Source organism: Terrapene carolina, unplaced genomic scaffold (genome assembly GCF_002925995.2).
Source record: "Terrapene carolina triunguis isolate 2854851 unplaced genomic scaffold, T_m_triunguis-2.0 Scaffold31, whole genome shotgun sequence".
Taxonomy (NCBI): domain Eukaryota; kingdom Metazoa; phylum Chordata; order Testudines; family Emydidae; genus Terrapene; species Terrapene triunguis.
The window spans coordinates 7858590-7984634 of NW_020664382.1; the positions used below are offsets into that span (position 1 = coordinate 7858590).

Below are 126045 nucleotides of genomic sequence, written 5' to 3' on the forward strand. Positions count from 1 at the left end.
ACAATGGTACAGGATAACTAAAAACAATTTCATTCATGAGTCCTACAAGGGGAGGATCAGGGTCTAACAAGGTCTATAAAAATAGGAGGAAGGGAGGGAGGATGAAGATAACAATGGTAAGAATAGGTAGATTTGTGAATGCCTTGGTGGGTTTGAGACATTTAAATCTCATTGGCAGTACTCACGTACACAAGTGGTTGCAAAATCAGGGCTTATGTCTGTCTTTAGTGTCTTTGCATTTTATGTTTGTTTCCACTTGACATCTCTCTATATGCCTTGGGTTATGTTGCTCCTGTCTTTGTTTCATTCTTAGTTCCCCATCATCCTAGTCTCTGTTCCTTTTGAATAATCTTTAAAAATTCTTCCTCTTTTTGTTTACTTTCTTCCTCTTTCTAATTTCTGCTTCTGTTTTTTGACGGACCCTGCTGTAGATAAACCAGTCATTTGAATATGAACACTTGTTTTGTGAGACTGCCAGCTAACATCTCCAATATTGAATTTAATCCAAATTTAGTATTTTGCCTCAAGATTTCTAAAACCTGGTTCATATTAAGTCCTTTATAATGGGCAATTGCCCAGCAACTCTTTTTGTTTAGAGAGACAGTGGATCTCTCAATATATATTGGTGCTAATCTATCCTTTTGTCTCTCTCCATTGCTTTGAGAACAAACAGGCCAGAAAGCAAGAAATAGAGAGCTAATTAAATCATGTACAGGACGCACGAAGGAAGCTAGTTAGTAATTGACAGCTTGAGTCAAATTTTTCACTGCTCTGCTTTTAAGGTTGAAGTTTTGATCCTCTGACCACACTAGGGCCTTGGCTACACTTGCAGATGTACAGCGCTGTGAGTTAAACCTGACTTTGTGCAGCTGAGTAGGGAAAGCGCTGCAGTCTGTCCACACTGACAGCTGCCCAGCGCACTGTCGTGGCCACATTTGCGGCAATTGCAGCGCTATTGGGAGCGGTGCATTATGGGCAGCTATCCCACAGAACACCTTTTCCCATTCTGGCGCCGTGGGTTGTGGGAAGGGAGCGTGGGTGCTGGGGATTCTGGGTCCTGTCCCAATGCCCCGTGATGCATCGCTTCGCATTCCAGAAATCCCTTTGTTTCCGTCCACCTTTGGCGCCATCTTTCAACGGTTTCTGTGCAGCGCGATCTGTCTGCGGGAAATGGAGTCCAAACTGCTGAGGTGTATGCTGACGAGTCTCGCCAGCACGTCACGTTTGGCTGTCGAACTATTTCTTAAGATCCAAAGTGAGGGTGAGGAGTCTGACGATGCTATCGAGCCGCGTAACGCGTACGACACGAAATTGCTTGTGGCATTCACGGACATGCTCAGCACCGTGGAACGCCACTTTTGGGCTCGGGAAACAAGCACCGAGTGGTGGGATCACATCATCATGGAAGTCTGGGATGACGAGCAGTGGCTGCAGAACTTTCGGATGAGAAAAGCCACTTTCATGGGACTGTGTGAGGAGCTCGCCCCCACCCTGCGGCGCAAGGACACGAGATTGAGAGCTGTCCTGCCAGTGGAGAAGCGGGTGGCTATTGCAATCTGGAAGCTGGCAACTCCAGACAGGTACCGATCAGTCGCTAATCAGTTCGCAATGGGAAAGTCGACCGATGGAATCGTGTTGATGCAAGTTTGCAAGGCCATTAATTGCATCCTACTCAGAAGAACCGTGACTCTGGGTAATGTGCAGGAAATAGTGGATGGCTTTGCACAAATAGGGTTCCCTAACTGTGGAGGGGCGATAGATGGGACGCACATTCCTATTCTGGCACCACCCCACTTAGGATCTGAGTATGTTAATCGGAAGGGGTATTTCTCTATGGTTCTCCAGGCGCTTGTGGATCACCGTGGGCGTTTCATTGACATTAACACAGGCTGGCCCGGAAAGATGCATGATGCACGCATCTTTCGGAACACTTGGCTGTTCAGGAAGATGCAGGCCGGGACTTTTTTCCCAGAGCGGAAGATCACGGTAGGGAAAGTTGAAATGCCCATTGTGATCCTTGGAGATCCCGTTAATGCCGTGGCTCATGAAACCCTACACAGGGAGCCTTGACAGCGGCAAGGAACGGTTCAACTACAGGCTGAGCCGGTGCCGAATGACTGTGGAGTGTGCCTTTGGCCGTTTAAAGGGCCGCTGGCGATCTCTGTATGGGAAGCTGGACTTGGCCGAAAGCAGCATCCCCGCGGTTATATCCGCGTGCTGTGCCCGCCATAATATTTGTGAAGGGAAGGGTGAAAGCTTCACTCAGGCATGGACCTCCGAGGTTCAACACCTGGAGGCTAAATTTGCACAGCCAGAGAGCAGGGCTATTACAGGGGCCCAGCGCGGGGCTGCAAGGATAAGGGATGCCTTGAGGGAGCAATTTGAGGCTGAAAACCAGCAGTGATATCTGGTGCCCTGCACGGGAGTGAAGTGCAGTAGTTCCAATCTTTAGGAATCAGTGTTTGCTAAGCAGACAAGCAGACTTGCAGTGCCTGTTTATTTCCTGGGCTAAGGAGTCTTTTACTTTATGCAATAATAAAGAATGTTTTCAAACCCAAAGAATCCATTTATTGAAAAGAAAAAAAAATTATTTATTGAAAAGAAACAAGGGGGTGGAATGGGGAACAGTACAATCACAGATTCGCGTATGTCCTGTCTGGTATGCTGTGCAGTGAGTGTTGCACTTCAGGACAGCTATACTGCATGGTGATGAGGGTTGAGTGCAGAGGGTAAGGGTCGTGGTTTTCAGGGCTGGGTGGTGAAGATACTGGTGTTGGAGGCAGCGGGTGGCATGAAGAACATGGAAGTTGGGGAAAGTGGGTTGGAGGTGACAGTGGGGCACAACGGAAAGAGTTTTGGGACAAGGGCTGTAGGGGGGGGGGTGGCGTTTGCGGTACTGCTCCTCTTTCTGCATGGCTACCAGGTCCTGGATAGCGTCTGCTTGGCGCTCCAGGATGTTTATGAGCCTATCAGTGCTTTACTGCCGCTGTGCGGTGCTTTGCCGCCGGTGCACTGCGTTTTCCTGGCGGATCCTGCTTTCTCTCTCCCTCCAGTCCTGTGCTTTCTCATTCTCTTTGATAGATTGCCGCATCACTTCTTGCAGCATGTCTTCTTTGCTTTTTTGCGGTCTCTTCCTGAGTCTTTGCAGTCTCTGAGCAGGCGATAAGAGGGACGGCTGAGGTCTCAAGGTTGATGCAGCTGTATAGGCAAAACGCAACATTTAACAGAGGCAGCATTGTTTATACCAGACAGAGTAATGATTCCCCCCGCACTTAAGGAGTAGAAAACACACAGGGTCTACACAATAGCATAATTTTCCCGTCCGAAACAGAGCACACACATCCCACGGGAACCTCAAAATGGTGAGTAAAGGGGACTGATTGTTTCAGGGCTGCACTGTCCTCTGGGTTTCTGTGCTTTGGGGAGAGCCAATAGCTTCAGGGGGCACCTACACTGAACACTGTCCCAACATTTTCCACAGGAGTTCGTCCTGGACGATACCTCGCTGCTGAGGGTGACCTGGGAAGCAAGGGAGGGTCTTCTACTGCAATGCGCCTTCCGCCCTGGCCCATATGCAGCTTGCCTGTGTGCAGCAATGGTCCCCCTACCACTCGCGGCACAGTGGCGCGGACAAGTTAGCCTGGCTGGGACAAGGACCACGGTGGCTCTCCCGATAAACCTGCGCAAGCGCATTGCACACGTTCTGGATGAGACATTCGAGGAGATTACCGAAGCCGATTACCGCGATGTGATAAACCACATCAATGCACTATTCCGCATCTAGGCATACATGCCTAACCCTCCTCTCCCAAAGAGCCTGCACCGAAAAAATTCCTTCCTGAAAAAAAAAACGCTTACCGGGAACCTGCTCTTCTGTTTGTCCTCCACCAAGTACCGGCCGCTGCGACTGGCTACCTTCCTCCTGGCTCGAGAAGAGCTCCTGGCTGCATGGCTCCAGGGATTCTGGGGTGTCTCCATCCGGCCCACCACCATCACTCCCGTTTTCCTCCTCCTCCTCCTCCTCCCCCCCCCACACCGGCTCTGAAGTGTCCATGGTGGTGCTCGGAGTGGAGGTGGGGTTAACCCCAAGTATCGCATCCAGCTCTTTGTAGAATTGGCAGGTCGCGGGGGGAGCACCCGAGCGGCCGTTTGCGTTGCGGGCTTTGCGGTAGGCACTGCGCAGCTCCTTCACTTTAATCCTGCACTGCAGGGCGTCCCAGTCATGGCCCCTTTCCATCATGTCCTTTGATACCTTCCCGAAGGTATCGTAATTCCTACGGCTGGAGCGCAGCTGGGACTGTACAGCTTCCTCCCCCCAAACACTGATGAGGTCCAGCAACTCGCCATTGCTCCATGCTGGGGCTCGCTTGGCGCGTGGAGGCATGGTCACCTGGAAAGATTCGCTGATAGCACTCCACACCACGCCGGGCTGAGCAAACAGGAAGGGGATTTTTAAAATTCCCGGGGAATGTAAAGGGTCGGTCACATGGTTGGTTACCTGAGGCCAGGGCAGTAGAGTTTGAACTGATGACCAGAGTGGCTAGAACAGGCATTGTGGGATACTGCCAAATAATTCTGGAGGCCATTCACAGCGCATTGGGCGGCCACACTGGCGCCGCAGCACTGCAGTGGCAGCGCTGCACTCGCTATTCCTCTCGGAGAGGTGGAGTACATGCAGCGCTGCAACCATGGAGATACAGCGCTGCAAATGCCTTGCCAGTGTGGACGGGGAGTGAGTTACAGCGCTGGGGGCGGCTTTACAGCGCTGCAACTCGCAAGTGTAGCCAAGGCCTTGGAACCAGTTTTAAAACCTCCCTGTTTTTTCCTTCACTGATTAGCCATTCAACAACTAGATCTAAAGTAGATAACTTTTTAAACTTTTTGGTTTGAAAGAAAACTTGATTCAAAATCTTAATGGACTCACCATTGGCATGCTACCACTAGAACAAGAAAAGCTTGAGAAAGTACACAAAACAGGATCAATATGAGAGCTCATTTATGGAATTTTGGAGATAGTGTGAAATGTGCATTCAGGAAGATGGAGGGGGGGATTCTAACCAGCAAAACACATTAAATAATTCTAATGTCTAGAGTGAGAGCACTCAGCTTTATATGCTCCAGAGCAGGGTGGCCCAGTGAACTGAGCTGGGAATACTTACAACAACTGCACTGGTGGTAGCAATGGTGAAAGTGCTGGCATGCCAGTCTTTCACCAGTGTATCACCTAGCCCTGCTTTGCACAGTGTTAGAAGACAATGATTACAATACAGGTGGCTTTTCTACGCTAGTGCTGTCACCAGTGGAACTACATAAAAAGTATCAATAATGGGTACTTTTACACAGAGGGGAAGCTACTGCAGGTAGTCAGAATGTATCTATACTCAATTCAGCCTCAAACTCTACCATTGCCTCAGACAGTTTCCCCTTTTTCAGCTTCTCAAAAACTATACCGAACTACTTGTGAGTCAAACAGCACTTCTAGTTCTTTTTTATTAAAACATCACAATTCAAATGTCAATGTAAATCTAAACAAGACTTTCCCTCACTCCACATTTTCTTCAGTCTCTTTCTGGACTGAACATTCTTTTCCCCCAACCCAGGTCCTTCCGCCTGGTGTTTCCTCATGCCTCTTTGGGGTTCAGCACCTCCCTGCAGCTTTCGCTAGGCCTTTTCATGTGGCTGGTAGGGAGAGCCTCTTTCCCGTGGCTTAAAGGTTGTGCAATATTGTTCAAAGCTCAGACTAGCTTCAGTCGGGATTCTCACCCTTAAAGCACCCCCTTTCCCAGGGGCATTTCCCGTTCTTCATTACCCATCTCGCTAACCTGTTAGTTTTCTCCTGTCTCAAGCGACCAGCCAAAAGGTCTTTTTCAGCCATCTCTACTTCCTTATCTCAGTAATGATCCCCACCAACAGCTCTTTCACTTGTCACAGTATTGCTCTAAGACCTTTATTTTTAAGGCACAACTCGTAACCTGCACAGTTCTACAGTATTGCACAGTTCTACAGGTATTCTAAGCACGATTCTTAACAGAAGGTTACCAAATATTCTATGAGAGAGAGAGACCTTGCTAAAGGAACTTGGTCTAAAAAAGGAAAAGAAAGCTTGCGCAGGTCTGTGCCTCAGTTTCCCTACTCCACAGCAACTACTCAACAATTACCATGTGATTAGGATCACGTGCTGCCCGTGTTTCTCCACCGATTTGTTACCAGATTTGCCTGTTACTTTGGGGTACGCTCATTTATTAGGGTTACTTTTGGGGGGGGAATGGTTCTGTAATTCTATTAATGTACTGCTTGTGTCACTTGTGTTTCATATGGAGCTCTACTTCTCCCTTCTGCAAGTCCTATCCCAATGACGCTATCCTGCAGGACCTAGATTCCCCAGGGCTGGGTTCCTCCAGAACCAGATGAACATACACACACACCTCCCTCTGAATGGACCAGGTCAAGCAGCACTTTCAAGCTGCAACCCTTATATGCCACAGGTACCGCACCGGAATAGAGTAAGCCTGAGCAGGCTGGATCGAACAGCACTTTCAAACTGCCACCCTTATATGCCCCTGGACTCAGTAGTCTGGGTCAAGCAGCACTTCCAAGCTGCCACCTTCGTATGTCACAGGTTCAGCACGTCCCTATCCCCACTTTCATGTTACAATTGTACTGGTAGTAACCCACTTGATAAGCAAACCCCATAGTATTTTTGGGTGCTACAGGGATCTGTAGCTTAGGTAAGAGAAGCGTTGCTGCAGAGTAAATGGGGAAGCTAAAAACACAAAAGAGTAAAGTTCAGAGGGAGAGAGAGGGAAGCAACCAGCTTAACCATAAAAGTTATTTATTGAATAATAGTGATAACTACACAAGGAGAGCCTAAACCAACATAACAGTGACATTATTAAAGGTTACAAAAGTCATATATAGAAAACTATACCTGATCAAACAAGTCAGGGTTAGAAAGTTATACCCGAGGTAGGAAAGAAAACTGACAGAGAGCGGGATTTCACCAGTCTGTGAAGCTTGAACTGGTCGGGGTTCCCAGGTGATGGTGGTAGCTCAGGGTCCTGAGTGCTGGAGACAGGCAGAGCCCCCAGGACAATCAGTCAGGAGAAGATGAAATCCCAGTGGAACTGATGCAGAGTTTGGATCCATGCATCAGAGCACTTGAACACAGGTAGGGGTTTTTGTAGAGAAACAATGGTTCAAGGGAGAACACTAGATTTGTTTATGGGTAAACTGGTGACTAAAGGATTTTCTTTAGGCTAGACAATAGGGGCTGACCACTCCTAGCTATGGGTGGTGTTCCCTCCAGGGAGCTCACAATACAGTTAGGCTGCTTCAGTATTTTGGATATCAATCAAGGATTCATAACTAGAATTGGCCTGATAACTGCTGAGCTGGGTGTGTACAGGCGTAGGTTCATTAACATCTGGAGCAGAGATCCCCCAGGATGCAGTGCTTCCCTGCTTTTCTGGTCCCAGAGTTCAGTGAGGTTCTTGCCTTGGAATCTCTGTTCTCCATTCTGTATGCTAATGGAGATGCCTCCCTGTCCCATCTTTGATGTAGATGAGGCTAGGGGAAGTTCCTTAATCCTGTCACCCTTGTCAGGAGGGGTCTAGGTGTGTCTCCCACCGCCCTTCACTGCTCTCTGCAAGTCTTTTCTCTGATCGGCTTTGGTTCAAGCAGAGGCTGGGGGGGGGGGTGTCCTTTCATGAGTCAGACAGGCTGGATACTGCACCCTGGTTCCCCAAGAACACAGAGCTGACTGGTATCACGGCACAGCCCCAGCACCAGCCGACCTAACTCCCTGCGGGAGGCAGGCCAGCCAGCCTGGGCCAACCAAGGCAGAGCGCTCTGGGAACTGCAAGAGGGGGCCTGGCCTGGGGGCAGAGTGTGGGCGGGGCCACACTAGGCTGTTTGAGAAGGCACAGCCTACCCCTGCCTACGATACCCACCGACCATGCTGGCACTGTTCTCCATCTCTGGTGCCAGGGAAGAAGCATAAAAAGCAGCGCTCCAAGAGACGGCACTCTCCAGTGCCGAAGAAGGGCAAATGGGGAAGACAATGGAGTGCAGCCCACATTGGACCACTCCTCAACCCCCGGTCCCATGGTGGCACCATCAACTCTGCCCAGAGGGATGTTGAGTCTGGTGCAGGACTCCCTGCTGATGCCAGGAAGAATCACAGTGCCTTCTACTCCGGCGGCTTTTGCACCGGCCAGGGCCTTGTTATCCCTCCTGGTACTGCTGACCTGGATGGGACAACCACCGGTGCTGATGGGCATGAGCAGGAGAGAACATGGTGCTCTAAGCTTCTTCCCGGCACCGGAATCTTTGGTACCCTCCAGGAGCAAGCTGACCTTGCTTTCTTTGGTGAGGTCGTCTCTAGTCCGGCACTGGTCCTCAGATCTTCAGCACTGCACAGTGGAAGTGAGGGGAACCACTCCACCATGGTCACTTTGGGAGGACTCTTCACTGGAGTCTGAGATGGAGCCCTAAGCCCACCCTAAGAGCCGCCTCCGGTACAGGTCTTACATCCTGCCAGACCCTGGTGCGGGTCCCCCTGCTGGTACCTGGCTAGGTGGACAGTAACCCATGCAATGGCCATTCTGGAACCTATGGGGTTTTCCCCCCATACCAGGTTCGTCATCCAATCCATCCTACTTGGTGGCATCCAAGTGGTGTGCTCTCGCACTGCTCTGCTCAGCACCGGACCCCGATTCCTGTACCAAACCTGGTACCAATATACAGGATGTGGACCCAATAGAGGTACTAGAGGCAGAAGAAGAGGAGGAAGCTCCCACTCCGGTACAGGCCTCTTCCTCCTCCCCAGGTGAGGCTGCCTCAGGACCGAGTGGCTCGCTGCCCCAAGATGACTTTAGAGCCCACCAGGAACTCCTAAAGAGGATAGCGGCCAACCTGGGGCTAGAGGTTGAGGAGCTCAAGGAATCATCCCACAGCTTCATTGACATTCTGGCTGCAGCAGCACCATGTAAGGTGGCCCTATACATTAACAAGGCGGTAATGGGTCCAGTCCCTGTGGCAGACCCCATCTTCTCTCCCTCCCACTTCGAAGAGGGCAGAGAAGAAATACGACATGCCAGCCAAGGGGTATGAATACTTATACTCTCACCCTCCTCCTGGGTCCCTAGTTGTATCAGCAGCCAATGAGAGGGATAGACAGAGCTAAGCAAGTGCTACCCCCAAACAGAAAGACTTAAAGAAACTGGATCTGTTTGGGAGGAAAATTTATTCAACGGGTGGACTACAGCTGCGTATATCAAACCAGCAAGTCTCAAACCATCTAGGTTGCATTTCCCTAGTTTGTTTATGAGAAGGTCATGCGAGACAGTATCAAAAGCCTTACTAAAGTCAAGATATACCACATTTACCACTTCCCCCCATCCACAAGGCTTGTTACCCTGTCAAAGAAAGCTATTAGGTTGGTTTGACACGATTTGTTCTTGACATATCCATGCTGACTGTTACTTATCACCTTATTATCTTCTTGGTGTTTGCAAATTGATTGCTTAATTATTTACTCCATTATCTTTCCAGGTACTGAAGTTAAGCTGACTGGTCTGTAATTCCCTGGGTTGTCATTCCTCTTTTTATAGATTGATACTATATTTGCCCAATCCTCTGGAATCACTCCCATCTTCCATGACTTTTTGAAGATAATCACTAATGGCTCAGGTATCTCCTCAGTCAGCTCCTTGAGTATTCTAGGATGTATTTCATAGATTCATAGATTCTAGGACTGGAAGGGACCCCGAGAGGTCATCGAGTCCAGTCCCCTGCCCTCATGGCAGGCCCTGATGACTTGAAGATATCTAACTTGTCTAAGTAATCCTTAACTTGTTCTTTTCCTATTTTAGCCTCTGATCCTACCTCATTTTCACTGGCATTCATTAAGACCTTGTCTACACTACCAAGTTTTGTCGCCAAAACTGCTGTTTGTCGACCCAAACCATGAGTGCATACACACTGGCAGGTGATTTTTGTCAGGGAGAATGCCTGGTTTTGGCGACAAAATACATCCACCCTCATGAGAGATTTACATCTTTTTCCTCTATATTTTTGTTGACAAAGTGCAAGTGTAGACACCACACTTCATTTCATCACTTTAATGGCCTCCAGGAGGTGTCCCACAATGCCCATCCTGACTGCTCTGGTCAGCAATTTGAACTCCACTGCTTGCAGCCAAGAAAACAACCATCCGCCCCTCCCCTTTAGAAGCCCTGGGAATTTTTGAAATTCCATTTCCTGTGTGCTTGGTGTGGAGAGGTCTCATTGAATCTTCCCAGGTGACTGGTTATCACAGCAAATGCTCTCTCACTTGGACCACAGCAGAGCTGTTGGATCTGCTCAGTATATGGGAAAAGGAGGCTGTGCAGTCCCAGCTGTGCTTGAGCCGCAGGAATTGGGATACCTAAGGGCACTATGATCGGGACACTCTGCAGTGCAGAGCAAAGATAAATGAGCTGAGGCAGGCCTACCATAAGGCAGGGTAGGCAAACCATCGCTCAGGTGCTTCACCTAAGACCTGCCGGTTCTATAAGGAGCTGGACACTATCCTCGGTGGCGACCCCACCTCCATCACCAAGAGCCCCGTGGATACTTTGGAGGGCACGGAGGCGGCGGAAAGAGGACATAACATGGAGGACAAAGTTATTGATGAAGAGGTGGAATTAGATGAGGATGTGCAGCTCCCAGTGGGGTCGCCCGATGGAGCAGGCAGCCAGGAACTGTTCTCCACTCCAGCGGTGCCTAGCCAGGCTCAGCAGTTGCTCTCCGTCGAGCAAGAAGCAGGAGATGAGACTTCGGGTAAGTGGCTGTGGCTTGTGTAGTGCAGAGGTGGGTTCAGGGCATACAAATGTGGGAAGCTGTCTGTGTTTCTGTAAGCTGGACGTTTCCCTGTGTAGCTAATCAGTACGGCGGAACAGAGTGTTATGCACGCTGAGATCTCACGGGAATCCTCCAGAGAGATCTCCAGGAAAGTTTCCTGGCGGTACTCAGTAATCCTCTGCCGAAGGTTCCATGGCAGAGCAGCTTTGTTCCTTTCCCCATTGTAGGAAGCTTTCCCGTGCCATTCAGCAATTACTTGTGCAGGGACCAAAGCGGCACATAGGTGAGCAGTATAAGGAGAAGGGCAGAAGCCACAAGCATGGAGTAGATGTACCCTTGTTACCCTGCTTACTCTTAGCAGTGAGATGTCTGCTAGAATTACCTCCACCTGTGGAAAAGTGTGGGAGAATTTTAGAATTTGTTCCCTAGAATGCTGCACCATGACCCTTGCAAAGAGTGTGTGCTCTTTTCACCATGTAGAGTGTCCCCCACCCCCACCAACACTCACCATGCTTTGGGTGTTCGCAGAGATTTGTGCCTGACTAGGGTCAGTGAGAAAGTGATGACAATGTTGCAAAAGGTGTGTAGTGGGGCGGCTGCCTCACACAGGCAGAAGAAGGGTTAAGGCAGCCTTGGGGAGGCTGTGCAGAACCCAGCCAATTAGAAGAGGGCTTATTGAGCCAGCCAATAGGGAGACGGCTTAGTAGAGCAGCCAATAAGGGCCAGGCTGGCCCATATAAGAAGGGCTGCTGAGCAGAACAGAGGCAGTCTCTCCCTGGAAGCCAAGGGAGGAGGACTGGTTGCCCTGTAGGAGGGTTGAGAGCGACAGCACCACAGACAGAGCAGTGCTTGGCAGGGTCAGGGGGAGCAAGAGGGAGCTCCAGCCTGACGGCTGCCAGACTGAGGCCCTGATACAAGGGCGGAGAAGGTGCTAGGGCTGCAGGGAAGTGGCCCAGGGAAACAGATGGTGGAGTAGGAGGAGGGGCAGTATGTGGCTGCTGGCTATAGGGTCTCTGGGCCGGGTCTCTGCCCCTTTGCCCCCTCACTTGCCACTGAGGGGAGTGGCCAGTGCATGGACTGCAGTTTGCCACTGAGGCAAGTGGCTAGACCAGAGACTGCAGTTTGCCACCGAGGCAAGAGGCTGGACCACTGTTGGGTCCCCCGGAAGGGGGAAAAAACGGAGTGGGGCACAGCCGGAGGGCTGTGTCCAGAAGAGGACGCCGTGGGTCCTAGAGGTGGGAGCGACGTGGGTCCTAGAGGTGGAGGCGAGAGTGACGATGGGCGAGACACCACTAGATGAGGGCGCTCCGGTGAAATGAGAGCTAATTCCCAGGACGGCAAGCAGGAGGAGCCGTGGTGGTGAGTCTTGCCCCATTACAATGTGTTTAACAGAAATGTTTCAATACTGTGCGTGAATTTAACAATCCTGCTTCTGTGCATTGTCCCCTGTGCTTCACCAGATGTAGCCTTCAGGAATACCCCACGCACCCTGGCTGAGGGTCTCGGCCAGATAAGAGAGCCACCCAAGACGCAGCAAAGATGACATGTTCCGGGAGGTCCTGCAGTGCTCCAATGCAGAAAAAAGGGAACGAAAGGAGTGCTGGGAACCCAAACGGCAGGACAGAAAAGAGAATCACATGTTTGTTAAGGACCCTACTGAGTGGATGCTTAAAGTAAGGGAGGAGCAAATGTAGATGCTGAAGTCCTTAATAATGCTGCAGACTAAGCAGAACAGTGCTTGTCCTCCACTGCAGCACATTCAGAACTCTTTTCTATGCCCCCAACTCCACCTGCACATTCCTTTCCACCTTCCAGGACTTCTCAGTTTCCCCTTCACTCCACCTCAGACAACTTACACAATGATAGCTGGACCTACACACAGCTGTGAAAGTCTGCCGTTCCCTGGTTCCTCCTTTCCCACCAAGCATCTGTGTATTTGTGTGCTGTTTCTTATGCAATAAAAGCAAACTTTTATAATGGTAAATCATTATTTTTTCCCCCTGCAAGGTGAGATTGCAGGCACTGCCAATACATGCCACAGGCATTTTAATCACTTTATTAAAGGAATATAAGGCCCCAAATGTCACCATTGCCCCCTAGGAAAACTACATGTAATGTAAGATTGAAACAGCTCAGACAGAGATATATGTTACAGGTGGTCATTGTAAAAGTGCTGCCTCAAAGCCTCCCTGATTCGAATAGCTCCCCTCTGGGCTCCTCTGACAGCCCTGGTATCGGGCTGCTCAAAATCAGCGGCCAAGCGGTCTGCCTCAGCACTCCACCCCCCAGCAAACCTTTCACCCTTAGCTTCACAGAGATTATGCAACGTACAGCACACAGCTATGACCATAGGAATATTATCCTCAGTGAGGTCCAACCTGCCATAAAGGCATCGCCAGTGCACCTTTAATCTGCCAAAGACACATTCAACTGTCATCCGGCACCTACTGAGCCTGTTGTTGAACTGCTCCTTACTGCTGTCCAGATGTCCCATGTAGGGTTTCATGAGCCACGGCTGTACGAGGTACACAGGGTCCCCCAGGATCACTATGGGCATTTCAACACCCACCACTGTAATCTTCTGGTTAGGAAAGAAAGTCCCCGCTTGCAGCTTTCTGTTCAGGCCGGTGTTCCTGAAGATGCGTGCGTCATGCACCTTCCCAGACCACCCTGCGTTGATGTCAGTGAAATACCCATGGTGATCCACAAGTACCTACAACACCATGGAGAAGTACCCCTTCCTATTGATGTACTCTGTCACAAGGTGGTCTGGTGCCAAAATTGGAATATGTGTGCCATCTATCGAACCTCCACAGTTAGGGAAACTCATTTCCGCAAAGCTGTTCACTATTTCACGCACATTTCCCAGAGTCATGGTCCTTCATAGAAGGATGCGATTTATTGCCCTGCACGCTTGCATTAACGCAGCCCCAACGGTGGACTTCCCTACTCCAAATTGATTTGCGACCAACCGGTAGCAGTCTGGAGTTGCCAGCTTCCACACAACAATGGCCACACACTTCTCCACCGAGAGGGCAGCTCTCATTCTGGTATCTTTGCACCGCAGGTCTGGGGCGAGCTCCATGCACAGTTCCAGGAAGGTGGCTTTCTGCATCTGAAAGGTCTGTAGCCACTGCTCATCATCCCACACCTGCATGACGATATGATCCCACCATTCAGTGCTTGTTTCACGAGCCCAAAAGCGACAGTCTACCCTATGCACCTGCTCTGTGAATGCCAAAAGCCATCTAAAGTTGCTCCTATCCATATCATGCAGAATGTCAGATGCATGCGAGTCTTCCTAAGTTAGGAACTTCACGATTAACTGCACAGCCCTCTGCGATGACTTCATGACAGTTAACAGAGCATAGGAGAGCAGTGCGGGATCCATCCCTTCTCATAAAGATGCCGGGGTGCACAGCAAAGAGGGGCCATTGAAAAAATGCCGCAAAGCCCATGGAGTGCTGGGACAGAAAGCAATGCATCATGGGACATTTAGCACTGTCCCAAGATGCGCCGTGATCCGCTCTGTCGTCCCACAACACCTAGCGACAGAAAGACTGTGGGATAGGTACCGACAGTGCATTGCTCACACTGTCGATGATGGTGCCCCCACTGTGGACGCAATCTGCCAATAGAGGGAGCAAGTGTGAATATGAAATTGCGATTTTTATTGTGTCAACTTTTGGGTATTGACATCACTTTTGTCAACACAAATTGGTAGTGTAGACATGGCCTAAGTCATATGTTCAATTGGTACTAAACTTTTTGGTGACAACTGAAATGGATAGGTCATTTAGCACTTCTATCATTTCCACATTTTCTGTTTATGTCGTCCCCCCCCCCATTAATGCATTGATGCTGGAACTAGAGGTTCGGGGCGTGCTGCAGCACCCCTGACTTGAAGTGATTTCCATTATATAGAGGGTTTACAGTTTGGGTCAATGGCTCATAGCACCCCCACTATAAAAATTGTTCCAGCACCCCTGCATTAATGGGCTTACCCTGTCCTTTGTCTTCCTCTTGCTTCTAATATATTTGTAGAATGTTTTCTTGTTACCCTGTATGTCTTTAGCTAGTTTAATCTCGTTCTGTGCCTTGGCCTTTCTAATTTTGTCCCTACATACGTGTGTTATTTGTTTATATTCATCCTTTGTAATTTGACCTAGTTTCCACTTTTTGTAGGATTCTTTTTTGATTTTCAGCTCATTGAAAATCTCTTGGTTAAGCCAGGATGGTCTCTTGCCATACTTCCTATCTTTCCTACACAATGGGATAATTTGGTCTTCCGCCCTTAACAATGTGTCTCTGAAAAATTGCCAGCTCTCTTGAACTTTTTCCCCAGAGACTTGCTTCCTATGGGATCTTACCTACCAACTCTCTGAGTTTGCTAAAGTCTGCCTTCTTGAAATCCATTATCTTTATTGTGCTGTGTTCCCTTTTACCATTCCTTAGAATCATGAACTCTATCATTTCATGATCACTTTTACCCAAGCTGCCTTCCACTTTCAAATTCTCAGCCAGTTCCTCCCTATTTGTCAAAATCAAATCTAGAACAGCCTCTCCCCTACTGTGCCTTTCTCCACCTTCTGAAATAAAAAATTGTCTCCAATACATTCCGAGAACTTGTTGAATAATTGGTGCCCTCTTTGTTATTTTCTTAACAGATGTCTGGGTAGTTGAAGACCCGCATCACCACCAAGTCCTGTCATGATCAGGGCCAGCTCCAGGGTTTTGGCCGCCCCAAGCAGCCAAAAAAAAGAAAAAAAAAAGCCGCGATCGCGATCTGCGGCGGCAATTCAGCGGGAGGTCCTTTGCTCCGAGGCGGAGTGAGGGACCGTCCGCCGAATTGCCGCCGAATACCTGGACGTGCCGCCCCTCTCCGGAGCGGCCGCCCCAAGCACTTGCTTGACAAGCTGGTGCCTGGAGCCGGCCCTGGTCATGATCATGTTAGGCCTGGTCACCTGACCCAACCACTGGCCTAAATCCATCACCTGGGACCAGATGACAAGGCACAGGTGGGGCTGAGAATAAATCCTGTAAATGGCCAGTCAATCCTGTGACACAGGATCTGTAAAATAGGGATAATATTCACCAGTGTTATAGGGTTGTTTACATGTGCAGTAAGGCCTCTGAACATACAGGAACTGTTTAAGGATCATATTTTATCCTTGTTCAACATGTATAACTCTAATTGAAATACGTAGAGGTTGTGTGAAAGATTAAGGGAGATAGTAGAGCCTTAGCTGTGAAAGGCCAAATTTCACCTCAAATACACATTCCCAAATCATATGAAAGCTAATGGGAGGTATACATATGTACAGTAACTCCTCACTTAGTCATTCCGGTTAACGTTATTTTGTTGTTACGTTGCTGATCAATTAGAGAACATGCTCGTTTAAAGTTGCGCAATGCTCCCTTCTAACGTCATTTGGCAGCCGCCTGCTTTGTCCACTGCTTGCAGGAAGAGCAGCCCATTGGAGCGAGCTGGTGGGGGCTTGTAACCAGGGTGGACCGGCAGCCCCCCGTTCCCCTAAGTTCCCTGTGCTGCAGCCGTCCAACAGGCTATCAATCAGCAGTTCAGCTGTCCCTCCCCCCACTGCCATGTTCTGCTCCTGCCCTCTGCCTCGGAGCTGCTCCCAGAGACTCCTGCTTGCTGTGCAGGGGGGGCGCTAATGTCAGAGTGTCCCGCTCCCCCCTGCTCCTGCACCCCGCTTACCCCTTCTCCATATAGAGCAGGGAGGGGACACAGATGGAGAGAGACAGAGAAAGCTTGGGGCAGCAGCTGCTGTCTCAACTTCTTGATCCACTTAAAAAGACAATGCACTTAAGAGTGGGTCAGCTTACTTAAAGGGGCAGTGTGCATCTCTCTCTCTCTCCCACACACAAGGTGTGTGTCTGTCTCTCTCTGCTATGCTGTCTCCCCTCCCTCCTGTTCGTGCTGCCTTGATGAGAGGCTACATTAACAACAATGTGTTAACCCTTGAGGGCTCAGCTGAGTGCTAGTTCATCATTTAGCAGCAAGGCATTCCCTGGGAAATATCCCTCCCTCTTCCATCCTCTGACTTCACCACCTCAACCAAGCTTCACAATCATCATAGCTGTGAACAGTATTAAATTGTTTGTTTAAAACGTATAGTGTGTGTATATCTATATAATATATAGTTTTTTGTCTGGTGAAAAAAATTTCCCTGGAACCTAACCCCCCCTATTTACATGAATTCTTATGGGGAAATTGGATTCGCTTAACATCGTTTCGCTTAAAGTTGCATTTTTCAGGAACATAACTACAACGTTAAGCGAGGAGTTACTGTACATATCTGAAAAGAGAATTTGTCTCTAAATATTATTCCAAGTAGACATTTTGGGAATTCCAGTTACAGGTAATTATAATAAAAGGAGACCCTTTTGTCTAACCAGAATCTAAGAGAATAACAGTCATTGTATTATGGAATAAAATGCTTCTTATAACTTTATCCACAAGAAAGTGACTGGTGTGATATCAAATTGTTGAACATTCTAGAGTGGGCTCCATTCTCCGTGTTGCAGATAGAAAACAAAGGACACGTTTCACTTTATGAATCTACAGTTATTAAAAGCAACCTGCAAAGGAACAAAAGAGAATATTTCCCTCTTTCCTTCTTTACAGTATATAAAGAAGGCCTGATACCTTTTGGGGTTTTTTATTTTTATTTTCCCCCTCTTTGTTTAACAATAAATTCAGGTCTTGGCTGCTGTGTTTTCCCTAGAAGACTGAATGGCTGACTGGACAATTAGTATGATTATGACATCACAAGTATCATACATACCAAACCTGCCTAAATGTGAAAGGAAATAAATTTTATTTACTGTTTTTAAAAGTTAATTTTATTTAACTCCAATATCCTACAAATGGTATAAAAGTTCTTATTGGTAAAGAGGAAATTCCCAGTCCTCTGAGTCCTCCAAAGCAGATTTGATATTCCTGATATTCTAAGATTAAAAAAAGGGGAGTTAGGGATTTTTTTTTTAAAACCCCACCGTTAAAGGCTTCTTTATATGTCATACATAAGGCTACATTTCAGTCGGGTATTTTTAATAAAAGTCATGGACAGGTCATGGGCAGTGAACAAAAATTCACGGCCCATAACCTGTCCATGCCTTGTACTATACCCCTGATTAAATTTTGTGAGTGCCATGGGTGCTCGTGGGGGGGTGGCCTGGGGGGCATTGCGGGTGCTCAGGGGGGGCAGTGGCCTGGGGTATGCCATGGGTGCATGGGGGGTAATCTGGGGGGCGCCGTGTGGGGCCACAGGTGCTCAAGAGGGGGCGGTCTGGGGGGGTGCCGCAAGTGCTCGGGGGGTGGTCTGGGGGGCGCCGCGGGTGCTTGGGTGGGAGCAGCTTGGAACCCCTGCTGGTGCTGGGGGGGCAGGGGGATTGGAGGGGCTGGCAGGCTCCCCACCCAGCTTCTCGGAAGCGGTGACATGTCCCTTTCTAAGCTCCTAGCTCCGCATGCTGCCAGCTCTGCAGCTCCCGTTGTCCAGGAACCGTGGCCAGTGGGAGCTGCGGGGGCGGTGCCTGCAGGCGGAGGCAGTGTGCAGAGCTAGTAGCTGAGGGAGGGACATGTCACCGCTTCTGGGGAGCCCCGCAAGCTAAGTGCTGCCCAGAGCCCTCACCCCCTCCTGTGCCCCAACCCCCAGCCCTGAGCTCCCTCCCACACCCAAACTCCTCCTGCTGCTACGGGGGCGGGGGGGGGGAGGAGGCGCGGTGGCCTGAGACTGCCTCAGCAGCGGCCGGTGTGACTGGCCCATGTGCTGCCCGAGCTGCTCAGGCAGTCCCGGAGCCAGCCACACCTGCTGCTGCAGAAGTAAAGGAGGTCACGGAAAGTCACAGAATCTGTGACTTCTGTGACCTCCAAGACAGACACGCAGCCTTAATCATAAAGAAATAAAAAAGGGCAGGTTACTTTGAGATGCCTGAGTGTGGGATAGTGTAGGAGTGTAACAAGGCCAGGCCTTGGGCTTCTCAGTGTTGCCAACTGTCATGATTTTATCACAAATCTCATGACATTTGGTGTTTTTCTTAAAGTCCCAGCTCAGGAATAATGCACTTACATGAAACTCTTGTCTTTTATTAAAAAAAAAAAGATAGTTTCTAGCAGTGATGGTTGCTGAGAAAAACTTTAAAATGTTAAATAATAGCGCCTCAAAACCCAGAAGGCAAATAAAAAATCCCCCAGGTGTGTGTATGTATATATATAAAATTAAATCTTTTTTTTTTTTTGCGGTGGTGGGGGGGAGGCAACCTATTAAGTGCCGGGCAGGTGCTCAGGGCTGCGGAGGGGAGAGATTCCTCTCCCCCAGCCTCAACCCAGCCCCGGCCCGGACCTGCCACGGCTGTGGGAGAGGCACCTCTCCTACGGCCCCAACTCAGCCCTGGCATAGACCTGTTGCAGCCGTGGGAGAGGCGCCTATCCCTTAGCCTCAATCCAGCCCCAGACCTGCCACGGGAGAGGCATCTGTCCGACGGCCCCAACCCAACCTTGGCCCTGCCGCAGCGGGGAGAGGCACCTCTCCCCACCAGCCCAGGTGCTGCTGTGGGGAGAGAGAGCTGGAGGGAGTCCTCTCTCCCCGCCATAGCCCCGGGGCAGCCTGGGGGGGCGGTGTGTGGCCCGCGACTGATTTTTTCAGTGGGTCAATGACCCCAGATAGAAAAGGTTCCCCACCCCTGTGTTATACCTTTCTCTTCCAGAGTGAAGAGCCTGTTATTAAATATTTGTTCCCCAAGTAGGTATTTACAGACTGTAATCAAGTCACTCCTTAACCTTCTCTTTGTTAAACTAAATAGAGTGTGCTCCTTGCGTCTGTCAATATAAAGCATGTTTTCAAATCCGTTAGTCGTTTTCATGGCTCTTCTCTGAACCCTCTCCAATTTATCAACATCTTTCTTGAACTGTGGGCACCAGAACTGGCCACAGGTCGGATTCCAGCAGTGGTCGCAACAGTGCCAAATTTTAAAATAACCTCTTTGCGATTCCCCTACTTATGCCTTTTAGGATCACATTAGCCCCTTTGGCCACAGCATCGCACGGGGAGTTCATGTCCAGCTGATTATCCACCACCAACCCCACGTCTTTTTCTGTATCACTGCCCCCTAGGACTGAGCTCCCAGCACATCTGTACGGCCGCTGTCCTTCCTTCCCAAGCTTTGGGTTGCGCGTGTTGTAACCACATCACTGACCCATTGTGATGCAGGCTGGATTCCGCCTGGTGCTGCCAGAGGGGCACGGGCCATGCCACGGCTGCCTGGTGCTCTAAGGGGGGGAGGGGAACAGAGTGACTCAGGGTCGCGGTGGTGATGATGCTGCAGCTCCGAGGGGAGGGGGAGGGGGGGGGCTGCTTTGGGAGCTCCCAGCCGGGGAAGGGCCTGGACTGGGCTCGAGCCTCACGCCCGGGTCGGGTTAACCACAGCGCTGTGCTTCCTTCCTCCCTGCCCAGCCCACTGTGACGCCTCGCTGCGGCTGCTGATTGGGCAGAGGCGCCTGTCAGTCTCCTCGCCTGCCCCTCCTCCCCGGCCGGCCGGGCTGTGGCAGCAGGAAGTGTCTCACGCAGGACGGGGTAGGTTCGGTGCCTGCATCCCCCTAGGACAGGCCCAGCGCGCGGGGAGGGGGCGAGCTCGCGGGAAAGGCGGGCGAAGCGAGCCCCTCGCGAAGGGAGGCGGAGAGCAGCTTGACGGCTGCCGCCTTCCGCTGGGGTAGGGGCTGTTCCTGAGAGAGCGCTCCCTCCCCCCGCCCGTTCTAAACCCCCCCCGCCTGCTCCACGTGGGGCAGGAGACCCCACGCGCTCCAGGGGAGCCCCTCCTAACGGCCGCAGGCCAACGGCTCTCCGCGCGCGGGGGTGAGGGTGGAAATCTCTCGTCGCTCTCTGCACGGGGGGCTGGCCCATTACCTCTCCCGGTGCTGGGGGTAGGGTGACCAGACAACAAGTGTGAAAAATCAGAACAGGAATGGGGGGGTAATAGGAGCCTATATAAGAAAAAGCCCCCAAAATTGGGAGTGTCCTTATAAAATTGGGACATCTGGTCACCCTAGTTGGGGGGGGGGAGCCCCTTCCCCTCTTTCCCCCTGCTCCCGGTGCTGGGGAATGGATGCTCCCTAAAAGTAAGGGGAAGGGGCACCCAAAATGCGGCCCTGCCCTGCCCCCCCCCCAGCCTATCCCCCCCATGCCTCTTTGCCCCTCTTTCTGCGTCACAGCCCATATCTTGTAGCAGTGTGTCACAGTGGGTGAAAACCTGAAAGTGAAACTCCATGTAAAACAAGTGATTATAATGGACTAGTTCAAGGATTCTCAAACTCTAGTATAAAATAAGTGTATTTTTAACTGTCTTTAGAGTGATGTTTTATCCTTTTTGAAAGACATTTTGGTTTTAACTTCTTCCCCCCTCCTATCCGTTCTTTCGCATCTGAAAACGAGGAGAGGCAGCACTCCGCAGAGACACCAGAAAGTGCAGAGACCAACTATACTGGATTTTCATTGTACAAACTTTAGGAAATGCAAAAATAAATGAAAAGCATAATAGGTAAACTTTTTCCCATTCCGTGTTTTCATGGGAGACTGTAGCCTTTTGGACTGGATTTCAGATGGAACTTCTGAGTTCTAGTTCCATTTTAGGGCTTGTCTATACTTCAAAGTTAATGCCAATTAAGGTAGGGTGTGAATTTAAAGTGCTGTTCCCAACCAACTCCATGTGTGTACGCTCTTATTCTGGAACAAGCGTGCCTTATTCCTGTTTAGCATTACCTCCAGTGACACTCTTGTTCTGCAGTAAGGGCACGTCTACACTGAAAAAGTTACAGTGCTGGCACTTACAGCACCACTCAGAGAGCTCTGAAGGGAAACTGCTGTTGTGTGTTCACACTGTCAGCTGCCTGCGCAATAGTGTGTTCACACTTGTGGCACTTGCAGCAGTATTTGGAGCGGTGCACTCTGGTCAGCCTCTTTCTTTTCTGCCACTAAGACTTGTGGGAAGGCGGGGGGGGGGGTTTACGGGGCATCCTGGGTCCTGTCCCAATGACCCATGATAAATTGCTTCGCATCCCAGCAATCCCTGTGCTTCCGTCTGCATTTGGCACCAGCTTTCAACAGTTTGTGTACTGCGTGCCCTACCTCTTCTGGCTGCAGGAATGGATCCTGAACTGTTGACCAATATGCTGCTCGCTCTGACCAACCCATCACGAGTGGCAGTAGAGTTATTCCTTAAATTACAAAGGCAAGAGGAGTGTGATATTGATCTCGCCACACGTAGTAGCTACGACACAAGATTGCTTGTGGCATTCATGGAGGTGCTGACCACAGTGGAACACCGCTTTTGGGCTCAGGAAACAAGTACTGGTGGTGGGCTCACATCATCATGCACGTCTGGGATGATGAGCAGTGGCTGCAGAACTTTCAGATGAGGAAAGCCACATTCATGGGACTGGATGATGAGCTCGCCCCAGCCCTGAGGCGCAAGGACATGAGAACGAGAGCTGTTCTGCCATTAGAGAAGTGCGTGACGATTGCACTGTGGAAACTGGCTACTCCATACTGCTACCGATCGGTCGCTAATCAGTTCAGAGTGGGAAAGTCTACCGTTGGACTCGTGTTGACGGAAGTGTGCAGGGCCATTAATCGCATCCTGCTCCGAAAGACTGTGATTCTGGGCAACGTGTGTGACATTGTGGATGGCTTTTCACAAATGGGCTTTCCTAACTGCCGAGGGGCGATAGATGGCACGCATATTCCAATTCTGGCACCAAACCACCTAGCCACCAAGTACATTAATCGCAAGGGGTATTTCTCAATGGTTCTCCAGGCGCTTGTGGATCACCGTGGGCATTTCACAGACATTAACGCAGGCTGGTCTGGAAAGGTGCATGACACATGCATCTTTCGGAACACTGGCCTGTTCAGGAAGCTGCAAGCAGGGACTTTCTTCCCAGACCAGAAGATCACTGTAGGGGAAGTCAAAATGCCCATTGTGATCCTGGGAGACCCCGCCTATCCCTTAATGCCGTGGCTTATGAAGCCATACACGGGGCAACTTGATAGCAGCAAGGAGCAGTTCAACAACAGGCTGAGCAAGTGCAGAATGACTGTTGAGTGTGCTTTTGGCCATTTAAAAGCCCACTGGCGCTGCCTCTATGGGAAGCTGGACCTGGCCAATGACAATATTCCTATGTTTATAGCTGCATGCTGTATGCTCCATAATATTTGTGAAAGGAAGGATTAAAGCTTCACTCAGGGCTGGACTGCAGAGGCCCAGTGCCTGGAGGCTGAATTTGAACAGCCAGAGACCAGGGCTATTAGAGGGGCATAGCGCGGGGCCATAAGGATCAGGGATGCCTTGAGGCAGCAATTTGAAGCTGAAAGCCACTAATATTTGTTGCTATGCTCGGGAGTGCAGTGCTTGTAATGCTAGGACAGGGGTCGGCAATCTTTCAGAAGTGGTGTGCCGAGTCTTCATTTATTCACTCTAATTTAAGGTTTCGCGTGCCAGTAATACATTTTAATGTTTTTAGAAGGCCTCTTTCTATAAGTCTATAATATATAACTAAACTATTGTTATATGTAAAGTAAATAAAGTTTTTAAAATGTTTAAGAAGCTTCATTTAAAATTAAATTAAAATGCAGAGCTCCCCGGACTGGTGGCCAGGACCCGGTCAGTGTGAGTGCCACTGAAAATCAGCTTGTGTGTCGCCTTTGGCACGCATGCCATAGATTGCCTACCCCTGTGCTAGGAGGTGATTGGTGCACATGATGCAATAAGTGGGTGTAATATAATTGTATGTTGCTTTGCAGTGCTCTTTTTGCTTTCAATTAATAGAATAAAGATTGCTTTCAAACCAACACAATTCTTTTATTAAAAGACAACAACCGGAGGAGAGAGTCAAACAAAAAAACCCATCAGCAGTGAGAGGGATAAGGGTAGGTCCCAGGAGGAGGAGGGGTCCCAGGACAGCTAAAGATTTGTGTATGTCCAGGGATCATATCCAGCCTTCTCCTTTGGAGTACAATGCAGCGGGTACTGTACTTCAGCAGGGCCAGCTGCAGAGGGATGGGTGTTGAGTGCAGTTGGAGTCCACAGTGCTGGACTGTGAGGAGGGAGGAGTGGAATGCCTCGGGTATAGACTGGAGCCAGGAGGTTGATAAGAATGTGTTGGCGGTGTCTGGGGGGCGCATGGGAAAGAGTTTTGCGACAGCGGCTACAGGGGAGGGAGGGTGTGGAGCTGCTTCATTTGAAGAGCTAGTATCGCCTGGAGCGTGTCTGCTTGGTGCTCCGTAACCTTTAAGAGCCGCTCTGTGGCTTCATTCTGGCATGCCGTATTCTCCTTTTGGTCTCTCTTCTCGCTGTCCCGCCACTCCTTCAATTCCTGTTTCTCAGTGGCGGAGTACATCATAACATTATGCAGAAAGTCCTCCTTAGTTCTTCTTGGCCGCTTTCTAATTCTGCGCAGCCGTTCAGCTGCTGATAACAAAGAGAGAGACTGGGCTCCCAAGGTCATCTCTGTGAAGTTTAAACGCAACATTCTACAGAAGCAGTATTGTTTGCAACACAGAGAACACTGATTCAGTGATTTAAAACACTGCCAATACTCTCACACCTCTCACTAACTAGGTGACCCCAGGCAAGCACACATGAGCCACAAGACTTCCAAAATGGTGGGTAGCCGCAGGGGAAGGGTATCACTCTTCCCGGACCCTGCTGTACACTGGGCACATGGCTCCTGGAGAGAGCCAGCACTGTAGGGGGGGCCTGATAATCATTCCTGTCCCCACTCTTTCCACAGGATATGATCATTACGGAAGATATCTCACTGTTGAGGGTGAGCAGGGAATCAAGGGAGGGTCTTCTCCAAGCCTGCAGCTTCTGCCCTGGTCTCTATGTGGCTCGCCTGTGTGCAGCAGTGGTCTCCCACCCCCGTGACAGCACAGTAGCGTGGGAAAGTTACTATTAATGGGGCAAAAAACAAAGCACCTCTGCCCAAGAACCTGCAGCAGCGGATTGTCCAGTATCTCCATGAGAGTTTCCTGGAGATCTCTGAGGGAGATTCCCTTGAAGTGAGGGAATCAATCAACAGCCTGTTCTACCTCTCAGACTAGGCATACGGTGGGAGACAAGCCTGCTTTCTGCAACCCTCCTGACCCCAACAACTCGCTTCAGTGATTCCCAAAATCAGATCCACTTATCAGGGGCCTCCTCTCCTGTTTGTGCTTTGCCAAGCTCTGACAGCTGTGACTGGCTACCCTCCTCCGGGGTAGAAAAGAGCTCCTGGCTGCATGCATCTCTGGCCTCCGAGTCATCCTCTGCCTCTGGGTCCCCCGCCCCCTCCACATCCTCGTCCCAGATTTCCTCCTCCTGGCTCGGTCCACTCTCGACTGGCACATGAGCCACTGAAGTATCCATAGTGGTCTTCACAGTGGAGGTCGGGTTGCCGCCGAGTATCGCGTCCAGCTCTTTGTAGAACTGGCAGCCTGTGGGCGCAGCACCGGAGTGGTGGTTTCTCTCCCGCGCCTTGTGGTAGGCGTTCCGCAGCTTCTTCACTTTGACCCTGCACTGCAGTGTGTCCCAGTCATGGCCCCTTTCTGTCATGCATCGTGAAATCTGTCCGTAGGTATCATAATTCCTATGGATGGAGAGCAGCTGGGACTGGACAGCCTCCCCCCTGCAAATGCTGATGAGGTCCAGCAGCTCAGCATTGCTCCAAGTGGGGGATCGCCTTGTGCGTGGAGCAGGCATGGCCACCTGGAAAGATGCGCTGAGACCACTGCATTCATTACTGAGCAAACAGGAAGGGGACTTTCCAATTTCCAAAGGAATTTACGGGATGAGGATGACGGTTGGTCACCTGAAGGCAGGGCAGTAGAGTTCAAACTGATGACCAGAGAGGTGAGAACAGGCATTGTGGGACACCTCCCGGAGGCCAAATACAGTGCTATAATCGCCACGGTGTCTATACTGGCACCGCAGCGCTGTAGCCCCGTCGCAGAAAGCTCTACGCCTCTCGTTGGGGTGTGTTTTTTAAAGCGCTACAACTGCGCAGTTTCTGCGCACTTAGTGGCTTGGCAGTGTGTACACCTCGGGAGTTACAGCGCAGAAAGTTGCTTTACTGTGCAGAAACTTGCCAGTGTAGACAGGGCCTTAGTTTCTTCATCTGTCAAATGGCTGTAATAATGCTTTACTCCTGGGGGGCATTCTGCGCCAAAAAAATAAAAATTCTGCACACAATATTTTAAAATTCAAAATTCTGCAGATTTTATTTGTCAAAATAACACTACATAATCACGCCAGTTTCAATTATTTGGTAATTTATTTCAAAATACCTGTCAGCAAGTATATCTGTAACAATACAGACGCACACAAAGATTCCCCCAGGAGTAGAGAGTTAAAGAAACCCCTATGACAACCCAGTTCCTGTTTCTCTATCCCCTTCCCCTCAGAGCCCAGCCAGGAGGCCAGACACTCACAACTCCTCCCTCCCAGCTGATACACCCGAACCACCTTCCCCCACTAGGGCCCCCACCCTTTCCCAGCACCCTCCCCCCTCCAGACCCCAGGGATCCAGAGGGGGAAACAGCCTGATGCTTGGGCCCAGACTTGCATGGAGTTTCCTACGCACTGCCCTCTCCTTCCTTCAGTGCATGCTGGGAACTGCGATTGCCAGGAATCCTGTAGCTCCCTCCTTCTCCCCCTGGAAGTGTCTTTTATGTGCGAGCTGGGCTCTGCCTGGCCCATCAGCCCTTAGTGGTGGCTAGCGGTACTACAGCCCATTTCGGTGGGGGGAAGGAAATTCTGCGCGCACTATGTTGATTTCTGCAAAATTCTGCATTGCGCAGTGGCTCAGAATTCCCCCAGGAGTAATGCTTGCTTCCCTCCTTGAGATGTTGAGGATGGGTTAAAAGTTTTGAAAACAAAGTACTATATAAGAGCTAATTATTAATAATCTAGGATATTAGGCACACAAGTATATAGTATTCTATACATCTGTGGTGATACATAAGTAACTAAGGATATTTTTAAAAATTATTTTTAACTTTAAGTGAAACTCCATAGTTGAAGTCCCATAAATATCATTGTCATAGGAAAGTTTGAGGCTTCCTGTTTGCAGAGTTCTAGGTACCTTCCATGCTCAAATTATGTTAGAAAAATGGGCTGCAGATTACAGCAGATGAGCTCCTTCAGCATCATTGAAGGTTTGAACTCTGGAGCAGGGCACCCAGGGTTAAATTCACACTGAAGTCAGAGCCGGTCTCCAAAGTAGACCCCTATATAAATATCTTTCTTTACTTATTCTGTAGAATCATAGAATATCAGGGTTGGAAGGGACCTCAGGGTCATCTAGTCCAACCCCCTGCTCAAAGCAGGACCAATCCCCAACTAAATCATCCCAGCCAGGGCTTTGTCAAGCCTGACCTTAAAAACCTCTAAGGAAGGAGATTCCACCACCTCCCTAGGTAACCCATTCCAGTGCTCCACCACCCTCCTAGTGAAAAAGTTTTTCCTAATATCCAACCTAAACCTTCCCCACTGCAACTAGAGACCATTACTGCTTGTTCTGTCATCTGGTACCACTGAGAACAGTCTAGATCCATCTCTTTGGAACCCCCTTTTAGGTAGTTGAAAGCAGCTATCAAATCCCCCCTCATTCTTCTCTTCTGCAGACTAAATAATTCCAGTTCCCTCAGCTTCTCTTCATAAGTCATGTGCTCCAGCCCCCTAATCATTTTTGTTGCCCTCCGCTGGACTCTTTCCAATTTTTCCACATCCTTCTTGTAGCGCGGGGCCCAAAACTGGACACAGTACTCCAGATGAAGCCTCACCAATGCCGAATAGAGAGGAATGATCACATCCCTCGATCTGCTGGCAATGCACCTACTTATATAGCCTAAAATGCCATTAGCCTTCTTGGCAACAAGGGCACACTGTTGACTCATATCCAGCTTCTCATCCACTGTAACCCCAGGTCCTTTCCTGCAGAATTGCTTCCTAGCCACTCGGTCCCTAGTTTGTAGCAGTGCATGGGATTCTTCCATCCTAAGTGCAGGACTCTGCACTTGTCCTTGTTGAACCTCATCAGATTTCTTTTGGCCCAATCCTCTAATTTGTCTAGGTCCCTCTGTAGCCTATCCCTACCCTCCAGCATATCTACCACTCCTCCCAGTTTAGAGTCATCTGCAGACTTGTTGAGGGTGCAATCCACGCCATCCTCCAGATCGTTAATGAAGATACTGAACAAAACTGGCCCCAGGACTGACCCTTGGGGCACTCCGCTTGATACCGGCTGCCAACTAGACATGAAGCCATTGATCACTACCTGTTGAGCCCGATGATCTAGCCAGTTTTCTGTCCATCTTGTAGTCCATTCATCCAGCCCATACTTCTTTAACTTCCTGGCAAGAATACTGTGGGAGACCGTATCAAAAGCTTTGCTAAAGTCAAGGAATAACACGTCCACTGCTTTCCCCTCATCCACAGAGCCAGTTCATTTGCAAACTATTCTTCATTGCTTATTTATTCTTCATATTTATATTCATGTTCTGAAGAAGCAGGAAAATTGTGTTGTCCATTATGAGCTCTTATTGTAGAAAAATGCTACCTGCTGGCATTTTTATCAGGTCTACTCATGTTAATTGTTGCACTATCCCTCTGGCCTGAAAAGTAAAGTTCAAACAAAGCTCATGTTTCAGAGCCAGTTCTGGGTATCAGGAATGCACTCTGTAATAAAGAAAATAATATGCATTGGCAGCAGATTGTTTTGCATTTCAGCTAGCAGGTCTTCTAAAAAAACCTATTAGATTTGCAAGGAAAAGGGGGCAACAGCTTCCCTGATTTCACTATTTTTGGCCATAATGTTAGTATTAAAAATAGAATCTGATGTGTGTGGATAGTTACTGAAATGCTGAGAGAAGTTTTGTGTGAGCTTTCAGATTTCCCGTGTGAGCTTTCAGATTTCCCAAGTGTGGGGGTGTATGGCTCCCGAACCGCCAGCCCACGGGTGCGGCAAACTGCTCCCATGGCAACGAGGCAGGAGTGACCTTCAACCCAGCGTCTGTGTTTGGGAAACTTATTTGGCTGATTTGATTGTTTCCTCGCAGCTGGCATTCATGCGCTCAAGAGATGGGTTCGTTATCTTATGTGCATGTATACTGCCTGGCTTTTCTATGCGCAGGAATGTAACCACTAAGAAGTGTTGTAAACAAAGTAAGGAGAGAAATAAAAACCCCAGGAAAAGTTTTCCTGGAGGCTTTTTGGCTTGAGGCTTTTGAAGCTCTCTGGCTACCTGAAACCTGGTGTTCTATTTCCTTTCCTGTGTCGTCGCCACACCCAAGTGACCCAAACATCCCTAATTTGGTGTTCAACTTTTTGAATGGTAAAAAATTTAAATATCTTTTTTTGCAAGTGTAGACTGTATATACATATTTCTATCACCACCAAATTACTTGAGTTCTGACAAGTTTTACTAGGGTTAATGACACATGTTGTTTTGAAATTACAAATCTGCATAGTTACTCATTTTCCTAATATCTCAGGACGGGAAAAATACAGACTACATTTCCACCTAAGTCCTAGGAAAGAGAGAATTTTTGTATTTCACATTGCCCTTTTGACTAAAGAATTTTTTTTTAAAGGAAAAAAATGATTTAACCATATGAATCTTCTTAAGAATTGGATGTTGTAGTCATCTGAAAATCTAGCAGGCATTCTTTCAATGAGAGGGTGACCTCTTAGCAAACCAGAACAGAGAGGAAACATTGATCCTTCTTAGTGGGAGGCAGATCAAATTAATAAATTGGGTAAAGTTATTGCTATTTTAAGTTATACTGTGTCTGTAACTCTGACATATCTGTCTCTAAAGCAGTAATTTTGTTTGTATACTGAGTTGTATGCTATTTCCCTTAACATGTCCACTATAGCACAATATCAATAATATTACTTCTCTCTGAAATGTCTGAGTAATATTGGGATCAGGGAGAAAATATCAGGTAGCATTCTTATTTTCTCTTGTTTTTAGAACTCTTTTTAAAAATTAATAAATAACCTTTGGGAAGGTAGTTTTCTTTGAAGAAAATGACTGGCTGTGGCTAATAGCTAAATGCTTTGCTTCTAGCTTTCTTGGTGAAAAGATTGCTTAATTTTCATGAACTTCTAGCATTCTAAAGTAAATGTGACCCATTTAGAACTTGACTACTTATTTTATATTTGACAATTATTGAAAGTGTAAATATGATTAGAATGATTACTTTATCTATACATAATTGTGAAACCCCATAGAGTATTTGAGTTTATTTCCTAAATATTCCCCAATATCCTTTCTCTGTGAAAGTAAATATGAAACTAATAAGTCTAGTCAGTTTCACTGATGATATTTACAGTGCTGGGCAATGTGAAACTGACAATCATGTCAATTTCTCTCCTGCTGTTTGGGCAGGATGTGAGGTGCAGTGGAAGGAGGCACTGGAATATTTATGAGGTGGGGTTAAGAAAACTGGGTGAGGAATAGAGTTGTGGTGATCCAGCTCTTGTAGTAACCAGTTGATTGGGAAAAGACTAAAGTAGCAGACACCTGTACAACCAGGAGGCTCTGGACTTGGGGTCTGGATGAAGATGAGTCTCCTTCTCCTTTCCAGGTGTCAGATGGGTATAGGAGGGGCTTCACATTTATCAGGCACTAAACCCATTAACAAGAGGGGGAGCAAGTTCTGGTACCAAAATCTTGGTAAGAATCTCAGTACCCTACTTTTCAGCAGCTTGGGGGTAATTGCTGTGATTCTTACCAGAACAGTAATCATGGAGCTTACTAGTGGGTTCATCTTTAGTACCAGCCTATGGCAGGTAGACTTACTCCTCTGACAAGCAGCTGTCTGGTAAATTGTCATGCCCTTACTAATAATAACTGCTGTTACTGCTCAGGAAAAAAGAAAAATATTCATATGCAAACCAATTCCATGAAACCCATTTAAGGTAATCTCAGTATCAGAATGAATTTAAAAGTCTTCCATTTGGGAAAACCTGACATTTTTATAAGGCATTAACATTACTGGAGAGATGTTGGATCATGCACTATAAACCTTTGCTGAAGTTTAATTTAAGTAACAATTATATTATTTCCTAGCTTTCAAATTTAAGCAGGTGAGAGATTATAGCAGGAGATCTGTATTATATGTGCAAAATGCCACTGGCAAAGACATTCTTGCATCATAAATATGAATAATTCCTACCACCCACCTAAAATCTATAAACGTATTAACATACAAATGTAAAACCTACAAACCTCAAAGAAAATAAAGCAAATCTGGCAGGGAGAGAAGAGTATAGGTTTCACTTTATCTATTGGAATGTGGGCAAAACTCGGGGGGGAATTATTGACAGCCACATAACTCTGCCTTTAATCTTTATGTACTGTGTTATGAACAGTTGTGTGGATTCTACAATTGGTATATTTTCATTCTCCTTCTTTTTTGTTGAATGATAGCTATTCTGTTAAGCTCTTGCATGCGATTTCTGGGCAAATATAGTACAAAGGTTTATATCACTAGACTAAATATATTGCAGTCTCTATGTATTGCCTCACTATGTTATTGTTTGTTTCTCAAGCACAACCACTCAGTGATGCTTTCAGTTGTCTGTGGCTTTGTGCTAACCATTCATGCCATAATTCTTAGTCCTCCCCTAAAGATGATCTAGTTGAAAAGTAAATGTATGTGAGTTACTAATGTTGCAGTCCTTTTCTTACATGCCTGATGGATCAGCTTAAAGTTCTTCTTTCCTTTCTGTATTTGTGCAGTAGCACAATATATTCTTAATTTTAGCACATACCATGTTGCTAGTTGAAATGTGTTGCAAATTGTATGAATTTACACTGCAGGTTTTGCAAAGTATTTATACAGAAATTGTTCTGTTTCCCAGTATTGCAGAGATTAATGAGCTTCACCACAAAGATCCAGTGATAGTTAGGCAATGGTACTTTACACACCACGCTCACCTCAAGGAGGGTGGCTAGTGTCTCAGTAATCAGAGTAACTGAGAGAGAATTCAGATATGTACATATTCAAAACCTGCCGTTTTATTAATGTCATCTAGTCATGATTTTTAAAAGGTGATCATTTACACCCATCAGCTAATATAGGGGTTCCCAAACTTGGTTCGTGGCTTGTTCAGGGTAAGCCCTGGGGCCACGAGACACTTTGTTTACCTGAGCGTCTGCAGGTACGGCCGCTCGTAGCTCCCAGTGGACGCGGTTCGCCGTTCCCGACCAATGGGAGCTGCGAGCGGCCGTACCTGCGGACGCTCAGGTAAACAAAGCGTCTTGCGGCCCGCCAGGGGCTTCCCTGAGCAAGCCGCGAACCAAGTTTGGGAACCCCTGAGCTAATACAATTAAAATAATGTCAAATCTGTTATGTGGTGGAAAAAGTCACATTGCATAGGTTGAATTCTAAAATACTATACAAGTCTACTAAGTGGGGTGGCGTAGTGTTCCCTAATTCGGTTTATTATTATTATATACATCACAATTAAAAGATGTGATGAGTTGGGTTAACAATAGACCATCCAAACACTGGATAAAATTCAATCAAGACTGGAGCTCAAATATAGCTATTCACAGAAATTGTTGGGTTAAAAAGAAATTTAGGTCACCATAAAATGTCACTCACTCATCCAGCCCACATTAGCAGCTTTGGACAAATTTTCTAAATTCCTGTCACCAAGACCCTCTCCCTTAGCTACTTTAATTAATAATTAGGAAATTATTCCTAGAAAATATCAACATGACTATCTATTGTGGGTAAGAGCTTGAGTTGAATAATCTCAGATGTTTCTGGGTCCTGATTACATACCAATGGGTATGTAATAATGTAAATAATATAAAGATTAGGTATTTACAAGTCATTTTTACTGTGAAACCTGGATATGAGGTGGCTCTATCTAGACCTTTATCCACTTTTGTGGAGTTGACCCAGGAGAAAGGTGGAAAAGGTTTAAATATCCAAGATATATACAATTTTGATTTTAAAAAGATGTGAAGAAAACAACCCAGATGAAAAGATGGGAGAGGGATTAGGGCAAAGATCTCTATTTGGGAAAGGGGATATACCTCTTCAAATTGTATAGCTAATAATTTTTTAAAAATAAATTACTATAAAGATGGCGTTTAGCTCCAGTGAAGATCCATCATATTTTTGCTACTAGGGTGGCACTCTGATGGAGTGATTATGGGGAAAGGATAACATACTTGCACATGTAGTGCTTGTCAGGGAATTAGATGGTTTGGGCAGGGAATTATTAGAGATTCATCTTATAACAAAATGCTAGCTTGTTAGAGATCTTTTTTGTTAGCAGCTAGACTCTGTATTGCACATTATTGGAAATGTGACCCATTCTCTTAGGAACAGTAGTATAGAAAAATATGGACAGTCTAATAATGAAAAAGCTTTCACACCAAGTATGTACACAAGAAAAGTGCCAAAAATGGGATAGGTGTCTAGAAATTTGGTCACCCTTTCTAGTGCACTCAGGAGGGAGGCTTCCCGTCAGCAGGCCAGAATCTTTATCCAGGATCTTTGAATATTAACTGGAGCCTGAATAAGTAATGTATGGTGTAGTATGTTAACGTTTTATTGTAACTTTGCCATAATAAAATGTTTTTAAAAATGTTTCATGTTTCTGCATGTGCCATTCTGTTGTAATTAATGGCTGCAATACCATACACAAAGGAACCTGTAGTTCATGGAGAAAGTGGTAATGAGATGATCAGAGATGGACCAGACCTTCTGATAGGGAGGTCAGTGGAGGAGGGGGAAGGAAACAGGAGCCACCGGGAGTTGAAAGGAAATGAAGAAATTACAGGAGGAACAATCATCAACTTAAAGATGGGGTGGAGAAGGAAGCACAGTAGGAGCCAACGTAGAGTTGTGATACAGGGAGGGAAGCACAGAGGGAACTAGTGGAAGAGTTGGAAGGAATGTGAGTCTTTTAGAATCTTCTAGGTAAGAGCTGGATCTTGGACTCGTATCCATTACTGCTGTTTAAATTTTTTTTTTTTATTTGTGCAATACATTCATTTGGAAGTTATAGTTGACTACCCAGTTGTTCCAGGATTGCTTTAGTGGTTTAAGATGTCACCATAACCATTGATGAGATCATAGTGCTAGATTCAGAATTGCTTGTTTCTTCTATAAAAATCTAAACTACAAGAAGTGCCCTTTATTCATGTGTAGGCTGATACTGAGTATTTGATTTAATTTTCCTTTGACCTTCAATGGAGGATTTTTCTTGATAACACTGGAATTTAAAAACCTCCACAGCAATCTTTCCTGTACTTTGATTAAGATAGTTAATTGTTAATCATAATGTACAGTTAAACAATATTTGTAGATTATTCTGTATAGATTAGAGAAATGATTAACTACAATATTAAAACAGAATTAGATATCAGGAATGCTTGCTGTGAATTGCTAATATGCTATGTAAATCTTGTAAATATTTGAACTCGTAACACCAAAAACAAACAAATAAATAAATAAAGCTAAAACCAGGTATACAAGCCTGTACCATATCAAATGTAAGGAATGTGCAAATGGAGGATATGTTATAAAGATGAAAATGTAATAGACTATGAACAACAACATAGTAGTTAAGAAACTTTTATAGTTAGTGATCAGCCAATAAAATGTTTGAGGCCCAATTATTTCACTTCTACTTACAGTTATTTACAGCTTTCTCTTTAATTACCCCTGCTTTAGCCTTCTCACTTTTAAGATTCTGCAGTGATGCACCTACCTCCTTGGTCTAGAAGGACTAAATAAGACACCTTTCAAATTTTATTAACACTATTCCTTAGCTGAATCAACAAGTTTATTACCTTCTCTCTGTGGTGTGAGTGCAGTACTCCCCAAGCATCTTTAGTCCCTGAATACAACTGGTATCAGGAATCTAACTTAATAGATGCTCTGATGTAAAGGCCAATTATTATGCGTTTACCAGAACTTCTTAAATCCCCTTGCATTTGTGATATTTCTCTTTTTGTCTACAAGAGTATTTGTAGTGGCAGAAAGATGGTTGTGCCTTTGAAGTGACACTCTCAGGTTAAAAATCATATTTAGTTTTTACCACTTATGTTGTTTTGCTTGCTTTTTTATTTTTGCATTTCTGTCAGCTTGGATGATGAAAATAGAGTATTCAATTTCTAATAATTTTTAAGTTCTCATGCTAGCATAACCCTTCATTGTTTGGGTTGTAGGTTTTAGATTTTTTTTTTTTAATTGTGGATATATTGCTGTTAGACTTAGTTTGTAAAAGCTTGTTCTCACAAAACCAAAATGTTAGCCCAAATTTGATTTGAGAAAAAATGCTTTTTTTAAATGGATGCTGTCTTTAACAAACTTGTCAAATATATATATATATATTAAGGAAAAAAATCATGAAATTTCTAAATTGGCTGTTTTGTTAAATTATTTAGGATTCAACAGTTAATGAAAAATTCATGCAAGAGTACAGATAAAGAAGAAAAATCTAACCATTAAAGAAATGGCAGGATTCCTAGACAATTTCCGATGGCCAGAGTGTGAGTGTATTGACTGGAGTGAAAGAAGAAATGCAGTTGCTTCAGTGGTTGCAGGTGTACTGGTAAGTATTCAGACTACACAAATGAATCCAGATTTGTCATCTTCTTATTTAATGTGGCATTAATACTTCATTTAGTATTAATCTTTGAAAATAAAACGTTCCTAAATCAAATTTTGTTAACTTGCAGTGCTAACTGCATTCTTAAACCGATATATTTCTTCATATTTTTCAAGTTTGTTTAGGAAAACCTTTGCAGTTCACCTGGATGTGTACACTATGTTTGAATTTGATGTTCCGATACTACTTTTTCTTTTTCCGGTATTGATTTTCTTTTAAAAAGTGTTAAATTGTTGGAAGGTATGTATTCACTTTCAGAGACCTTCATGGCCCTATCCCCACCCTACCTATTAAATCTAATGTAGTATTGAAAGGTAGACTCCTGCCTCTGATCAGCCCATGGTGCCAGCTGCCATCGCCTACTTGTTGACTTTTCAAACAAGCACCTTCATGCTTTCTCCCATTTTGCCCCTTACACTTGGGAGAAGCTCCCTATAAACATCCGCAAAACTAACTCATTATCCTCCTCCAAATCTGTCCATAAAACTCTCCTTTGCTGTGAGGCCTACAGAATACTTGACAACGGCTAGACCGTTTGTGTGCTGAGAGCACAGCCCATCATACTGACCAGTATTGTTTCCTCGTATTCCCCCTTTGGTCGGTCGGTCTGTCTCCATCTGTTGTCTCTTGTCTTATACTTAGCATCATAAGCTTGTTGGGGCAAGGCCTTGTTTTTTGTTCTGTGTTAGTACGTCATCTAGTGCAGGGGTAGGCAACCTATGGCACGTGTGCCAAAGGCGGCACGCAAGCTGATTTTCAGTGGCACTCACGCTGCCCGGATCCTGGCCACCGGTCCGGGGGGCTCTGCATTTTAATTTAATCAAAGCTTCTTAAACATTTTAAAAACCTTATTTACTTTACATACAACAATAGTTTAGTTATATATTATAGACTTATAGAAAGAGACCTTCTAAAAACATTAACATGTATTACTGGCACGCGAAACCTTAAATTAGAGTGACTAAATGAAGACTCGGCACACCACTTCTGAAAGGTTGCCGACCCCTGATCTAGTATAAGGGGGTCCTGGTCCATGACTAGACTCCTACGTGATATGTGTGTGTGTCTGGCATAACAAGGTATGTTACAGCACTTACATTTTACCTGGCTAAATCATTCATATATTGGGAACATATGTTCAAGTTTTTAAGGCAATGAAGGTAATCTAGCCATACCTTTTTCTTTAATTTTAATAGAAGATCTATGGCTAAATCCCAAACACTGCTTTGAAAATGTCAGCAGTAAGGGTTTTTTTCAGCTTTACTGGATTACAGAATATACATGTCAGCAAACTTTTTTAAGAGCGTATTTGTGAAAAGAAGAAATTAAGTTAGCAATATGCATGAAGTGTTAGACAAAGAAAACATGCTGAGAGTTTATCTTCAGACCCCTCCAGCTTCATAATACTGTGTGATGGTCTCATTGTTTCTCTAGTTTTTCACAGGCTGGTGGATAATGATAGATGCTGCAGTAGTTTATCCTAAACCAGAACAAATGAACCATGCATTCCACACCTGTGGAGTGTTTTCCACATTAGCCTTTTTCATGTAAGTATGCTAATGATAATTCTGTATTTAAAAAGGTACTTACTTCCTGTAAATGCATAGATGCATAATTTTACAGAGTGGAAAATTTAACCAGCATTCTCTCTCTCTCTCTCTCTCTCTCTCCATATATATATATATATATATATATAGTCTAAATTTGAACCATCAGCATCATTACTTTTCGCTAATCCACCAGTACCTCCTTTGCGTAATACACAAAAGAAGGCAAAGTTCTTGGTCTCTGCTTCCTTTTCTCTTGGGTAGTTACACGGTTATTTGTTTCTTCTCTCTGCCGCCTTTAAGTTTTATCTTTAAAAATTATATATATCTTGGCTTAATATAAGGCATCATCTTTTCCTTTTATAACAAGTGCTCATATTCCTGGAGAAAAACCTCTGATATATTATGCAATAATACTAACATGAAGCATATTAGGCCAGATTGATCCATGATGTAGCTAACTACTCTTACAGCGCTTTCTCTGGGTCTAAAACTTATTTTGATGACCATTTTTTTTCAGGGTAGCATCAGAGATGAATTTAGACCATTAGTAGTAGTGAGTAGTTGAGTGATTCATGATACTGTCTTCAACACAATCATCCCACAAACCTATTTGGTGTGTCTTTAACTTTAAAAAAAAATGCATTTAACTTAAGCCAGGAATATATTACAGATATTTCAATTATTTTTTAAAAAAGGACACTTAAACAAGGCTCAGATGCTTGTTGCCTTGGAGCAGACCTTGCACCTGAGAGGATACCATGGACTTCACTGAAGCTCTGTGTGGGTGTAGAAATCTGCCCTTGTGGATCCAGTTGCAAGATCTGGTCTAAACAAAGAGTTTACAAACTGTGTGACTGGAAGGGAACGACCAGCCTAGTAACTTTCTCTGAATATTTTTCACATCTCTTAAAAACTTTAATTTTGTTTTTAACCATCATAATTTTCAAATGGCTTTTCTAGTAAAGCTTTAGACTTATAGACTTATGTATTTGAGTTTGTTTTTTGTCCCAGGATAAATGCTGTATCAAATGCACAGGTGAGAGGAGATAGCTACAGTGATGGATGTCTAGGAAGAACAGGTAAATGGTTTATTTAATCAGCATTAAAAGAGCTACATGAAAACAACTGCAGTTTGTAATGAATTTCATGATAACCTCATAGAATTTAGAAAAAATGTTCCTTGCTCATTAACCTCTGAAAAATATTTTTTTTTGCCATTTTTGAGCCTTAGAACATGAATTCTGGATTTCCTACTAAAGATGAGATTCAGGAAATACATATAGCTTGAGTAACTCGCATTTATCTGTGCATCCTGCATGAGCACTGAGGGAGTAAAATCCCAATCCACAACCTGAGATGGGTTGATGAGGCTGCAGTACAGCCACTCTGAATCTTATGCCAGCCTGTGGGTTGGAAAAGGGGCTGCTGCCCCTCCATGCTGTCTGTGTGGGGAGTTTCTGTGGATCCAATGTCCCTCTCTCCTGTTCCACCCCAAACACTTCCATTAGTGCTAGGCTACTTCAAGCCAGCATAAAGCCCATCTAATTGGCCTTGGAGAGTGTAGAAACTCCCTGGCCTGGTCATTGTGTATCATCTGTTTGCTCAGGGCTTCTACATGGAGGTAGAGCTGCTATGGGACTCCTGTGTACAGGTTTTAATTTCACTTTGTACACGTCTATGCATTTTTTTTTTACACAGGGCATGATTTTTTAAAACCAATCCAGCCCCCTCAAACCTTCTATCACCTGTCCATGTACCCACTGACTATTAATATTGGCCTGGAGTGACCCATATATCTGTGCATGGAGGAGATCCTTTGCATATAGCTATTCCCTCTTCCACTTCCACAAGGTACTGTTCTCCCTCCTTCAGAACTTCCAGAGGCTGTTCTGTGTCTGGAGTTCCCATGGGGTGGAGACTGAGTGGGCACGGGACTGTGGCCAGAGGGCTTCACATGATCCCCCTGGAAAAGATAGCACAGCTTAGGGGTTCTGCTATCTTTTCTGTTGGGATTCCTCTCTCACTCCAGGAGTTCCATGGGCTGCAGTGGCCGAGTGAAGTCTCTGGCAACATAGCTCCACTTGGAGATGCATTGCTAGGAGATGAGGAATGCTGTTGGGGCTAGAGCCATTGTGGAGCCACGGGGCCTGTCCACAGATGGCCCTGGACTTTTGTGAATACCTGAGGGATCCCCAGATTTGGTGACAGACCCTATGACCTATTACATCAGGAGAGGCAAATCCTGCCTTACTTTTCTCTGGTGGGATGCTATGGTAGAAATTCTGCAAGGGTATCCTGGTGGAGATTTTTCCCTCCAGAGCCTCCTCCCATGGTCAGGATGGGATGATTTGGGCCACTCTCTTTTATGATACATTATCACCTACTGATCAGAAGATTATTTTTAATGCTTTTAGTATATTTCTTGCAGGTGCTCGCGTCTGGCTCTTTATTGGTTTCATGTTGATGTTCGGTTCACTTATTGCTTCAATGTGGATCCTTTTTGGAGCATATGTTACACAAAGTAAGGCTCCTTCCTTATTACATTTTAATGGAGGGAAGGGGACATTTCCAAAGTGGCAGTGAAAAAAAGTCTACACATACAATGCAAAGTGACCTGTTCCAGTTTGTACTGTTGACCTCAATGGCAAATTCTACCTCCATTACACATGTACCTCTTGTATTGATGTTGTTGTTGAGAGTTTTGCAAGTTCAGAGAATAGAGATCTGGTGAGTAAAGTAAGGAGCCATAGTGCTGCTCAGATTAAGAGAAACTGTAAATGAAATTCTCAGCTTTTTCCTGTACTGATTTTAGTGACTTATTTTGAAGAAGAAACTATATATACATGTGCTGCTATCTAGTCTATAGTCTTGATGCTTGAACTTTAGTCTGTCTACTAACATAAAACTCTCTATCCCTGTGGAACTTCGAATGTCTTTTAAGCATACAAAACCAGTATTTACTTTTCAAGTATTCTAGTGAAGCCTCCATTTCTAAGGGTTTTGTGAAACTTTATTAACCAATTCCTTTTTTAACTAATACACTTATGGTCATTACTCAAGTGCACTGACTAACTCTTATATTTTGCATATGAATAAAACTTTCTCTATCCGATAGGAGGGAAACCCAGAACAGAACAAGTCATGGAATCCTTTGTGGTTCTAACTGCAGACTTTTATAAGAATTTGAACATTTCCATTTATTTGTTGGGACCTAATTTTGTTCTCTTCTTACATGGTCATCCATGTAACATATTGAATTGCAATGGCTATGTTCTAATTTACAATCACTTGTGTAAGTACTAGAAGTGACAGTTGCTATCTACCTTTGGTACTTAAATTAATGGAGATATCCTATCTCCTAGAACTGGAAGGGACCTTGAAAGGTCATCCAGTCCAATCCTCTGCCTTCACTAGCAGGACCAAGTACTGATTTTGCCCCAGATCCCTAAGTGGCCCCCTCAAGGATTGAACTCACAACCCTGGGTTTAGCAGGCCAATGCTCAAACCACTGAGCTATCCCTCCCCCTTATATGGCTTCATTACCATAGCCTCTGGATGCTTCACTGTCTTTAATGTTTTATCCTCACAATACCCCTGTGAGTTAGGGCAGTGCTGTCTTTCACTGTCCATTCCCCTTCAGAGCAATGTATGCTTGGTTTGTGTCAAGATGGTGACTCCATGAATAGTCTCAAATACACTTTTCCAATATGAAGCTACTAAACTTAATATATCTTTCACTTTTATTTTGTAGACACGAATGTGTACCCAGGATTAGCTGTGTTTTTTCAAAATGCATTGATATTTTTTAGGTAAGTTATTTTTCTCTTATGCCTAAGTATTTCAAACCATTGCTGGCATCTATCTTATTCTACCCACAGTCATGTTATGAAGCAGGTAACCTACATGTTTTCATGCCAAACTGAAGTCCATTTCTGTTTTACTCATTAAACATAGTTTCTCTCTACTCACAGGAATACAAAGCGTGTTTGTTTTCATACAATTAAATGCAGTTAGTAAACAAATGTTAAAGGCAGAAGCTAAAGTTTTTTAAGAAGCCTAAATTTGGGCTCCCACATTCATATTTAAGGACTATAATAAGTGGCCTGATTTTTAAGAAGGTTGAGCCACTCCTGTTGACCTTAGTGTAGGCTACTACTCTGTCAGCATCCACAATCAATGTTCACCCTGGCCCATCCCTCACCCTATGGCCCATCCTTACCCCTTCCATACTTGAAAAATGAAATGTGGAGGTCTTTCCTAGTTTTTTTTAAACCTGGTCTCTTCACATTCTAGCTGGTGAAACCCTTCTGACACCTTTGTTAATGAAAACATCTCTAAAATGGGATTTACGTGCCAAATCCTCCTATTCTCAAATATGCAGGTTATGAAAGTCAGTATAAGGTCTCGTCTCTCTCTTCTTCAGCAGAGTCTTGCAAACCTAGAGCTGGCCCAACTGTAACTGATTACTGAATCTGGGCCATTCAAGTCCTGAATCCTCTTTCCAACCATGGTCAGTACCAGAAGCTTCAGATGAAGGTGTGAGAACCCCACAATAGGCAGATGTGGGGGTAATCTGCCCCCCCCCCCAGCTCTCATCCTGGTTTTGAATAGATAATTAGGCTTAAGCCCTGAAGCATGGGGTTTAATATCCCTTCCAAAAGTGCATCATTAATTATGATAACTCTGGATATTCTTGTTATCAATATGTCCTAGTTCCTTTTTGAATCTTCCTAATTTCTTGGCCTCAATGACTTCCTGTGGCAATGAGTTCCAAAGTCTAACTATATACTGTGTGAAAAAGTATTTTATCAGTTTTGAATTTCTCACCTTTTTAATTTCAGTAAAAGTCCCCTTGTACTTGTGTTATGAGACACTGAAAACAGACGTTCCTGATCTATCTTCTCTAGACCATAGTCATCTTTTTTCTAAAATCAACAGTCCTAGTCTTTTCATTCTCTCATCATAGGAGGTTTTTTCCCAGGTCCTTGATCATTTTCATTGCCTCTTTCTGAACCTCTCTAATTCTGCAGTAATCTTTTTGAGATAGGATGACCAGTACCGCACCATTGATATTATGTAAATATTATAGTGATTGCTGTATTATTCTCCATCCCGTTACTTATACAGCCTAATATCGTGTTTGCTTTTTGGACTTCAGCTGCTCATTGAGCTGTCTACAGTGACACTCAGGTCCCTTTCCTGAGTTAATAGTTAATTTAGAGCCCTATCAAAAGTATGAGTAGTTTAATTTTTTCCATTCAGTGTGCATTACTTTGCATTTGTCAACACTGAATTTCATTCATCATCATATTGCCCATTCATCTGGCTCATTTCGGTCTTTCTGAAGTTCCTCTCAGTCTTCTCTGGTCCTGTCTAACCTAAATAACTTTTTGTCGTCTTCCTCATTGCTCACCCCTTTCCAGGTCATTGTTAAAGGTTGAATAACATGGGACCTAGTACAGAACCTTCAGGCATCTGCTATCAACTTTTTGTCATGTGGAAAACTCACATTTATTCCTATTCTGTTTTCTCTGTCCTAGCCATGTTTGAGCCATGACAATGCTTGTCGTCCTCTTGCTCCATGAACGTTTAGCTTTTTTTTAGTAACCTCTTGTGCAGGGACCTTGTAAAAGCATATTTGGACACCTAAATAAATTGTCAGCCAGTTCTCCTTTATGACTTGTCTATTGATGTGTTCAGAGAATGCTAAGAGATTGGAGAGGCACTATTTTCCTTTGCAGAAACTGCTGGTTAGACCCTATCATATCATGATCTTTCACATATTTTGTTCTATTTTTAATTTTCAAGCAGTTTGCCAGTTACACCTGTGAGGTCTACTGCTCTAGAGTTCTGTGGATCACCCCTAGAACTTTTTTTAAAAAATTGGTACATTTACTACGCTCCAGTCCTCAGAGCTGCGGCTGTTAAAAGAGATTGCATGGTGTTGTTAGCTCAGCCACTTCATAGTTAAACTCCACCAGAACTCTTGGATATATAGCCTCTGAGTCTGGTGAGTTATTGCTTAAGGGGATTAAATATATGTAAAAGTAGATTTTCAAATTAAAGATGTTAAAGTGGACTGAGCTAAGATTAGCAAAAGGAGTCTAAATGTACTGTAGCTAAAGAATTCATATTTTACACTTTGTTTCTTTCATCCCAAATTATAAGTGCAAAACTTGAGTTTAAAGTATCCTCTGTTCCTATGTCAAGTGACCTTTTTCCACATTACATGTAAACTTCTGGTTTTTTTTACAGTACTCTGATCTACAAATTTGGAAGAACAGAAGAGTTATGGGGATAATATAATCAAAGTTAGCATTAATTCCATACCCTTTATAGTGTATTCAGTATCTAGACATCTTTGTTTTGTTTGTTTTTACATTTTGCCAAATACTCAGATGTTGCATTAAATATTTTTGTTAATGTTCTTTTGCTTTCTCTAAATTGAATGAACTATGAGATTTTCAAAAATGGTTTGACAGTTTTCTGTAATTAGTTCCCTTTTTTCATAGGACAGATTTGTGAATATGTACATTATATGGCTGTGTATGTATATATCTTAAACCAAATGTTAAATTTTTTTATTTCTGAAGTCTTTATTTCTGCTCTCATACATGAACTTGCAACACCATGTAGGATCTGATCCTGCAAACCCTCACACATGTGAGACCAACTTCAATTGAACTTCTCAAGCAAGTAAGAGTTTGCAGGATCAAGCCCACACTGTATCAAATCAACTATTACTTTTATGCACTGGTGGGCTGTAGCTGATTTTACAAGCTATGCAGCAATGCCTAGTTGGATACTTCAAAGTGTCTCAGCTAAACTTCTGGATAGCTAATAGGAAAAAATCTTGATTAGATCCTGGGCTAAGAGTGAGATTTTAAGAAGAATTTTATATAAAGGTTTGAAAAAGTCAAATACAGAATAGCTTTTGAACTATTTTTAAAAGGTGAAGACTTTTTAACAGGGTCCCATAATAAAGGGACAATTTGAGTGACCAGTTTTATTTTTAATCCTGTCATTATTATAGCACAAACACAATTTAATGACATGATTCTTGTAAAATGAAACACTCATGTCTAGTGTTCAGTAACTTATTGCCATTAGCTATATTTACCATTACATTCAAGAAAAACCTAAATTCATCTGAAACTGATATATTTGAGTATGATGAATACATGAAAGACATTAACTTTTTTAAGTTACATTAATGCAGCTTTTCTTCGGGGATCATTTTGCTGATGAAATATATGTGGCAGGATGACTTTTCCTCATTTTTATGAAAAAAAATTTCATGTATATTTCTTAGATCTAATGAGTACACACTTAGGAAAGAATTGAGTTGAAATGGTTCCATTATTATTGGAGTCCAGTGTGTTCTAACTGGAGAAGACAAAAAGGGAGAATTTGATGTTTTTATATCTATATTGGATGACCTTGTACATGTTCTACAGTTTTGGTTACACGTTTGACATCCTTCTCTTATCAGTTCTACCTATATCTAAAGCATTTAGCATAAAGTGAAGTGAGATTACTTTTTCTCACTCCCAGCTTTTATAATTTTTTTCATATACCATAAGCTTGCTCTACAAATAGTATTAACATAACTTTGACAGCGTGAAAAATATTCCACATGTATGGCAACTAATTTTCCTGCTAATTTGATTTCTTCCCATCGCACTCCTTTCTGGGGATCTTTCGAGTGGGCATATTATGAAGCAAATGCCATAGCTGAGTTGTGCCATTGCCTCGACTGTTACTTCCGACCTGATTTGTCCACCAAACTGCAAGTTCATTCTGAATCGGTTACATTTGATGATGTTAAACTGTGTGAATTGTACATAGCTTATATTTGCTCAATTATAACTTCACTGAAATACAATAAAGGCTTCCTGAGACTAATCTCTTGTTTGTACAGATCTTACATAAAAATTGCCAAACACCACTATACATTATTTAAAAATGTAGTATCCTGTTTCATGACTGAAAAGTATGGCAGAGTGACTTTGCACAAGTCAGCCAATATTAAAACAAGTTATTTTCCAGACCTCTTGGCTTCAAGCTTATCAGACCAAGTAGTTGTAGCATGCCAGAAAAGACGGTTACTCACCGTTGTAACTGTTGTTCTTCGAGATGTGTTGCTCATATCCATTCCAGTTAGGTGTGTGCGCGCCGCGTGCACGATCGTCGGAAGATTTTTACCCTAGCAACACCCGGTGGGTCGGCTGTGGAGCCCCCTAGAGTGGCGCCGTTATGGCGCTGGATATATACCCCAGCCGACCCAGCGCCCCCTCAGTTCCTTCTTGCCGGCTACTCCGACAGTGGGGAAGGGGGGCGGGTTTGGAATGGATATGAGCAACACATCTCGAAGAACAACAGTTACAACGGTGAGTAACCGTCTTTTCTTCTTCGAGTGCTTGCTCATATCCATTCCAGTTAGGTGACTCCCAAGCCCCACCTAGGTGGCGGGGTCGGAGTGAGACATTGCTGTGTGCAGAACCGCTGACCCGAAAGCAGCGTCGTCTCTGGATTGTTGCACCAGCGCATAGTGAGTAGCAAATGTGTGGACCGATGACCACACTGCAGCTCTACAAATGTCCTGGATCGGTACTTGAGCCAGGAAGGCAGTCGAGGAGGCCTGGGCCCTCGTGGAATGAGCGGTGAGGCGTGGCGTCGGTACACCGGCCAGGTCGTAGCAAGCACGAATGCAGGACGTGATCCAAGTGGATAGGCACTGAGAAGAGACCGGTGAGCCTTTCATCCGGTCGGCCACCGCAACGAAGAGTTGCGTCGTCTTCCTAAATGGCTTTGTACGGTCAATATAGAAAGCCAGGGCCCTGCGTACGTCCAAAGAGTGTAAACGCTGGTCTTGACGAGTAGCGTGCGGTTTGGGATGGAAGACCGGGAGGAATATATCCTGGTTCACGTGGAAAGGTGACACCACCTTTGGAAGAAAGGCAGGATGGGGGCGAAGCTGCACCTTGTCCTTATGGAACACCGTGTATGGGGGCTCGGATGTCAGCGCCCTGAGTTCCGAGACGCGCCGTGCTGAGGTGATGGCTACCAGGAAGGCTGTCTTCCAAGATAAGTACAGGAGCGAGCAGGTAGCCAAAGGTTCAAACGGAGGCCCTGTGAGCCTGGAGAGGACGAGGTTGAGGTCCCACGTTGGAACCGGCTGTCGCTGCTGTGGGTATAGCCGGTCTAAGCCCTTGAGGAATCTAACGACCATCGGGTTCGAGAAGACCGAGGACGTGAGTTCCCCTGGGTGGAAAGCGGAAATAGCGGCGAGGTGAACCCTAATTGAGGATGTCGCCAAGCCTTGCTGTCTGAGGGACAGGAGGTATTCCAGTATCAAGGGGATAGGAGCCTGCGAGGGAGACGTAGCTCGTTGCTCACACCAGCAGGAGAACCTCTTCCACTTGGCTAAATAAGTGGTACGCGTAGAGGGCTTTCTACTTCCCAGCAGGACCTGTTGGACGGCCTGCGAGCATTGCCGCTCTGAGCGACTCAACCATGAAGCATCCACGCCGTGAGGTGGAGCGACTGCAGGTCGGGGTGACACAGCCGGCCGTGGTCCTGAGAGATGAGATCCCGACTCAAGGGGAGCGTGATCGGCCTCTGTACTGACAGCTCTAGAAGTGTGGTGTACCAGTGCTGTCTCGGCCAAGCGGGAGCGACCAGAATTACCCGTGCATGGTCCCTGCGGATCTTGAGCAGCACCCTGTGGACCAGCGGGAATGGGGGAAAGGCGTAGAACAGATGGTCTTTCCACGCCATGAGGAAGGCGTCCGACCGAGAGCCCGGGGCTCGTCCGTGTAGGGAGCAGAATGCCTGGCACTTCCTGTTGGCCCGAGATGCGAACAGGTCGATCTGGGGAAACCCCCACCTCTGGAAAACGGAATAGATGATGTCCGGGCGAATCGACCACTCGTGCGTTTGGAAGGACCTGCTGAGACGGTCTGCCAGCGTATTCTGGACTCCAGGCAGGAATGACGCCGTGAGATGTATCGAGTGGGCGATGCAAAAGTCCCACAGGCGAATGGCCTCTTGGCATAGGGGAGATGAGCGGGCTCCGCCTTGCTTGTTGATGTAAAACATGGCCGTGGTGTTGTCGGTGAGAATCAGCACGCAACGGCCCTGTAGGAAGTTGAGGAAAGCCTGACAAGCCAGGCGCACTGCCATCAGCTCTCGGACGTTGATGTGCAGGGCTAGTTGGGACGCCGACCACAGGCCTTGGGTATGATGCTCCCCCAGGTGAGCGCCCCATCCTAGAGATGAAGCGTCCGTAACTAGGTGGAGGGAGGGCTGTGGGGCGTGAAAGGGTACTCCTGCACAGACCGCCGAGCGATCCGTCCACCATGTGAGGGAGGCCAAGACTGCGGTCGGAACCGTGACCACTACGCTCAGGTCGTCTCGATGAGGACGGTAAACCGATGACACCCAAGTCTGCAATGGGCGAAGTCGCAGTCTGGCGTGCCTGGTTACGTAGGTGCACGAGGCCATGTGGCCCAAGAGGGCCAGGCATGTCCTTACGGTGGTAGTTGGAAAGGCCCTGAGTCCTTGAATGGCGCTTGAAATGGTATGAAAGCGGCTGTCTGGCAGGATGGCTCGGGCATGTCTGGAGTCCAGGATTGCTCCAATGAACTCTATTCTTTGAGTTGGTACTAGAGTGGACTTCTCTCTGTTGAGTAGAATGCCCAGCTCGTGGAAAGTGCGTGTCACTATGTGGACATGGGCCTGCACTTGGTCTCTGGTGCGGCCGCGTACCAGCCAGTCGTCCAAGTACGGGAACAGCTGTATCCCTTGTCGACGAAGGAAGGCCGCGACGACTGCCAGACACTTTGTGAACACCCTGGGAGCCGAGGACAAGCCGAAGGGAAGGACTGCGAATTGGTAGTGCACCCTGTTTACTACAAATCGCAGGAAGCGCCTGTGAGGCGGATAAATCGCTATGTGGAAATAAGCGTCCTTCATGTCGAGGGCGGCAAACCAGTCTCCAGGATCCAGTGAAGGGATGATGGTCCCCAATGATACCATGCGGAACTTCAACTTTACTATGAATTTGTTGAGCCCGCGCAAGTCTAAGATGGGCCTTAGACCCCCTTTTGACTTGGGTATCAGGAAGTAGCGGGAGTAAAACCCCCTGCCCCTTAGCTCCGATGGAACCTCCTCTATGGCCCCCATAGCGAGGAGCCCAAAAACCTCCTGTGTAAGGAGTTGCTCGTGAGAAGGGTCCCTGAAGAGGGACGGGGAGGGGGAGTGGGAGGGGGGGGGCGAGGAAAACTGGAGGGCGTATCCCCTTTCCACCGTGCGAAGGACCCAACGGTCCGAGGTTATACGGGACCAAGCACGGTGGAAGCGGGAGAGGCGGTCCCGGAAAGGGGGAGTCGGATCCTGGGTACCGGTCGTGGTGCCGTCCTCGACCGCACCTTCAAAAGGCTTGTCTAGGCCCTGAAGGTGGCCTAGACTGGCCCTGGTTCTGACCGGGTTGAGGGCCGGTCGACCTTCTCCTACCACCTCGACCCCGCCTCCTAGCAAAGTCCTGTCTTGGACGAGGCGGGGGAGGGTAGAACCGCTGAGGCTGCGGCCTGAAGGGCCTGCGCTGAGGCCCTGGGACATGCATCCCCAGGGAGCGCATCATTGTGCGAGAGTCCTTCAGGTTTTGGAGCCTCGAGTCTGTTTTCTCCGAAAAGAGGCCCTGGCCCTCAAACGGTAGATCCTGCAGGGTCTGCTGCAGTTCCGGAGGCAAGCCCGACACCTGGAGCCAGGAGATTCGGCGCATTGCTATCCCCGACGCCAGGGTCCTAGCGGCCGAGTCCGCTATATCGAGGGACGCCTGTAGGGAGGTGCATGCCACCCGCTTGCCCTCCTCTACCAGGGCCCCAAACTCGTCCCTCGAGTCCTGGGGAACCAGTTCTTTAAATTTCCCCATCGAGGACCACATATTGAAGCCGTAGCGGCTCAGTAGCGCCTGCTGGTTCGCTGCCCGCAATTGCAGTCCGCCAGCCGAATACACCTTGCGGCCGAACAAATCGAAGCGCTTAGCGTCCTTCGATTTGGGCGCAGCGGCCTGCTGGCCATGGCGCTCCCGTGCATTCACTGAGGAAACCACCAGTGAGCACGGTTGGGGGTGAATGTACAGATACTCATGATCCTTTGATGGGACAAAGTATTTTCTCTCAACCCCTCTGGCCGTGGGTGGAATAGAGGCCGGGGTCTGCCAGATAGTAGTGGCGTTGGCCTGGATGGTGCGGACCAGCGGTAATGCCACCCTGGATGGAGCATCCGCTGAGATGATCTGCACTATCGGGTCATGGACCTCCGCAACCTCCTCCACCTGGAGGTCCAGATTGCGAGCCATGCGCCGCAGTAGGTCCTGGTGGGCCCGAAGGTCTATCGGGGGCGGCCCGATGGACGACGTGCCCGCTACGGCCTCATCAGGAGAGGACGAGGAAGATGCCCCCGGTGGCAAGGGGTCCAATGGTTGGTCCTGCTCCAGGTGCTCCTGGTGTTGGGCATCTCCTGCCCCCTGGTCAGGGGCCTCTGCAGGTGCGGGCACTGGAGCCTCCACGTCCCTTGGAGGAGGGCGGGAGATGGTAGACTCTGGGGCCCTGGTGTCCGAACGGCCAGAGCGGGAAGCCGACAGGGGAGCTCCCTGAGCTTGGTGGTAGGCCCAAGGAGTCCAAAAGGACCAATGCGCAGGCCCTTGCATCGGGTCCTCGGTCTCCTGCAGGTGGCCGGGCTCCACCGTCTCAGATGACCGGGACGCCGATCTCGACGGCCACGGCGGTGCCGAACCCGATGTCGTCGGCACCGGATGGTACGGTGCCGATCGGTGCCGACCGTAAGGGGACCTGTCCCTGCGTTGTTCCGGCGAACGGTGCCGGGACCTGGACCGGTGCCGATAGTCCCTCCGGTGCCGGGATCCCGATCTGGAACGTGACGACGATCTGGAGGAGGCGTGGTACCGGGAGCGGCCTCTCGAGCCCGAGCGGCGCTCATACCGGTGCCGGGAGCTGCGCCTCGACCCCGATCGGTGCCGGTCGTCACGGCGGTGCCGGGATGTTGAACGGCGCCGCGAGGAAGATCTGGGCCGCGAGTACGACCGGTGCCGAGGTGACCCTCGGCGCCGGGACTCCGAGCGGCGTCGGGACCTGCTTCGGGATCTGGAGCGGTGCCGAGAGACTCGTGCTGGCGACGGTGGGCGCACCAGGGCAGGCTTGCCTCTGGACTGCAGCACGCGTGGAGCCACCGGTGCCGGGAGTTGCGACGGCGCCGGCTCCGTGAGGGCGATCAGGTCTCTCGCCGTGGCAAAGGTCTCCGGGGTGGAAGGGAGACAAGGTTCCACCACCAGCCTTGGTGGTGAAACAGTCCGCACCGGACTCAACGGCCTCGGTGCCGGAGTCGACGGTGTGGCCGCCTGTCTTTGGCGGTCCAGCTGCGGACGCGGCTCTACCCCCGGCACCGGGGGAGCCTGTATCTTCGCGGCAGCAGCGTCCCGTGTCTTAGCGGTCTTCTTATGGCCCGGCGAAATGGATCGGTGCCGAGGCTCTTTGGGCGGGCGCGGTGCCGACGTCGGTCGGTGCCGGACAGTCTTTTCTGCCGCACCGGTCGGGCCCGCCGGGGCGCTGCGCACCGAAGCGCTCGGTGCCGGGACAGGGCGCGCCGAGGGAGGATCCGGACTCAGCGCCGCCTCCATGAGGAGCTGTCGGAGCCTAAAGTCCCGCTCCTTCCTTGTCCTCGGCTTGAAGGCCTTGCAGATAGGGCACTTATCTGCTGGATGAGTCTCTCCCAGGCACTTCAAGCAGGAGCTATGCGGGTCGCTAGTTGGCATGTGCTTCCCGCAGGACGCGCACGGCTTAAAGCCAGGAGCCTTGGGCATGGGCCCGGCTGCGCGCCGGGGGGAAAAGGGGAAAAACACCCCCTAAACCCCCGATAACAACTTATAACTATATATATATACACTATAACTAACTACTAACTAACTTGAACAACTATCTATATAACTAAATACAACAAGAGCAAAGAGAAGCTAGGGAGTGTGGAGATCAGCTAAGCCGCGCTCCACAGTTCCAACGACCGTCAGGGGCGGTAAGAAGGAACTGAGGGGGCGCTGGGTCGGCTGGGGTATATATCCAGCGCCATAACGGCGCCACTCTAGGGGGCTCCACAGCCGACCCACCGGGTGTTGCTAGGGTAAAAATCTTCCGACGATCGTGCACGCGGCGCGCACACACCTAACTGGAATGGATATGAGCAAGCACTCGAAGAAGAACTGAAGCCTTCCATGAGCTGTGGCTATAGCTGGTGATTTTCTTGCAAAGTGAAAACATGTAGCCTATTAATGCTTTTGTATGGTATCCTTTTAAATTCTCAATTCTATTTTATCTGCAAGACAGTGTGGTTAGCTCCACTTATGTGTTCGAAGTGGCATTCTATGTGCATCCTAGCTCGGGGGGCACAGAAGGGAATGTTGCCCTGATCCTGCTGAAGCCCAGGTTCCCACCTGGGACAGTGCTAGTGACTGCTGCTACCTCAAGGCAGCAACTGGAGCTTAGGAAGAAGGAGCACCAGCAATGGAAGGGCCTAAATAGAAGCCAGCTATGTTGTGTAGCTGTTTCTAACTCCACTGATGTTCTCTGGCTTTTAGGTTTAGCCCTCTCCCACCAGTGGGTGATCTCCTTTACTTCTTTCCACACTCCCATATCACAGGAGCAGCCCTGCAGTGGGAGGATCAAGATGAATGCATCCCTCCTTTACATACCATCTTCACTAGGGCTTTTAGCCTCATAATTCTAAGCATTATAAGACTGGTTTAAAATGTCACTGGATTGGCTTGGTTTTTTTAAGATTGATGAAGAGAGGTAAATAGTAGTATCCCCCAGGAGTCTGCACTGGCTGGGATGAGTGTTGTTCAACCTATTCATAAAGGATCTGGAAAAGGGTAGATACTGATGTGGCAAAATTACTCAGGATAGTTAGTACAAAGTATACTGGGAAGAGTTAGAAAGGGATCTCACTAAACTGGGTGACTGGGCAACAAAAGGGCAGATGAAATTCAATATTGATAAAGCAAAGTAATGCACAGTGGAAGTCATAATCCCAACTACAGTATACATACAAAATGTTGGCGTGGAATTAGCTGTTACCACTCAAGAAAGAGATCTTGGAGTCTCTGTGGATAAGTTACAGAGAATCCACCATTTACCCTAGTTTAAACCTTCAAGTGACCCAGGCCCCATGCTGCAGAAAGTGAAAACCCCCAGTCTTTCTGCCAATTTGAGCCAAGGGAAAATTCCTCCCTGACCCGAAATATGGTGATCAGTTAAACCCTAAGCATCTGGGCAAGACCAACCAGCCAGACCCCTGGGAAAGAATTCTCTGTAGTAACTCAGAGCCCTCCCCATCTAGTGTTCCATCACTGGCTGTTGGAGATCAGCTACATGCCGTTGTAGGCAGTCTCCTCATACCGTCCCCTCCATAAACTTACCGAGTTCAGTCTTGAAGCCATATAATTTTTTTGCTCTCACTGTTCCCCTTGGAAGACTGTTTTTAAAGACAGTGCAGGATACACCAGTCAAAACTGGTAGCCCCAGGGCTGATCTACCCCCTGTTTCTGTAACACTTGATATATGTTCAGAAACTGACTGTTAAGGCAGTACAACCCCCCCCTGTGGACACAATTCTATCATTATAAAGTGCCTTTATACCAGTAACAGAAATAAGCTATCCTGCTATAGACATCTTATATTGATAAAATTGTACCCAGAGGAGGGGGCTGTACTGCTTTAACTGCCAGCTTCTAAACATATACAAAGTACTACAAAAAAAACATGTGCCCATCCCCAGGGCTGACCTAATGGAGGTAGTCTACAGCTTGATTGAACTGTTTTGACTATAGATTCTACCATATTATAAAAACAGTGTAGACAAGCCCCTCGCAGGGGGAATAGATACCCATCTACCCTTCACTTGAGAGAAGACCAGCAGCTTAATACCATCTACTCCCATGTACATGCCCACTGAGACAGACAGACTCCAGCATGTGGCTTTACGGCAGCTTCAGAAAACAATTGGAGAAGTAACTTATTTCAGAGGTGATGGGAGGGTTCCTGTGTGTGACACGCTTCAAGGTTCTCAGATTAAGTGTGGCACTGTGGAAATGCAGTGTTGTTGAGCTTCAGTACATTTCTTCATTTAACCTGTCACACTTCGACATGCCCTTTCTCTAAGCTGTTCTTCTACTCCTTTTCCCCGCTCCTGGTTGCAGGGGAAGGTAGGCAGGCTGAAGAGTAAATCCTGAGAATTACAGAAACATTTGGTAGTAAGGAGGTGGTGCAAAACAGGTTTCACTTGGACAACCCCGTCTACCACCCAAAACCTGGCTGAGCAGTCCCCATGCTTTTAAATAGCTAGTTGTCAGGTATTATCCCCCAAGAAACTGGCCATTAGTTTAATATTTAACATGATTTTAGCATTCGCTCTTTCAGGTGGCTGTACTACATTTTAATATAAGAGGGAAACTTGTGTACAGCTTAGCTGTTCCTTAATACTCCAAGTTCACTGTGGCATGGGGATGGTACTGGACAGCTGTCTGTATCCATTCCTTGTCTTTATACTTAGATTGTAAGCTCCTTGGGGATGGATTCATCTGTTTTTGTATAGCACCTAGCTTCGTGGGGCCCTGGTCCATGACTGGTGCTTCCAGGGCACTCTGGCAATACAAATAGTGGTTCAGCAAGACTGCTGATAGAGATGAAAAGATGAGGAAATCAGAGCAATGAACCAAAGAGCATATCACTAAAACAACATTAACAAAACCATGTAACTTACATTATGCTTATCAGTCAGTTTCATCTTCACCTTGTCATGTTCTCCTTTCATTACAACTGTCCTCTGCACTGGCTTCCCATAGAATTTCAAAGCAAGTTCAAGATCTCGGTCCTTATCCTCAAAGTGCTTCATAGCCTGCACCCACAATATACAAGACCACTGAAAGCTCTGGGACAAAGATCTTGGACAACTATGCTCTTGTAGCACAACAAAATTCTCTACATTAAGACTAAACCTTGTCTGTGTGGGTGACAGAACTTTCTCAGAGGGTGGCCCAACACCCTGGAATAAATTCCCTGCGAAGCATCATCACAAACCTTTCTGCTCACATGCAAAGTGCATTTCTTTGCCTTAATCTTCTCTGAAGCACATAAGATTTTTTAAAAACAAAAACATCCCATCAGAACAAGATATTACTGCACATGCTTCTTCCTCTGGGAAAAGGACAAGAGACCAACCAGCCTGCGACCGATGTGTAGTCACATTGCTTAATGCACGATTGGTAGGTGCTGAGAGAATACAGTGGTGAGTGTGGTTTAAAAACCTATATAGAATGGAATGTATTTAGGTGAAATGTTTGGATTGTGTAGGGTTGTTTACATTTCCCTTTTAGTACTGTAATGAACTATGAATTACCAGTACCACCACAGCTGGATGGTTTTATAAATAATAAAATAGCTGAGCTCCTCTCCACCCAATTCATTAAGAAACTTAACATGATCAGCTATTAATAATGATCATGACTAAGGCTGTGATTCTTACACAAGGTCGCAGATGGCACGGATTCCATGACTTTCCGTGACTGCTGGTGCAGCTGACTTCAAGGCCACCCGAGCAGCTGGCCCCAGCCACACTGGCTGCTGCTCAGGAGGCTCTGGGCAACTGGCTACAGGGACCATGTGAGCAGCGGCTGGTCCCGGGGACCACCCAAGCAACAGTTCTGGGGGGGGCCCCAGGTAGTCCCAGAGGCTGCCCCGGGGCCAGCCGCACTGGCCACTGCTTGGGCGGCCCCAAGCAGCTGGTTCCAGGGACCGCCGGAACAGTGGCCAGTGTGACTGGCTCTGAGGAGTGCCCTGGTGACCGCCCGAGCAGCAGCAGACTCAGGGCGGCTGGAGCAGCAGCCCCAGGGGCACCTGGAGGGTGTTTGGAGAGTGGCAGCTGGGGGGCAGTCAACCCCCAGCACTGGAGCACTCCCTCCCCTCTCCCCCCAGCCAGGTCCCCCCCCCCTGAAAATCAAGGCCCCAGAAGTAGAGATTTAGCCAGGGGTATTTTTGAGAAAAGTCATGGAAAGGTCACGGCCGTGAATTTTTATTTATTGCCCGTGACCTGACCATGACTTTCACCAAAAATACCCCTGACTAAATTTTAGCCTTAATCATGAGGATAACTTTAACATAGACCACATTACCAGAACTGGAAAAAAACACTATCTTGTTTAAAGCAATAAGTTAAACACATGAGGTGAATGTTTGGAAAATGTTTTATGAAGTCACTGAATTTGAAAGTGATGAGTCACATTTGATCATATACATTGTTTAAAGTGAACGGAATTTTAGTTTGGAGCCACAGAAGCACTTCTCCCCATCCCAGACAGGAGCAGACTGCCACTGTGCTTATTTTTAAATTCGGTCAAGAACCATAACTGAAGCTTATTTTCATAGGACTAAAGGGTCAATCTGGAAAATGAAGAAGAGAGGCACTGAAAGGGCATTCTATAATGCTAATTTACCATATCTCCGCCCATAAAGCTCTGCTCTTCATAACGGTCATATGAAAGAAGTCCTTTCTTCCTAATTTAGGCACTGATTAGATTCTAAATGAACAGCAAATGACCACATGGAATTTGAAGGAAAAAAATCATATGGAAACAAAACACATTAAACTACTTTTTCCATATTTAAATTATTTCTATTAATTATCAATCCAAATAATATTCCGATACACACTGTAGGATTTTTAACAGCAAGATTTTCACGTATACAATAAAGCGGTGTAAAGAATTTCCGGATGCTTCATTTCCCAAACAGCCACACTCCACATCCCGGGTCTTATCTTCACTAGCAGTGACAACTTGGTTGAGCAGGTGACGGAACCATGGCTTTGTTCTTAGTGTCTACTAGTTGTGGGTAAACCCTATCTTTGACACATCTTGCCCATGTGTACTCTGACTACACAGGAAGGTTTGGTTCATGTGCATCAAAACCTGACAAGTTCAGTTGAATGACTTTAGGAAGGGCTCTCCAGGTAGCCAAACCTATTATATTTTAGTGTCTGATACAAGCTTTAGGATTTCATTTCATCGTAAAGGATGTGATGCCTACAGAGAGAGCGTCTCCACACAGCAGTCCTAGAAGAAATTAATGCCATTGTTGTGCAAGCATCAGAAGGCTCAGGGGAGAAGCGATCCAACCTGTCTGTCCCTGCAAGTACTCCTTCCATGACAGTTCCTTAACTGGGAGTGAATTATGTGCTGGTTTCTCTTCAGCTCATATAAATCTTTCATTTTTTACTGGAACAATTTTTTTGTTAAAAAAAAAAAAGGGGGGGGGGCCACACTTAAAATGGACTCCTGAAAACATACTATTTCCATCAGATATAGAGCACCATACACAGAGCAATTTTTCACATATGTAAAAGTTTAAGTGTCATTTTCTGAGTGCTAACTTACTGTGTGTTAAGGGACAGACTTTATATACAAGTACTGATGGGCCAAGACCAATAGTCATTCATGGTGCGATAATCCACTAATTTAAATCTTTTCTAGCACCATATCCTACTATAAAGTGCTACGGTCCACTAAGATTTGTTAGTAATAATAACCAACAACAATGTTCATAGTAATAGTGCAATCATTTCTGCAAAGATGTTCAAATGCAGTCATTTAACTCCAATCATCATGTTGTCCTTTTCTCGCTCTTTTAGTGTTCATTTCCAGTTCACATTCAAATCTGTTTTTAAAAAGTCTCTCCTGGAGAAGGCACTTCATATGGTGAAGTGCAGTAGAAACCATTAAAAAACCTCACTCAAGGTTACACAACGTTCTCAAGAAGTCAAGACTCCCACAACTTGGTTTGTCGACAGTGACACTATCATCTTTCTAGAGCATCAAGGCAATACCACTGGTACAGGTGCTTCTACCACAATGTAATTAAGTTTTTTCACTTTCAATGGATCTGCTGTCTGACTGAACATTTGTGTTCAGAAGGGCTTGACTTCCTTCTGCGTTGGAAACAACTGACAAGGAGTCCCAGGGATCTTCCTCAGCACAATTATTCTGCAATTCTTCTAAAACAGGCATTTCAGGATCCTTTAAATACTAAAAAAAAGCAAAAACCAATAATTAGTTATAATTCACTCTGCAGAACAAAAGCTATAACAGACCAACCTCATGCTATATGGTTTAGGAACATGTGTAATTATATGAGGAGCTGATATGCCACCCAAAAATTAAGGTTACCCAACAATTCTCCATTATAAAACCCTATTTTCCGTTGTTTGTAATTTTGCTGTACTTTAATTGTGTCAGCTTCAGGCTGATTATTTGGGCGGGGAGGGGGGGGGGTTTAAAAAAAATTCAGCCATTTCCAAGGAGGAGATTACAGAAAAATACGTTTTGCACGTGTTAAAAATGTTCTTCCAACTGTTCTGTTGAGATGCTCTAGCCCAGAGGTGGGCAAAGTACGGCCCACAGGACTGTCCTGCCTGCCCTTGAGCTCCCGGCCAGGGAGGCTAGCCCCCGGCCCCTCCCCCGCAGCCACGCCACCATGCGGGCAGCGCTCTGGGCAGCGGGGTTGTGCGCTCCTGCCAAGCAGCACGGCAGCGTGTCTGGCTCCGGCTGGGCGGCGCGGCTGTCAGACATGCTGCTCTGAGCAGCATGGTAAGGGGGCCGGGGGGTTGGATAAGGGGCGGGGGGTCCCAGGGGAAAGTCAGGGGACAGGGAGCGGTTGGATGGGGCAGAGTTCTGGGGGGTGGGGAACGTGTGTGTGTGGGGGGGTGTTGGATAACCGTGGGAATCTCAGGGGGCGGGGGTGTGGATAGGGGTCAGGGGACTGGGACCAGGGGGGTTGGAGTCCCAGGGGGCAGTTAGGGGTCAGGGGTGTGGATAGGGGATGGGGCAGTCAGGGGACTGGGAGCAGCGGGGGTTGGATAGGGGGTGGGGTCCCGGGGGGCAGTTGGTCCTGGTAGGGGGTGGTTAGGGGACAAGGAGTGAGGGGGGTTGGATGGGTTGGGGGTTCTGAGGAGGCAGTAAGGGGGCGGGAAGTGGGAGGGGTCAGATAGGGGGCGGGGACCAGGCTGTTTGGGGAGGCACAGCCTTCACTACCAGGCTCTCCATACAGTTTTGCAACCCCAATGTGGCCCTCGGGCCAAAAAGTTTGCCCGCCCCTGCTCTAGCCCTTCTGCGCTTTGGAGCAGGGACCTGAAATTTGGCCTGGAGGGAGGGGTTGCCTTGGTGCCAGGGATGTGCCTTTTGCAATCCCCATGAAAATTCACCCAAATTTGGCCAAGATATAAGCCTCTGAAAAACTGTTTGTGCGTGCTCAGTAGAGGCTTGTTAGAGTTTGGCAGCTAAATTCTCTGATGATTCCATCTACACAGAGCATGTTTCATCCCAAGGGCTGCAGGGGCTCTGCAGGACTTTCCCAGCAACGGCTTCTCCTAGCTTTTGCTGTGGCACTGAGCACCAGAATAGCAGGGATGTTGTGTCTCAGTGTTCCTCCTGCTGGCACCCAGGCAGCATGGAGAAGGACGAAGCAAACACTGGAATGCAGATGGATGAGGAATCAAGGGGAAGGGAGAAAGGGAGCTAGAGACAGGGAGTGGCAGGTGAGCTGAAGCTATAGGGAAAGAAGGACCTAATCATTAGACTACAGAATCCGGAATTAAACAGGATTCCCAAATATCTACATTCCCCTGCTGTCAGAAGATTTCTGCGAAACCCACTGGCAAAATGTGTGGCTCATCCCCCTCTAAAGACCGGCTCACAGAGAGGATAACAGTTCAAGTGATAAAGTTCTGTGCTGTGGCTCTAAAGGTCTGAACCCTGCTGATGACCCAGGTGGGAGTAAATTGCTTCCACACGATGGGATTATTTTTCCTCATTTTTTAAAAAGATTAGGAAAATTACATTAAAATACTACATTAAAAGAACATTAGGGTGCCTTTGAAGTCAAGCACTCAGCAGTTAGGAAATCCCAGGATGAAGGTTGCCTGTAACCTTAATTCAGCCTTTCTGTACGTACGCGTTATGATACAATATTTAATTACATGATCACATGCTATGTTTTCCACCCCGTCCCTTCCCCATTCGGTGCACAGGATGGCCCTGCTCTGGGAATGAATCAAGGTTGTGTAGTGCATGAGACTATTGTTTATAGGACCTGTGCCTTGTTTGTAGCAGAAGTTGGAGGGTGTGTGGTGAATGAAGCAGGGGATTTCATGAAGAGAAAGGATGGTCTTCTGTCCTGGTTAGGGATGTTGAACAACATCCTGGAGAACTAGATTCTTTTCCTGCCTCTGCCACAGAGTTCCTATGTGAAACTGGACAAGTCAGGTAATCCAAAAATTTCACAGGTGGCCACTGTGATCTTGTCTATACTTACAGTGCCACTGTAGCGCTTAGTGAAAATGCTACCTACGCCAACAGGACAGTGGAGATACACCACACCCCCCCCCCCCCAAGAAGTGATAGCTACGTTGATGGGAGAAGCCCTCCAGTTCATAGTACTGTCTATTCTGGGGTCAGGTCGGTATAACTATGTCGCTTGGCAGAGGTGACATGTGTGTGTTGGGGGGGGGGGCACATGGGGTCACATGCCCCCTCCAGATTTCTGCTAGGGTTTATATATATATTTTTAAAACAGGAGTGGGTTCAAAATATTGCCTCTGTTGCTTGGGGATGCGGATTTTCCATACCCTTGTATGATGCAATTTACTCCTGAGGGCATTCTGTACCAAAAAATTAAAAATTCTGCTCACAATATTTTCAAATTCTTCAAAATGTTATTTGTCAAATAAATGTGGAGGCTCCATCATGGCATTGGGGAGCACAGGCCACTGGCTGCACAGAGGTGGGAGATCACTGTGCAGCTTCCTCCCCGGCTACACTAACTCAGTGGTGTGAGGCTGCACCCAACCCTGACACAGCACAAGGATCAGGCCTGCCCCAGAAACACCCCAGGGCCCTGCCCCTCCGTGCCAGGCACAGCGGGGTGGGCGGGCAGGCAGGCTCAGTAAGGCAGGATCCAAGTGTGGAGGGGCTTAGTGCGGGGGGATCCAAGTGTGGATTGGGAGGGTTCTGTGGGGGGCAATCTGGGTGCAGGTGGCTCAGTGGGGGATCCAGGAGTGGGGGGTTCTGGATGCACAGGGGCTTGTTGGGGGGTTCCAGGTGCAATGGTAATAGGACTCTGCAGGGGGGGGGGTCCCGGTGAAGGTGGTTGGAGCTCAGTGTGGGAGGTCTGGGTGTGGGAGGGCTCAGTGGTGCGGTCCAGGGGGAGTGGGGCTCGGGTGGGGGGCTCTGGGTGTGCGGGGGGCTGAAGCTCGGTGGGAGGATCTGGGTCTCGATGCACAGGGGTTGGGCAGATGGGGGAGCAGTTCCCCGTACAGTGTTCCCTCCCCCTAGAGCTGAGGAGCAATGGGTGCCGGAAGTGGGGGGGAAGGGTGGTGTGTGGAAGAGTTTGCAGAGCTTCCTGGAGCCTGGGGAGAAATCTGGAGGTGGGTCTGACCTGACTTTGGGTGCTGGCTTTGCAGGGAAAAAGGAAGTCCCATCCTCCCCAACTCTGCTGGGACTAGCAGCTGAGCCTGGTGCAGGGTAGGAGCCACCAGCTGGGTCTTCCCCAGTCCCTCCCTCTGCCCCACAGTGATTTACCTCTCTGTTGGCTGCCCTGGGCACCCAAAATGTAACTACTGGGGAGGGTCACTTGAAAGCCACAAGAGCGATCCTTTGCTTCCCCGTCAGAAAGTCATTTTTCTGCAGGGAAGCAAAGAAATGTGTGGGGGATATGAATTCTGTGCATGCGCAGTGGCACAGAATTCCCCCAGGTGTAACAGTTATACCAACGTAAGTTGGTAATGGAGACCAAGCCTCTGTGTTCCAGTTCTGGATGCCTGAAATGAGCCACTTGGCACCAGATGTGCAGAAGCGCTAAGCATTCACACCAGCAATTGGAAGTCAATGGGAGCTGTGCTCTCAACACATAACATGCTATAAAAATACCAAGTTCTCTGAAAAATCAGGCCTCCAGATGTCTTCAGTTAGGCACCCAAAATTAGTGGATACTTGGTAATTTTGGCCTTACTCTCTCTGTACCTCAGCTCTCCAGCCATAAAATGGGGATATTACCCACTCATCTCAGGCGTGTTGTGAAGATAAATTCATTGACATTTGTGAAGCACTAAAGATGGTATGGGGAAAGCAGAGTTTGAAGGGTGTGCAGTAAATGAAGTGTGTAGGGCCACACACAGAATGAGGGGGATAAAAAGAAATATTGAATAACCCACTCATTGAATGAGACAGAGATTCTGTGGAAAAAGTCATGTTTGATCATGTAATTAAAGACTATAATCAGAATGCATACATACATGGGAGTTTAATTCAAGTTGCAGCAGCAACCTTATTTCGGTAGTTCCCAAATTCTAAGTGCTTGACTTTGCAATATTAATAATGTTTCTTGCAATGTAGATTATTTTTTTATGCAAACAAATCCCCACAAACTAAAGAGCAAACCCTGCAGTCCTTAGTCACTGACTTTCCACTGAAGTCACTAAGAATTTTTCCTGAATTAGGACTGCAGAATTTGGCCTTCAAGTATTTTCGTGTTAGAATCATTCCTATTTTTGATGACAGGAATAACTCTGAGAAGTTAATCTGATATACGATTAATCATTTTTAAATGACCACAAATGTCCCAATGTACTTTTCTGTTAAATTTACTGGGATTCTGTTGCTTACTGGAAGACAGCAGAAAAAACCTGCAGCATCTTTCATTTCATACTGAACTGGGGAATTTCCATTCTATTTCTTATCATCTGTTGATATCAGCTGAGAAAACTTGGCAAGACAAAATGAAAGTAAATTTAGTAGGGATTTTCCAGCCTCTAACTACTTCATAATTTTAGCCACATATGCATCACGGGGGGGGGGGGGGGGAGAGATAGCTCAGTGGTTTGAGCATTGGCCTGCTAAACCCAGGGTTGTGAGTTCAATCCTTGAGGGGGCCACTTGGGGATCTGGGGCAAAATCAGTACTTGGTCCTGCTAGTGAAGGCAGGGGGCTGGACTCGATGACCTTTCAAGGTCCCTTCCAGTTCTAGGAGATGGGATATCTCCATTAATTTCAAATTTCAAAATTCTGTAGTTTCTTACCACTTTATCTACCCAGAGTAGAAATTTCTCCATGTTAAAATATCACTTTAATATAGAAGCATCTGAACTTACTTTCACTCTACCTACATAGTTAACATACATTTCACAACTGTACTGTGTTTACAGTATCTATATGGAGCAATTTTTAGTGTTATAATTTGGAGAGGGTGATCTTAAAAGTTGGCTCTATTTAGAGGTCACATTATAAAAACCAAAGCTACTATCAATAGTCCTTTCAAAAATGCGTCCATCACACACAACTTGAGGCTGCATAATCACACGTACACAGTAATCTGACTCTATACTTATGAGCATAGATGCACACCTGTGACTCATTTGATAGAAACACAGTACTAGTGCAATGTTGAAATAAATGCAAAGAGCTTTTAAAAAAAAAAAAACTAAATCAAAGGTCAAATAGGTATTTAAACTAACAGTACAGCAAACTAACGTGTTTTTTTCCTAACTTGATTAGCTCAGACTTGACTGTTAAGTCATTTTCCGCAAAACACAGTGTTCTAATTGGTTTAAAAGGTTTCCTTTATGACAACCAGTTTCATCAATACACAGCATTAAATGTTTTAAAAGCCTATTTCCCATCTTAGAGACACTTGTCATGAAACAACTTTCAAACATGACCTACTCCAACTATCTTTTAAAAGCAAAAAACACACCACAAATTAACCATTTGATAGCCTGTCACCTACAAACAGAGCTCTGACATTACCAACAATATTTAAGTGGTACAGCTCTAAGTTGGAAACTTTTAGTTGCTGAATTAGTCAAAGTATCCAATGATGCATTATATTGATGAAGAATGTAAGTCAATAGAGTACATTATACGTTGATTAATCACAGCATTCTATTAGCTAGAGTTATCTAATTTCACAGGTAGGTGTTCAACTTGGCTGACATCTCAAATGTTAAGACTGGATGGTCAAGTACAGGAACTGGGCTGTAATATACCTACTATATTTTATACACAGTATAAAGCACTATAGAATTGCCATCAGGCTGCATGTCTGCCACCAGAAATTCACTTCTGGATGTGGAGCAAACAAAAGTTTCATGCACTTTACATCAGTGGTATAGCTAGGACAGGAAAACTGGCTGGGTCCTAGCTTTTGGGCACGTGGGCAGGCAATGCCCGGGCAGGGGGTGGAGGAGCAGGAAGGATGGGGGGCCCTGCAGAGGGGGGGCAGGAGGGATGGGGGGCCCACCTCCCCATCACCCCTTACCACTTAGCAGGCACCTGGGGCACACAGGCTGCAGGGCACACCCATGGGGCAAAGGGGGGGCCCCACCGGGGCTCAAGCTCCATCCACCCCTCCCAACCCTGGGTTGGTGTCTGTCAGAAGGGCTGCGTCCCCTACCTGCTGGCGACGCACACTGCTGCCCGGGTCTCGGCCCCAGCACTAGCCCCCCCACCCGGGCCCCCCCCGCTCCCCCCCCCCCCCCCCCCCCCCGCAGGGCTAGCACTGGGACCGTAGACCAGGGCAGCAGTGCGTGGCGCCGGCAGGAGAGGGATGCAGTCGGACACCGATCTGGGATCGGGAGTCCCAACCTGTGGATTCGGGGGGCTCCGTGGATGGGCCTGGAAGCTAAGTGGGCTGGCTGCGGCCCACTCAGGCCCATCCATGGCTACACCTCTGCTTTGCACTGATTAATTAATTAGATCTGAGAAAGGTCTTTTTTCCCTTAGAAATCTGATCTTGTGTCTTTGAATACATTTCAGTGGGAACAGAGGACGCTCAGCACCTCAAGACAGCTGAACACAAAAATTTTATTGTTGAGGAGTTATTGCAGGGCTAGTAAGAAAGCCTAGAAGCCAAAAACTTTCATAATGTTACAAGCTACAACATGGCATAGCATTTTAGTTGGCTTCTATATTAACATAGTTTTAATTATAGATACAGGTGACAGGGCAGGGACAAGGAACAATTTGAAGTTATTTTATCATGACACTTATCTCTGGCATTAATCGGATTCAAATTATTTTTTACAGGTAGATTTTAAAGACAGAGCAAATAAGTACATTTTAATGAATTCAAGAAATAATCAGTTTGTGATTTTTTTTGCTACACCTAAGGAGTGGGACAATATCAAATCTGTTTCCTGTAACTCACATGCTGAAAGCCTGGAATTTGCTCTAAAGGAGGAACTGTGACACTTTCTGAAATGCTAAAAAAAATACATATGAAACAGAAGCCACTGCCATATATTAACTATGGTAACTTGTTCTAATGACAATCTTTTCACATATCCATAGCTGTAAGACAGGTGTGGGCAAACTTTTTGGCCCGAGGGCAACATCTGGGTATGGAAATTGTATGGTGGGCCATGAATGCTCACAAAATTGGGGGTTGGGGTGCGGCACGGGATTAGGGCTCCAGCGGGGTGTGCGGCCTCTGGGCTGGGACCGAGGGGTTTGAAGGATGCGAGGGGGATCAGGGCTGGGGCTGGGGCACGGGAGGGAGTCAGGGGTGCAGGATCCGGGTGGCACTTACCTCAAGTAGCTCCCAGAAGCAGCAGCATGTCCCCCATCCAGCTCCTATGCGGCGGCACAGCCAGACACCTCTGTGCGCTGCCCCATCTGTAGGCACCACCCCTGCAGCTCCCATTGGCCGCAGTTTCCGGCCAATGGGAGCTGCAGGGGCGGCACTTGGGGTGGGGGCAGCGTGCAGAGCCCCCTGGCTGCCCCTATGTGTAGGAGCCAGAGGAGAGACATGTTGCTGCTTCCAGGAGCCGCGCGTAGCGGGGCAAGCCCCTGACCCCGCTCCCTGGCTACAGCAGGGCAAGCCCTGGACCCTGCTCCCTGGCAGGAGCTCAAGGGCCAGATTAAAACGTCTGGAGGGCTGGATGCGGCCCCTGGGCCGTAGTTTGCCCACCCCTGCTGTAAGAAGAAGAAAACCGCTAGGCCAGCTAAGCCCTCTTGGAAAACAAATAATACAGGCAGAATCGTTTCTAAATATGTATCATTATCAGTGTTATTTGCCTGAAAACAGGTTCACTGTTGCTGAAGCATTCGCCTGATTTCTGCTGCTTACTATCCAGTTGAAATCCTAATGACCTCCACGCCAATTGAGGGTTATAAATTTTGATGGAGAGTAAGCATTAGAAAACAGATTAACTCTTACCGTCCTTTCCATAATATACTGTGTATTTTTAAAAAGTGAACATATTTAGGTACTTGTGCCCCCCGCCTATCAGAATAATATCTAATTGCATAAAATTATTAAACTTATCCTCACAAAACCCTTTTGAGGTGGGAAATCATCGTCTTCATTTTACAGATAGGAACTGAGGCAGACACAGATTAAGTGACTTGCTCAAGGTCATGCAGAAAATCTATAGCAGACTTGGAAACTGAACCCAGATCCTGAAGTCCTGATCCAGTTCCTTAATCACAAAAGCACCCTAGCTCAAAGGATTGTTTTTGATAGTAGAAATGTTTCTACGCTGCCCCCACCCCAAGCGCCGCCCATGATGTGGAAGATGTCTCAAGCCATCACTTTTAATTCATGATCAATGGAAAAACATTTCCTGTTTAAAACATAAAAAGAGGAAGATGAACAGAGCTGAAATATTCTTCAGTACAGAGATGCATGACCTGCCAGAAAAAGTCACATGCATCTTTCATCTGTGAATTGCAAGAAACCATAAAAAAAAAAAAAAAAAACCCCCCCCCCCCCCCCCCAAGATCAAACCCCCACACCCAATACCTTCCATCTCCCCAGGCCCTCAGAGATTCTGATATTTGGTCTCCACAATGGCACATGCTCACCTGTAATTCAGTAACTGATCCTTAAAAAGTCTACTTAACCCCCAAAGAAACTACTAATACTGTACCACGTGCAATTTGGTCTCAGTTCTGTAGTGAAGAATTGGTCTGCGTCAACCCTGATTAATCAATATTATTTTTATTTTAAAACAAAAAATTGAGTCTTTTTTCATATTACGACAGTTTCACACAAAGGAACACCACAATATCTGTACTTAAGTACAGAGTGAGCAAGGGATTCCAGCTAAGTAAAATGGCATAAATTGGAGTAACATTACAGCCACACTAAATATGAAAAACAACAAGCTATACTGCATTTATGGAGTTTGGATGTAAACTCAGAAAGGCAAGAGTTTAATATTTTGTAGCTTCTACGTGACCTCAACTAACCTAACCAGTTCATTCCAGTCACACCACCACCTCTTTTGCTAAACAGAAAGATAAAAAATACATACCTCTTCAATATGCAGTGGAATTTGAAAAGGCGGTTGAAACCAATATTTAATGACTTGATGAAATTTCTGAATAAAAAGGAAACAGACAATTGCTAAGATCACCACAGTAACTGTGGCTCCAACAAATATTATTGCTACAAATCCAGCTCTGGTTGCATCTGAAAAGAGAAAAAAAAGTAGCATCACTATGTAATATATATATATATATATATATATATCTTTTTCTTTTTACTCCACTGGTGTCAAGTTTATCAACAAGTCTTGATAACTTTTTAATGTGAAAACTAATCAATTATCTTGGATAATAATTTAAATTGCATCATAATAAGCAGGAGGCTTTTATAGACTTCCTTTGTTTAACACAATGATACAGAAGCTTCACCTATTGTGCATTGCGGTATAACTGCATAACTTATATGTCATGCGTAGCTTCTGCCAGAGGTGGTAAAAGTGTATTTAAGGCACATGTAACTTTTCCTAGAATCAAGGCTTAGACATGACAGTGACGGACACTATCAAAAAACAAGATAAAATGATACTCTCCAGCTTTAACACGGGAGTAAAAGAGCTATGGGAAACACAAACTTTATCCAAAATTGTCGGGGAAAGGAGGAGAAACACATCAATAGCAAGTACATAATGCGCGAGGTGTTTACAATGCTCATAACTGCTGCGGTGAGCTGAACAGGCTCCATGCTTGCCGTGCTATGGCGTCTGCTCGGGCAATCCAGGGAAAAGGGCGCGAAATGATTGTCTGCCGTTGCTTTCACAGAGGGAGGGTTGACTGACGACATTTACCAATAACCACCAGTGACAAATTTTTGGCCCCATCAGGCACTGGGAGCGCAACTCAGAATTCCAATGGGCAGCAGGGACTGCGGGAACTGTGGGATAGCTACCACAGTGCACCGCTCTGAATATCGATGCTTGCCACGGTACTATGGACGCACACCACCGAATTAATATGCTTAGTGTGGATGCATGCACTCGACTTTATACAATCTGTTCCCAAAAATAAACTTCTGTAAAATCGGAGTAATTTCATAGTGTAGACATACACATACTTCTCAAATTTTGTTTAAAATGAACACTGCAATCTTAAGCCAAACAACGTAGAAATTCACAGGCTGAGATCCAAATCCCATTAAGCAGAAGAAATATTAATATTAGTGTATTTGCCCTGGATAATTTGCATTGTTCTATTAAACAATGATTCAGTGTGAGGTACCAGAATGGCAGACCCAGAGGCTTAACTCTTATTTAAATTCATCCACCTTGCCCTCCTAATGCACTCTCACACTGAAGCATGTACTTAACATATGAGAAGTTCCAGTGGTGTGCACATGTGCTTAAAGTTAAGGACATACTGTAACTCCTCGCTTAACGTTGTACTTATGTTCCTGAAAAATGCTACTTTAAGCGAAATGATGTTAAGCAAATCCAATTTCCCCGTAAGAATTAATGTAAACGGGGGGGTTAGGTTCCAGGGAAATTTTTTTTGCCAGACAAAATATATATACACATATATATATATACACACACATATACAGACATACACAGTATAAGTTTTAAACAAACAATTTAATACTGTACAGAGCAATGATGATTGTGAAGCTTGGTTGAGGTGGTGAAGTCAGTGGGTGGAAGAGGGTGGGATATTTCCCAGGGAATGCCTTATTGCTAAATGATGAACTAGCATTCGGCTGATCCCTGTTGTTAATGTAGCCACACACTCTACAAGGCAGCACGAATGGAGGGAGGGGAGACAGCACGGCAGAGAGACACACCATGCAGGCGTGAGAGAGAGAGAGAGAGAGAGAGAGATATGCGCATTGCACCTTTAAGCATGCTGACCCCACTCCAAGTAAACTGCCTTTTTAAGTAGATCAGCAAGTTGAGACAGCAGCTGCTGCCAGCAAGCTTCCTCTGTCCTGAGCCCTGTCGTGTCCCCCCCGCCTTATGGAGATGGGGTACAGGAGCGGGGAGAGGGGATCACCCTGACATTAGCCCCCTTTCCCCCCAGCAAGCAGGAGACTCCAGGGAGCAGCTCCAAGGCAGAGGGCAGGAGCAGCACATGGCAGTGGGAGGAGGGACAGCTGAACTGCCGGCAATTGATAGCCTGCAAGGCGGCTGCCACACAGGGAATTTAGGGGAGCGGGGAGCTGATAGGGGGGCTGCCGGTCCACCCTGGTTCCAAGCCCCCCACCAGCTACCTCCAATGGGCTGCTCTTTCTGCAAGCAGTGGACAAAGCAGGCGGCTGCCAAATGATGTTATAAGGGAGCATTCTGCAACTTTAAACAAGCATGTTCTCTAATTGATCAGCAACGAAACAACAAAACAACGTTAATCGGGATGAAGTTAAGTGAGGAGTTACTGTATTTTAAGAGCTTTGCTAGGTTAGAGCCAGAGTGCTCAGCATTTTGCAGGATCACGCCCTAAAGCGGCACCTTGTTTGACACATTTGTGTAAGGAGAGGAGAGAAAAAGGAGTACGTGAGCATGGAGCCTATACTGCCTTCTCATGCCTAGAGGTGATTCCTCCAGGTTAGAGTATGAGACGTAACATGAGGGCCTAAGTCTACACAGGCCTTACAACAGAGTTTAAAACCAGGCTTAAGCTCAGATATAGACAGACCGGATTCTAACCTTTTAGCCAACAGTATAGATGGGACCAAACTTTACCAGTTTCTGAATTGTCCTTGCCCTCCCCAACCTTGTCTCACCCCTCCCCTCCGATCTCTCTCTCTCCTGCCCCGGTTCTCCACACAGTGGCAGAGCAGGTGATCAGGTGAATGGGCTAGGGCAGAGAGGGACATGGTGAGTTTGGGAGAGTACCATCATTTTCCCTCAAACAAATTTGACCCCAGGTGAGAAAAGGAATTACCAGTAAGTAATTTCCCCTTAGAATACCAAGATATATTTGTATTTGTACCTTAATAGCGCCATAAAAAAAAAAAAAAAAATCTATCTAGGAGGGGTGAGGAAAGGGAGGCAGATGCTCTGTTTTACTTTCTCTTATTTATTGAGCTGCTGAAAAACTCATTATGTGAAAATGAACGAGAATATGCCCTTGAACTATTAAAAACAGTGCCCTTTAGAACTGAAGACAGGTACTAGTTGTGTGATGCAGTAAATTCAAACAGCCAGCCATTTAAGACTCAAGTTTTATACCAGTTTCATTACACAAGAGATAAAACAGGTGTTCATGAAATAAGATTTATACCACTAGTTGCAGTTTTGTGACAATCTGTTTTGCTGAATGGTCCAATGTTGTCATTTAATAAGCGGAGTTTTGCTCGTATTTGAAAACAATACACTGTCAGTTGCTTTAGATTCAGAAGTCCGATTCGGGTATTCTTGGTCCATTCTGTTTCCTGTTTTAAAAAAAAAAAAAAAAAAAAAAAGTTAAGTTCTTTGTTAGTGCAAGTAATATTTTTTTATTACAAAAAACAGATTTCTATTAAGAGTTTTCTTCAATACAATCAACTTAAAAATCACAAGTTTCCATTCAAAAGCTTCACAATATTATTTTGCATAACTAACATTTATACAGTATGCAAAAAGTAGTGTAACAGTATGAGCTTCTTATTGCAGTGCATTTTAAATGCAAATTTTATTAATAGAGGCGTTCTGCTTCAATGAAACAAAATCTGGTTATTTACGCTCCCCATCTACCACCGACATGATTATTTATTTTGTGAATGCACGTAGGTTAATGTAAAATTTCACTGTACACGAAACACCCTTAGAATCTCTGAAAGTCTGCAGTATTTTTGTGCCAATTCCTGCAGTTAAAGGTGATTTGGCAGAAGGAGGAGGAGTTGGAAAAACAACAAAACAAAAATATCGTCAAAAACAAATCTGCTGCTTTAAAATACCAGCTTCTAGGCTAGGATGCTCAGAACCATTATCTAGGGATTAAAGACAAATGCAAGTATGGTGTTCAAGCTTTGCATCAACCCTCCACTCTTGACACTAGAGCCACTGGCCCCAGACAGCAAGAACTGAATCAGACGAAGTTCTGTCCAGTGAAGATCATGACTTTCAATTTATCTCTTTGCCTACTCACAAGAATGGAGCTAGCAGGGAGAACTGTAGGGCAACGCTAAATGCATTTTTATGTCCACAGTCCTAACAAAGCTAGCAGTTTGCCTTTTTCAGTGCTGGGTAGCTCAGTTAAGAACTTGATTAATTCTTACTGTCAAAGCTAAAAGCTATGACATGAGGGTCTGAGTTCTGTCTCATCTGTATGTCAGCTAGAGGAAGAGGAGTATGTTAAAAGTGTGTCAGAAAACTCAATTTTTCTGGGAAAGGAGGGAGGTGCATTAACCTTGACATTGCCTTTTTTTTTTTAAAAAATGCTCAGCTAAGCTTAACTGAAATGAAACAGGTAAGTAGTTGGAAAGCCAGAGGCAGGGCCGTCCCTAGAGGGGTGCAGGGCCCAGGGCAAATCAGCATGTCTGGGGCCACCATTAACATTTTTTATACAGATGTAATCTAGTTACAGTGAACTTCAAGGGCAGCTGCTGGCCGCAGGTTAAATATTGATAGCGCCCAGCTGTATAATTATAATGTTATAAAAAAGAACTACAATTTAATTATAATGAAGTTCATATAATTAAAACAAAAAACAAAACAAAAAACACACACCACATCTCACTGATCATGATCAGTGTCATGCCACTTACATTCTGAAATCCACCTTCCCTGACTTCCTCGCAGCAAACTCACTGCCCAGATGCATATGGTCTTGCTACCCTCAGTGGATTTTTTTTTTAAAAATATAATTACGCATTCGCAACACTGAGAGCTCATGTCTCGGGAACTGGGTGGCTCTTGGAGGGCCTATATATGCCCTGGTGCTGGGGGACCCCAGGACGCTCTAGCATGGAGGAGGGGCTCTAAGATCTGTTTTCTCTGGGGGCTGGGAGGGGAGGTGGAAAAGCAGATGGATGGAGGACCCCAGTCCTGGTTGGTGGTGGAGAGAGCAGAGTTGTGGGACCCCAGGTCCTGGTACTGCAGGGAGGGGAACCCCAAGGCTGGAGAGATGAAAGGCAAGGAGGACCCTGAGGCAGGGGAGTGATAAAGGCTGGCCCTGGCCTGGAGGTGGAACTGGAGGACCCCACACAGTGCTGGGAGAGGGGAGAAAGGGCGGTGGAAGGGGGAAGTGTGGGGCACTGGGGGGACACCTGTGCTTGGTGATAGACGATGGAGACTACTGGCTAGCACTCACCTGTGCTAGGGAACCCCCTGTGCTGGTGGAGGGTCCCGCTGGAAAAGGGAAGGGTCAGGGTCAGCCTGCCCAGGCACTAGTGGTGGGGGGCGCTAGGACCCTGTGGCAGCAGGTGACACCGGGAGCCGGCGGAGCGGGCTGAGGCCGGGTCACTTGCTGCTGCCGCAGAGACTGAGCCCAGGGGGCTGCAGGAAAGAAAAAGAAACAAACGCCTCGGCCGGTGAGTGCGGGGCATGGGCCTGACCCCTGCTGCCAGCACCAGGCCCCCCTCACATTCCCCTGAAGCACGCGGTCCGGGGCAGTTGCCCTGGTCTGCCCTGTGGATGGGATGGCTCTGGCCAGAGGCAGATAATTTCATAAATGAAAAAAATGGGTCAGTCTATGTCTTTAAAACAAAAAATCCTCATTTGTGGGCAGTTTATTCACCCCAAAGCCAGCCTGTCTAGACTGGGAATTTGCCCTGCTTATAGCCACTGGTAGTCCAAACAAAAGTAGAACTACACTAGTAACTTGGAGTACACCATATGTTTGCAAAACTTTTATAGGTAGAGACCTACCAAATTCATGGCCATGAAAAACTCATCACGGACCATGAAATATGGTCTCTCCCTGTGAAATCTGGTCTTTTGTGTGCTTTTACCTTATACTATACAGATTTAACAGAAGACACCAGTGTTTCTCAAATTGGTGGTCCTAACCAAAAAAAGGAGTGGGGAGGGGGGTCACAAGGCTATTTTAGGGGGGTCGCGGTATTGCCACCCTTACTTCTGCACTGCTGCCTTCAGAGCTGGGTGGCTGGAGGGCAGCGGCTACTGACTGAGGGCCCAGCTCTGCAGGCAGGAGTGCAGAAGTAAGGGTGGCAATATCATACCATGCCATCCTAACTTCTGTGCTCTGCTGGTGGTGGCACTTCCTTCAGAGCTGGGCAGCTGGAGAGCAGCGGCTGCTGGCCAGGAGCCCAGCTCTGAAGGAAGTGCCACCACCAGCAGAGCGCAGAAGTAAGGGTAGCAGTACCACAACCCATTCCCCCCCACCGTCTCCCTCCTCCCCACACACAATAACCTTGCGATCCCCCCACAACTCCTTTTTGGGTCAGGACCCTTATAATTACAACACCATGACATTTCAGATTTAAATAGCTGAAATCATGAAATTTACAATTTTTAAAATCCTATGGCCATGAAATTGACCAAAATGGACTGTGAATTTGGTAGGGCCCTATCTACAGGCCATGATTTGAACTGGCACAGCTCACCTTACTTGATAATGCACAAATCAGGTCTTGTAGCAGTTTTGCACCTGTCTACATTAAGGCTTTGATTTGAACCAGCATAGCTACTCCAGTAACTGGACACAAGTGGCTGAAATTCCCAGTACAAACAAGACCTGAGATAGAGAGAAAAATCTCAGAGGTCCTAGGTAAAATTTTCAAAAGTGCCTAAGTGACTTAAGAGTCTGATTTTCAGAAGTGACGAAGGTGTTAGAAGCCCAAATCACTTTTGAAAATGGGACTCCTAAGTCACTTAAGGGCTTTGGAAAACTTTACATCCATTCAATTAATAACACATAATACATTTGAGCCCAGATTAGATTAACTTCCCTTCAGTTAACCAACAAGCTTCTTTTCTGCTGGAAAAAAGGTCAATATTACAACTTTGCCCTCCATTTCTTTCTACCATTTTGCCAAAAAAAGGAGAGATAAGAAGAATGCTTACATGTCGTTCATTTGTTGATTTCTCCCAGTAGCGCACAAGATATTGTAAATTATCTTCTTTTACATTGGGCGAGAAGTTAAGGAAAAGTGAATCAGGCGTTGAATCCACATTTACTATAACAGGAGGCCCTATAGTAGCTGAAAATGAACAAAAAATAGATGAACATTTGGAATTCAAAAAAATGAGCACAGTTCCTACTAGTTTTGATCTGATACATAATAAGAAACTACTGAATACAACAGCCTGTTATCTGGAAGAGATATAAAGTTTTCAAATACATTTACTCCTTAATTATTTCAAATAGCTTCATAGCACTAAATATAGGCTGTGTCATGAATATAGAGGAAAGGGTTAAGCAGTTCAAATAACCTAGTTAGCACCTGACCAGAAGGACCAATGAGAAAAGAAGATCCTTTCAAATATGGGGGGAAGGATTTGTTTGTTTGTTCTCATTTGTTGTTCCCTCTCTGGATGGGGGGAGAAGTCAACCAGGTACAACATCTCCTGAAAATATACCTGGAATAATCCATCTAAAACCACAGAGATTGTAAGTAGGGCAAGGAAATGCGTTAGGTTATCTTTTGTTTTGGCTTGTGACTTTTCCTATGCTACAGAGGTAGTTTTATTCCTGTTTTTGTAACTGTGAAGCTGAGCCCAGAGGGGAATCGTCTGTGTTTTAAATCTTTTTATTACCCTGTAAAGTACCTTCCATCCTGATTTTGCAGGTGTGATTCTTATTTTTTTCTTTATAAATAAAATTCTTCTTTTAAGAACCTGACAGATTTTAGTGTCCTGAAGAGAAAGGGTCTGATCGGTGCTCACATTGCTAAGGCAATTGGTTAGTATATTATTCTCAAGCCTCCCCAGGAAGGGGGGTGAAGGGGTTTGGGGGGGGTTCAGTTTCAATTCACAGCCAGCTGCATCTGTGAAGTGCTCCTGTATTTCAATCACGGCACTACTGTTATATGCTGCAGTTGCTAAGAAGAGAAAAAGAAAGCAAAAGATTCTAGAGGAAGAAGGATGAGAAGACTGATGCAAGCAAGGAGGAGAAGTTAGATGCATGCAACATGGTGGAAGGAGAACCAAGGCCTTGTCTACTGCTAGAGATCTATCCTGGTTCTAGCCACAGGTATAGCTGCATTGGTACCACCTCTGGTATAGACAGGCAAAGCTGCTATTTGCACTACCGCTGGTTACCTTTATTTCAAGCAAGGCTAGGCCCCACCAGTGTGAATAGCAGCTATGCCTGCCTACATTAGGAGTTTGCACTGCTCCAGCTACATCAGTGACTAGTCTCCAATAGCTGGGATTGGAGCACACTCTCAGTGTAGCCAAGGCTTAAAGAAGAGAAAAAGAAGTGGATCTTATTGTGACGTTGCACTCCTTATGATTTTATGAAAATATTCTAAGGAGTGTGAATATAATGTAACTGGAATATCCTTCATGCAAAAGGTCTCTTGTAAGGTATCATTACAAAGCTCAATCTTTTGAGTGTGGTCATCCAGTTTGTATAAATGTATAATTCTTGTATCTGAAACTAGAAATATAAAATATCACTCTGAGGTCCTATGTATTTATTGGCCATTAATGGTGGTTTAGAATCTTGATGGTTCCCATCAATTAGAACAATTGACTGTAGATGGCTGTGTTTACTTGCAAGCCTTCCTGTGAGTGAGGCCGGGAAGAATGAAGGTTTGGGTCTCACAGGACATGTGACCATGTCACCTGGTACTGGAATCCATCTTAAACCGGGTGTTTTTCCATTTAGAAGTAGGGGTGGGAACCCAAAGAGACAAAAGATTCCTGCCTTGTGCCAAAGGTATATATGGGGGTTGGAACAGAACAAAGGGGGCTGCAGTCTTGAGAAACCTGCTAGCTACCACCACCTGAGCTGGAACAAGGACTATACCCAGGAAAGGATTGGGCCCAGACTAGAAAGGAGTCTAGTCTGTGAAAGAAGCTTATTGGAGCGTCTCCAGGGTGAGGTTTCATCTGTAATCAGTTTCTTACTGTATTAGGCTTAGACTTGGGTGTTTTTGTTTTATTTTGCTTGGTAACTTACTTTGTTCTGTCTGTTATTACTTGGAACCACTTAAATCCTACATTTTATATTTAATAAAATCACTTTTTACTTATTAATTAACCCAGAGCAAGTAATTAATACCTGGGGGAGCAAACAGCTGTGCATCTCTCTCTATCAGTGTTATAGAGGGCGAACAATTTATGAGTTTACCCCGTATAAGCTTTATACAGAGTAAAATGGATTTATTTGGAGTTTGGATCCCATTGGAAACTGGGTGTCTCGGTGCTAGAGACAGGAGCACTTCTTAAGCTGTTTTCAGTTAAGTCTGCAGCTTGTGGGGGACATGGTTCAGAGCGGAGTCTGTATTTGTAGCAGGCTAGCGTGTCTGGCTCAAAAAGACAGGGTACTGAAGTCCCAAGCTGCCAGGCTCAGAGGTAGTCTCAGCCCATCAGGTCGCAGTCCCAAGGGGGTCCCTGTGACCGAACCCACCACACTTATGTTCATATGTTATATTTTAATTTTCCCATTGAACATTTTGTTGGTCACCAAAGTTTGGAAGTGAACTGCTAAAATGTACCTTCCAGTATAAATACAAGACTACCAAGCAATTAGTTTATCCCTAATTATTGTTCTAGCATGGCATAAAGAAAAAAGGGTGAGTTGCCCTGGACTCTTAATTTGTAGGACAGTGCCTAATACACTGGGGTTCTGAGCTCTACATGCTGCCATTTTACAAATATATAAGAAACAAATGTTAAAAGACCAGAAAAAAAGTCAGAAAGCCTAGCCGAACACAAGAGAAAACTGATCCTTTCCTGTAACCTCTGCTTATTATTTTAACTTATAATGGCAGGACATGTTTATATTCATTATGTTGCAATGTCATCCATGCTACGGTAACAGACAAACAAAAATAATAAACTTTACCCTGCTTCATTCAAATGGTTCTGCTCTGCTCAAAATTATTGTGGAGAAAGTTGGCCCTCTTGTTAATACATTGGATCATGAACTTTTTAGTTTCTTCTTGCCTCATGCCCTACTACAGTTGCAACTGCTGTCTCTCCTTTAATGTGTCCTCTCTTCTGTACATTTTGCTTGTAAGTTTCCCTTGGCAGATAACTCTCCCCCCCGTACATTCTCTCTCTCACCGCTCAAAGTGAGCAACATGATCTGGGGTGTGATCTACATGGCTGATTTGAATGCCATAGGGAAAAATACACACAAGCTAGAAGGCTAACATCTGAGTTTACAGGAACTGATTTTAGGATTGGCTACATGAGGTGCCACATGAGAAGGCAGAGAAGGCTGCTGGCTTTCAAGGGGCCAATTGAAACTTCCCAGAACACTGGATACACAAGCGGGGAAGGGGTAGGTGTGGAATCATGCAGTTTTCCTCCACCCCCTCATCCCCTTTCGCTTTGCGCTCCCTTTAAGCTAGCCGGATGCCCCCATCCACAGGATCCATTCCCCAGGTTGGGAAATAAGAGGGAATAATGAATGAATCTCTTCTGCTCTAAACATTATTTCAGACTTAACTTTTGAACAAAGAAAACCCACAACTGAATCTCCTTCTAGCCCAGAAACCAACCATAACAAGGGAACTCGCGGATACTTCTAAAAGTTAACATTAAATGTGTTCACACAGCCACCACATTAACCTCTATTTTGTCAGTACGGTATACTCCCCGTTATCTGAATAGCACAGGGGACACTGATTTTGTTTGGATAATTGAAAGGGCAGGAGCCATGGGCAGGGGCTCGTCCTCCTCCTCACAGCCCTGGCTGGGGATGTCTGCTCGATTATCTGAACCTCTGCCGTGCCCCCCAGCATGCGATACAGGCTGCAGAGGTCAGGCATCGCATGCTGGGGGACAAGAAAGGGATTCGGATAACGTGGAAGTTCAGCTAATAGGGTTTTGGATAAACGGGAGTATACTGTATTAGTACTCCCTGTATATCCCTGACCCCTTTATACTACAGAACTAGGGCATAAGGTAGGTACTTTTGAAATTGTGTGTGTTTGGTGCTAAAATGTGTTTAGGAGTTATCACAAAATTAGGTGCGCAGAAAAGCCCGAAATTTACAGGAAAATAAAAAAGTTAAGTTATTGCTCTCCTGGGCTCTGTTCAATCTAGGAAAATTAGTTGTCATTAACAGATTCCCCCATCAACTGGTGCTGAAAAGAGCTCAGTTGCTAAGTGTAGACGAGAAACTTGTTTTAATATCATTACAGAAAAGTTGACAGATACCAGTTTCTACTAGGTCTCTGTATCTATACCACTGGCATAGCAATATAAACTGAAATAGACTTTAAAAACAGATTCCTAACACAGCAGGTCCCATCACCTCTCATGAGTCTTCTCATATATTATACAAAGTGAAGAAAACTAAGACACAATATAATAACAATTACAAGAAATATTTTCTGTAAGGGGGTGAGAGGTTGAGATCATAAAAGACTTACTGTTTTGGTCTGCAAAAAATTTATTTGTTTCCACCCAGTCAGATTTCACTTGTCCTAGTTCAGCCCTAACACGTAAAGTAATTGTCCAAAAGCTTTTGATCTCTGGATGTGTGAAATTACATTCAGTCTTCGTAATGTTTGTGCAGTTAATTTCTTCCCAGTCATAGGCTATTCTGCAATACAAAATGAAGGAAGAATAAGTCAGTGGAATCACCTCGCTGCTGCATCTAGCACAACTGATTGATATTTCAGAGAGAGTTTTCTTTCTTTACAGTTTCTAAAGAATCAACATTTGATATAAAAGTACAACTTTCAAGCAGTTTTACTCTATAACCATGCAACGCCTTCTCTCAAAGCATCTGAAACTCTTTTCAAAATGTAACCAATTAAAAATTTAATGAGACAGGGGACATTCTGTAAGCCCAGAGGCTGAATACCTTCAACTATTACAGGCCAGTAAGCCTGACTTCAGTACCGGGCAAACTGTCATGGGATCACTAATTGCTTAAAAGACAGGAAACAAAGGGTAGGGATAAATGGTCAGTTTTCAGAATGGAGAGAGGTAAATAGTGGTGTCCCCCAGGGATCTGTACTGGGACTGGTCATATTCAACATATTCATACATGATCTGGAAAAAGGGGTAAACAGCGAGGTGGCAAAATTTGCAGATGATAAAAACTACTCAAGGTAGTTAAGTCCCAGGCAGACTGTGAAGAGCTACAAAAGTATCTCTCAAAACTGAGTGACTAGCCAACAAAGTGGCAGATGAAATTCAATGTTGATAAATGCAAAGTAAGGCACATTGGCAAACAATCCCAAATATAAAATGATGGGAGTCTAAATTAGCTGTTACCACTCAAGAAAGAGACCTTGGAGTCACTGTGGATAGTTCTCTGAAAACATCCACTCAAATGTGCAGCAGCAGTCAAAAAAGCAAACAGAATGTTGGGAAACATTAAGAAAAGAATAGATAATAAGACAGAAAATATCATATTGCCTCTATATAAATCCTGGTACGCCCAGATCTTGAATACTCCGTGCAGGTGTGGTCACCCCATATCAAAAAAGATATATTGGAATTGGAAAAGGGCAACAAAAATGATTAGGGATATGGAACAGCTTCCATATGAGGAGAGATGAATAACATTGACTTTTCAGCTTGGAAGAGAGACAACTAAGGGGGGATATGATAGAGGTCTATAAAATCATGACTGGTATGGAGAAAGTAAATAAGGAAGTGTTATTTACTCCTTCTCATAACACAAGAACTAGGGATCACCAAATGAAATTAATAGGCAGAAGATTTAAAACAAAGAAAAGGAAGTATTTTTTTCATAAAACGCACAGTCAGTCCGTGGAACTCCTTGCCAGAGAATGTTGTGAAGGCCAAGACTGTAACAGGGTTCAAAAAAAGAACTAGATAAATTCATGGAGGATAGGTCCATCAATTGCGATTAGCCAGGATGGACAGGGATGGTGTCCCTTTGCCTCTGTTTGCCAGAAACTGGGAATGGATCACTTGATGATTACCTGTTCTGTTCATTCCCTCTGGGACACCTGACATTCGACAGTGGCCAAAGACAGGATACTGGGCTAGATGGGAATGAACAGAACAGGTAATCATTGAGTGATCCATCATGTCACCCATTCCTTGACCTATCCTCCATGAATTTATCTAGTTCTTTTTTAAACCCTGTTCTAGTCTTGGCCTTCACAACATCCTCCGACAAAGTTCCACAGGTTGACTGCGTTGTACGAAGAAATACTTCCTTTTGTTTGTTTTAAACCTGCTGCCTATTAATTTCACTTGGTGACCCCCTAGTTCTTGTGTAAGTGAAGGGGTAAGTAACATTTCCTTATTTACTTTCTCCACACCAGTCATGACTTTATAGACCTCTATCATATCCCCCCTTAGTCGTCTCTTTTCCAAGCTGAAAAGTCACAGTCTTATTAATCTCTCCTCATATGGAAGCTGTTCCATACCCCTAATCATTTTTGTTGCCCCTTTCTGTACCTTTTCCAATTCCAATATATATTTTTTGAGATGGGGCAACCACAGCTGCACACAGTATTCAAGATGTGAGCGTACCATGGATTTATATAGAGGCAATATGATATTTTCTGTCTTATTATCTATACTGATGTTTAAAATAAGAACGTCCTGAGTATAAATAACCATGGGATTCAAGAAGAATATTAGCAAAGCTGGTTTGGAACAACAGTGAAAAAAAATTGGGAAAAAGGAAGCATTTCATTCTTTTCCTTGTTTAGTGGAAATAATTTAGTCCAAGAACTTTGCTTTCCCTATTGTTTTCACATGTACCTGAAAACCTTTCTATTAAAAACCTCACTTTGTACATATAAGCTTATACTTTTCTATTAGAATGAAACCAATTTAGTATACTGCAACTATTTACTTACGTACTATACTGGACCGTATATAACACTGAGCCATTGTCCACTTTAACAGGAGCCCATCTCAATAAATTCTGATAATTATATGAGTAAATTGTCACATTCTGTGGTGCTGGTAACTGGAGAGGAGATTCTAAAATAGAGAGAGAGAAAAACATCAAAACAGTAAATAAAACTTTCAATACACAGTAACTACAGATTTGAAATCACCTTTCCTCGTCTCCAAAATTCATGGAGACGTATTTATATAGCTTTGCCACAAACTTGCCCCTTTTTCCCCCCAACTACTGTAGAACAAGAGACCTCCCCACCCTCTGTTTCCAAGTCAAGTTTTTTTTGATGTGCTTGCAGATGATAATGCTTGAAAACATCATGAAAACATTTTGCATGTATACAAATGGAGGACACTTCTGAGGAGTTTGGCCTTTTTACAGTCAAGATGGTAAGAGTAACATCTTCTTAGAATTTGTTAATGTTGAGGACACTTTGCTTTGAAGCAGAGCTGAATCTTGAAAGGGGCCAAATGTAGGCCTACCTGAACATAAGTAACTGGCCTCATTTCTTAGTGGGCATGATGGGGAAGGTGCATGGAAGATTGAGTTGTAAATAGCAATTTAACAAGCAGTATGCTGGAGTCAGGATGCTGTGGTAGCTAAGATAAGTAGGAACACCCAGTGCTTGGAACAATGGACAAGAGAAACCTGCAATGTAAAGATCAGGTTATATATGAAGGGAGCATGCTGTACAGGGATGTCACAAAGTAACCAAACCAATCCCAAAATGTGTGATGCAATTTACAATCAATGCAATGCAATGTGTAAATGTATATAAAAAGAAGAGGTTTTCTGTGTAAATTTGGATGTGTGGTACACCCTATATCTACCCTGTACGCTTGAGTCTGATCAACTGAGCATAGCTTGGCTATATGCCAAATTAAGATAGCTGAGTGAGGAAATCTGGAGTTGAACTGAGTTTTTTGGGAAGCCAAGTGGAAAGAGGTCTCAGAGGGAATCTCAACTTAGTGGTACCGTGACTCAGATTCATTCATCTGGAGCAGGTAATGTATAGCTGATTATATGCGTAGGTTTATTATCTAGGATTGCAGCCCCCCAGTTTAGCAATGGTGTTGGAAGGGTTTAAATTTGAGGAGGTTTCCAGGGCACTGGAGGAATGGGTTAGATCTAAAGGATCTTTCTATGGACTCCATAGGGAAGTGATAGGGGGAGACTAGAACCAGATGGAAAAGGAACTCCAGTAAATAGTATTAGACAAAAAATAAGACCCATGGAGAGAACAGTAATTGTAGCTAAAGAATGAGTGCAAAAAGCACAACGATAAGATCAGAGCTTTGGAGAGAAATCTGCTGAGAAATGTGTCACTTTGGGAGATAAGTGAATTAAGGAAAGAGTTAGGAGTTAAATGATGCACTTATGCATATGTTAAAAACATTAGAGTTCTGAAGGGATTAAGCAGGTTGGTATAATAAAAATATTGGATGTAATATTAAATAAGAAGGAAAAAATGCTTGTTTGATAATAAAACCTGGTTATGGCAGTACAGCTCAGTGCAGTCTTGCTTGGTGGAACCCAGGTAGTCAAACATATTGTGCAACAGGAGCTAAGGTGGTAACAATTACCATCAATATGCTTTTGTCCCCAGAATCCTTTACAGCCATTCTGAAGGAAAATGGGCCCTTTTCACAAAGGAAAGTCCCTAAATAATAGGGTGACCAGACAGCAAGTGTGAAAAATCGGGACGGGGGTGGGGGGTAATAGGAGCCTATATAAGAAAAAGACCCCAAAATTGGGACTGTCCCTATAAAATCAGGACATCTGGTCACCCTAGTAAATAATCAGTTGTAAATTACTGCTGTAGGCAGAGAGACAATCTGATCTGAATCATTGGACTATGGACAATTGTAGTCAAAATGATTAAAAAGAAATGAGTTCCCATTTGAACTTGGCTGCCTCCAAATGTACAAGTTGGGAATGTAATCTGGGTACATTTGTAGTAAAAAAACAAACAAACAAAACAAAACTAGAGCAACTCAAGGAGTGTTGAGAAATATTTATAAGAAATTAAATACATTTGTCTAATTATGCAAGGTTTTAAACACACACTCTTGGCTTGTAAACCCCCATTTTGTGTGTTGAAAAATAATTGGCATTTTAAAAGATTCCACTAAAAATCCATTTGAATCTTGTGTTCAGAGTTGCAAAACTGACCCTTTGAGCAGCTGCCAATGTTTCCTGGCAGTCTTTGCTAAATTCATTCTTTTAGCCCTCAAGCCAAACACAAGTAGCTCATGTTATCTGGCTTTGTTACCTCAATGTTTTTATGAAATTCAACATCTTTTTAAATAAGGACTAGTCACTAGAGGACGTGGTTGTGGCTATGGCAGAGATGACAAGAACCAGACTCTGGATCCCTTTGTAGTAATGAAATAGCAGCTGAAAGAGCTGCAGGACAAGAATGAAAAATTAGTGTGTGCCTCTGGAGTAACAGCAAGATGAGGTGGTGGTCATAAGAGTAGCAATGTTAGGGACACTGAGCCTTAAGGTGGCTCTGAGTAATTAGACAATTACTTTGATAGGGATACATGGAAACTCTTTAAGCCCCAAAAGAGTTATACTTCATGTGAAAATTAATATGGCTAACATGACAGTCCAGAGAAGAGCAACAGAAATTATTAAAGGTCTAGAAAACATGACTATGAGAGAAGATTGAAAAAATTGGGTTTGTTTAGTCTGGAAAAGAAGATTGGGGGGGGGGGATGGGCCATAAGATTTCAAGTACATAAAAGGTTGTTACAAGGAGGAGGGAGAAGAATTCTTCTTAATCTCTGAGGACAGGACAAGAAGCAATGGGCTTACATTGCCGCAAGGGAGGTTTAGGTTGGACATTAGGAAAAACTTCCTAACTCTCAGGGTGGTTAATCACTGGAATAAATCGCCTAAGGAGGTTGTGGAATCTCCATCATGGTCTAGTTAATACTTAGTCCTACCATGAGTGCAGGCAACTGGACTAGATGACCTCTCGAGGTCCCTTCCAGTCCTATGATTCTATGTGTACTATGCACCAATGCCCTTACATCTCTATTACCCACTATTATTGTTTTCTGCACTATTGCCTAATACTAGATACAAGTTACAGTTTGCAATAAATCCAATATCCTGAAGGAAGGATTTGGGAGAGGAAACTATAGGGGAAAAAATTTCACCTATAATAAAAATAAAGTGATTTAACTGACAGCACCACTCTGATACACAGGTCACCCAACACTTCCAGTTATAGAACCCTGAACCAGTTGTTTATAACTCTGCCAAACTTTAATTGTTTGGGCTGAAATTTTCCATGCTGGGTGTCTAGGTCAAGCTGAATCTGTTGGAAAGTTTCAGGCAAAATGGTTCAGCCATTTTCAAAAACAAGTTAGGAAAAATTCATGCAGCCATTTTATTGAGAAGCTCGAGTACCTCCCATGCTTTGGAGCAGAGGAACTTGAAATTTGACAGGTGATGTCCTTTTGCCATTCTCATGAAAAAAATGCCCAAATTAAGCTAAATTACGACCCTTTGAACCATCTCAGTGTCCACATGCTCAGCAGACCTATTAGAGTTCTGGAGCTAAAAATCACAGAATCATAGGACTGGAATGGACCTCGAGAGGTCAGTCCCCTGCACTCATGGCAGAACTAAATATTATCTAGACCATTCCTGACAGGTGTTTGTCTAACCTGCTTTTAAAAATCTCCAAGGATGGAGATTCCACAATCCCCCAAGGCAATATATTCCAATGCTTAACAATTTGTTTTTTCAGTTTGCTTTTTTTTAAAAAACTGGATGTTACACGAAAGAAAAATAACCACCACCCTAACATTAAAAGAACATTAAGGTTGCAAACTCAAGCATTCAAAAGTTAGGAAATGGCAGACATATGGTTGCTTGTGCAACCCCTTGTGCATTTACAATACAGTATTTAATTATATGATCACATTTTCCAAAGGACTCTGCCTCAGTCAGTGCCCATGGACCAGGCAGATCACCCTCATTCAGTGCACAAGATAGACCTGCTCAATGGATGAATCAGGGTTGTGTAGTGAAGGTGGCTATTATCTGTAGGACCCCTTCTTCATTTGCTGCAGAAGTTGAAAGTGTGATAAATGAGGCAGGGGATTGGGAGGAGGAGAAAGGGCAGTTTCATGGTTAAGGCAGTTGAATGGTGCTCTGGAGAACAGGATTCTGTCCCTGCCTCTGAGTTCCCGAGTGATGCTGGGCAAGTCACTTCATCTAAACTTTTCACAGGTGGTCACTAATTGTGTGTTCCTCCTTTTCTGGGTGCCCAACTTGAGACTAGGGTCTGAGCTGCCAAAGTGCTGAGCACTCACAGCTGCAAACTGAAGTCAGTGGGTGAAGTGCTTTGGACACTAAGTACTCTGAAAAAATCAGGTCCCAGGCATCTCAAATTGGGCACCCAAAATTAATGCATAATTTTCATCTTAACCTCTCTCTCAGTTCCCATCTGTAAATTGGAGATAATACCTCCTCTCACCTCACAGCAGTATTGTGCAAATAACTTAATTTATCTTTGTAAAGCACTCAATGAATGCCACAGAAGAACCATAAGGAAATCAATAATTCAGAGTAGGGTTTGAATAAAGTGTAGTACATATGGCATGGGGCCACACTGGAACAGTAAGAAGAGAATAACAGGCTCCTTAAGTGGGCACCATCTATCCAGTGCACTGAATGAGGCAAGGTCCTGTGGGGAAAAAGTGTGATAATGTAATTAAAGACTGTATCATAATGCATATGCACAAAAGGGCCAAATTAAGGTTGCATAGGTAACCTTAATTCTGGCATTTCCTAACTTTTATGCTCTTGATTTTGTTCTTTACACTATTTAAGCACGTTGACATCTTCTGATGAAAAACATCATATAATAAAATAAAATAACTGGCTCCTATATAGCACTTTTCAGCTGTAGATCCAATAGATGTTATTTCATGGAGGATAGGTCCATCAATGGCTACTAGCCAAGATGGTCATGGATACAACACCATGCTCTGGATGTCCCTAAACCTCTGATTGCGAGATGCAGGGACTGGACGACAGGGGATGGATCACTTGATGATTGCCTTGTTCTGTTCATTCCCTTTGAGGCATGTGTCACTTGGCTGCTGTCAGGAGATGGGGTGTTGGGCTGGATGGACCATTGTTCTGACCCAGTATGACCATTCTTATGTTCTTATTTTCCTAATATTCAGATCCCATATAAGCATCTAGCTTTATAATTTGAATCAATGAAGATGGATTCAAGTATTGAAAGCTACAGTGGTCCCCAAGCATTGAGTTTTGTTCTGTATACAATGACAGATGGGATAGAAAACTATTGTACCTGGGCTGAATTAGTTTTTCACCTTTTCCCTCTCAATGCAATCTTGCAGTTGACTTGCTCACAGCATATGCAATGACTTTTATGCCTTTCAAAAGGTTGTCTTCTCATTTGAATGTGAAAATATCAAACATCCATACACTTATTCATAGATTCCAAGGACCATTGTGATCATCTAGTTTGACCTCCTGTATCAAGGCCACAGAACTTCCCAAAAATAATTCCTAGAACGTATTTTAGAAAAACATCCAATCTTGACTGAAAAATAGTCAGTGATGGAGAATCCATCACAACCCTTGGTAAATTATTCAATGGTTAATTACCCTCACTGTCAAAAATTTCCAGTCTGAATTTGTCTAGCTTCAACTTCCAGACATTGCACTCTCTTATACCTTTCTCATCTGGACTGAAGAGCCCATTATTAAACATTTGTTTCTCACATCGGTGCTTCTAGATTGTAATCAATTCATCCCTTCACCTTATCTTCGTTAAGCTAAATAGATTGAGCTCCTTAAGCCTGTCATTATATAGATCATGTTTTCTAATTCTTTAAGCATGCTTGTGGCTAATATGCATTTGACAATTTCAGAGCTGTATTAATTTCTATTTTATTTCAAAAATCGTTTTCAATAAATATTTAATATTGACCCAGGGGAGATAACGTGTTTTATTTTGGGTAATCATATCTTGCCATAACCTAATGACAATGTACTAAAGAGCATTATTTTTGTGAGGATGTATATTTTAAACCAAAACAACAATATAACTATTACAAATCCCATATGATTGCATAACACCCCATATATTAGGCCAGTTCCCATGAGGTAATTTATGTTGTGCCTACGTATACTTATTCTAAAGTTCCAGTTAGATGTTTTATTATTCACTTCCTGTTTTCAACTTGTATTTTACTACACGTGGGCAACACGATACAAGCTGCGTACCAGTCTAGAAGGGGCTCCAGAGGTAGCTCATCAAAATTTGAAAATCAGTTTGGGGTCGTTTGGGATAAAGAAATGCTATGCAAATTATTAATCTCACATTCATATAGTCACTTAGGCTTTGTCTACACTTAAAACATTACAGCAGCACTGCAGCTGAGTCAGTGTAGCACTTCAGTGTAGACACTCACTACAGCTTCAGGAAGGGTTCTCCTGTTGCTGTAGTCAATGCACCTCCTCGAGAGGTGGTAGCTATATCGATGAGAGAATTCTTCCTCTAGACCAGGAAATTAAGTTGGCATAACTATGTCACTCAACGGTGTGAAATATCCACACCCCTGAGCAACGCAGTTAAGCCAACCGAACTCCTAGTGTAGGCATGCTAGGTTGATGGGAGAATTCTCTCATTGACATAGCTAGCGCCTCTCGGGGAGGTGCAGTACCTATGCCGAGAGAAGCTCTCCATCAGCACAGATAGTCTTCATTGAAGAAATGCAGCAGTGCTGATGCAGCATTTTAAGTGAAGACCTGCCCCTAGTGCTCTCTACACTGGGGGGCTAGGTTGGTTTAACTATATTTCCCACGGGGTGTGGATTTTTCAGACCCCCATGTGAAGTAGCTAAGCCAATGTAAGTTTTCAGTGTAGACTAGCCCTTAGAAAACAGTATACGGGAAAGTTAAGCTAGGGAAAGTTAAGACAGGACTGGCAGCCTTGTGTTATGAAAGTGTTGTGATTTTTTTTTTTAAATATCCATTTTTCATTCAAGTTCATATGATTTTTCTTATTATTAAAATAGATATAAACCTAGGTATATTACAGAGCCCATGCTAAGCCCAGCCTCTGCACATAAAATTAGGCCTTATATGATGCTTTCTATTTATCAGAATAGATTTTTTTTTCCTCTGGGTAGTTTATTGCTGTTTTGGCTTGAGGAGCAGAAATGCAGCTTAAGAACTTCAAAACCAGAAATTAACAAAACAAGTCAAAGGAACTAAGGGATAGTTATTGAGAGAGAAAAAATAGTTATAAAAAACTATTAGGCTTGCTAACAATTAGCATGTTTCCAAAGCACTTTGAAGACATTGGGAAGTACAATACAACCTGTACAAAATGTGTTGTAAAACAATTCCCATCCAGTTTTAATGAATTTCCAATAACTTTGTGTAATATGCCAAATGGTCTCATTAGTTAGGAACTTTTAGCGTATTAGCTTAAGAAGCCCTTCTTTAAAATAAATAATAATAATTCCTGAGTGCCCAGTCTCACTGCAATACCACAGAGTACATTTTTCCTGGTGACATTAACCACAAAACTTGCCTACAGGGCCTCTGGTATGTATAGAATTTTACTACATTTCCTGGTTTTGCAATGTTGTCTTTTTAAACTTGCAAACCTGGACAATACTGGGGAAAAATGTCTTTGAGCCTACTGCAGTTCACTTGATGTCACCAATATAGCACACTCTGGGCAAATATGCCAAACCCATGAAAAAAATGCAGAAATTGGGCTTGTTTTTGGCTTAACTGGCTTGTGAGTTGCTCGTTGGCTAGTTTTTGGATTGTAGCTTATTGCTTCTTTTTTTTAAATTGGCTCCCGGCAAGCAGGGGCAAGGGGGAGGCAAGGGTGGTGGGGAAGAGAGTTGGGGTGCACAGTGGGCCCACCACACTCCCAGACTGCACGCCAGGGGGGATCTAGTCACAGTGTTGGGGTTTTTGGGGATTGGCTTGTTTTGGTCTTGTTCTGAAATGGGATTAGCTTGATTTTTGGCTTATTGTGAAAGTCAGGTGCTTATTTACCACGTGACAGTTGGCAACTGTGACTCTGGAGAATCAGGAAGAATATGAACTTGCCATCCGTGGCAGGGCTGGCTGTCATAAGATCAATGAAAAGTAAGTTTTAAATGGTGTTCACAGCATAGTTTCATTTGCTATTTAGTGTGTATTTCTAAGGTTGCTGAGAATCCTTTGCTTAAATATAAAGAGCAACCTTTTCTTGAATCATGGTATCATACAAACTCCTGAATACTTGAACAGCTAGGGCTCACTATTAGTCTGATGCACATGGCAGAGTATCTTGTATAACCAGCTAATTCGCTTAGCCAACCATAGATAGGTGCCAATTCAAGAATGCTGAAGGTGAGAAATGCACATTCTAATTTTTTTCTGGACTGTTACTGAAGTAACAAAAGAGGAAGGAAACTAGTTCATTTTTTCCTGACACTGGGTTCACATACTGCTGGTATGAAGCAACAGCATTATTCAGAAGCAGGACTGTCCCAGTCAGTGGGCTCCGAAATGACTACTTTAATCAAAACCTTTAACTTGACAGTTGATACACAGTAAGAGGTCATTTCTATACACGAGTCTTCTGAGCTTTGTGCCAAATAAGGTGGGTGTAATTTTCAGGGTGGATAAAACTGAATGGGGGGCAGGGGGAGAAAAATATTTTTTATTTAAATTGGATTTTTTTATTTTTATATTTAAATTATTTCTTTTTAAAAATAAACCTATTTAAAATTAAATCAATGTACAACAAATTAAGGCCTAAATCTCTCAACATTTAAATAAAAACTAAATATGCTGAATCCATGAGTCTCTAAAAACCCTCTGAATTAGAGTTACAGGGACTGTTTTTCTATATAAAGAATCAGGGGGAAAACATCTAATTTTTGAGATCAAGCTTTATAAATATGGCACGATATGTATGTACTGTATTAAGGGCTCGATCGTGTGGGGCAGCCAGGAGTTGTGCTACTGGGTGCAACAGGCTGGCAAAGTTATCATAGGGAGCCGGCCTCTGACTCTAGGAAACACCATCATGTATCTCATCAGGACCATCCACTGACCCCACCTGGGTGGTTTCATACTCCTGTTTTATAGCTTCTTTCTACCTCAGCTGTGATTGACTCAGTTGTCAAATTATGATTATTTATGACTCCACCCACCATGAAAACTTACTCTGCTGCTCATGGAAAAACACTGAAGTTTATGTATGCAAAACGTTTAGGGGTGTTTTAATAAATTGTATATGTTGCTTTATGTGTTTAATTAAATTCCAATTACCATCCTAATGCAGATTGAGACAAATCATTCACCATTTTCTAATATACTAAAAATGTACAATTAAGAATCTGAAAATATTAAGTTATATAATTGCTTAAATAAATGTATATAGTGCGGTATTCTCTAACTCGGTGGTTTTCAAACATTTTTGTGGAGACCCAGTTGAAGACAATTGTTGATGTCTGCAACCCAACAGAGCTGGGGGTGAGGGGTTTGGGATGTGGGAGGGGCTCAGGCAGAGGGTTGGGGTGAGGGCTGCGGGGTGGGGCTGGGAATGACAGGTTCAGGGTGTGGGAGGTGGCTCTGGGCTGGGGCAGGGGGTTGGGGTGTGGGAGGGGGTCAGGGCTCTGGGTGCAGGAGGGGGTCAGGGCTGGGGCCAGGGATGAGAGGTTTGGGGTGCAGGAGGGGGTTCTGGGTTTGGGGGGCTCAGGGCAGGGGCTGGGGTGTGGGAGGGGATCAGGGCTCTGGGCTGGGGTGGGACCAGGGATGAGGAGTCCGGGTGCAGGAAGGGGCTCCGGGTTTGGGGGGGCTCAAGGGGGCAGGGCACAGGGTTACTTTGGGTGGCTCCCGGTCAGCAGCAGTGATAAGGCAGGCTTCCAAGAAGCAGCCAGCAGCAGGTCTGGCTCCTAGGCAGAGGCGCGCGCGGCTCTCGCCCACAGGCACTGTCCCCCCCCCCCCAGTGCAGAGCCGGTGCTCGGGCAGGAGCAGCGCGCGGAACCCCATGGCCCCCTTGCCTAGGAGCCAGACCTGCAGCTGGCCCTTCTGGGACGCAGCATGCTGTCAGAACAGGTAGAGACTAGCCTGCCTTACCCAGGCAGCACTGCCAACGGGACTTTTAATAGCCCGGTCGGCGGTGCTGACCAGAGCAGCCACGACCCAGTGCCTTACATTCCATGATCCAGTACTGGGTCGAGACCCGCAGTCTGAAAACCATTGCTCTAACTAGATAGCAAAAAAATTTAACAAGTCGAATGTAAAAACTATTTAGTTGTAAATCAACATGTTTTAATGGTTATATCAACCAATGAGAATGCATCTTTCTTTAGAAAATAACTGAAGTACAAATGGAAAAGCTGATTAAAAATCAATGATTTAAAACACTGATTTAAATTGCTTTAATTTAAATAATTTTCATTTAAATCTGCAGTACTTCATTATAACAACCTTTTCATTTCCATGGAATTGATAATTTTGTGTTTAGCATTTTCTTTTTAAAATCAAATACAAGGTTATTAAAATATAATTCCAAGCATCCAGTACTTAAGTCTTCTTGAAAAGGAAATGTCTGAAGAGAGTTCAATTTAATTTGGATTGCAAGATGCTGCAGACAGGAAACCTTGACTTGTTATATGTTTCTAATGTTCAAGACCCACATTTAGTGTCATTTTAAAATAACTTTTCTCTCAGAAAAAGGAGCATTTACAAAGGAGGGAACAAGTTATTTGTTTCTGGACTTCAGAAACTTCTGACATAGTCCAGATACAATTAAAGATTTATTGTTTCCCTTCAAGTAATTCCCCATGTTCACCATTGAGAACACTAAAGATACTACAAGATAAATATGAATAAGTGACTGTAAGAGTAAAAAAGATAGAGGGTTTGGGGTAATAGTTAAGGTTGAGTTTAGGTTTGAAGTAAGTACTCCAACATTATCACCTGGCAGCAAATCCGTCAAAACAGATCAGTCTAATTCTAGATCTTTATATCAGACAGATCATGAACTTGATCATGAAGCAAAATAATCGCCTTTGAGAAGCAATACCTCAAGGTGCAGTTAGATTTAGGCAGTGGCACAAAATGGAAATTCCGGAGTCAGAAATCTATGCAACATAGTTAGGCAGAGGTCAATTTTTATTTTTTGAAAATTTCAATAATTATAGATTTAAAGCTTTTTTGAATGTTCATCAATTTAAATTTTCATAATTGCAGAAAATTATGAGAGATGGGGTCAGACAATAGTTATTTATTGACAGATACTGAGATTCAGAAAGTTAAAGCTGTTAAACTTTAAACCTGTAAAAACACAAACTGTCAACATCACACCAAAAATATACAAAGTAAATATCCTCAAATCAAACCCCAATAATTTCTCAAACAGCGTTTCCCCTACATTGCCTATCTGTAAATTTCAATTATTATTGAGGGAAATATTTTTTGTTGGTTTGTGTTTATATGCTGAAATCAATGTTTGACATTTACTGATAAAATCTAATTCTTCCAACCCTAAACATAATAGATAAAAGATAGAGGGTTTGGGGTAATAAGTAAAAAATGAAATTTGACTATTTTAACTATGTTCTCTCAGAACTAGAATTTATCCACATTTAAACACTGTAACGAAGTTTCAATAGCAATTCTTCATGTAACTAACTGCTCACACACACACATACACACACAAAACTGTTTTAAACTACAATTTTGCAATTGTATACCAAGCTAATGGGGCACATGCCAAACGGCAAATTATTGCGAAATGGGACTGGTTCCATGGAACACTGTAAAGGAAAATACTCAGCTCAGATGACTGATTTCTCAAACTGTACCATCAATTTTGTAAGAACTCTTCCTTCTCATTTTATTTGGACTAGCATAATACATGTTTTGGAATAAAAGGTGATTCTGCTTTATATTACCCATATTTACTGGAGATACAGAAAAAGACATTATAATAGGGCCACATTACACAGTGAAGTCCAGTACCTTGCTTACTCTGGTTTATATTTTAAAAGCAGCCTCATTGTATTATCTCAGGTCTCAATTTCTGTGGCACTTAATTCTCGTTACTCAAATTTTAGTATCTGATAACTCACACATAAAACAAAAAATAACCAAAAATCCAAAGAACAAATAAATGATCACCTATACAAAACTGCCTCTAATTTCAAAGAATATTTTACTGGTTTTGTTTACTACAGTCTGAGATTGTGAAGAATGCAACTGCAAGTCAACTGGGTTAAAACATCCCAAATTAATAAATGCAGAATAAGTCTGCCAGCCATTATTGAAACAGATGAGCCCCCCCCCGTCCCCAATGAGACGCAGCTAAAACAAACAGAGAAAAACACACCCACAGCACAGACAAACACAGCCAAGTATAAAACAGAACAATGAATTTCATAGGCAAGACAAACACCATTTTAAATGGCCCTTTTGTGCATCTGTTTTGCATTTATCTGAGTTATATGATGTTATGTATTATTCATGTATTGCTACACTGTATTAACACAAAATGAGTTCCTTCCAGTATTTAAATTTCTTTGATTTCTTCTATTAATTTGAATATCAAAACATAGTTTTGTGTCTCAAAACTTTTGTGTATCCGACACTTCGCCTGTTAGCATTTATTATAAAGCAAAATTACATCTGGGAAGCATAGGATAGCAGGTGGCAGGCAAACTATAATACATTCCTCTCGCTTTCTAGCCCCTACCCGTGAGAATACTGGAACAGCTTGCTGCAAGGCAAGAGTAGCAACGGGGATTTCCGCCCCTGATGTTGGGATAACCAGGCGGCAGCACTGTGACATAACATCACAAGTAAGAATGACTTACTTCCCAATAAGTAAAATGTTTACAGACAAGTTGAAATCCAAAGAGATACATAGCTTAGCCATTTAAAAAAAATAAAACTTAGAAAGGGGAAAGGGCCTATCTACCACAGAAGGCCTGGCTCTACCATAGATTTAGAGCAGCAAAAATCCATGGGTACAAGCATTGTGCATCACTGTGTATCTAGACGTAACATTTTTATAAATTAGCAACTGTCAAGACGTTATGGGGAGGAGAGTGGCCTGTAGTGTATACGAAAGACAGCAACACATTTTAAAACCAGCAATTAAGTTTGAAAATAAAAATAAAGGCGAGTGATGTCCCCAGAACTTACAACCCCTGCCCTCCCTCCAAAGGATTGTCCCTAGGCGTGAACTGAAAATCAAGGGAGACTTTTGCTCACCTTAACACATCGCTGGCTTCATCTATCGCTTTTCATAGTCTTCGCGCAGGGACATGCGTCCTCAGCGGCTTTCCGACTAACCACTGCCTGAAACCTCCCCGAGGGGCTCTCGCACCCCACGCCCTTACGGAGCCCCCCAGCCAAGGAATCGCCCCAGGCAGATCGCTACTAAGGCCTAGTTTCCCGGTGACCAGGGCCTCTGCAGCAAAACAAGCCCCCCAGCTCCGCGCCACACCCCTTGCCTTGTCCGGCCACGCTGGCTGCAAGGGCCAGCGCCCCCCGCGCACAGCCCCGGGGCGCCCCACGGCCTAGGGCTCACGGCACCTACCTGCGGCAGGGGGCTCGGGCAGGCTCAGCACCAGCAGGCAGAGGAGCAGCGCGGCGCCGAGGCGCGGCATGGCCGAGGTCGGGGCGCTGTTGTTGACCGGGGAGTGGGTGGGCTCTGCTCACACTGCGCTGGCTCCGAGCCTGGGCGGGTCACTGCTCGGCCGCTGCTGCTCCGGGATCTATGTGCAGCGCCTGGGACCCACCTCTTCCCGGAGCTCCGGCCCGACCCACATGCGGGGCGGGGCGGGGCGGCAGCCAGCAGTGCCCCCTGGCAGGGAGGAGCCGCGCAGAGCCTGCAGCGGGATCGGGGAGCGGGCCCCGGGGCGGCTCGGCCCAGCGCCTCCTTGGCAAAGCCGGGGACCCCCGCGCGGGCTGCTCAGACGCCGCCGGCGGCGCGGCGTGGGGCCCCGGGCTGGGGCGGGGGGAGCGGGGCGCTGAAGGGCTCCCGCCCCCGACTGTGACGCGGCTGCGGAGCCCCGGCGGCTGGGCCGGACCGGGCTGTTCCAGCGGAGGCTGCTGCGCGCCCGCCCCTGCCCTTCGCCTAATAACCCTGCGGGCGGGCACAAGCCGCGCCCCCGGAGCCCAGCGCGGGTCCCTGCTGCACAACAGCCCCCTTCCCCCCCGGCCTGTGGTGGCCGAGAGAAGCCGCGGCCTTGCGGTACTTCCTGGTGCGCCAGCTACCGCAGCCCTGGTCCTCAGCCCAGCCGCAGGAGGGGGTGGGACTGGGACACACCCAGCTTGCCGGGCTGGGCCACTCACACTCACCGAGAGTGCTGAGCCCTTTGGGGAAATGACCCTGGCCGCGAGGAAGAGCACCAAGGCCTCCTGCAGCTTTTTTGCCCCGTTATTTGTTTGCTAATTGTGGTTGCAGTTGTCCCGGAGGGCACGTGTAACCCTAAAATTAACCCTCTTCCTGGTTTACAGAGACACCCAGCCAAACTCCAGCTCGTAAGGCCCAGGCTCCCAGCCAGCGCACTAGACTCCATTGCCTCGCCTTTAATTAAACAATAAAAATGTGAGTGAATTTTGCTCAGTTTACAGGAAAGTTCAGCTTTAGACTAAAACCAAGCATGGAGAAGTATAGTATGAGCATGTGAAAGCAGGTGGTGATAGAATACAAGTCTGAATAGTAAGTTCAATAAAAAAAATAGTGTTTATAGGGTATTGTTTTAAATTATAGCACCATGTAAGATGAGAAAATATATAATAGATGAAGAATAAAATTGTAAGCCCCAATCCTATAATAAGCAGATCCAGTTCTGTGGATGATATCCCTGTGGCGTGCAAAATCCCCTTGCAGGGCTACCGTAGGTAGGGGTAGATTTTTTCCTTTAAACTGACAGAAAACCAAACTTTTGAACAATCTGGAATGCTCTAAATGAACCTGATTTAATAGAAGCAGTACTAATGAGGGGACCAAAAGTGCCAACTACATGCAATGTATTTAGTAGTTCTATAGTTATTCTATGGTTTGAGAAATAAAGACACACATGCTCTGGTTATCATGACCACACGTGGTATAAGCTTACAGAGGAGTGTGCAGTATTGTGTATAGATTTGTGGTTTTAAGTGAGAAAATCTTGCATCAGGTGGTTAAAAAGTCCCTTTGCTTTCACTTGTTGCATCTGGCACACTGCAAACACGTGGTTATATTCTAACCACACACCTTCACTAATGTTATTGATTACACAACAACAGTAAACAAGGGTGCTGGAACAATTTTTATAATGGGGGTGTTAAAAGCCACCCTCACACCCCTAGTTCCAGCACCTATGATAGTAAATTTATACAAACCCTGGGTAATTTTGAAAACCAGAGTTCCTCCCAACTCAGATACTATATTGATAATTGTAATAGAAATAACAATTATCAAAAAATAAATTCAGAGGGCAGGAATCTGTCTTTTGCAGCCCTTAATGTACTTCTAGCATCTTCATCAACTTTAATAAAACCCACTTAGGCTGCACAGGTCAGATTTATAGGTACATCCATTGAGTAGAGGCATAATGCTCTTCAGAATAAACACCAACAATAATAGTGAATAATAGGCATTGCTTGATTAAGAGGAAAAAAACAAGGTTTTGCTGAGACACAAGTCTATCTGTCTATAGTTAATTAACTTATATGGCTCTCACCATTCACCTTCAATGGTCCCTTGAAATATGTGCTAACTACTTATGCTAAACAATCTGTTTCACCTTGTATTTAGCTGTGACACTGAGGGCTTGTCTTCATGTACAGTGCGCCAGCTGTGCCGCTGTAGCACTTTAGTGAAGACGCTACTACACTGATGGGAGAACTTCGCCTGGCAGCATAGTTAATCCACTTCCCCAGGAGACAGGAGCTATGTCGATTGGAGAAGCTCTCCCGTTGACATAGTGCTGTCTACACGGGGGTTAGGTCAGTATAACTACGTTACTCGGCGTGTGGATTTTTCACATTTTTGAGCAACCTATTATACCGATATAGGTCTGTAGTGTAGACCTGGACTGAGTACACTTCCCAGATGTGAAGAAGAGCTCTGTGTGAGCTGAAAAGCTTGAAAAACAGAAGTTGGGCCAGTAAAAGATATTACCTCACCCATCCCCTCTCTCTCTAATATCCTGGGACCAACATGACTGCAACAACACTGTATTCATTAATATTAAATGATAGTCATGTGCCTAAATACACAGACAGTAGCATGAAATGTTTTGCCTGCTTCCCCTGTCTGCTCTAAACTCCCAATGAACAGTAACATAGGATCAAATGCAGCAGCAGCACCACCACGAGCAAACACAACACTGACTTCAGTAAGAGTTGCAACTGCTTAGAAATTTGATAGGATCTAGTACCTCATGGGTAAACAATCAGCATGTATTTATAAGGAAAATATATTTGTAGGCATGACACTCCTGTTCTTACTACAAAAAGGACCCCATCTCTCTGAATCTACGTAGTCGGAGGGCATAGAAGCAAACACCACACAACAGATGTACAAGTAATGACAAGAGCACAGCAGCCAAATTAACAGAGAGTATCCTGACCACTGGGCAAGAATAACCCAGAGGTGCTCTCATTTTACTGAAACAGCATTGCTCTCTCTACACTAATAGAAAGCTGAGCCAGTTTTGAAAGCTATGTCCCAGTGTTGGGGATGCAACTTTTAAAGCTGACAGTGTACAAACACTGCACTTCAAGGAGCCATTTTAGAGGATGCACCATAGTTTTTGGAGGGATAATAAACTGTGCTATCAGAACTATGGGCTCAGTCCTGGAGGGTACAGAGTTTCCTAAACTGTCGTTGGCTTCAATGAGAATTTAGCATATACAACACCTCATAGGATCAGGCTCCATGTTTGCCCCCACCCCCCCCCATCAGAACTTGAATCAAATTCTGGAACAGGCTAATTAAAAGTTTTCAAATTTGATTCATAATTATGCAAGACTTGCTAAATTCTGTGTTCACTTTTTAATCTTTTAAAATAGTTGTTGGTATTTGAAGCTAACATTTTATCTGGTGAAAAAACTTTAAAACATATTAGTGAAACAGTTACGATTTTTTTTTAACTATGATAATAATCTTGATAGTGTCTCTTTAAATGTAGTCCTTTGGAACTACAAAACCCCATATAGGACTATGATGTATCAATACCTTCTCAGAACAAGAAACTGAGGATTAAAAAAAAAATAAAAATAAAATAAAAGACCAATTCAAGAACACCAGAAAACCCAGTGCAAGTTACCAAATGAAATATAGCCCTGGCCAATAAGTGTCAGAGTTCCAACAATAGGAAACAGAATGATGAGCATAGAAGGACAGTTTTCTGGCTAAGGCACTGGACTGGAACTCAGGAGAACTGGGTTCAATTTGTGTGTGACCTGGACTGAACTTCTCTACATTTCAGTTCTGTAAAAAAGGGGATGAGAATCCTTCCTGTCTCCCACCCTTTGTCTGTCCTGTCTATTTAGATAATAAGAACTTTAGGGCAGTGATTGTCTCTTACAGTGTTTTTGTGTAGTGCCTACCACAATGAGGCCTCCATCTCAGTTGAAACCTTTAGGCATTACTATCCTACAAATAATAATGATAATGGTTAGAGAGCTCCAGTTTTGTTATGTTCTTATGAGATTAAATACAGCAAGACAGTACAAAGCAAGTGCTGAAGAGTCATCAGCAACCTCATCAGGAGGATGCTAGGGAAGATGACAGGGATGAGAACCACTCCATGATGTAGTGCAGCTGCCTTGAAAGATGCAGGATTTCCTCTGTGCTATGTCTCCCCAAAGCATTTTGTCTGACCTCTTCTTGAACCCTTCTAAGAAGAGTGACTCATCTATCTTCTTTGGTAATTCATATCTAAATAAACTTATCTTTTCAGTTTCTTAATGCAAACTTACATCTGTTCAGCTTACGGTTCTTAAAAAACTCCGTTGAACTTCTGAGTCAAGAAGTTGATCTTCAACAAGCTGGTGAGCCAGTTTTGCATCAATTATAGATGATCACTTCCTTAATCAACTGATTTCTATCTTTCAAGGAAGATACAAGTATAAAAACAAATATGGTCGTGTGCACAACTATAGAAGCAGGGACTGACCAGTCCTTGATGAATTGTACAGAGTAAGTATCAGAGGGTAGCAAGGGCTCATTCACCTGCACCTCTACTAATGTTATATATGCCATCATGTGCCAGCAATGCCCCTCTATGTACATTGGCCAAACCGGACTGTCCCTACGTAAAAGAATAAATGGACACAAATTGAACATCAGGAATGGTAACATACAAAAGCCAGTAGGTGAACACTTCAACCTCCATGGACATTCTATAACAGATTTAAAAGTAACTACACCTCTACCTCGATATAACGCTGTCCTCGGGAGCCAAAAAATCTTACCGCGTTATAGGTGAAACCGCGTTATATCGAACTTGCTTTGATCCACCGGAGTGCGCAGCCCCGCCCCCCCAGAGGACTGCTTTACCGCGTTATATCCGAATTTGTGTTATGGGTCACGTTATATCGGGGTAGAGGTGTATTCTTGAACAAAAAAACTTCAGAAACAGACCTCAAAGAGAAACAGCAGAACTAAAATTCATTTGCAAATTTAACACCATTAATTTGGGCTTGAATAGGAACTGGGAGTGGCTGGCTTATTACAAAAGCAGCTTTGCCTCTCCTGTAATTGACGCCTCCTCATCTATTATTGGGAGTGGACTACATCCACCCTGATTGAATTGGCCCTGTCAACACTGGTTCTCCACCTGTGAGGTACTCCCTTCTCTTCATGTGTCATTATATAATGCCTGCATCTATAACTTTCACTCCATGCATCTGAAGAAGTGAGGTTTTTTACCCACGAAAGCTTATGCCCAAATAAATCTGGTTAAGGTGCCACTGGACTCCTTGTTGTTTTTGTACAGAGTAAGAATCACTCAGCCAAGCTTCAGTGACAGGTTAACTCAGTAACTTAGTTGGTCTCTTCTACCTAGACACAAACAAATTTCCTCTCTAAGGATCCAATCCTGCAAGCTGCTCTGTGTGAATGCATGGGTCTGCCCTATGTGGGGTGACTTGCAGGACTAGAGCCCAAATCAGCAGCAAAGAATAAAACCAGGGCAAAGCCACAACTGAATCATATCTCTACAGCCAGATTCCAAGCTACAATTTCACAGAAAAATGGCAGGCTCAATGTAAAAAACAGGATTAATTCAGTTAAGTAGCCCCTACTGCTTCGTTTCTTTGCTGACAAACCTGGATGGAGAGCAGCTAGCAAGTAGTGTTATTGCCAGGGACATTTCTACCTCATGACAGTACTAGAAATCATGGTTGCTTTTGGAGCCATGTATGACAGATCTAGCTGAGCTCCACCAGACTGCCATGAAGGGATCCATCCTGCTTTAAGCCTGTGGAGACTGAAGAGAGTCATTTTGTCTGACCTCTTCTTAAACCCTTCTAAGAAGAGTGACTCATCTACCTCCCTTGGTAATTCATATCTAAATAAGCTTCTATTTTCAGTTTCTTAATGCAAATTTACATTTGTTCTGTTTAGCTTAGGGTTCTTAAAAAACTCTGTTTAACTTCTGAGTTAAGTTGATCTTCAACAAGCTGGTGAAACAGTTTTGCATTTTGTATTGACCAAGGAGGAGGAAATAAATTACAGTATGGTTATCGTGACTCTTGGAACAAATGGTCTGGCTAAAGAAGATGTTGGCAGAAGGCAGTTTTTAGAACAAGAATACAAAAGTAATATCAAAGCCAATAGGTGGGCATGTCAGGATGGCATATTTATTCAGAGGTCATTAATTTTATCCGTGCATTAAAGAAGTTTGCTGTGCAGAAAAGATAGGCTATGTTAGATTAACTACTTAATTAGAAGTGAAGAGAAGTTAAAATGGCTTATTTCTTCCAAGAGGGGGGCGGGGGAAAAGACCTCTCCTGCTGACGGAAAGAAAGAGTGAACTGGAGATAGGTTTATATAAGTGGGCACGAGAATGATACCTAAAGAAGAGCTGGACAAAGAGATAGTAGAATAATTCAGCCCAAAGTACAATTTAGATCAGAGAAAAGAGATAGGAGAAGGCTCAACCAGAAAAAGGAGAAGTTCACAGTGTGATCATTGCCATGGATCCATAAAGAAGAGAACTAAACAGGCCATTACTTCTTTTGAAAAGCTGGAGATCCGAAGTATAAATGTCTTTTTTTGGCATTTCCCCTGTAATTGCAGGTGAGAACAAAGCTTATCAATTATAGATTATCACTTCCTTAATCAACTGATTTCTATTTTGTTTTTTTTAAATGGAGATATACCTATCTCATAGAACTGGAAAGGACCCTGAAAGGTCATTGAGTCCAGCCCCCTGCCTTCACTAGGCTAGCAGGACCCAGTACTGATTTTTTGCCCCAGATCCCTAAGTGGTCTACTCAAAGATTGAATTTATAACCCTGGGTTTAGCAGGCTAATGCTCAAACCACTGAGCTATCCCTCCTCCCCAAAGCTTGCAAGGAAGATACAAGTATAAAAGCAAATATGGTCGTGTGCACAACTGTAGAAGCAGGGACCGTACAGAGTAAGAATCACTCAGCCAAGGTTCAGTGACAGGTTAACTCAATAACTTAGGTTGAATTTATAGAAGTCGGTTGTTTAGAAATCAATTTTGTACAGTGATTGTGTGTGTCCCCACTTAAGACCATTAAGTCAGTGGAGTGCATCCACAGTACCGAGGCTAGTGTCGACTTTTGGAACATTGCACTGTGGGTAGCTATCCCACAGTTCCTGCAGTCTCCACTGCCCATTGGAATTCTGGGTTGAACTCCCAATGCCTGATGGGGCAAAAACATTGTCGCGGGTGGTTCTGGGTAAATGTCGTCAGACTCCCCGTCCCCCCCCCCCCATGAAAGCAATGGCAAAAAATCGTTTCTTGCCTTTTTTCTTGGGTTACCCATGCAGACGACATACCACGGCAAGCAGCCAGGAGACGACGATGGCTAGCAGTCGTACTGCACCATCTGCTGCCAGCCTAAGTTGTATAAGAGAGATGGAGTGGATCAAAACAATAAAGAGACCAGATTTGTTTTATATTCATTTGCTCCTCCCCCCCTCCCTCCATGAATAGTGGGGGGAGGGATAGCTCAGTGGTTTGAGCATTGGCTGCTAAACCCAGGGTTTTGAGTTTAATCCTTAAGGGGGACATTGTGTGTGACAACCCTGTAAGCCATGTCGTCAGTCGCCCCTCCCTCCGTCAGAGCAACAGCAGACAATCATTTTGCGCCTTTTTTCAGCACAGATGCCATAGCACAGCAAGCATGGAGCCCGTTCAGATCACCACCGCAATTATGAGCACTGTAAACACCACACGCATTATCCTGCAGTATATGCAGAACCAGAACCTGCAAAAGCAAAACCAGGTGAGGAAGCGACGGCAGCGCGGTGACAAGAGTGATGAGGACATGGACACAGACTGCTCTCAAATATGGGCCCCAGCAATGTGGACATCATGGTGTTAACGGGGCAGGTTCATGCCATGGAACGCTGATTCTGGGCCCGGGAAACAAGCACAGATTGGTGGGACCGCATAGTGTTGCATGTCTGGGACGATTCCCAGTGGCTGCAAAACTTTCGCATGCGTAAGGGAACTTTGTGACTTGCTTTCCCCTGCCCTGAAGCACAAGAATACCAAAATGAGAGCAGCCCTCACAGTTCACAAGCGAGTGGCGATAGCCCTGTGGAAGCTTGCAATGCCAGACAGGTGCCAGTCAGTCGGGCGTCAGTTTGGAGTAGGGAAATCTACTGTGGGGACTGCTGTGATCCAAGTAGCCAACGCAATCAAAGAGCTGCTGATATCAAGGGTAGTGACTCTGGGAAATATGCAGGTCATAGTGGATGGCTTTGCTGCAATGGGATTCCCTAACTGTGGTGGGGTGATAGACGGAACCCATATCCCTATCTTGGCAAAAAAAAAGTTTGTAGTGATAATCAGGATGGCCCATTTCCAACAGTTGACAAGAAGGTGTGAGTAACAGTAGGGGAAAAAAATTAGCATGGGGAAATAGTTTTTTGTAATGACCCATCCACTTCCAGTCTTTATTCAAGCCTAATTTAATGGTATCTAGTTTGCAAATTAATTCAAATTCTGCAGTTTCTCGTTGGAGTCTGTTTTTGAAATTTTTTTGTTGGAGTATTGCGACTGTGAGGTCTGTAATTGAGTGATCAAGGAGGTTGAAGTGTTCTCCGACTGAAGCACTGAAGGAAGGACTGAATGACTCATCCAAGCCGTGGATGTGTTCCAGAGGAACTTTCAAGACAGCAAACTCAATAAGAATCTGAAACATGGACTCTGAAGTCTTATGTATAGGGTGACCAGACAGCAAGTGTGAAAAATCGGGACGGGGGTGGGGATAATAGGAGCAATATGTAATGACCAATACTTGAGGCTTTTTCACACTCCAAGATATAACTAAACTGTGTTTATAAGTGTCAAGGCTGATTCCCCACTCTGGCACTTCGAGTGCAGAAGGTGGGGGCCCGCAAGGATTTTAAAAAATTAATACTGGCCACTCCAGGCTTGTATTAAACTCCCAAGGTTACAGCTTTTCTCTGACCTTGTATGGGTAGATGCTGCCACCACCCAAGTGCAAGTCCATGGGACTCAGGAAGGCGCACTTGGGAATTCCTCCCTGTGGGATACCCTCAAGCCCTTTCATCCCCCCTCTGGGGAAGAGCTGAGAAAGAAAAAGAAAATCAGCTGTTGCCACCAGCTAATTAAACATGTGCACAAACCTCTTTGGACACAAAAATCCAGTCCTGTTCTTAAAAAAGGTAAATGTTATTAAAAACAAAAAGAAAGAAAATACATCTGGAACTTAGGCTATTGCCAGATTTAAGAAGAGCAAATATCATAATTAAGCATCAAGAATGGTTTTCTTGAGGTCCACCTTAATGGTTACCAGCAAAACTAAAGCATTTGGGGGTTAGCACAGAGGAACCCACAAGCCAATAAGAAATAAAAGAAATGACCCTAATCCCATCTTCCTAGACCAGGGGTGGGCAAACTACAGCCCGTGGGCTGGATCTGGCCCGTCAGAGCTTTGGATCCAGCCTGCGGGATTGCCACCCTCATGGTCCTGCGGGCCCCTCGCCGCTCGTGGAAGTGGCCGGCACCAGATCCCTGCGGCCCCGGGTGGAGGAACAGAGGGCTCCGCGCGCTGCCCTCGCCTGCAGGCACCGCCCCCTGCAGCTCCCATTGACTGGGAATAGGGAACCGCAGCCAATGGGAGCTTTGGAGGAGGTAACCGCAGGCGAGGGCAGCGCGCAGAGCCCTCTGTCCCTCCCCCAGGGGACGCAGGGATCTGTTGCCAGCCACTTCTAGGAGCGGCGCAGAGCCAGGGCAGGCAGGGAGCCTGCCTGAGCCCCGCTGCCACCCTGGAGCCACTCCAGGTAAGCGGCACCAGAGCCCACACCCCAAACCCCTCCTGCACCCCAACCCCCTGCCCTGAGCCCCCTGCTGCACTCCACAACCCCTCCTGCACTCCAACCTCCTGCCAAGCCCCCTCGTACATCCCGCACCCCTCCTCCACCCCAACCCCTTGCTCTGAGCCCCTTCCTACACACCGAACCCCCTCCCACACTCCACACTCCCTCCCACACCCCAACCCCCTGCCCCAGCCCTACATTCATGGCCCTGCATGCAATTTCCCCACCCAGATGTGGCCCTCATGCCACAAAGTTTGCCCACCCCTGTCCTACATATTCCCTGATTTACTTACATATCTAGGGCTTCAGATAAGTAGTTCTAGGTATGATCTGATGATTTTCCATACCTGTCTTAAAGCTTCTTATAACATTGCGGCTATGTCTCTCCTCTCTCCGGAGAACAGACAGACAGACAAAGGGAAAGTTTTTTCCCCCAATTTTAAAAAGTTCTAGCCCTCCCATTGGCTCTTTTGGTCAGGTGCCCATTCCCTTCCTTTTACCTGTGGACCTGTTAACCCTTTACAGGTAAAGCAAGTAGAGAACAGCTACTAACAAGGTTTTTGTAACTAACTGGCTGGCTGGCTGGGTGTCCATAAAAGGGAACTACCCCTCACCCTTCATTTAACACAATGATCTTTATCATCACTTGCAGGAAGGGAGATACCAACATACATTTCTGATGACTCTCCTTACTACCCCCCAAATCCAAGTTTGCAAAATGTACAATATACCTATCCATTAATTGATGTGGGACTGGGAGCATGCAGAATTGACTGACTGTGGAGCTGCTGGAGGGTACAGATTTAATTGACATGGGGCTGGGGGTGATGCAGAATTAATTTACTGATATGTGTGTTAGAGGAGCTGAAAGCCTAAGCACCATCAAGCAACATTTTATGCAAATGTATGTAATTATATGCAGATAAAAATGTTTTCCCCAAAAGATGTTTACAGCTATGCTCACCTGTACCATCAAACATGGTCAACTGGCCAGACCAGTAGGGTACAACTGCTCTAGACAGCTCAAGGGTTGGGCCCAACTACTTTAGCTGTACAGCATAGCTCAGTATGTGTGTTTGTATGGCTGAATAGGTCTCGAAACATACTGTAAAGTTATAATCTACTCATCTTGTTTTTAAAAAGGGTAACTAACTCAGCTGGAATGCTGAAATCAATTGTCAGACTCAGTGTAGCTCATCTCTATTCTCCTGCTATGACCATCAAGTTTCAAGATAGATGTGTTGGAGTTTCACATTGGTTATAAAACCATTACAAGAAAAAGTTTGAGGCCCGACTCAGATAGGCTGTACAAGGGATATTCAACTTTTTGTGCCTGAAAAGTGGTGACAAAAGAGAAAAACATACAAAAGGAAGGAAGGAATATAGATCATTCATGTATGACCGTGTCATTTTCTTTTCCAGTTGTTTGCCACTGTATCCATTAAAGCAGTTATGGATAGCACTATGTGTTGTTCAAATACTCATGCAGCCTATAGCAAGAGTTGAAAATTAGAGAAATTTGTCTGCTACTGTCTGGATCTCCATCATTTAGCTGAATATGTTAGGCCAGCTTTGAATAAAAGGTCTAGTTTCTGATAAACTCCATGTGATATTTTATTTAAGACACCCCTCAAATAGAAAACATTAAAATATCACCAGAAGGTTTCCCAGGAATCACAGCTGGGAAAATCATTTACTTTTTCCATTTATCTTTGGAGTCCTAAAGAAATACAGCATTAAGAAATTTGTGCATGAAAGGGAGGAAGTTGCTTTGTTTCATTTAAACCAGTGGTTCTCAACTTATTTACCATTGTGGGCCGCAGGTTGAGAATCACTGTACTAGACACACGGTGGCCCGCCCAGCCCTGTGCTTCCAGCATGCCCCTTGGGGGTAGGCCTGCACCACACACCACATCCACCCCCTCCCTATGCCCAATGCTCCCCTGCCCAGAGACCCCCCAACAGACCCCTATGCCCAGCACCCCCCACCCAGACACCTCCACAGACCCTACACAACTGCATAGTGCCCTGCACACTACCACCCCCTGCACTACCACCACAACTGCCCAGTGCCCTAACACAGACCACCCCTCACAAACCCCTCACTGCCCAGAGCCCTGCCACAGACCCCTCCCCACTGAGACCCACTCTCCTGTGTCCTGCCCCCCAGCTGTACTCATCGGCCTCGCTGGGAGGTGACTGTGTCCACCGGGCTGAGCTGGCAGCGCGGCCGGGGCCGATTGGGGATTGCTCTTGCCTCTTGGGAGAGGCACAATCAGCCAGACTGGAGCAGGAGTGGGGCCTGCCCAGGCCAGGGTCCCTCAGGACCCACTTGCCCAGCACGGGGCCCTATGTTGGGCCACTGAGCTCTTCCCCTGCCACAGGGGGCTGCTTTGCCTTCCCTGTTGGCAGGAAAGCTCCAGCAGGACTCCAGCATGATGCCATTTCCCCCTCAGCTGGCCCTGCCCCCTGCTGGACTGGAGCAGGAAACTTTGAATTTTTTTGAGCACACTGCTGGGCCACAACGAGGTGCTAAGAGGGGCACATGTGGCCCATGGGCCGAGAACCACTGCTTTAAACGGAAGAGTGCCAGATCAACTATCAATTTTTTTTAAGTACATAGTTTATTTCTCCTATTCTTTTCAAGATTGAAAAAGCTACTTTCTAGACAAGGTAAACAGAAAGTTTGCTAAGTGTAGTTGTTTTGAAGAGTTATTTGTTGGTAAAAAATTTCAAATTTGCATGCTAAAATTAGCCATCTAAAACCATATGTAACCACTAAGTAAATGTGGCTTAATTTTTCAGATGTGCTGAGCACTCACTTCTGTGGGCACTCATTTGAAAACTCAGACTGCTTTCATTTAGTGCCTACATGGGGATTTAGGTTGCTAATTTTATGGAATTAAGCTCTAAAATGCTGGGGCTAAATTTTTGAGCAGTGAAACAACTCTCATCTTCTTAATTTGAAAGTTAATGTTTAAGTACATGAAAAAACGCTCCCGGCACTTCTGTGCGAGGGTGTGATATGGGCATTAAGCCCAGCAAACATTTTATATGATATCTAGAAGTGCTTTATAAAGGAGGGGGCCCCATCACTATTTTACAAGAGGCAACGTGACTTATTGTAAGTTATACAGCAGGTCAATGAGTGGAGAGATCTCCTAACTCCCAGTCCAGTGGTCTATTCACTGGAGCACATTGACTCCCAGCCATAAGCTGCACTATGATTAGAACCACATATTCAGTGCATTTACTACAGTATGAGGTACTTTTTAGTTAGCCACTACTTAGACTGAATATTAGGGGTTATTGGCTGGATTGTTAAGCAACTTCATGGAGAGCACCATGTACTTACTGTATATTGGTGACTAAAAGTTATTCCGAGTCTACGGTAAGTCTCCCACAACAGCATCCCTGGGAGGAAAAAAAGCACACAAAGCTGGAAAAAAACCCAGATGATGGCAAATGAAAGATCTCTATACCCTAATAGCATATCCTTTTCTTCTCCCCCTTCCAGATTTTTGAAGGCACACTTACAAACATTTCACAGACGTAATCTTGAGAGCCTTTTTTGAGCCAGAGCTCTTTATAACAAAGTCTTATTGTGTCCCTAGAACACCATTTACTTACCTGTATATTTTGCTGAACTACTGACTGAAACAAATAGGAAGTGCCATAATCAGAACAGGAAAAATATTGATGGCATCTAGCATTTTTCTTTGAGTATCTGTTACTGGAAACTTGCACACAACATGGCTGGAAGCAGTCTTCCAGCCAGCTGTAGCCTCATAAATATATCTTCACACATGAGAATATTAAGCCTAGAGAGAAAACAGCTCTTTAGGATGTGAAAAATGACTTCAAAAGACAATTCCATTGTTTGTTTTTACAGCTTGCATGCCAACAGTTTTTCCGTCAAGAGCCTCTACTCCTGTGTCTCATCTATTATACAATATGAGATAAATGACACTTACTGATGTATATAACAAACAACTAGTAAATATGTTTCAAAGTAATATCTGTCCTGATAATCGTTTAAGGAAGTTTTGCTTGATAAGAAAGTCACCAAAATGTCCATATTAGAAAAGACTGACATTTCTCAATAGTGACCTGAAGAGCTCTGTAAAACCTGAAAGCTTGTCTTCCGCCAACAGAAATTGGTCCATAAAAGAAATTACCTCACCCACTTTGTTCTTCTCAATTAAAATAGTTGGAAGGTAGAATTGTGTAAAATACTGACAATTTCCTCAATGGAGGTGCAAACACTAATAAAGTATAAAATAGGCACCTTAATTGATGTGAGTATAAAAACAAAACCATCATGAAGATATTTTGAATATTACATGGAGAATAACACATATGCAGTCAGCCACCTAACACTCATTCACTGAGGTTCTGAATGATTGACATGTCAGTGTGAAATGGTGGTCAGATCAGATGTTGGTTTAACTCTTATCATTGGTTACTTGATCAGTTTGACTGGTATTTTTTGTTGGTTTCAACATGTAGAATGGTGCTAGAGACTTGAGGTATTTCCTGGAGATTAAGTGACCTGGGAGTAGCTGATAACCTACACCAGTGCTTTCTGACTCAGCTGCTATTATGCACACAATATTCAAGAACAGATTACGTTTTCTGTTTGTTTTTTTGATAATTACTTATACGTGAGGTAAGCACACTTCATGCATATTGTGCTGGGCACTTTTAGAGAATGAAAGCCCAATTTGTTAGCACAAACACTCCTCAGTGTTTCAATTAGCTGCTCATTAATTCACACCCACCCAAGAAACAATAATAAAGATGAAATATTGATTTAAACAAAGAGGAATGTTTTCAAATTCACTATTTTATATAATGGTGCAAAGTAATACAATACTTTTTATATACACTCAAGTAAACAAATACAGAAACAGGATCTGTTTTTTATGGCAAGGGGAAAAAAAGACCAGGTTAAGCAGTTACAAATATTTTGCTTTGAACTTTCAACTTTTCCCCTTGTAGGGATTGGAAATCAACTCTCCACATTTATAGTAGTTGTGCTTCTCTGCTCAGACCCTCATTCAACATTTTTAATGGATCTGAAATGGAATGCGTCTTCACTGTCCTGTTTGAACCCCTCAAGTCAATTGTCATAGCTTTGAAGTACGGCTTGTTAGTACGCTGCTGCACAGCCAACAGAGGGAGCTCAACACATCAGGCTCTCTGTGGTCCCATTAAAAATGGCTGTTTGGTTAAAAGTGTAATTTTATCCCGTTTGCTTTCCCCAGCCTGAGAAGGAAAAACACTTTATTATGGTTTCCTGGGAACAACTCTAGTTTTAAGCTTTAAAAATTTCCTCTGTTTTCTTCAGCTGAATCCCCAACACTTTCTGATTTCATGCAAGGCTGGCAGTTGCCTTGCTGTGGCTAATGTCTAGCACTCAACTTGTAGCATTTCACTGATCACTGACTATACTGGCTGTACAGGACTTTGTGGGGACCAGAAAGCTTCTTGCAGGTGTGAGTGAGGGATATCACTGGGGCAGGAGGTACTATGGTTGGATAGTAGAAGATGACAGCACCAATGGTAATGTGGTTGAAGAGAGAGACAAGTGGGAAGCAGGAGCTGAGAGAAGCTCACTAGGATCTCCCCTCTTCCTTTTAAGAGGTGCTCTGCACATCCTGGAGCCAGCAAAAGTGATCAGCAAAGATCATCAACAAGGAGACCTGTTACTGTTTGCTGTAATTCAATCAGGAATGCTGAAGACTATGCAGAAAAAAATTATATATAATTTTGAAGAAAAGGATTAGGGTTTTACTCATATGAAGCCTCAATGACAAACTGGATAGTAGAGCAGAAATTCCTCTATGACAGTTATCGATTCCCCATTAGATTAAGGTAAGTCAAATTCTGGGGCCTACACAACTTATCTGGCAGCTTTAACTATTACAATTCTTCCACGTTACTAACCAATGCTTAAAACAGCAGTTCTGGCACTCTCAAATAGTCATCATCATGAAGTCATTACCTGCCCACACCTGGCTTTACTGCCCTACTTACAGTGGAGACTGTTTAAATATTAAATGTCTCGTAAAAAGTCAAGGATATCAGCATTCTAATCAGGGCCGGCTCTAACTTTTTTGCCGCCCCACGCAAAAAAGAAGAGTGCCGCCCCCCCTCCCCGCAAGCGCCACGCCGCGCCGCCGTACCCCCCCCAGTGCCGCCAAAATCCCTGCCCCCCCAGCACCACGCCGCCTGAATCCCCGCCCCCCAGAACGCCACGCCGCCCGAAGCCACGCCCCCTCCAAGCACCGCGCCAACCTCCGCCCCTCCTCCGAGCGCCAGCCCCCGCCCCCCAGCGCCGCGCCAGCCTCCGCCCCCCCAGCGCCACGCCAGCCCCCGCCCCTCCTCCAAGCGCCAGCCCCCGCCCCCCCAGCGCCGCACCAGCTCCCGCCCAATAAATAAAATAAATAAAAACCTGAGCGCCGCCCCGGCCCAAGGTGCCGCCCCAAGCACGTGCTTGGTCGGCTGGTGCCTGGAGCCGGCCCTGATTCTAATTACAGTTTCCTGCAGAGGAACAGAAAAAGCCCTCTTTGTTCATCAGTCCCATATTTTGATGGGATTTGTTGTGAAATCAAGGCCCATTGGCAATAAGCTGGCTTGGTACAGGTTCTGCCAATACATACTCTGAAGAACCTAAATTCAAAAGTGACAGGTCTTGACTGTCTAAAACTTCATGTGTTTTTTTTTAAAAAAAAAAAAGCAATTTATAGTAGAAAAACAATGGTTTTGAGATTCTGCCTCACTGGTTTTAGTTGGAAAGGCATCCTATCAAATATAACCAATCAATTTATATGTGGAAAACAAGCAACTAAGGACCCAATGCTGCATCCAGATCACATGGGAAATCACTTTGCAATCACTAGGAATTCTGATTGCCAGCTGGGCTGCAGAATCAGGCCGGTAGGCAACACTGAAATCAGACAAACTACAGAGACTAATTGCACGTCTATTGGTTTACTATAGATCCAAATATGGTACCCATCAACACAGCATCTGAAGTTAATGGAGAATTTTGGGCTGTAGAAACAGGTCAGTTTATTTCACACATCATAGTTCTGCTTCTTGCTGGAAAACTAGCAGATAGCTTTCTTGATACTTCTAGAAAATTACTCACATGAGAACAAGTTACAGAGCATGGGGATGATTATAAAAGCAACAGATTAAGAAATAGCGCCTAACACTGACTTGAAATAAAGTCAGTGATAATGAAAGTAGACTCCATTAGTCAAATACAAAGACACGTCTGACAACTGGTGATTGTCAAAATGTGCTACTGTACTTTAAATTCCTTGCTAGTGGCAGGTTTGGTTGGGGGAGGGTGGGCAGGGGCAGAAGGAAGCACTGTCTGTATTTATTCCGTCAATTATCAGTACGCAAGCACTTAAATATCCTTCTCCCAAATCCCCAAGTTGGTTGTAGATCCCTCAAGACATCTTGCCACAAACCGATCAGCTGGGAGATATCGGAGTGGAACAGCCTTAGGCATACCTGGAACATTCCCTAGCTAATGCTGTTAGCAATGAGACATCAAAATTGGGTTTCCTCCTGTTTAGGGACATCCGTTACTGGGATCGAGGACTCTCTTTCACAACCCCATCAACAAGTAACATATGGCCTACTTTGGAAGTTTGCTGCTGTTACACTCTTTGTAAAAGCCCCTGATAGAGAGAGATTGGAACAGGTGATAGAGAGCAGAGGGCCAAAGACAGAGCACTTTAGCTTGTTAATATACTCCTTTGGCTCTATAGCAAATGCTTCTGTAAGACTAAATTACTTGAGCCAAAACAATTAATATGCAAGACTACATGAGAAGAGAGATAAAGGTTCATAAAAATCACTAGTTCTCAATAGTCAGTCATGCATGTACTCAAAAAAGTGTATTGCTTCCACTGAAATTAATACAAACAACTGTCTAATTAAACAGCTACACTCTCTGGTTCCTTTAATGTCACTGCCGTTCCTTCGTACACACCCCACTTTTCTCCCCAGAAATGTTAATTCCTTTCTGAGACAGCGCACAATACAGACGCCCCCCCCGACTTACGCAATCGTTCCATTCCGGAAAGCCTTGTGTAACTCAAATTTTGTGTAAGTCGGAAATGTATACCCGTATGTTACGCAAAAATTTCCGCAACTCGAAAATCCTGTTTCTGGTTTATGGAACTTTTTCCATAAGTGTGAATTTGCATAAGTCGGGTCTTGCATAACCCGGGGAGCGTCTGTAAAGGAAAGTGAGTGCCACACCTTTATGTTTTTTTTATTTTGAAGTGAACATTTTGTTAGTGCCAAACATTAATGCATGAGATACCCATAAATGAGGCACTTCAGTTACCAGAAGAGAGTTCAAGTTGTAATGACATTGCCCAGTAAATCAGAACTCTTTAATAATTAAAAAAATGGTTAGCAACCTGTTCTGTAACTGTTGTTCAAGATGTGTTGCCCATGTCCATTCAGGTATGAGCATGCCCGGTGCATCAGAGCCAGAGATTTTTCCCTTAGTTGAACCTGTTGGGGCAGCTTATGCCCTCTGCTGCCTTGTGCTACTGCATGAGGGTATAAAGGGTGCAGCCACCCTCGACCTCAGTTCCTTCTTACTGGACAGAGTCCAATAGAGAGGGGAAGGAGGGTGGGTTGTGGAATAACACATGCAACACATACTGAACAATAGTTACAGAACAGGTAGCTGTTTTTTCTTCTTCAAACGATTGCACATATCCATTCCACTTCAGATGACACACAAGCAGTTCAGTATGGAGGTGGGTTTTGGAGTGTACTTGAGTAATGTCTAAAGGACTAGTCGTCTGAACTTGGCATCATTCTGGAATACTAAAACATGTTATAGGCACCTTAGTTAGCATGCTCTGCTTCTATTATCACCCTACTTGGCGAGGTTATGTTGGCAATGTCATAGCACATACATAGGCAGGAAGAAATCCATGATGAGAATCTCTGAATTGAGACTGGAACACCCTTCATCCTGTCTGCAATTACTATTAACTGTTGGGATGATAATCTAATCAATCTGCCCAAGTAAAAAGCTAACACGCTTCTGAAAGGTATGGAGTCTTTCTTCATCCTTTATGAGAATGAGGCTTATGAAAGAAATTTGTAAGTACATTGCTGGACGGAGCTAGAATTTCAACACTACTTTAGTCACAAATTTCAGATGAAAACGTAAGGGGAAGTTACTCACCTTGCAGTAACTGAAGTTCTTTGAGATGTGTGTCCCTGTGGGTGCTCCACACTAGGTGTCAGTGCATCCTGGCGCTGTTGATCGGAGATTTTCGGTAGCAGTGCCTGGTCAGGACGCAGTAGAGGGGAGGAGGGTAGGGAGTGGAGCATCCATAGGGACACACATCTCGAAGAACTTCAGTTACTGCAAGGTGAGTAACTTCCCCTTCTTTTTCGAGTGCTGTCCCTGTGGGTGCTCCACTCTAGGTGAATGTATAGCAGTTCCCACTATGGTCAGTGGGACTTTGGAGATAGACTCATAGACTTTAAGGTCAGAAGGGACCATTATGATCACCTAGTCTGACCTCCTGCACAATGCAGGCCACAGAATCTCACCCACCCACTCCTGTAACAAATCCCTAACCTATGCCTGAGTTATTGAAGTCCTCAAATCGTGGTTTAAAGACCTCAAGGTGCAGAGAATCCTCCAACGAGTGACTCGTGCCCTATGCTGCAGAGGAAGGTGAAAAACCTCCAGGGCCTCTGCCAATCTGCCCTGGAGGAAAATTCCTTCCCGACCCCAAATATGGCGATCAGTTAAACCCTGAGCATGTGGGCAAGACTCACCAGCCAGCACCCAGGAAAGAATTCTCTGTAGTAACTCAGATCCCACCCCATCTAACATCCCATCACAGACCATTGGGCATATTTACCTGCTAATAATCAAAGATCAATTAATTGCCAAAATTAGGCTATCCCATCATACCTCCCCTCCATAAACTTATCAAGCTTAGTCTTGAAGCCAGACATGTCTTTTGCCCCCACTACTCCCCTTGGAAGGCTGTTCCAGAACTTCACTCCTCTAATGGTTAGAAACCTTCGTCTAATTTCAAGTCTAAACTTCCTAATGTCCAGTTTATATCCATTTGTTCTTGTGTCCACATTGGTACTAAGCTTGAATAATTCCTCTCCCTCCCTGATATTTATCCCTCTGATATATTTATAAAGAGCAATCATATCTCCCCTTAGCCTTCTTTTGGTTAGGCTAAACAAGCCAAGCTCTTTGAGTCTCCTTTCATAAGACAGGTTTTCCATTCCTCGGATCATCCTAGTAGCCCTTCTCTGTACCTGTTCCAGTTTGAATTCATCCTTCTTAAACATGGGAGACCAGAACTGCACACAATATTCCAGATGAGGTCTCACCAGTGCCTTGTATAACGGTACTAACACCTCCTTATCTTTACTGGAAATACCTCGCCTGATGCATCCCAAGACCGCATTAGCTTTTTTAACAGCCATATCACATTGGCAGCTCATAGTCATCCTGTGATCAACCAATACTCCGAGGTCCTTCTCCTCCTCTGTTACTTCCAACTGATGTGTCCCCAATTTATAACCAAAATTCTTGTTATTAATCCCTAAATGCATGATGTGGCAGTGAGTACTGTAGAGAGTACTGTATGGCCTACTATGGTGTCTGCCGTGGTGTCTTGCGTGAGAGCATAGTGTTTGGCAAACGTGTGTTCAGAGGACCATGTAGCCACTTTACAGATGTCAGAAATGGGTATGTTATGTAGGAAGGCAACGGATGTTGACAGAGCTCAAGTGGGATGAGTTCTAATGCCTTCGGACGGTTGAATATTTTGAATACGGTAAGAGGATCTGATGCAGTCAGAGATCCACTTGGACAGACGTTGTTTAGAGATAGCCCTATCTTTCGATGATGGAGACAAAGAGTCGTGAAGATTTACAAAATGGCTTAGTCCTAAGTAAAAAGCAATTGCTCGCCTGACATCGAGAGTATGCAGGGTTGCCTCGTGTGGAGTCTTGTGAGGTTTGGGATAGAAAGTAGGTAAGTGTATAGGTTGGTTGAGGTGGAAGGTGGATACCACCTTTGAGACCACATCCTAAATTTCTCCCTGAGTGACTTTATCTTTGGAGATGATTGTGTAGGGAGGATGGGCCATCAGGGCGCTTATTTCACCTACTCTCCTTGCTGATATTATTGCAACTAAGAAAGCTACCTTCGTGGACATATGGAGAAGAGAAGAGGTAGCCAAGGGCTCGAATGGAGGTTTCATGACAGCATGAAGAACGAGGTTAAGGTTCCATGTAGCCGCCATTGGGTAAATTTCAGGGTACAGATTTTGCAGGCCCGTGAGAAATCGTTTTATGGTGGGGTGGGTAAAGAGTGAATAACCTAACAGGTCATGAAAGGTGGTAAGCGCCGCCAGGTGCACTTTGATGGAGCTAAGCGAAAGTCCATCCTGTTTTAGTTTCAGTAGGTAGTCTAGAATGTTAGGGAGGGTCACCGTATTGGGCGTTAAGTGATTACGTGAGCACCAGAGGGCGAAACGCTTCCAGTTCTGCAGGTAGGTTTTACTAGTGGAGTCTTTTCTACTGTGCAGGAGGACATATCGGACTTGCTCGGAACAGGCTAGTTCATGGGTTTGGAACCATGAAGGAACCAGGCGCCGTTGATCGGAGATTTTCGGTAGCAGTGCCTGGTTGGGATGCGGGCGCTCAGTTGGTATCTCCCATCTCGTTGGAAGGAGGAGGGTAGGAGGATAGGATATGAATGGGAAGAGATGGGTGAATGCCCAGGGTGCGCAGTGTTGCTCTAGAATCTTTCATGGTGTGAAGTAGTTCATCGGTTTTTTTGGAAAACAGTTTGTCTTTATCAAAGGGGTGGTCCTCCACTTTGCTCTGCAGATCTTTAGGGATGCCAGATGCAGAAAGCCATGAAGAACTGTGCATAACCACAGTGGTTGCAGTAGTACAGGCTGTCTAAAGAGGCTTGTAGGCTGCTCTGGAAATCCTGTCTCCGAAAGCGGCTGCAGGGATTTTTCCATGAGAAGCATTTTAAACCGCAGGTCCCTGTCGTGCCAAGCCCTTGACTTGAGGCTCATACAGTGGAGGCACTTTGCAGGGATGTGGGTTTCTCCAAGGCACTTCGCACAACATGAGTACCCATCCGACCGTGGCATGGAGTCCTGACAGGAAACACACTTTTTGAATCCTGAAGCCCCTGGCATTGTGAATTAGAAATGGCAGGGGAGAGTCTCTCAGCGGGAGACAAACCTGAAGCGAAAAAGTTTTTTTTTAATTAAACTAAGTAACTAACTATGTAACTATACTAAAGGAAGGGAAACAACTGGGATGTAACTAATAAGTATTTCTGTATTCTGTGTTAATTTTTCCTACAGAGACCAGGGAAGAGAAGCAGCACTGCCCCGAGTCCCATCTTCAGCGGGGGACGGCTGAGAAGGAACTGAGGGGGTGCAGGACGCAGGAGCTCAGGAAGATTCCAACGAGATGGGAGATACCAACTGAGCGCCTGCATCCCAACCAGGTACTGCTACCGAAAATCTCCGATCAACAGCACCGGGACGCACCGACACCTAGAGTGGAGCACCCACAGTGACAGCACTCGAAGAAGTAGTAAACTTTGTCTTTCTAAAAGACTTTGTAAGGAGGGACAACGATCAACACCTGTAATTCCCTCACTCTTCTTATAGAGGTAATAGCTACCAAAAATGCTACTTTCATGGACCCTTGAAGTAAAGAGCAGGTAATCGGTTGAAAGAGTGGACCCATCAACTCAACACCAGATTCAAGTCTCAGGAAGGGATAGGATCCACCTCTTGGGGATATAACTTGTCCAGACCTTTTAAAAACCTAATTGACATCAGATTGGAGAAAACAGAACATCCCATGATCAGAGGTTGGAAATGGAGATAGCTGCCAGGTGAACCCTCATAGAACTAATGGATCGGCCTTGTTGTTTCAGTTAGAATAGTTCAGGACATTGCTGTATAGAGGCCCAGGGGGGTGAAACACCTTTTTGCTGTGACCATAAGGAGTAAGTACGGTAAGTATATCTAGTAGAAGGCTTTCTGCTATTCGGGAGAATGTTTTGCACATTCTCTGAACAGACCTCCTCCTGAAGCGTTAACCATGGAAAAGCAGCAACCAAAGAAAAAGTGTCCGTAACTAGTGTTAATGTGGGTAGGGAGGGGCGAAGGGAACTCCCATACACACACCTGCCTGATCTGTTCACCAATTCAGGGAGGCTAACACTCCTGCAGGCACTCAAATCAGCATGTCTAATGGGTGACAAGCCAAGAAGTACACTGAGCTTACCCATCTCTACTACTTTCCAGGACTAAGTCTGGCACGCTACCCTCTGGCCTGGAGGGTGGAGGAAGGGAGGGGGCTGTTCCTGCTGCTGCTGGGCCCTGGGCCCTTGCTGTTACTGCTCCAGCTGCTCCCTTGGCTGGGCCAGACACTACCACCCACCCCCTTCTCTGATACCCAGTTGCTGGCTGGCTGCTGAACCCCCTACCCTCAGTTGCTGCTGCTGCTCCAGCTACAGCCCCTTGGGGGGGGGTGGTCTGCTGGCCCACTCCCAAGAGGAGGGGAGTGAGGGACCCCAGCCCAAGCCATTGCTGCTGTGGACATTACCATCATCACCATCATCTGAGCGGGATCCCTCCTGCCTGGCCACCAGACTACCACCCGGAGCTGCTGTGTTTCCGGTTGGGGAGTTGTTGGAGCCCCGAGAAGAGGACCACCTGCTGCTGGGGGAGCGCACAGAGACTCTGAAGACCACCATGGAGGGGGCACTTAAGGACTGAGTAATTTTCAAACTGTGCTCTTGTGGTGGGGGTCTGGACTGTGTTTGTGGAGACACCGGGGGTGTGGCGTGGAGCCTGCCCCCTGGAAAAAGTGAAAAAAAAAAAAAAGACCTGCTAAAGAAGGTTGCTTCCTCTCTGGACATTCAGGTTGAGGTAGTGAAGAGAGCTCCCATAGACTGGGGTCAGCAGGACCTTCCCGTGTGGCTCTGCCTATAAATGACACCATACTGGAGCCCACAAAAATATTGTGGCAAACGCCATCATCTCTACCACAAACAGCTGAGAGGACCGATGGCACGTACCACATTCCTTCACGGGGATATGAACAAGTCTACACCTTCCCTTCCCTGGTTTGTTGGTTGTCTCAGCAGTAAATGAAGGGGAACATCAGGCACAGTCTTCTACCGCAAAGGTGAAAGATGCAAATAGACATAGCCTTTTCGGTAGAAAGGTTTCTTCTATGGCTGACCTACAGTTTCATATCTCGAATCAACAAGCCTTTCTGGTCTCGCTCCTCAGCACGGACTACAAGGTTGTAGCGAAGGCCATCTCGCTGCGGCTGGGATCCGTGCTGGCGGACGTGGTCCATCCCAACCAGACCTACACCGTCCCGGGCCGGACCATATTCGATAACCTGTATTTGGTCTGGGACTTCTTAGAGCTGGGGCGTAGGGATGGTATGTCGTTCGCCCTCCTGTCCCTGGACCAGGAGAAGGCGTTCGACAGGATGGACCATGGGTATCTCCTGGGCACTCTGCGGGCCTTCGGCTTCGGGCCCCAGTTCGTGGGCTTTCTCCAGGTGCTGTATGCTGACGTGGAGTGTTTGGTCAGGCTCAACTGGACCCTGACCCAGCCGGTCAGCTTTGGGTGGGGAGTACAGCAGGGGTGCCCCCTCTTGGGCCAGCTGTACGTTCTGGCGATCAAGCCCTTCCTCTGTCTCCTCTGCCGGAGGTTGACAGGGTTGGTGCTTTGGGGGCCGGAGCTGCGGCTGGTCCGGTCAGCGTACGCTGACGACGTGCTACTTGCAGTCCAGGACCTGAGCGACCTGGTGTGGTGGAGGCCTGCCAGGCCGTTTACTCGGAGGCCTCCTCCGCCCGGGTCAACTGGGTCAAGAGCTCTGGCCTGGTGGTCAGGGATGGGAGGCAGGCAAGCTCCCTCCCACCCACGCTTGAAGCCATCTGGTGGAGTGCGGGTCCGCTGCTCTATCTTGGCGTTTATCCACCACGCATCCTTCTCAGCCGGAGAACTGGCAGGATTTGGAGGCCAAGGTGGGTGAGCAGCTGCAGAGATGGACAGGACTGCTCCGGTGTCACTCCCTGCGAGGGAGGGCGCTGGTGCTGAACCAGCTAGTCCTGTCCATGCTCTGGCACCAGCTCAACAGCCTGAGCCCGGCCCTGGGGATCCTGGCCAGGCTCCAAAGGATGACCCTGGAGTTCTTCTGGCCGGGGCTGCACTGGGTCTCTGCAGGGGTTTTGAGTCTTCCCCTGGAGGAGGGAGGGCAGGGCCTGGTCTGCCTTCATAGCCAGGTCCATGTCTTCCGCCTCCAGGCCCTGCAGAGACTCCTTTATGGTGCAGGTAGTCCGGCGTGGGGCACGTTGGCGCACACCTTCCTCCGTCGCCTCCAAGGGCTCCAATATGACCGGCAGCTCTTTTTTCTCCATCCGAGGGGTCTTCCGCGAGACCTCTCAGAGCTGCCGGTCTTCTATCAGGACCTCCTCCAGACCTGGAAGCTCTTTTCAGCAACCAGGTCCATTGTGGGCACCGAGGGGGCAGACCTCCTCGCAGAGCCCCTGCTACACAACCCTGATCTACGTGTGCAGGTGGCGGAGTCTCCCTCGGTGTGCCGGAGGTTCGTCCTGGCAGAAACCACTAGGGTTGGAGACCTCCTGGACTACGACGGGGGGGGACCGGGTGGATCCCCATGTGCTCGGTCGGCGCATGGGGCTCTCCACCCTTCTGACCCCCCAGCGCGTACTCCAGGAGGTGGAGGCCGCCTTGTCACCCGTGTCTCTCGTCTTCCTGCAGCGGGCCCTGTGAGAGGGCACTCCCCGCCCACTCATCACCCTGGGCCCTCCGGACATTTTTATTCGGCCTCTGTTCCGCGAGCCCCGCCCCCAGCCTCCCCGTTCCCACACCCCGAGCCAGCTGCACACCCTACAGCCGGTCCGGTTCCAAACTGTGCCTAGAGACCAACTGTACACGCTCGTGCTCCACACACTATTTCCTCACCCTCGTGTCCCGCCCCGACACCAAATGGCGGGACTATCTTCCACCCAAAGAGGGTGAGGAGCCCTGGTGGGCCAGCCTTTATTCCACCTTGGTCCCACGGCCCGCCGGGGACATCAGTTGGCGGCTCCTTCACGGAGCGGTGAGCATGGGCGTGTACCTGGCGCGGTTCACACCTGTACCCAAGGCCTGCCCCTTCTGCGGTGTGAGGGAGAACCTGGCGCATGCCTATCTCGAATGTAGCCCCTATTCCGGCTCCTCCAGAGCCTCTTGCTGAGGTTTTGGCTCCACTTCTCCCTGCACCTGTTCCTTTTTGCACACCCCATCCGTGGCCCCACGAAGTCGCGAGACCTCCTCGTCAACCTCCTCCTGGCCCTGGCCAAACTCTCCAACTACACTACCAGGAGGAAGATGCTGGACGAAGGGGTGCTCTGCGACTGTGGGGCCTATTTCCGTTTCTCCCTAGTTTCACGCATCTGGGCGGAGTTCCACTGGGCAGCGTCCGCTGGCTCCCTCGACACCTTTGAGGAGCAGTGGGCACTCTCCGGGGTTCTCTGCTCAGTGTCCCCATCCAGTACCCTCATTTTGAAGCTATGACCTTCACCTCAGTCCCTGTTTTTCTCTACTCATTTGTTGTCCCCTGTACTCACTTGGTCCCTGGGTCCAGTGGTCCCTCCCGCTAGGCTGGGGGAGGGGCCTTTAGAAATGGGCAGGCACAACCGGGTTTTCCAATAAGACCAGAGGAAGGATCTGCATCCCTAGACCACAAAGGGACCTTTTCCCAGTACCGAGGGCAGAATCCTCTTGATGCAGGAGAGGCACCTTCTAGATTGGGAGCAAGTGGCATAGGAGCCTATTTCCAATTCTGACCAACAGTCCAAGTTGCCAGAGCAGGGAGTTGTGGTACCCTGCAGCGCCAAGGACTGGTCATGTGTCTTTGGAGACATCAATACTGATGACAGCATGCTGGGCTTTCCTGTGGGTGGCACTGAGTGAAGTGATGCTGGACAGTCTGAAGTCAGCTGCAGTATTGAAGGCTGGATGCTACTCACAAGTAAGCCTGAAGTCAGGGGAACAATACAGTTGGGGAATCTGGTACCAAGAGGCATAGGAGAGATTCTCTGATGTCAGTGCTGAGAGGTTACCTGGTATTGCTGATCTTGCACTAAAGGGGTCGACCTCAATGGCACAGGCACCGTTGTTGGAGGAGAGGACCTCATGTGAGACAAAGCATCTCTTCTTCAAGGACAGTATGTCCTGCCTTCCAGCCTGTTTGCTGGTAAACTGTACCAGGGACCTTGATCTCCTGGAGGAGGTTGGCTCCTTTGAAGCATGTTGTCTATGCTTCTTACTGTCTATTGCTCCCCTACTGAATCTCCACAATGTCCAGAGTGGCACTTCTGAGTGAGGTCCTTGGTGCCCGCTCCAAGCAGGTAGGCTCTGATGATGGACATAACACGGTCTCCATGAGAAGGTGACCTCTCTATCTTTCTTAGTCCGGGGCTTGAAGTTTCTACAGATCTTATACCTGTCCCAGATGTGACCCTAACTGAGGCACTTCAGAAACTTAGAATGAGGGTCATTCCCCACCATTGACTTTTTGCAGCCATTGCAAGGCTTAAAGCTCAAAGACCAAAGTATTTCCCAGTACTGTGAGCCGGTACCCAGAACAAACAGGAAACAACTAAGTAAAAGTAAGTAAAATAACAAAAGAAACTTATTTTAAAGCTCTACTATCTGATGAGTACACTAACTATATACACAAGAGGAAAATTCCCTGAAAGGGAGAACACTTGCAAATCAAGCCAACAAGCTCTCACTACTGATCATGGGAGGTAAGAAAGAACAAAGGAGGGCTGGGAGTGGCTGTGCCCTTTATGTCATTGTGCAGCAGTGGACGCAGGCGCCGCATGAATGGGCACTGCTAAGGTAAAAATTTCTAGCTCCAGTGCATTGGGCATGCACACACTTGAAATTGAATGGACATATGCAATCACTTGAAAAAGACAGATTTATCATTAAAAGAAGACTCCAGCATTGTGGAAAGATTTGTTACTAGTGCAATTCTTGATAGTCGATATACTTGTAGAACTACATATTTCTTTAGCTTTCAAACTTAGACATGAGATTCTGAAGTGGAGAGCAAGCAAAAAATTAGAACCCACAGTAAAAATCACCAGTTCCTGTGACTGGAGGGTCTTGCTAGATCAGAGCCAGATGCTAATTCCCTTTCAACCAATGACCCCCATGACAGTAATCCTCCCCACACAAACCCACTTCACCGCACAGAATTCCTAATTTCTAAGAGGAGACTGTAGATTAGCATAATTACTTTGAAATTAAGAATTTCAGGCACAGTAATCCAATCCAATCTCCTGTAGACTACCATATATTGAGAGGTCTCCTTATATTACTAAATATTTAGAAATGAAAAAAATTGGTCAGGAAAAACATTTCCCAGGGAGACTAGAAACATCATTCCCTAGAATGATGGCATAGTGTAACCCAGGGGTTCTCAAACTTCATTGCACCGCGACCCCCTTCTGACAACAAAAATTACATGACCCCAGAAGGGGGAACCGAAGCCTGAGCCTGCCTGAGCTCCACTGTCCCGGGTGGGGGTGGGGTCAAAGCCAAAGCTCAAGGACTTCAGCCCTGGGTGGGGGGGTCTGAGCCCTGCCAGCTGAAGCCTGAGCCCTGCCACCCAGGGTTGAAGCCCTCAGGCTTCAGCTTTAGCCCTGGACCCCAGCAAATCTAATACCAGCCCTGGTGACCCCATTAAAATGTGGTCGCAACCCTCTTTGGAGTCCTGGCCCACTATTTGAAATGTCTATGCTAAATGAAAACATTACTATTTCTCAACAGAAATTGGCAAAGAAAAGCAGTAAGAAACCCATTTCCAAAAGACATTTTCCTCATGCAACTGAATTTTTTAAAAAACTTACACAATACAAAAAAGAAAGCAATCCACTATAGAGTAATAACATTGGAAAACAATGGAGCAGCACTTAGTATCATATGTTTGGAGACACTCTGGACATGGATAAAATTACATGCCCACATTTTTCAAACCTAGGTGACTAAAGTAAAGCTCCTAAGTCAGAGTGGTCTGAATCTCAGATGTACTGAAAGTCCACAGCTCCTACTGGAGTCAATGGTGAGGCAGAACTACCCAGTGCCAGGTTTACAATGGCGCCAGTGGCTCCATGGAGCCAGTCCCATGCTCAGAAGGGGCCCCGGCCTGCTCCGCTTGCACTGCATTCTGAGACCCCACCAGCCTGCTGGCTCCCCACCGCCCACCACTTGCTCCTCAGGCCGAGGGTGCCTCTCCATCCCCTGGCCCCACCCCCCTGCTCCTCTCTGCCCCCTGGCCAGACCCCAGTGCACCTCTGGCTCCGGGCAATCTCTTCTTCCCAACATCTGTGGGGCCCCACCTGTCTCCCCGGAACTGGTGCAGAAGCCTGGCCAGTCTCAGCCAGGTGTGTGTGGGGTGACAGTATGGGGGGAACTTGCCTGGGTCCCTCCAGGCAAGTGGGTCCTGAGGGAGCCCAGCTGGGGCAGGCCCTGGCCTGGCTGATCGCGCCACTCCCGAGGGGCCATAGTGCTTCCCGGCCCCGGGACCAGCTCTGGCTGCGTTGCTGGCTCAGCCCGGCAGACACAGGCACCTCCCAGCAGTGCTGGTGTGTGCAGCTGGGAGGCAGGGGGTGGGAAGTGGGTCTCGGGGGGGGTGCTGGGCTGTGAGGTGGCGGGGAAGACCTGTGTGTGTTGGGGCACTAGGGAATGGAGGTTCCGTAGGGGTTGCTGGGCAGTTGTGGTGGGCAGGGCCGTCCTTTGGCATATGCAGCTGCGTAGGGAACCCGAAAATTTGGGACAGCAGGTAAGAGCGGGTCGGCTCCCACACACCCAGCACATGTGGCAGTCTACTTAGGCAGGGGCCATATTCACAGAGCCAAATGCACCGGCGCGGCTCATTCTGTGTGAGGGAGAGGGTACGGGGGTCTCTGCGGGGAACTGTGACTCTCCGCCACTGTGAGGCGGATCGGGCGGCTTGGTATCCTTTGGTGCCTCGCCCCTCCCCCCTGGGCTGCGAGCCCAGGTTGCCGCAGCGTCTGCTACATACGTAGCTCAGTGTGTGTCAGCATTTGGGGGAAGTGTGTGTCTTCTAGGGGTCTGCGGGCAGAGGTGGTGGCTGTGCCCCAAGTTGGGCATAGGGGCATCAGTTTAATAATATTGCGTAGGGCCCCATAGATCCTAAGGATGGCCCTGGTGGTGGGGCTGCGGGCAAGGGTTGTGTTGTGCAGGGTGCTGTGCATTTGGGGGTGCGGGAGGTGCTGGGCATAGCGGGTCCAGGACACTCTGGCCATAGGGAATGGGGGGGGGGTGTTCCAGTGTTGGCCAGGGGTGCTGTGTGGCACAGCATGGGCCTGCCCCTGAGGGGAAGGGGCATGCTGGCAGCACAGGGTCAGGCGGGCCACCATGCATCTGGCAACTGCTAGTTTGTAAATAGTGCCCCGGCCATGCCATGCCATGCCCCATTGCCTCTGGCTGGCCCCTCGCCATGCTCCATTGCCTCCATGGGGGTCACAAATATGTTTGGCGCCAGGCCCACAAAAGGTTAATCCGGCCCTAGGACTACCTTCTCACATCCTGGGGGGTGGTTCCTTCCAAATAAGGGTAGAAACATTAGCAGTACAATGCAGCAAAGAAGATAGTACTGTTATCCACAGTGTTCCTGTTCTGTGGATAGCAGACTCTAATGCAGCATCTTGCACAAGCATTAAGTCCACTAAACACACCATGCTATACATGAACATTGTGTTTGTAACATGGCAAATTTGAGAAATTATTTTGAGAATAAATTGTAGGACATTTTTCTCTACATCTCTATTGCTTTTTAACACAACAGATAAAAACCCTGTAGCTCCCAGTCTATTGATATGAAATTCAGAGTCTGGAAGTCCGTTTGAATTCCTAATCTTTTGGACATCTGATTTCTAGAAGTCAGGAATATCCCCACACATCCTCATTTCCAAGACAGCAATATGGAACCTGGTAATATTAAATTCCTAAAGAGAGTATCCATGTACATGGGTTTTCCAACCTTTATGGAATGCAGCTGAATATTAATTTGGGCAGGCAGCACATGGAAGTATAGGCCTCAACTGACATTATCTACTTGAACCCACCAACTCAAGCCTCTGTTGGGAATTCTATCATGTGGAAGCAAACCGGATGGTTATGACCACTGACATCCTTCACCTGTACTGTAGAATAGAGTTGTCCTGGTTCAATCCAAAAATTCAAAGTGGAATACTCCCATTGTCTTTAAGCAGGTTATAAGGCATTTCATAAGCCTTATGTGCTGATCCGAGTCCAAAATAGGCACACAAAATTAAAAGATGTCTCCTGTGACTAGCATATGCTTCATTCTTATCTGGTTATGCCAGTATGTCCACATGAGTCTTACATGCCTATTGCACGTAACTATTTCAAAGGAAATGCTGCTCCTAGAAACTGAAGACTTGTTGTGACAACTCCCTAGGTGACCACGATGCCAAGTTAAAAAAAAGAAAGCCTTATTGCAACCTATTATTGCACCACACAAGCCATGGAAAGCACAGGTAGTTCAAAATGCGCCAGGAAGTGTCAGCCTTTTGGTTCCAAAACCCATAAGTATATCCTGAGCATAGAAAGCAGGAACAGTAAAGTGGTGTCAGTGCTACTGCAAGAAAAGTGCACTGAACTGCGTTTAGACATTCTGATGTTTACTGAGCTGAGAAGGCATCAGAACATCTGCATACACCAGCATGCTAAGAAAAGCAATGAAGCCAGCACAAGCATCAAGGTGTATTGGGCCATCCATGTAAGAAAGTGCTAAGTCAGGCTAAGGCAACAACACACCTTGCTATACCCAGGGCCGGCTCTAACTTTTTTGCCGCCCCAAGCAAAAAAAAAAAAGGAGCGCCGCCCCCC

The 126045-nt window shown here is 45.6% G+C and overlaps 2 protein-coding genes across 2 annotated transcripts; one reads left to right on the top strand and one right to left on the bottom strand.

The window, feature by feature from the left end:
- The first annotated feature begins 20373 nt into the window (after positions 1-20373).
- LOC113406594 (transmembrane protein 50B) lies at positions 20374-43473 on the top strand. Its single transcript, XM_026652184.1, has 7 exons — positions 20374-20438; positions 35318-35484; positions 36976-37088; positions 38103-38170; positions 39520-39612; positions 40843-40900; positions 43347-43473. The coding sequence occupies exons 2-7, from the start codon at positions 35386-35388 to the stop codon at positions 43390-43392; spliced, it is 477 nt and encodes a 158-aa protein (XP_026507969.1). The 5' UTR covers positions 20374-20438; positions 35318-35385; the 3' UTR covers positions 43393-43473.
- An 11918-nt stretch (positions 43474-55391) lies between these two features.
- On the bottom strand, positions 55392-94118 carry LOC113406486 (interferon gamma receptor 2-like). Its single transcript, XM_026651702.1, has 8 exons — positions 94049-94118; positions 80381-80507; positions 79490-79552; positions 77960-78132; positions 73473-73609; positions 69748-69898; positions 66525-66682; positions 55392-57243 (listed from the first exon to the last, which is right to left on the bottom strand). Exons 1-8 carry the CDS (start codon positions 94116-94118, stop codon positions 57076-57078), a joined length of 1047 nt encoding a protein of 348 aa, XP_026507487.1. The 3' UTR covers positions 55392-57075.
- Positions 94119-126045: the final 31927 nt, after the last annotated feature.

Bases quoted from the DNA above. Each gene is read 5' to 3' on its own strand.
- LOC113406594 (XM_026652184.1), top strand. From the start codon at position 35,386: ATGGCAGGATTCCTAGACAATTTCCGATGGCCAGAGTGTGAGTGTATT. The intron at 35,485-36,975 runs GTAAGTATTCAG...TTGTTTCTCTAG, and splicing joins CAGTGGTTGCAGGTGTACTG to TTTTTCACAGGCTGGTGGAT. The intron at 38,171-39,519 runs GTAAATGGTTTA...TATTTCTTGCAG, and splicing joins TGGATGTCTAGGAAGAACAG to GTGCTCGCGTCTGGCTCTTT.
- LOC113406486 (XM_026651702.1), bottom strand. From the start codon at position 94,118: ATGCCGCGCCTCGGCGCCGCGCTGCTCCTCTGCCTGCTGGTGCTGAGC. The intron at 80,508-94,048 runs GTAGGTGCCGTG...TCTCTATTTTAG, and splicing joins GCCCGAGCCCCCTGCCGCAG to AATCTCCTCTCCAGTTACCA. The intron at 57,244-66,524 runs GTATGTATTTTT...GCTTTTTTTTAG, and splicing joins TTCCACTGCATATTGAAGAG to TATTTAAAGGATCCTGAAAT.